The following is a 144,179-nucleotide window of genomic DNA, read 5'->3' on the forward strand; positions in this document are numbered from 1 at the left end:
CCCGTACGACATTTGCTAAAACAGCTGATAAATCAGATGGAAAACCAAAGATGGAACGTAAATTAGTAAAAAAAAGGCATTCCTGCAGGTAGTCGTGGACAGTTAAAATTTGGTCGCAATGCATACAAAGTGGTGGGGCAGCGAAATAGAGCAAGTGACAATGGCTAACAAAGACTGTGCCCAATAGGCAGCATAGTTAAAATCATCTCCTCCTGGCGGGAGGGCCGAGAGGTGGTCGTCCAAGGTGCCTGAAGAGGCTTTATAAGCAGAAGCTTATTCCCATTAAGGGAGGACCATTGGCGATTCCTAAGGTACACGACCTCCTCACAGACGGCAATGCAGAGATCATCGGAGGGAATAGAGATACTCACAGGCCGAGGTAAGAACTGCAGTCTCGGCAGCAGCGCCAGCTGCCTCGTTTCCTGGCAGACCGACATGACCAGGGACCCTCAGAAACATTACATTGGCTCCGCCAAGAGTGAGCAAGTGGAAGTTTTCCTGTACACACTGCAGTAAGGGATGAGTAGGTTACAGCGCACAAAGACTTTGGAGGGCGCTGAGTGAATCTGAGCAAAGGATGCAATTCAGAAGGCTGTGTCGTCAGAAGTACTCCACGGCCTGATACAAGGTGAAAAGTTCAGCTGTAAATACTGAGGAGTGGCCCAGAAGCCGATATCAAACGACACAGGTGCCAATGATGAACGCACACCCGACCCCATGGTCAGTCTAAGAGCCATCAGTGTATACGAAGGTACTATCGCTAAGTTCCATGCGAAGATCATGGAACTGAAAGCGATAGAGCGAGGATGTAGTAGTGTCCTTAGGAAGCGAATGAAGACCAAGGTTAACATGGGCCGCTTCTAGAAGGCAAGGTGGTGAAGGGTTCACACCCTCCAGGAAAGTAGCAGGTAGTGTCAAGTTAAACCACCAGAGCAACTGCAGAAAGCAGGTTACAGGAGGTAACAGAAGAGGGAGGGAGACACCATCTGGCGATCGAAGTAGTCATGGAAGGAGGCATAGAATGGGTGGCCACACATGTCAGGAGAAAGTGATGGTGGCAGGATAGTGGTAGGTCAGCAGCTTCAGCATACAGACTCTCAACCAGGTTAATGCAAAAGGTGCCCTTGCCCAAACAGATGCCACGATGGTGGATAGTGTTGAGACGGCGTAAGAGGGATAGATGCGCACACACACATAAAGCACCCATAGTAGAGTTTCAAATGGACAAGGGACTGGTACAAATGGAGGGCAGTGGTTCGGTCGCCACCCCAGGAAGTACCATTGAGGGACCACATATAATGGGCTGCCAGGTAAGACACATGGGAGGACCAGGAGTTTTCTATCGAGCAAGGGCCCTAGGAATTTCGTAGTTTCAACTAATGGAATAGCAGCAGCCCAAGATGGTGGGAGAAGCCAGTAGCACCGCCATAAATTCATACAGACTATTTTGTCAGTAATAAAACTAAAGCCACTGTCAAGGCTCCAGGAGTAAAGACAATCAAGACATCGCTGAAGACCACTCTGTGAGGTCTGTGGAGAACTCCAATAGATAGCAAAATCATCAACAAAAAGGGAGCCAAAGATGACTGATGGGAGACAGGCCATTATATGTTTAGAGGCGTTAACAAAGAGGATGACACTCAGGACAGAACCCTGAGGCTCGCCAGTTACCTGAATAAAGGTATCCGAGGCAAAATCTCCATGCACCTTGGAAAGTCTGTCTTCTAAAAATTCCTGAGGAAACAGGGCAGGTGGCCACGGAAGCCCCACCTGTGAAGAGTTTGGAAGATACCAGTTCTCCAGCAGGAGTCTTAGACCTTTTCCAAATCGAAAAACGCGGCCACAGTCTGGGATTTCAGCAGAAAATCATTCATGACATGAGTGGACAAAGTAATGAGATAGTCAACTGCAGAACGGTGTGCTCGAAGTCCACACTGTGCAGTGGTTAGTATACTGCGAGACTAGAGCCGCCATATCAGCTGGGCATGAATTGTACATTCTATCACTTTGGAAACACAGCTGGTGAGAGGGATGGGGCGGTAGCTAGAAGCTAGTTTTTTGTCCTTACTTTCTCGCCTACATCTGGGAGATGTGCCCTCTGCTCAGATGCAGTTGTTACACACAAATTGCTTGCCTGCAAGAGAAAGCAAACGGATAGCACATGGGAAGCGCTCGCTCGAGTACCTGTCAGAAAAAACAGACCACTCAATACGATGGGCAAGCTGGGCAGCTCTGAAGTATAGTTCCAAATGGGAATAGGTGTGCAATAAGTCACTAAGGAATGTGGTGCTCCTGTGTTAAAGCACAAGAGATTGAGTCGATTAAGAGGATCAGCCAACAGGGCATCTCTCAGCCAGGTTCTGAGAGAACCCCAAAGGGGATGACGCACATTAAAGTCACCGAGTAGCAGAAATGGGTGAGGTAGCTACCCAAGAAGCTGAAGGAGGTCTGCCCTGGTGACATCAAATGATGGAGGGACATAAAGGGAACAGAGGGAAAACGTTAGGTGAGGAATGAAAAGGCGAACTACAACACTTCTAAGATAGGTAGTCAGGGAGATAGGTTGACTATGAATGTCATCCCATATGAGCAGCATTAACGCCCCCATGAGACGGATTGCCGAACTCAGGGGAAGGTCGAAACGAACTGGGAAGAAATACAAGAGCTCAAAAGCAGTCCTGAGTAAGCAATTGTGTTTCCTGAAGGCACAGTACAAGGGGACACTGATTCTAAAAGCAGCTGTAAATCCTCTTTGTGGGACCGAAGGCCATGAATGCTCCATTGGAGAAGAGTCATTATGATGAAGAAATAAATGGGTGTCACCTCAGCAGCTGCTGAGTGGCAGCTGGCGAAGACTCGCTGCTACAGAGCATAGAAGCAAGATGATCCTGCTCCATGGGGTCCATAGAACAATCAGCTTGCTTGTGATGTCGGTCTGTTGAGTCCAACACAAAAAAATGGTTGGCTGTGCGTGCCAGCGACACAGAGGCTGGTCAGGCTAAGATAACATGTTATCATGTGGCAACACCGTGTAAGAGAATCTTCGAGTCGACGATGGAGAAGACCTTTTACCTTTGTTGGAATTCTTTACGCCCTTGCCGTTAGCAGAGGAAGACTCATGTGATGTTTGGCTGGAGGGACGTAGGAAGTCTTCACGGGAGTACTACTACTGTCCTTTCTGACCTACCAGCTGTTTATCTTGTGGTGTTGCCCCTTGTGGCGACAGTATGATGGCTTGTTGCTCAGCTGGACGGGGTGATGGCGATGCTACCTTGACACTTGGCGATTTCAAAACCTCAGAACTGAACTGGATGTAGCGTGTCTGTGTGGCGATGTCCTTTATGGATTGAGGAGGTAATACGAACAGAACCAAGTGTCAAATGGGAGAACGCAGGGTTTGCAACTAGCCAGTAACTTGTGTGCAACTAGTTAAGGCACTTTTTCCTTGACCCACATCTCCTGGACAGCCCGCTCATCAAGATACATGGGGCAATCCCAAGAGGTGGCGGCATGACACAGCAAGGAGGAGGCAGCGGGTAATCGCCCTCATGCACATCCCTACCACAGGTTACACATTTGGCAGGGTGTCAACAGTATGTTCTAGTGTGACTGGAATTATGACAATGCTAGCAGAGCATCAGGTTTGGAATGTATGCTTTGACTGTGATGATTTCATGGCCTACGTTGATCTTGGATGGAGACACCACTGTCAAAGATGAGGAAAGGAGTGCTGGTGGGCACTAAGGAGGTCTCCACATTTTTTATCATCCGATGGACGGCAATGACACCCTGATCAGAAAAGTAAGATTGGATTTTGTCCTCCATCAGACCATCAAGCAACCTAGTGTAAACAAAACCATGGGAAGAATTCAGGATGAATAGACCTCAACGCAGACAGGATAGCCATGGAGAAGCGAGGGGCTAAGCAGATGTGCTTGTGAATCAGATGTGGTCCCAAAAGCGAAATGCCGTTCCGTAAATGAGAGCAGAATTTCAAAGGGCCAGCAATGGCATCAACACTTTTCTGAATAGTAAACGCATTTACCATTGCAAAGGACTGACTGTCTTCGTTACGAGAGACCACTAGGAACCGTGGTGCAGCTGGAAGGGTCTTTGAATCATTAGCCTCGTTCCGTTTACGTTTTGTAGACGTTGATTGTGAAGACAATTTGTTCATTGCAAGAAAATCCCCACGACTGCTAGTGTCTCCAATGGCACACACCTTCCAACTGGAGGCCCCCTTCAAAAGGGGTGCACCTGCCTTAGCTGGTGCACTCTTCAGGACACACCTTCCAAACACCTGACTGAAGGACCAGTCAGCAATTTCAGAAGATAGCAGCTCAGACAATCACCCCTCCCTGGGCCTGGCCTCTACCAGGGGGTATGTATGTATGAACCCTACCTGTCGACCTGCGGCTGTGAATTACACATTACCCCGTCACCTGCTGCGTGTCAAATGTGTGGACTGGCCCTCAGGAGTGCACAGGGAGAAAGAAGAGAACGAGGAACCTCAGACGCCTTAAGTGGAGGAGGGGTAGGAAGAGGGAAGGGAAACAAGGAAAGAAAAGGGAATGAAAAAACAATGGTGAGACAGTTCTTATGTCAACTACGGACAATGCGGAACATTTCCAGTAACACCCCAGGCATGTTTCGCAAGGGAGTGGAAAACAATAGCAAGGGGATAGACATGCATCACGGCAGGAGAAAAAATGCTGCAAAGACTGGGGCCCCATGATAGCCACGCACGAACCTGCCGAAGCCCTGTGGAAGAGGGCTCTTGTGATGAGTGTTTTGAGAAAGATTAAGAAAAAAATAAACAATTCTGTTTTTAAAAAGCATGCAATATGTTTAAGAATATCATGAAATTCATTTACTTTACCTGTGAGATGGGTGTTATTGTGTAAGACATTACATCACCAGGTCCAATTTCGGACAGGTCCTTCGATAAAAGACTAGTCACTCAGGAGTTCGAAGTTTGCGAAAGCTGTCTGTCAGTACCTCTCGAAACGCCACAGGTCCCGTTTTCACCGAGAGATTGCGGATAAAAACTTGTTCAATACCAAGTAACTTGATACTGATACAGTCAGACTCATCTACTGGGTGAAAGGCTGTAATCCATGTGAAGTAATTAGGTAAAATAATCATTAATTCGACACATCTGGAAATGCGGATAATAATGATCTTTCAATATCACAAAAAAAAAAGTTATCGGCCTGATGAAGGACGAGGCAAATTGTTCAGATGGTGGAGTTAGTGGGGCTCAGATCTAAGATGTATGCACATTGTGATGCGAGTGCCACCCAGAAGGGTCTGAGGGTAGGCACTGTGTGGCCTTTAAGGCCATCTCTAAGGAGGATTCAAGGGGTGAAATGGTAACTGTCGTGTAATGACTAACAGTTCATCTGTGAGAGATGGGACTGATACCCTATAATACTCTCCATTTTCCTTGGAGACTGTGTGCACTTGTTAATTTACTTTTAGATAGTGGGTGTCATTGTTCCGTATACAGGGTGTTCATTTTAACTGAAAACAATGAAAGATATTTCAAACTACACATTGGATCAAGAAAGATAGAATTCCAATTTGTTTCTCTCTGAGGGGGAACATCCTGTGATAGCACACCCGAGCCCCAAGCTCGAACCTGTTTGTGGGTGGCAGGAACAACTTTGGAATCTTCGATGGGAGCTCCCACTTTCCATTACAGATCACAATTCTATAGCAAAATTTACATACGCCTATCTAAGCATTTTGTTCGTTTCGGCACAGATGGCGCTGTAAGCTCAGGAAAAGAAATGGATACTGTATCATAATTTACGGTATGCTTCTCAATGGCCATTGAATATCCAATGTCATGTGAGACCCCACGTCCTTGCTGCAAGGTGAGGACAGTCCAGCATTTCCTAACTTGTTATTGGAAACCCCACTAGCAATGTTATATTCTTTCGACACATCTAAGAGGGGAGTACTCGATGTGCAACTGTGGCTGTGACTTAACAGGACCACCTCTGCCGATCCACCAACCAGTGAAAACACAGTCAAATACCTCCCATGCTTCAGTTGCATAATGTGCAGGGCAACAGTTGTGCTGAAGCCACATACGTTGTGAAACGTCCAGGGCAACATCCTGCAGTAGTACCGGTAGTTCCTGTTCCAAAAACGTTCGGTTTTGAGTCCAGTGTACTATCGATAGAATACGGACCCACGAGTTTGTGCCCCAGACGCAAATACGTACGTTAACCAACCTAGGACGCCGATGGTGAGCTTGCCACAACATGTGGGGAATTGTCTACACTACAGTAATGCGTGTTATGCCAGTTAAAGCTGCCATGCTTTGTGAATGTAGACTCATCAGAAAATAGTACCTCAGCTATCAACGTGATGGTAGTCGTTTCCATTTGTAGACGTGCCCATTCATGAAACACTACCCAGTTACGGAAATCTCCCTCGTGAAGTTCCTGATGCAGTGACACATGCTATGGGTGATACCCATGAGGATCCAGTATTTTAACGGTACCACCTACGGCAAAACCGGAATCATGATTTAATTCCCAGGCGCTCATCCGATAGGTTGTCGTATGCTGCCCCTAGTACAGCTATTTCATTAGCATCTCATGTAACAAGTATGCTTTGTTCATTTCGCTGATCTGTACGCTGCCATCAGACGTAAAGGCGTTCATAGCCTTGTGAAATAACGAGCGACAGCGAGCTTTCTTTCGAAGACGCTCAGCATACAAGGCAACAGCAGCCTCAACGGTTCTCCTCCATTCTACATAAATCAGGGTCCTTTCAATTTTTCTGTGGCTGCAGCATTCAACCTCCAGTTGCTCGTCTGTTCCAATTATAGCTAGGTGTGCAGGCAAACACTGCGGAAGTATTGTGACGTTTAGAGCCGCTATCTGTCCTGAGCTCTGGTCACTGTGTAATGCCTATTATGATAGATCGTAGTTTGCTACATGGCCACAATGGCGCATCAAGTAGTCCCCTGCTTGACATGTTTGAGGAATAGAACGTTGCAAATGGCGTTTCAGTTAGACGTTATGAAATACTGGCCTGTTCTATCCTTCCAGTATTCTAGGGCAATTCCGTAGAATCAAAGTAAGTGTTTAAATGGCAAAACAAATCCATACGATACGTAGCAGGACTAAGCCCATATGAATCATGTGGAGATTTTAAGAAACTAAATATGACAGCGCCTTGTCTGTATATTTACAACTGCCCTGTCTTCCTTAAAGTGAATCTGAGTACATTTGACTTACGGATAACAGTTCATGACAATAACTTAAGTGGACACACAATGTGACATATGCTAGAGTTGCAAAGATACATAAGTTACCAATATCTTGGTACTGTCTACTTCAAGGAATTGCCTGAAAATGCCTACACAGTACAGGTAATTAATTTTAAAACTAGTCTTTCGAGGTAGATGAAAAGTAAACTAATTTACTCTTTTCAAGAGTTCCTCGAGTACGTGACAAATGACCAAATTTCCCTACAAGAGTGAACTAGAAATTAACTGCAAAGTATACATATGCCACACTGTGCAACTGTTGCATTACTGTTTCATGTATTTATTGTTAATTGTCTGTCATTCACTGAACTATGTAATTCATTTGTCTTGCAATTTATCTGTTAGGAAACTTATTATGTGCAGAAATATGTATTGTATCCATATTTGAGTATATCCATATTTAATTACATTTGTCATGTCAAAGATGATGGATTATTATTATTATTATTATTATTATTATTTCTCTTTCCTGTCTCAGACTATGTCTGGTTAAAAATGGAAAGTGACGCAGACCTTGATCAAGCGTCACTTCCTTTTAACTGTACAATATATGTTATATTGCATTTAGTAACTTTCAGGTAATTGAACATGTATCAATAATTACGGATTGCATTGATGTACTGGTGGATATTGTGTGGTATGACTCCTGTAGTTGATAGTATAATTGGTATGATGTCAACTTAATCCTGATGCCACATGTCCTTGACTTCCTCAGCCAGTCGGATGTATTTTTCAATTTTTTCTCCTGTTTTCTTTTGTATATTTGTTGTATTGGGTATGGATATTTCGATTAGTTGTGTTAATTTCTTCTTTTTATTGGTGAGTATGATGTCAGGTTTGTTATATGGCGTTTATTTTATCTGTTATAATGGTTCTGTTCCAGTATAATTTGTATTCATCATTCTCCAGTACATTTTGTGGTGCATACTTGTATGTGGGAACGTGTTGTTTGATTAGTTTATGTTGTATGGCAAGCTGTTTCTGTATTATTTTTGCTACATTGTCATCTCTTCTGGGGTATTCTGTATTTGCTAGTATCGTACATCCACTTGTGATGTTGTCTACTGTTTATTTGTTGTTTGCAAAGTCTGCATTTATCTGTTGTGGTATTGGGATCTTTAATAATATGCTTGCTGTAATATCTGGTGTTTATTGTTTGATCCTGTATTGCAATCATGAATCCTTCCGTCTCACTGTAGATATTGCCTTTTCTTAGCCATTTGTTGGATGCTTCTTGATCGATGTGTGGCTGTGTTAGATGATACGGGTGCTTGCCGTGTAGTGATTTCTTTTTCCAATTTACTTTCTTCGTATCTGTTGATGTTATGTGATCTAAAGGGTTGTAGAAGTGGTTATGAAATTGCAGTGGCGTAGCCGATGTATTTATATGAGTGATTGCTTTGTGTATTTTCTAGTTTCTGCGCGTTCTATAAAGAATTTTCTTAAATTGTCTACCTGTCCATAATGTAGGTTTTTTATGTCGATAAATCCCCTTCCTCCTTCCTTTCTGCTTAATGTGAATCTTTCTGTTGTTGAATGTATGTGATGTATTCTATATTTGTGGCATTGTGATCGTGTAAGTGTATTGAGTGCTTCTAGTTCCGTGTTACTCCATTTCACTACTCCAAATGAGTAGATCAATATTGGTATAGCATAAGTATTTATAGCTTTTGCCTTGTTTCTTGCTGTCAATTCTGTTTTCAGTATTTTTGTTAGTCGTTGTCTATATTTTTCTTTTAGTTCTTCTTTAATATTTGTATTATCTATTCCTATTTTTTGTCTCTATCCTAGATATTTATAGGCATCTGTTTTTTCCATCGCTTCTATGCAGTCGCTGTGGTTATCCAGTATTAATCTTCTTGTTTAGTGTGTTTTCCCTTGACTATGCTATTTTTCTTACATTTGTCTGTTCCAAAAGCCATATTTATATCATTGCTGAATACTTCTGTTATCTTTAGTAATTGGTTGAGTTGTTGCTGCCAGTAGTTTTAGATCATCCATGTATAGCAAATGCGCGATTTTGTGTGGGTACGTTTCAGTAATATTATAGCCATAATTTGTATTATTTAGCATGTTGGATAGTGGGTTCAGAGCAAGGCGGAACCAGAAAGGACTTAATGAGTCTCCTTGGTATATTCCACACTTAATCTGTATTGGCTGTGATGTGATATTATTTGAATTTGTTTGGATATTAAGTGTGGTTTTCCAATTTTTCATTACTATGTTTAGGAACTGTATTAATTTAGGATCTACTTTGTATATTTCCAGTATCTGTACCAACCATGAGTGGGGTACACTATCAAAAGCTTTTTGGTAGTCAATGTATGCATAGTGCAGCGACCTTTGTTTAGTTTTAGCTTGATATGTCACCTCTGTATCTATTATCAGTTGCTCTTTACATCCTTATGCTCCTTTGCAGCAGCCTTTTTGTTCATGTACCATTTTGTTCTGTGTTGTATGTGTCATTAATTTCTGTGTAATGACTGAAGTTAATATTTTGTAGATTGTTTATAGGCATGTTATGGGGCGATATTTTGCTGGGTTTTCTGTGTCTGCTTGATCTTTAGGTTTCAGATAAGTTATTCCATGTGTAAGTGTATCAGGGAATTTGTATGGGTCTGCACTGTAACTGTTAAGGCAACTCACTCACCCTTCACAACCTTTCCAGCAAACCTCAACCTCCTCTCATTGCACACAAACCCAGTCTCTCCCATCTACTCAATCTCCCACTTCCAGCTCCACTCCCTCCAAAACCTCAAAATTCCAATCAACAGAATCTGGAACCACAACACCCCAATTCAGTAGTTAACCTTTCCTCCAAACCTCTCTCCCAATCCGAAACCTCTGTCCTATCCAAAGGCCTCACCTTCAGCCCCACTCCCAGCTTTAACCAAACAGCCCTCGTCAAAGATTTACTGTCCTACACCCGTACTCTCTGCTGGAAATATCACTTTGCCACGAAGAAAAATGATCCTAATCCTACTCCTAATGATCCAACTCCCCAAGACACTATCCAAATTGAAGCCTGCCTGGAACAGTTCTGTCCTCCGTCACAGCGGGACCCACCTCCTCTTCCTCAAAATCACCCTCTCCTAACCTTCCAGGAATTTCTGACTTCCAGCCTTGCCTCTCAATCCTTCTTAAAAAACCTTAATCCTATCCCAACATCACCACTGCTGAAGCCCAGGCTATCCGTGATCTGAAGGCTGACCAATCCATCGTCATTCTTCCAGCTGACAAGGGTTCCACGACTGTGGTACTTGATCGTCGGGAGTATGTGGCTGAGGGACTGCGTCAGGTTTCAGACAACACTACTTACAAAGTTTGCCAAGGTAATCCCATTCCTGATGTCCAGGCGGAGCTTCAAGGAATCCTCAGAACCTTAGGCCCCCTACAAAACCTTTCACCTGACTCCATCAACCTCCTGACCCCACCAACACCCCGCACCCCTACCTTCTACCTTCTTCCTAAAATTCACAAACCCAATCATCCCGGCCGTCCCATTGTAGCTGGTTACCAAGCCCCCACAGAACGCATCTCTGCCTACGTAGATCAACACCTTCAACCCATCACATGCAGTCTCCTATCCTTCATCAAAGACAGCAACCACTTTCTCGAACACCTGGAATCCCTACCCAGTCTGTTGCCCCTGGAAACTATCCTTGTAACCATTGATGCCACTTCCTTATACACAAATATTCCGCATGTCCAGGGCCTCGCTGCGATGGAGCACTTCCTTTCACGCCGATCACCTGCCACCCTACCTAAAACCTCTTTCCTCATCACCTTAGCAAGCTTCATCCTGACCCACAACTTCTTCACTTTTGAAGGCCAGACATACCAACAATTAAAGGGAACAGCCATGGGTACCAGGATGGCCCCCTCGTACGCCAACCTATTCATGGGTCGCTTAGAGGAAGCCTTCTTGGTTACCCAGGCCTGCCAACCCGAAGTTTGGTACAGATTTATTGATGACATTTTCATGATCTGGACTCACAGTGAAGAAGAACTCCAGAATTTCCTCTCCAACCTCATCTCCTTTGGTTCCATGAGATTCACCTGGTCCTACTCTAAATCCCATGCCACTTTCCTTGACGTTGATCTCCACCTGTCCAATGGCCAGCTTCACACGTCCGTCCACATCAAACCCACCAACAAGCAACAGTACCTCCATTATGACAGCTGCCACCCATTCCACATCAAACGGTCCCTTCCTTACAGCCTAGGTCTTCGTGGCAAACGAATCTGCTCCAGTCCGGAATCCTTGAACCATTACACCAACAACCTGAAAACAGCTTTCGCATCCCGTAACTACCCTCCCGACCTGGTACAGAAGCAAATAACCAGAGCCACTTCCTCATTTCCTCAAACCCGGAACCTTCCACAGAAGAACCCCAAAAGTGCCCCACTTGTGACAGGATACTTTCCGGGACTGGATCAGATTCTGAATGTGGCTCTCCAGCAGGGATACGACTTCCTCAAATCCTGCCCTGAAATGAGATCCATCCTTCATGAAATCCTCCCCACTCCACCTAGAGTGTCTTTCCGCCGTCCACCTAACCTTCGTAACCTCTTAGTTTATCCCTATGAAATCCCCAAACCACCTTCCCTACCCTCTGGCTCCTACCCTTGTAACCGCCCCCGGTGTAAAACCTGTCCCATGCACCCTCCCACCACCACCTACTCCAGTCCTGTAACCCGGAAGGTGTACACGATCAAAGGCAGAGCCACGTGTGAAAGCACCCACGTGATTTACCAACTGACCTGCCTACACTGTGAAGCCTTCTATGTGGGAATGACCAGCAACAAACTGTCCATTCGCATGAATGGACACAGGCAGACAGTGTTTGTTGGAAGTGAGGATCACCCTGTGGCTAAACATGCCTTGGTGCACGGCCAGCACATCTTGGCACAGTGTTACACCGTCCAGGTTATCTGGATACTTCCCACTAACACCAACCTATCAGAACTCCGGAGGTGGGAACTTGCCCTTCGGCATATCCTCTCTTCTCGCTATCCGCCAGGCCTCAATCTCCGCTAATCTCCAATTTCTATTTGCCGCTGCTCGTACCTCACCTGTCTTTCAACATCACCTTTGCCTCTGTACTTCCGCCTCGACTGACATCTCTTCCCAAACTCTTTGCCTTTACAAATGTCTGCTTGTGTCTGTGTGTGTGTGTGTGTGTGTGTGTGTGCGCGCGCGCGCGCGCGCGCGCGCGCGCGCGCGCGCGCGCGCGCGAGTGTATACCCGTCCTTTTTTCCCCCTAAGGTAAGTCTTTCCGCTCCCGGGATTGGAATGACTCCTTACCCTCTCCCTTAAAACCCACTTCCTTTCATCTTTCCCTCTCCTTCCCTCTTTCCTGACGAAGCAACCGTTTGTTGCGAAAGCTAGAATTTTGTGTGTATGTTTGTGTTTGTTTGTGTGTCTATCGACCTGCCAGCGCTTTTGTTTGGTAAGTCTCATCACTTTCTTTCTTTTTAGATGTGTTAAATAATTCAGTTAGATGTGAATGTGTTGAGGTGAACTTCTGTAGCTAGAAATTTGCTATTTTATCATTTCCAGGGGCTTTCCAATTGTGAGTAGAATTAATTGCTTGGGTGACTTCATGTTGCAAAATTATCACTTCATGTATTTGTGGTATCATCTTGTACGAGTATGTTTCTGCTTGTATCCACCGTGCATGTCTTCTATTGTATCGGGTTTGACCATATGTTGCTCCAGAAGTGTTCCATGTCTGTTATGTTTGGTGGATTTTCTATTTTAATGTGTGTCTTATCTATTGTCTGGTAAAGTTTCTTTTTGTTTGTGTTGAATGTTTGGTTTTGTTTCCTTCTATTTTCACTTTTTTGTATCTTTTAAGTCGTTTGGCCAACGCTTTTAATTCCTGCTTCTTTTCATCAAATTGCTCTATTGCTTCTTGTGAGATTTTACCTAACCTTTTTAGTTTTTGTCTGATATTTCATTTCTTATAAATTGTGTTGGCTGTCCGATGTCTTTACTCAGTTTTTCTATTCTGATCTGTAGCCTGTGTTGCCATGCTGGTTTTACAGGTTTCTTCTGCGTGTTGGTTGGTTTTGATCTCTGCCTACTGTGTATATTAAGTGTAGTGAGTGCTCCTATATAAACCAGTAGTTTTAATTCTTCCATAGTTGTATTTTCATTTATTTTGTTGTGTATGATTGTGTTTATAGTTGTTATTGCTGTTAAGACTTGTAGGTTATTTGGGGGTCTATGCAAGGATGGTCTAATGTCTGTATTTGTGTCGCTGTATTCTATGTATGTCAACTGAAATTTTTCTTCTATATCTAACTTGTGTGTCACTTCATGTTCTGTTTGTGCTTGTTCTGGTGGCTGTCTTAAAATTTCGTTTTCCTCTGATTGTTTAATTGACGCGTGGTGTTCTTTGTTTGTTTGCTCTGGGATGTTTGAGTCCATTACGGTATTATTGTCTTCTTCTGATCGCACATTATTTTGTTCCAGTATTTGTTGTACATGTTTGATGTTTTCTAATTCTGACTGGGGTATCCTGTTATTTTTTATTATTACACGGATCTGATCAGCTAGTCGTTGTTCTGTTAAAATTTTAATTCTGGGTATCTGGTAATAATTTTTGTATATGCTTGTGATCTGTATCCAGTAGTGTTGGTTCCTAAGTTTGTGGCTTCGTAATAACAGAACATGAGGTGTCTTAACTTCATCTGACCATCTCATCCTTTGTCTGTTTTCCTTCTAGAGTGGTTGCAGGTAGCATATCCTGTACAACACCTCTATTTGGATTTAAATCATTTGCCGTGTGGTTAGCAGTGTCGTTACCATCGTGGACGGGCATAGGGTTCAAGTGTCGTCCCCGACCATGACAGCGCTTGTCTGAGGCTTCATTAGTTCTGTCCTGAACCAACTAATCACACTAAAAGGGGGGTTAGCCCTATTAGTGGTTGTTCCTTTCGTCGCTTTTTACGACTGGCAGAACATACCGAAGGCCTATTCTTTTCCCGGGCCTCCACGGGGATTATTATTATTATTATTATTATATTTTGATGCATGATGAATGCAATGTATGTACAAATGACAAAATTTTTTGTTAAAAAATGTAACAAGTTTCTTATTATATAAATTAGTTGTGAGACTTTGCTTCTTGCCGAACTTCGTGAATCTAGGTCAATGTAAACAACCCTACAGGTTTTGATGATCGAGGCTTCGAGTATCAAAATGCGACAAACGACTCCATCTTTTGATTGCATTGACTTAGTCTCAATATTCTTATACCGCGGAAGGAATATAGACCAATATGCACCATAAATTGATACCTCTACCCATTCCTGAGAAAAAGGTTTACCAGTTTGAAAGCAAAACAGATAAAACAAAGCGATCCTACATGTGTTCCGTTTTTAGAGATTGAACAGAGAACCATAAAAAGATCAGAAAGTTGCAATTAAAATATAAATAGTGGCTATATGTTAGAAAGAAAATGTAAATACTGCATTATAGAAACAAAATTGGAAAGTTTGAAGTTCACCTAGCTTTAGTTAACCTTATGGTCTCCAGTTATCAGGAAAGTTACTTTGTAAATGCAGCCAATGTATGTAATATGCAATTACAAAAAAATTTAGAATTATTATTTATAAGTAAAAGTAATTTTGTTAGAAAGCCACTGAATGTGTAACAAATAGTGTTTTAGAGAAAATTGTTAATCAACAAATAGTAAATTAAATATATATTGTGTTTACATAAAAAACAGCACTGTAAATAAAAATATTAATAAACAAATGAGTGCAAGAATGTACTGCAAATAATTCTTCATAACAAGCTATTAGTTAATTTGCTATATAATTATTACTTCCAAGCCTTGCACTATACAGTAATTTATTGTCTCAAACCTGAACCTCTCTGCATGATGCTTAAGCCTCGAATACAGAGGGCTACACAGCTGAGCTAGTTACAAAGGACAATAAGGGTAATGGGGGGGGGGGGAGGAAGACTTATTGGTCCACTAGGTTTCCCATCACTTCATTGTGATCCAGTTGGTTGAAACATGTGGAGGGGTTACCTGCCAAATTTACGATTTTATCACATGACCTGTATCAAGCAACTTCATGACCTTTAATATAGCTTGCACAATTGCTAAATGTCTGTGTGGAATTTCCATGGATGACCTGTATCAGTCCCCAGTTGGGAAAGATGGGGGCGAAGTGGTGGTCGCCTTTAATATAAGTTGGAAAAGTGGGTAATCTGACACCAGATCTCCAAACATTATGCCGTCTTCAATAGTGCAAGTTTAAATCTTGTGATCTTGAGGTTTGTGTCCATTTAAATCTACTGCGCACTCTGCAGTAAACAAACCATCACGACCACAGCACTGAATATTTTCTCTGGGTTAGAGAATTGGAAGGACACTGCCTGACGAGAGGACGTCGTGCAGTTGCCACGGCAGGTGACAGGAGAGATCTGATTCGTTATCGGGAAATCTCGATTCGTGTAGTTTCTACCTGATTCTACAAATAGTCGACAGTTCCGCCAGAGTACCGACGACAGACAAGTTGCTGGTCGAATATATTTCCAGTACATCCTACACGTGATGTATCGGGTGAAAATGCAGTGAAATACGTACCGATCTTTATTCAAAGGAAGTTTCCGCATTCCTCACCGCAAGTGCCTGGACATAATCCAACTGAAACGTAGCATGTCGGATTGTCAGGAGGGGAAGAAGTATATTGGACTATAGACGACACTGATATAGCAATTGTTGCTAACTTTGTCACAATATCAAGGAGTCGTGATTTCGCGTCATATACGGTGTCTCAAAGACTTCCATTCGGTGCTGGTCCACTACGTCACTCTGCTACAAAAACAGACGCGAGAATGGTTCAGTATGTAAGGTAATGAGGTTCCTCAAAGTTGTATAAACAACCCATGCCAGTTCAGTCCAACGTATGGATAGAGGAGGCAATTAAGATTTCAAACGCTGGTTCAAATAGCTGTTCCAGTGAAGTCTGAAATTTGGTTTAGAGATGGCAGCACATATAGAATGGCAGCGACTGAAATGCTAATTCTAATGAGAGTTTTGTGTTTGAGGAAAACGTTCCCAGCTGCAACTCATCGCTGACTAGTGGAAATTTATGAAGCTAGTATAATGCGACAGAAACAGGTGTTGGTTTCTAGCGAGGAATTCGATAAAAACCAAAAGCTTTGCGAGACGTGCAAAGGTCAGGGCAGCGATGTACATTTCCCTCAAATGAAGGCGTACGTCATGTTGAACGGTCGATTTGTGCGTACTGTCGTATCCGTGTGATGAGAACTACACGCTGTCTCCACGTCTCTACGGGCTGTGTAACGTGCCCTGACCTAGGTGAACACCACAGTACCTTACAGATGTGAATAGAGCTGATTAAATACAGTCGCCCTTCAGGCGGAGGGTGTTCTAGTCCTGTACTGTAACACAAGGGACAAACGTCGTTGCGTATTGCGTCACGTGACTCAAGAGACGAAGAATGTGTCGAGTCCCAGGTACACAGTCTCCCCTCGATGAGAAATGACAGCTGACAGTGTTTGTGAAAAGGTTATGGCCAGAGCCCTTGAGTGCACAGAGTGTGCTGCCAGACATTTCCTCATCCAGGCACCGTGACTAGTGCCAGGTATTGTGACATGGTGGAATAGTTAAGAAAGGCGATTTAGAGGAAACGACTGGGGCAGTCTTCGAAAGAAATGTATGAGAACGTCCGACTGCATACGGTCATCAGCCGGGGGCGATTCAGTTACGCATTTCGAACTTACTTATTCGAACGCAACTGACAAAGCACCAGTCTCGCACTAAGCTATTTTCCTATCTTCGGGCCGTTAAAGAATTACCAAGCAGAACCGATGTTGCTCATTAAACGCAGACGAAATATCTTACTCTCTTTTTAACTGCCCAGTAAGACTACAGTCGTCATGAGTGCACCTAGAATAGATGTTGCTATCACTGTAGAACAAGTGAAACTTTAATCCACCTGAAAACAGTGCATCAGATCCTATTGTAATCTGAGAGGTTCGTAACTCCTTGACAATGGTAGCCAGTACAATTTTAGTGCACTCCGTCAGTCCAGCCACCAATGCAGAAAGTGTCACACACACACAAAGGGGTGTGTGTTAAGGCAGCACAGCGGATAATCTTCTGACAAAGTTCGGTGAATGGTCCTGTAACCTTAATGTAGATGAATTATGCACTACAGTTACCTTACTGTCCTCCAAAAGGGTCACCTCCCGTAACTATGCACAGCCAAGGTCCGCAATACATGTCGTAGAATCTTTGCACGAAGTCTTCCTTTGGGATGCCGTTCAAAAACCACGTCACATTTCGTTGGATGTCAGGAATATCAAATCTCTTTCCTTTCAAAGCGAGTTTGAGTCTAGGGGATAGGAAGAAGTCTGAAGGACTGAGATCCGACGAGTATGGTGGATGTTCAAGTTGTACCATTCCATTTTTGACCATACTGTGTGGGCGAGCGTTGTCGTGAAAAAGAAACCAGGAGGCTTGTCGTCCATACTGGGGTCGTGACCCGCGTAGACGTTGCATGAGACGGGTAAAAATTTCAACGTATCGTGCAGCGTTCAGCGTCTTCCCTCGGGTAGGAATTCCTTGTGGATAATACCCTAACTATCGTAAAAGGTGACGAGCATCGTTTTGATGCGTTATTTTTCGGCTCTGACCTTTTACATCGAGGTCAGGTCGGGGAATGCCATTCCATGCTTTGCCATTTCGTTTCAGGGTCGTATCAGAGACACTAGGTTTCAACCTGAGTGACAACACGATTGAAGACATTGGGTGTCACATGCACCATCTTGACAAAATACTGTGAAGCCTCTGCATGTGCCTGCCTCTCTCAGTCGAGTGATGTGGCAAAGACAACACTTTTTCCTCTTCCCTAACTCCTGGGTGAGGATTTGCCACACAGATTCTGGTTCATCTGCAGTTCATTATCATCTGCACAGTTAATCGACTGTCGTTCGTGGTTAATGTCCTCACTTTCTCAATGTTTTCGTCACTGACGGCGGTCGCCTGTCGTCCGCTACAAGGGTTGTCAAACACTTTCCCAGCCTCCTCGAAAACAGCGAACCACTCTTACGCACACTTCGTACACAGTGCTTGATCCCCATGAACACCTACCGGCAGTGGATGCATTTCTGTCGGTGTCTCGCCAAGCTTAAAACAGAACTTTAAATTGATTCTTTGCTGGATCATCGTCCTGTTATCAGTTCAGAACCAATGCACTAAACAAGCACTTCGTCCAACAGGTCACAAGGAACATACTCGATGCTAAACTGAACTGTAGTGGGGACAAGCTGTTAACAACGGACGCTATGCAGGTGTATCGTTGTGAGTCGCCAGTCTTGCCTGATCAACAGTTCCGACTTCATTCACCCAACTTAATGGTCGGAGGTTTTATTACATTCTTGTAGATAAAATGGCAGTCATCCCAGGCAGTGACCAGAATGTGTGGTGGTCTGGTACCCACTGGTCGCTACCCAACACCTTCCTACCCATTGCCTCCTCTTAAGTGTTACTGCCTTTATGTCAAGGTCTTTATAAACTCTGATCACAGAGTGACGAACTTTTCCAGAGACTGATTATTTTGCATTGTTAGGAGCGTGTGTGCTAGTATTGCACCGTCTGATATGAAAGTAGTAAACTGGCACCTGCTCTCAGATTTCCAGTTAGCTTTAACTCTTCATTGACTGAACTTCACTCAGAACTGTCTTCTGCAGAACATTAGAGAATGAGCTGCTGAGTGAAAGTTTAAATATCCACAAACTTTGCCTTCATTCATACACACAATTTTTTATATACGCTGAAACTTTCAGATTAGGTGTAAACTATGTTCACAATATTCAAAAGTCTAATATTTTATTTAGGTCTATACCGATGTGTAGTAACACCAACTATAACAATAAAAATACTAAACACAACAACAATACAAAAATGGAATTGCACTAACGATTCTGTTAGTTTCCCAAATGAAACTTCGCTCTGCAGCAGAGCATGCACTAATTTAAAACTTCCATGCAAATTAAAATTGTGTGCCAGACTGAGGCTCAAACCTGGGACCTCCGCTCAACACGGGCAAATGCTCTAGCAACAGAGCCACCCAAGTGTGACTCATGGCCCACCTCAACAGCTTTATATCTGCCAATCTTTCATCTGCCACCTTCTGTAATTTACATCATATCATGCGGGAGTAGAACTCCCAGATGAAAGATATTGTGTAGACATGGCTCAGTCACAGACTTGGAGACTGCTTCAATAGCACATGCTGCATATGGCCACAGACACCTGTTGGTTCACATCCTCATCCAGTACACAGTTTTAGTCTGCCATTAAATTCAATAAGTTTTCATTTGTGAATTCTTCTGTTACTCTGGATACAAAATGAAAGACATTACCATTCAGAACTAGGGTTTTGGATTCTTTGTAGTGACCATTAATCTCATGTTATACAGGGTGTTACAAAAAGGTACAGCGAAACTTTCAGGAAACATTCCTCACCCACAAAGAAAGAAAATATGTTATGTGGACATGTGTCCAGAAACACATACTTTCCATGTTAGAGCTCATTTTATTACTTCTCTTCACATTAATCATGGAATGGAAACACACAGCAACAGAACATACCAGCGTGACTTCAAACACTTTGTTACAGGAAATGTTCAAAATGTCCTCCGTTAGCGAGGATACATGCTTCCACCCTCCGTCGCATGGAATCCCTGATGCGCTGATGTAGCCCTGGAGAATGGCGTATTGTATCACAGCCGTCCACAATACGAGCACGAAGAGACTCTATATTTGGTACCGGGGTTGCGTAGACAACAGCTTTCAAATGCCCCATAAATGAAAGTCAAGAAAGTTGAGGTCAAGAGAGCGTGGAGGCCATGGAATTGGTCCGCCTCTACCAATCCATCGGTCACTGAATCTGTTGTTGAGAAGCGTACGAACACTTCGACTGAAATGTGCAGGAGCTTCATCGTGCATGAACTACATGTTGTGTCGTACTTGTAAAGGCACATGTTCTAGCAGCACAGGTAGAGTATCCCGTATGAAATCAACGTGCTCCATTGAGCGTAGGTGGAAGAACATGGGGCCCAATCAAGATATCACCAACAATGCCTGCCCAAACGTTCACAGAAAATCTGTGTTGATGACGTGATTGCACAATTGCGTGCGGATTCTCGTCAGCCCACACATGTTGATTGTGAAAATTTATAATTTGATCACGTTGGAATGAAGCCTCATCCGTAAAGAGAAAACATTTGCACTGAAATGAGGATTGACACGTTGTTGGACGAACCATTCGCAGAAGTGTACCCGTGGAGACCAATCAGCTGCTGATAGTGCCTGCACGCGCTGTACATGGTACGGAAACTGGTTCTCCCGTAGCACTCTCCATACAGTGACGTGGTCAGCGTTACCTTCTACAGCAGCAACTTCTCTGACGCTGACATTAGGGTTATCGTCAACTGCACGAAGAATTGCCTCGTCCATTGCAGGTGTCCTCGTCGTTCTAGGTCTTCCCCAGTCGCGAGTCATAGGTTAGAATGTTCCGTGCTCCCTGAGACGCCGATCAATTGCTTCGAATGTCTTCCTGTCGGGACACCTTCGTTCTGGAAATCTGTCTATACAAACGTACCGCGCCACGGCTATTGCCCCGTGCTAATCCATACATCAAATGGGCATCTGCCAACTCCGCATTTGTAAACATTGCACTGACTGCTAAACCACGTTCGTGATGAGCACTAACCTGTTGATGCTATGTACTGATGTGCTTGATGCTAGTACTGTAGAGCAATGAGTCGCATGTCAACACAAGCACGGATCAACGTTACCTTCCTTCAATTGGACCAACTGGCGGTGAATCGAGGAAGTACAGTACATACTGACGAAACTAAAATGTGCTCTAACATGGAAATTAAGCATTTCCGGACACATGTCCACATAACATCTTTTCTTTATTTGTGTGTGGGGAATGTTTCCTGAAAGTTTAGCCGTACCTTTTTGTAACACCCTGTATATTTAATAACTTCTAAAAAATTACAATTATGTTGTGGTTTATGTCATAACATAATTACTCAATGACAAAGTTGTGAGTCTGACAAACTTAGAATACCGCAGTAGTATGGCAAAACTGATCACCCCAAACTGCATTGTTGGTAATTTATTGAATATGGCGGCCATAAATGCAGCAACTTCACACTAGCATCGCAGGAAAATAGGACAAGAGGGCTACCTCTACTAACCTAGCTCAATGCACCCCCAGCCCCGAAAAATGTGTAAAATTTTAAAAAATGGCAGGAAATACAATTTAATTGGCGGGAATATCAAATTTTGTGTGCTTACCATGAGGTCTGGAGACCAGCCGGTCAAGTTCACAACATCACCAGAGGGAGCAGTTGGTCCCCCAGCCCCACCACTCTACCACTTTCCACACCCCTCCCTATCTGAAAACTGGAGGGAAATTCACTCGAGCTGCTGCACTGAGAAGACCTCACGATGGTAGCCTAATAAAGCAAGCATAAGGCATTGTTTCGACAGTTTAAGAACGTTGTTTGTATCTGAAATCTTAATACATCTCAAAGTTGACACAGGTGTTTGAACAATTTAGATGATGTTAACCAAGTGCGGTACTTTATTCTGATAGCAAAATGAACCATGGGATTAGACGGTCACAGATCGAACTAAACATATATATATATAAACATCTCGTGCATGCTCCAAGCACCTCTGTCGTGCCTGCTGGGAGGAGCCATGTGCCAGGCTCGCAGCACATTCTGTCACGCTGGGAATACCCACAGGTTCCCTCCTCCATCCTGGCACACACTGTTTTTCAGCACTAACTGCTTCAGAAGTTATTAAACCTGGAGTATAAGCAATGTGTAGAATATTGGTTTGTTTGGGTAGAAGGGACCAAACAGCAAGGTAATCAGTCCCTTGTTTCAAATGTGGTCCATTCCAATAGTGTGGTATCTCAGAAAAGTCACAATGATAAGAGGGAGAAGACAAAAAATGTAAAAGGGCAGTCATGTTGTCAATGGTAAAACAAAATGAGGTAAGTCAGCAAGAGAGAAACCAACGCTATGCTAGAAGCAAGAAATATCCCACCTCTGAAGCAGCAGAGGCAAGACCACATGCGATGGTTTGGTTGGTTTTTTTTTGGTGGGTATTAAAGGCGCTCAACTACTGAGGTCATTAGCGCCCAGTCACCGTTGTTAGAGCACATGGAATCTAGTAAAACTCAAGGGGAGGTGGGGGGACACCAGAAAGACCTGACAAAGATGATGATAAAATAAGTAAAAAGGTTAGATGTCTTTGGACAAGCCAGTCAAAGTTATAAAACGCAGAACACGACCAGCTGCTCGAGCGTCATCAGCTAAGATATCCGGTAAAGTAGATGGCAGGGACAGGACAACACAAGATTGACTAAAGCGGGGACACGACAATAAAACATGGCGCACTGTTAATGCCTGACCACAAGGGCACTGCGGGGCTGGGTCACCGGAGAGCAGGTAGCGGTGGCTAAACCGGCAATGCCCAATCCGCAACCTGGTCAGAAGGACCTCCTCTCGCCGAGATGGTCGGGAGGAGGTCGTCCAAGCAGTTGGGAGCAATTTTACTGCCCGGATCTCGTTTCCTTGGAGGGATGACCAAGTATCCCACCACAACGACACAAGCCTCTTACAAACATCCCCACGAACGTCAGATGACGGGACACAATGGGAGACTGGCCGAGGCAGGAGGACTGCAGCCTTGGTTGCAGCATCCGCAGCCTCATTCCCAGGCACTCCTACATGTCCGGGAACCCACAGAAAGCTGACAGGAGAACCATTATCAGCGAAAGAATGGAGGGACTGCTGTATCCGTTGAATCAAGGGATGGACCGGATAGGGAGCTCCAAGGCTCTGAAGAGCACCGAGTGAGTCAGAGCAGAGTACAAACGATGAATGGCGGTGGCGGCGGGCGTACTGAACGGCCTGATGGAGAGCAAAAAGCTCGGCCATAAAGCTGGAACATTGGTCGAGGAGCCGGTATTTAAAGGTAGCGGCCCCGACGACAAAGCACAGCGGACACCATCGTGAGTTTTGGAGCCATCGGTGTAAATAAAGGTGTGACCGGCAAGTCGAGCACGAAGTTCGACAAACCGTGAGCAATACACTGCAGCCGGAGCACCCTCCTTCGGGAGTGAGCTGAGGTCGAGATAAATATGAACCGGAGCCTGGAGCCAAGGTGGTCTCGGGCTCTCACCCTCTCTGAAGGTGGTAGGGAGGACAAAATCCAATTGTCGAAGCAGGCGACGGAAGCGGACTCCGGGGGGGCAGCAGGGCAGACACATACAACCCGTACTGACGGTCGAGAGAATCGGCGAAGGAGGACTGGTAAGAGGGGTGGTCGGGCATAGACATCAGCCGGCAGGCATACCGACACAGCAGTACGTTGCGCCGGTAGGTCAATGGTAATTCGGCAGCTTCAGCATAAAGACTCTCGACAGGACTAGTGTAGAAGGCTCCGGTCGCAGGACGTAACCCCCGATGGTGGATGGAGTTGAGATGGCGTAAAAGGGATGGCCGAGCAGACGAGTAGACGAAGCTCCCATAATCCAGCTTCAATCGGACTATGGATCGATACAAGTGAAGCAGGACAGTGCGATCCGCTCCCCAAGATGAACCACTAAGAACTCTGAGGACATTAAGGGAACGTGTACAACAGGCCGCCAAATAAGAGACATGCGGAGACCAACACTTTCCTGTCCAACGTGAGCCCAAGAAACTTAGTTGTTTCCACGAATGGGAGAACAACGGGACCGAGATGTAAGGATGGCAGAAGGAATGCTTGTGTATCGCCAAAAGTTGATACAAACCGTCTTCTCTTCAGAGAACTGGAAGCCATTTGCCACGCTCCATGAGTATAGGCTGTCTAGACAACGCTGAAGGCAGCGCTCCAGGAGGCATGTTCTCTGGGCACTGCAGTAGATAGTGAAGTCATCGACCAAGAGAGAGCCGGAGACATTAGGTGGAATCCAATCCATAATTGGATTGATCGCTATGGCAAAAAGGGCTACGCTCAAGACGGAGCCCTGAGGCACTCCGTTCCCCTGGAGGAAGACGTCTGACAATACGGAACCCACATGTACCCTAAACTTTCGATCTGTTAAAAAGGAATCAATAAAAAGGGGCAGGCGACCGTGTAGACCCCACCTGTGCATAGTGCGGAGGATACCTCCTCTCCAACAGGTATCATAAGCCTTCTCCAAATCGAAGAACACGGCTACCGCTTGGCGCTTTCGCAAAAAGTTGTTCATGATGAATGTCGACAAGGGCACAACATGGTCAACAGCGGAGCGGCGGCGACGAAAGCCGCAATGGACATTGGTAAGTAGCCGTCGAGATTCAAGAATCCAAACTAACCGAGCATGAACCATGCGCTCCATCACCTTACAGACACAGCTTGTAAGAGAAATGGGGCGGTAACTAGAAGGAAGGGGTCTATCCTTCCCGGGTTTGGGTATAGGAACAACGACGGCGTCACGCCAACGCATGGGGACCTGGCCTTCGGTCCAGACGCGATTGTAGGTACGAGGAAGGAAGCTTTTGCCAGCCGGAGAAAGGTGTGCCAGCATCTGAACGTGAATGGCAACTGGCCCCGGAGCAGAGGACCAGGACAGTGCAAACGCACGTTCGAGTTCCCGCATAGTAAAGGGGGCATTATAAGTTTCCAGATTCAGCGAGTGGAAGGAAGGTCGCCGAGCCTCTTTTGCCTCTTTCCTGGGAAGGAAGGCAGGAGCTTGAAACCCCCGCAAAAAGCCGGCCGAAGGCGTTGGAGACAGCCACAGGATCAACGAGGACCTCATTACCTGAGGTCAGGCCAGGTACCGAGGAATGGGCCTTATCGCCCGACAGCCGGCGCAGGCCACCCCATACGACAGAAGAGGGAGTAAAACTTAAAGGAGCTGGTGAAAGAGGCCCAACAAGCTTTTTTGCTGTCTTTGATGACTCTACGGCATTGCGCTCGGAGTCGTTGGTATCCAATACAATTCGCCAACGTAGGATGGCGGCGAAAGATGCGTAAAGCACGTCGTCGAGCACGGATAGCGTCTCCACAAGCCTCGTTCCACCAGGGGACGGAAACGCGACGTGAAGAAGAGGTAGTACGAGGAATGGAACGTTCGGCAGCATTGATGATAACAGCCGTGAGGTATTCGACCTGACTGTCACAACTGAGAAAATCGTGGTCCGGAAAGGTCGCCAGGGAGGAGTAAAGTCCCCAGTCAGCTTTCGGTATGTTCCAGCTCGAAGGACGTGGGGATTGGGTGTGGTGCAGGAGGCGAACGACTCAGGGGAAGTGGTCGCTCGAATAGGTGTCAGAAAGGACATACCACTCTAACCGACGGCAAGAGTGGTAGAACAGATCGAGAGGTCCAAGAGGGAGTAGGTATGAGTAGAGTCCGAGAGGAAAGTCGGGGCGCCAGTACTGAGGCAGACAAGATTGAGATGGTTGAAGACATCCACCAAGAGTGAGCCTCTTTGACAGGATGCAGGAGAGCCCCAAAGGGGATGATGGGCATTGAAGTCGCCAAACAATAAAAATAGTCCCGAACGAGCAACATGACCTCACCATGACCTGGGATACCGTCCACAGGGGTGAGGTCATACCGCTCCGAGGTATAGTGAGTAAAGGCAATACGGTCAGTCGGGCGCAACTTGGTTTCCTGGAGACCAAGGACGAGCGGACAGTGCAGGTGGAGGAGCAGTTGTAATTCCTCCCGATTAGATTGAATACCTCTTATGTTCCAATGTAACAAAGCAATCACTAGTCAGAAAAAATGGGGGAACGAAACGGGTGAAGAAATGGTCACCTCGACGGCCGCGGAGGGCCAAGTTTCGAGGGAACAACGCTACAACTGGCGGGAGGCGGATCCTGTTCCATCGAGTCGTCGCCAGCTGTGGCCGCTGTCCCTGGTTGTGTAGGAGGGGCAGCATCATTTGCCAACGAGAGGCCAGCTGAGCGCCTGGCAGCAGAGTGTCCCGGCGAAACTGAGGACGGCCGGGAGCAGCGACTCACGGATGGAGCGTCAGACGAAACGCACCGGGGTGGAGAGGGGGATAGAGACTTCTTCTTGGAGGCCTTCTTGGAAGGCCGAGGAGGCACAGGGATGGTGGGCTGGACCCGAAGAAGGTCCTCACGCGCGGGGTCCGTTTTGGAACGCCGGACCTCGGAAGCTGGGGTCCGGAACGTTTCCCCGATGGATGCCTGAGGAAAGGATCGCTTCTCAGGCGGGGGGGGGGGGGTAGGAGGAGGAGGAAGGGTGGCCCCTGGGGCAGAGGGGGCGGGGGCCACAGGGGAGGAGGATTTGGAAGGGACAGATTTGGGAGGAGGAGGCAGAGACCCCGGATGGGTGGAGGAGGCGGAGGGGGGACAGGATAGGGGTGAGGATACTGTGGAAGGAGTGGACACGACTGAGGCAAACGAAGTTGTCAACGGCACGTGATGGAGGCGGTCATACTTCTTCCTCGCCTCAGAATAAGAGAGCCGATCCAAAGTTTTGAGTTCTTGTATTTTCTTCTCGTTCTGATATGCGGGGCAGTCTGAGGATTAGGCGAGTGGATGCCAGGATAATTAACGCACCGAGGTGGTGGGGTGCATGTATGTTCCTCACGAAGAGGACGTCCACAATCTCCACAAATGGGCTCAGCCTCACACTGTGCCGACATGTGCCCGAAGCGCAAACACCGAAAACAGCGCATAGGAGGCGGGTGGTAAGGTCGCACGTCGCACCGGTAGCACATCACCTTTACCTTCTCTGGGAGAACGTCCCCCTCGAAGGCGAGGATAAAGGCCCCGGTGTCGATGCGATGGTCTTTGGGGCCGCGCTGGACTCGCCGGACGAAATGCATGCCTCTGCGCTACAGGTTGGCCCTGAGCTCCTCATCAGATTGCAGCAGGAGGTCTCGATGAAAAATAACCCCCTGCGTCCTATTTAGTGCCAGATGCGGGACAATGGACACTGGGATGTCCCCTAGGCGGTCGCACGCGTGGACCGCCGCCGACTGTGTGGCGGAGGTGGTCTTCATAAGAATGGACCCCGAACGCATCTTGCTGAGAGCCTCGATTTCCCCGAAGATATCCTCAATGTGCTGAACAAAGAACATGGGCTTGGAGGTGGCGAACGTCCCCCCATCGGTTCGAGAACAGACCAAATAGCAGGGGAAGTACTTCGCCCCAAGCCGGCGGGCATGTCCCTCCTCCCAGGGAGTGGCCAAGGAGGAAAGGGCAGGAGAAGCAAAATTAGAAACAGTACCTTTCCTTTTGAAAGACTCTGCCGTAGAGCGACCTGATACGTGTTTACGTTTCATCTGCGAAACGTCCGCCCCAATACCACCCACTCTGACCAGGGGCTCTCCCCACGGACGCCACCCAGCCTCAGCAAGGGCCACCTGGCAGGATGACCGTTGCCGGGAGTCCTGATGCCCCAAGGAGATGGGCATCCACTCCTTGGCCGACGTGGGGAGGGTGCAGCTCAGGTATCGGCAGTACAATCCCTGTGTTTTCAGGGGGCTACAACCTAGAGGGTACATGACGACCCCACCACAACGGGCTGGCTACGGTGCTGGATTTCTGGTGCCGTGGAAAGTCCATCATGATCGTAGGTGCAGATGGGGACGCACTATGGGCGTAACTTGTACAACCCATCAGGCGTTTAGGCCCAATTTGAGGAATAGCGGGTATGGTTACAACGCCGGTACAATGCTGAGTGCCAAGGTCTTAGTGCACTGAGGACCAGTGGTACACCACGTAAGGTGTCCTTCCCCAAAAGGCTTTTACTTCTGTAGAATTTTGAAAAATGGAGGTCAAACCCCAAGAGGGACCATCACATGGAAAGCCGAAATGGTTGAAACTCCTTTTAGTCGCCTCTTACGACAGGCAGGAATACCTCGGGTCTATTCTTTCCCCGGACCTGCAGGGGGGGCTTTTTGGTTGGTTGGTTGGTTGGTTGTTTGAGGTTTAAGGGACCAAACAGCAAGGTTATCAGTCCCTTGTTTCAAATATACTCCATTCTGCTAACGGGTCATCTCAGAAAAGTCAGAACGATAAAACGGAAAAAGGGAAAAATGTAAAAGGGCAGTCATGTTGTCATTGGTAAAAAACAAAAAGAGGGAAGTCAGCAAGAGAACGAACACTATGCTGAAGCAGCATAGGAAAGACCACCTGTGACGAAAAGGTACAACTGCTATAATGCAGAAAGTACGTATGGGAATAAAAAGACTAACCAAGCAGGAAAAAAAGGGTAAAAATAGAGTAAAAGGAGAAGAAAAGAGGATGTAGGTCAGAGAGGGGAATCGGGAATCTCCAAACACTGCTTACAGTGGGAGACACCCAAACAGTCACCGCCCTGCCCCAACACCAGAGAGAGATTAAAAACCTTAAAACTGAGAATAAAAACCACTCCCACGGAGGAAACCGAGAACCAGAGAGACCATCCGGGAATCGTCAGCCAACATCAAAGGTAAAGTGCGGGGGAGTCTGTACTTAGCACGCAGAGCCAAAAGAAGGGGGTATTCAACCAAAATGTGGGCTACTGACTGGAAGGCTCCACAACCACATAGTGGGGGTGGCACATCACTCAAAAGGAAACCATAAGTCAGACTGATATGGCCAATGCGGAGACGACACAGTGTGGTAGAGTCCTTTTGGGAGAGGTGGAAGGAAGAACGACACGAGCCTGGTGTCACCTTAATTGCACAAAGTTTATTAGCGAAGTAGCCTCCCAAGAGTTGGCCCATGATTGTGCGAAGTGGGATTTGATGTGAAGCCGTAAATCCGCTGCAGGAGGGGTTACAGAAAACGGGGGTAAGGGAATGCTCCCCCAGCCAAACGATCAGCGAGCTCACACACATGGCCACGGACCCAAAGGAAGTCAACAGAACAAGCAGCATGGTGCATGTCAGTGAGATGGTCATGGATGGCAGAGACCAAGGGATGGCGCGAAAAACACCGGTCAATAGCCAGTAGGTCACTCATTGAGTCTGTACATAACAAAACGTCGTTGTGTTGGGATTGTTTAATAAAGGTAAGGGCCTGCGAAATTGCCATCAATTCCTCAGTAAACACCCCACATGTAGGTGGCAGTAAATGACTTTCCATTCCAACAGAGGACGTGAAGCCATATCCAACACGATCAGCAGATTTAGAGCCATCAATGTAAAAAACATCACTATCCCCAAACTCCCATAAAATTCGGCGCCAAAAGGAACGGAACACCATCGGGGGGGATGGAATCTTCGTGACCTCGGCAGAGATCCATGCGAATTCGAGGCCAAGGAACTAACCAAGGGGGTGGAGGGGAGGGATCGAGGAGGACAGGACAAAGAAGGAAGCTGAAAATCACAGCAAAGAAACGCAAGGCGGAGCCCAACTTGTAAACCCGCCCGAGGGTGGGAGTCGGGTGGGCGACGTCCATGGTCTGGGAACAGGATAGAATAGGAGGGATGAGTGGGAGAGGAACGGATAGTGAGTGCATAAGACACCAGAAGCTGGGACCGTCGAACAGAAAGGGTGGGGGGGTGGGGGGGGGGGGGAGATCCCAGCTTCAACCAAGAAACTATCAACAGGGCTAGTAGGGAAGGCACCAGTGGCCAAACGGATACCACGATGGTGGACTGGGTCCAGCACGTGCAGTGTGGAAGGAGCAGCCGAACAAACTTCTTGACAACCATAGTCCAAGCGAGACAGAACTCGAGCACGATAAAGACGGAGAAGGAGGGAGCAGTCCGCGCCCCAAGAGGAGTGGGCAAGAAGCGAAGGACATTGAGTTTACAGAAACATCCTACCTTCAGAAGTCTGATATACAGCAGCAAAATGAGCTGGTTGTCGAGAAGAAGATCCAGGAAACGAAACTGTGGGACCACAGGCAATCGTTGTGCATCGAGATAGAGCTCTGGATCAGGGTGGATTGTAGTACGGCGACAGAAGTGGACCACCCGCGATTTTAAAGGAGAAATTTGAAACCTGTGTGAAAGGGTCCATGCAGGGGCACACGGTATAGCTCTCTGAAGCTGCCGTTCTGCAGAGGCAATCGAAGAGGAACTAACCCAAATGCAAAAATCATCCACATGCAGGGGAGGGGCGACCGAAGGACCGACACAGGCCACAAGTCAATCGATAGCAATGAAGAAAAGAAGTACACTCAAGACAGAAACCTGTGGGATGCCTGTCTCCTGGGTCCGTGGAGAAATAAAAATGGTACCAACCTGAACCCTCAATGACCGATGGAACAGGAACTGGCGGATAAAAATCGGGAGTGGGCCCCGAAGACCGCACTGATGAAGTGTAAGAAACATGTGATGGCGCCAGGCCGTGTCATAGGCCTTGCGAAGGTCAAAAAATACTGCATCCAAATGGCAGTGCTGGGAAAAAGCCTGGTGAACTGCGGATTCGAAGCGAAGTAAATGATCGATCGGAGACCGTCCTTCTTGGAAGCCACACTGGTAAGGGGACAATAGATCTCGAGATTCGAGGACCCAATTGAGCTGACGGGCTACTATCCATTCAAGTAACTTGCAAACAACATTTGTCAGACTAATTGGCCGATAGCTGTCAACAATTAGGGGGTTCCCTCCACTGAGAAGGGAAGTCACCCTGGAGCCAGATACAGTTAAACACCCGCAGAGGATGTTGCCGTTGTGGAGCACTGAGATGTTGAAGCAGTTGGTTATGAATGGAGTCTGGGCCAGGGGCCGTATCATGAGAAGAAGACAGAGCAGAAAGAAATTCCCATTCAGTAAAAGGTTCGTTGTAAGATTCTGACTGACAAGGGATAAAACATAAGTTGAATGCTTCAGCCCACTGTTTCCGGCGAAGGAAAGCAGGCGGATAGGAGGCTGATGCCATTGCAAAATGGGTCGCAAGATGTTCCGCAAGAACTAACAGGTCCGTACAAAGGCCATCTGGGAGGTGAAGACCTGGGAGGGGTGGACTGCCGATGGCAATCTTGGAGAGAGCGAAGTGTAGCCCATACCGGTGACAGTGGCAGTAGAACCAAGGGAAGAAACAAATCATTCCCAACATATCCGTTTGCTCTGTCTGATTAAATAACAGGCTGTAGTGCGAAGGCGTTTAAAGGTAATAAGGCTGGCAAGGGGTGGGTGCCTCTTAAAGTGTTGCAAAGCTCGACGGCGATCAGGGATGGCAATGGCGATCACGGATGGCAATGGCAATGGCCGTACTCCACCACGGGACTTGCCGGCAACGAAATGGTCCAGATGAGCGCGGGACAGCAAGGTTATCAGCGCGAACAATCGCGTCAGACACGTCACGTAGGACGTCATCAATACAACCCGACAAAGAGGGAGAAAACTCGACCTGTGCAGTGTATAGAGGCCAATCGGCGCGGTGGTAAGACCAACGAATTAACCTGTCCATCGGGGAGCGGGAAGGGAGCGTGATAATCAACGGCAAATGGTCACTATCACAAAGGCCGTCGTGTGGCTACCAGTGTAATGAAGGGAGGAGAGAGGGAGAAGAAAGAAAGATCAATGGCAGAAAAGGTACCATGACCGGCACTGAAATGAGTAGGGGAGCCATCATTAAGAAGGCACAAGTCGTGGTCTGTAATAAACTGATCTAAGAGAAGACATCGTCTAGAAGGAAATGCACTGCCCCACAAGGGATGATGAGCATTAAAATCCCCAAGGAGGAGGAAGTTTCTGAAGAAGAGCAGTTTAGGCAGCAGGTGTAAGAGTCCTGTGTGGAGGGAGATAAAGATTGCAAACCGCGACCTCAGAGTCCAGGTGGACCCTAACAGCAATCGCTTCCAACGTAGTTTGAAGAGGAACCACGTGCTAGCAATGTCTGTACGGACCAACGTACAAACGCCACCAGAAGCCCGCAGGGGTCCGACCCGATTTCGACAGAAAACACGGAACCCACGGAGGGTCGGTGAGTGAGCATCAGTAAAATGAGATTCCTGGAGAACCACACAAGCTGCAGAGTAAGACGAAATAAGGGATTTCAATTCCAGGAGACGGTGTTATCCATTACAATTCCATTGGATAACCACAGAATGATGATTTAAATGGGGGCTGAACAGGCTAAAGCCAGTCCTAGTGCCAGGTCACCACCTGTCACCGACAAGGAGGGGGCGACATCCATGAACAACAGGTCAGACTCTGGTTGTGAAGCCAGGGATGGGATCTTTGGTGACACCAGATACTCCTTGTCCCGGGACTTATGTTTCTTCTTCTTTTCAGATTGATATCGAGGAGGGTTGTGTGGCATAAAGGAGCCAGCTGCAGCAAGATCGGGAACAGAAAGATCGGGCGACCTGCGTGGCAGCAGACCTTTGGCCTGAAAGGTGCCTGGAAGGGGCATCCCGGGAGCAGCGCCCAGAGGAGAAGGTGTGGGAGCCACAGGGGAGAGGGGAGGAGAGGGGTCTAGGACTGGGGTAAGGAAGGGGGAGCAAGGGGTGAAGATGTAACAAGCATAGCTAGACGTCATGGACACAGGGTGAATACGTGTATACTTCTTACGAGCCTCTGTATAGGTTAAACGATCAAGGGACTTCTGTATCTTCTTTTCCTTCTTGTATACTTGGCAATCTAGTGAACATGGAGAATGATTGCCATGACAATTAACACACACAGGAGGGGGAACACAGGGACTCCCCTCATGGAGTGGACGTCCACAGTCACCACAGAGAGGGGCCGGTGAACAGCGGGAAGACGTGTGTCCAAAACGCAAGCACTTAGAACACCACATAGGATGTGGGATGTATGGCTTCACATCACATCGATAAACCATAGTCTTTACTTTCTTAGGGAGGGTATCCCCTTCAAAGACCAGGATAAAGGTACCAGTATCTATGTGATTGTCCTTAGGGCCCTTCTGAACACGCCGAACAAAGTGAATACCCCGCCGTCCGAGATTGTCCCGAAGTCCCTCATCAGTTTGAAGGATGAGGCCCCTGTGAAAAATCACACACTGAACCATATTTCGAGGCTGGTGGGGGGTAATGGACACAGGAATTGTGGCAAGATGGGTACAGCACGAAGGGCCGCAGACTGGGCAGCTGAAGCAGTTTTTATCAGCAACAAACCCGACCGCATCTTGCTCAGGGAGTCCACTTCGCCAAACATGTCTTCAATGTGTTCCACAAAGAATAGTGGTTTGGTATTGGTGAAAGTATCCCAATCAGTCGTGGTGCAAACCAGATGACGGGGGAAAGGCTTTGCCCCCCGCCAACGGGCCAGACCCTCTTCCCAGGGGGTAGCCATGGAAGGGAAGGCCAAACGGGCAAGGGAAGCAGCACTAGAAGAATCAGTTCCACGCAGAGAGATAGCTGCAGAAGAACGGCCAGAGTTCTGGACCGGTATGTGTTTCATTTGCGTAGTGTCCGCCCTAATACCACCCACTCCAATCAGGAGTTCTCCTCATGGGCGCCACCCAGACACTGCAAGGGCCATCTGGCACAACGGTCATTGCCGGGAGTTCCGATGGTCCAGGGTGACGAGCAACCACTCCAATGCTTGCGTGAGGTGGTCACAGAAGTGTGATCCCTGTGTGTTCATGGAGCTCAACCAAAAGGGTATATAGCGACCTCACCACACGGGCTGGCTACCATGCTGGCTATGCTCCCTGCCGCCGTTGGATAAGCAGCTGCAGCAGCAAGTCGTATACTCCTAGCTCACTCATTTGTTACATAGTTTAATTCTTAATTTCTTTGCGTGTTTTTGGTACTTGCATTGTTTAATTCATAAATTTCGGGCGTATTATAGTATTTGCGAGTTGTAGCATCGCGTTTTAGTACCTGAACAGTGTAAAATCGCGTAGTGTCCTTCCGCCGCCGAGCAGTGTGTCAGCAGTGCGCAAGTAGCAGCATTACTGCATTTACTAGGCAATCTTGTGTGTTAATAACCGTTTAAATTTTGTGTCGATTTGTTTGCGCTCTGTTGATTAGTTCAGACGTTCTTTGCACAACAGTTTTTAGCATGGATAGGGACTGCAACTGCTGTGTTCGGATGCAGGCCGAGTTGGCACCCCCTCGCTCCCAGCTTCAGGCAGTGTTGGCTTCGGTCACACAGCTTGAGGCTGTTGCCAATGGGCATCACTGTGGGGTCCGGATGGGGGTTTGTCGGGGACGGCCAGCTCGTCCCATGCATCCCCCGCTCGGACTACGACTGTGGTTGCCTGGGATACTGCCCGCATTGAGGCTGATCCCTCACCTGTGGTAGAGTGGGAGGTCGTCTCAAGGTGTGGCAGGGGGCGAAAGACATTCCAGAGGGCTGAACGGAAGGCCTCTCCAGTTTGTCTGACGAACTGTTTTCAGGCTCTGATTCAGGCTGATACTGATCTTCGGCCTGACATGGCTGCTTGTCTTGTTCCAGAGGTTACCCCTCAGCCTGCAAGATCCGGGCGGTCGCAGAGGGTGGGCTTACAGGTAGTTGGGAGCTCCAACGTCAGGCGCGTAATGGGGCCCCTTAGAGAAATGGCAGCAAGAGAAGGGAAGAAAACCAATGTGCACTCCGTGTGCATGCCGAGGGGAGTCATCCCAGATGTGGAAAGGGTCCTTCCGGATGCCATGAAGGGTACAGGGTGCACCCATCTGCAGGTGGTCGCTCATGTCAGCACCAATGATGTGTGTCGCTATGGATCGGAGGAAATCCTCTCTGGCTTCCGGCGGCTATCTGATTTGGCGAAGACTACCAGTCTCGCTAGCGGGATGAAAGCAGAGCTCACCATCTGCAGCATCGTCGACAGGACTAACTGCGGACCTTTGGTACAGAGCCGGGTGTACGGTCTGAATCAGAGGTTGAGACGGTTCTGCGACCGTGTGGGCTGCAGATTCCTCGACTTGCGCCATAGGGTGGTGGGGTTTCGGGTTCCGCTGGATAGGTCAGGAGTCCACTACACGCAACAAGCGGCCACATGGGTAGCAGGGGTTGTGTGGCGTGGGCTGGACGGTTTTTTAGGTTAGATGGCCTTGGGCAAGTACAGAGAGGGCAACAGCCTCAACGGGTGCGGGGCAAAGTCAGGACATGCGGGGACCAAGCAGCAATCAGTATTGTAATTGTCAACTGTCGAAGCTGCGTTGGTAAAGTACCGGAACTTCAAGCGCTGATAGAAAGCACCGAAGCTGAAATCGTTATAGGTACAGAAAGCTGGCTGAAGCCAGAGATAAATTCTTCCGAAATTTTTACAAAGGTACAGATGGTGTTTATAAAGGATAGATTGCATGCAACCGGTGGTGGAGTGTTCGTCGCTGTTAGTAGTAGTTTATCCTGTAGTGAAGTAGAAGTGGATAGTTCCTGTGAATTATTACGGGTGGAGGTTACACTAAACAACCGAGCTAGGTTAATAATTGGCTCCTTTTACCAACCTCCTGACTCAGCAGCATTAGTGGCAGAACTGAGAGAAAATTTGGAATACATTTCACATAAATTCTCTCAGCATGTTATAGTCTTAGGTGGAGATTTCAATTTACCAGATATAGACTGGGACACTCAGATGTTTAGGACGGGTGGTAGGGACAGAGCATAGAGTAACATTATACTGAGTGCACTATCCGAAAATTACCTCTAGCAATTAAACAGGGAACCGACTCGTGGAGGTAACATCTTGGACCTACTGATAACAAACAGACCCGAACTTTTCGACTCTGTATGTGCAGAACAGGGAATCAGTGATCAGAAGGCCGTTGCAGCATCCCTGAATATGGAAGTAAATAGGAATATAAAAAAAGGGAGGAAGGTTTATCTGTTTAGCAAGAGTAATAGAAGGCAGATTTCTGACTACCTAACAGATCAGAACGAAAATTTCTGTTACGACACTGACAATGTTGAGTGCTTATGGAAAAAGTTCAAGGCAATCGTAAAATGCGTTATAGACAGGTACGTGCCGAGTAAAACTGTGAGGGACGGGAAAAACCCACCGTGGTACAACAACAAAGTTAGGAAACTACTGCGAAAGCAAAGAGAGCTTCACTCCTAGTTTAAACGCAGCCAAAACCTCTCAGACAAACAGAAGCTAAACGATGTCAAAGTTAGCGTAAGGAGGGCTATGCGTGAAGCGTTCAGTGAATTCGAAAGTAAAATTCTATGTACCGACTTGACAGAAAATCCTAGGAAGTTCTGGTCTTACGTTAAATCAGTAAGTGGCTCGAAACAGCATATCCAGACACTCCGGGATGACGATGGCATTGAAACAGAGGATGACACGCGTAAAGCTGAAATACTAAATACCTTTTTCCAAAGCTGTTTCACAGAGGAAGATCGCACTGCAGTTCCTTCTCTAAATCCTCGCACAAACGAAAAAATGGCTGACATCAAAATAAGTGACCAAGGAATAGAAAAGCAACTGGAATCACTCAACAGAGGAAAGTCCACTGGATCTGACGGGATACCAACTCGATTCTACACAGAGTACGCGAAAGAACTTGCCCCCCTTCTAACAGCCGTGTACCGCAAGTCTCTAGAGGAACGGAGGGTTCCAAATGATTGGAAAAGAGCACAGGTAGTCCCAGTCTTCAAGAAGGGTCGTCGAGCAGATGCGCAAAACTATAGACCTATACCTCTGACGTCGATCTGTTGTAGAATTTTAGAACACGTTTTTTGCTAGAGAAACCCAGAATCTACTATGTAGGAATCAACATGGATTCCGGACACAGCGATCGTGTGAGACCCAACTCGCTTTATTTGTTCATGAAACCCAGAAAATATTAGATATAGGCTCCCAGGTAGATGCTATTTTTCTTGACTTCCGGAAGGCGTTCGATACAGTTCCGCACTGTCGCCTGATAAAGTAAGAGCCTACGGAATATCAGACCAGCTGTGTGGCTGGATTGAAGAGTTTTTAGCAAACAGAACACAGCATGTTGTTCTCAATGGAGAGACGTCTACAGACGTTAAGGTAACCTCTGGCGTGCCACAGGGGAGTGTTATGGGACCATCGCTTTTCACAATATATATAAATGACCCAGTAGATAGTGTCGGAAGTTCCATGCGGCTTTTCGCGGATGATGCTGTAGTATACAGAGAAGTTGCAGCATTAGAAAATTGTAGCGAAATGCAGGAAGATCTGCAGCGGATAGGCACTTGGTGCAGGGAGTGGCAACTGTCCCTTAACATAGACAAATGTAATGTATTGCGAATACATAGAAAGAAGGATCCTTTATTGTATGATTATACGATAGCGGGACAAACACTGGTAGCAGTTACTTCTGTAAAATATCTGGGAGTATGCATACGGAACGATTTGAATTAAAATGATCATATAAAATTAATTGTTGGTAAGGCGGGTACCAGGTTGAGATTCATTGGGAGAGTGCTTAGAAGATGTAGTCTATCAACAAAGGAGGTGGCTTACAAAACACTCGTTCGACCTATACTTGAGTATTGCTCATCAGTGTGGGATCCGTACCAGATTGGGTTGATGGAGGAGATAGAGAAGATCCGAAGAAGAGCGGCGCGTTTCGTCACAGGGTTATTTGGTAACCGTGATAGCGTTACGGAGATGTTTAATAAACTCAAGTGGCAGACTCTGCAAGAGGCGCTCTGCACCGCGGTGTAGCTTGTTCGCCAGGTTTCGAGAGGGTGCGTTTCTGGATGAATATATTGCTTCCCCCTACTTATACCTCCCGAGGAGATCACGAATATAAATTAGAGAGATTAGAGCGCGCACGGAGGCTTTCAGACAGTCTTTCTTCCCACGAACCATACGCGACTGGAACAGGAAAGGGAGGTACTGACAGTGGCACGTAAAGTGCCCTCCGCCACACACCGTTGGGTGGCTTGCGGAGTATAAATGTAGATGTCGATGTATGCACCCTAGCATCAGACAACGACGTGAAAGAAAAGGTGGAATGAACTAGGAGGCCACACGTCAGAGACACTAGGTAAGGTGCTCTTCCCAAAATGGCTCACACTACCGAAGAGAAATTTAGTAATGGAGGTCAAACCCCAGAGGGGGACCAGGGAGTGCCAAAAGGAGGTGATTACCCAACGACGCTAAATTGCAAAACCAACATAACCATGAGGATAGCGGGGGCCAACATAAGCAAGGATACCAAGAGAGGGTGAGGAGAGGGCGAGGGGGAAGGGGAAGGAGCAAGGAGGGGAAAGGAGGGGAAAGGGAAGGAAATGCAGCCCTGGAAAGAAGGAAGGCTGCAATAGCTCGGGGCCCCGTGCTCGCCACGCACGTATCCACAAAAGAGTTGTGGACCCACTGGGGCGTTGTGGAATATTGTTATGTACATATCTCAAAGATGTCAATAAGCCCTGCGAATGCTGCTGCTTTAGAAGATGTACCACAGAAAATAGTAGTACTGTGCATGACTGATTTCGAATCCCACAACAAATTGCGGAAAGAAAAACAGAATTCTAAGCCCCATCCTACACAAGAGAAAAATGATGGATTTTCGGTGAATTTTGGATGTCTTACAACTGCTGGTATGGAGATGCTCTAAAGCCACAATGGCAAGTGGGAGACAGAATCTCACTTGTCCTAACCAGAGGAAGCTGGTGTGCTTGCACTGGTCTCCGACCATTCGAAAAAAGATGACTCTCACATGTAACAGAATCTTCCGTAACTGCCATGCCCCAGTCTTGTTCGAACCTGTCTGTAGAGGTTCTTAAGTCACAAACAAAGATTGTCTTGACACATCTGCGTCAAGAAACTTCCTGTGAATGGAGCTTTCCGACTGGTTCTGAAGTGGTATACAGGTCACGAAATACAGAAACTACCGTCATAGATACTTCTTTAATTATACTGCTCTGCTTGAAACCAGTCTCCAGCCAGGCTATTTCACCACCATACCATATCGATGCTTGAAAATTCGTATTCTGTACCATACAAAATCATCAGTTCGGCATCCTGTATGTACCTATCGACCACTTGGCACCCGTATACTGAGAAGACAGACAGCAAAAAAACAGAAGCACACGCACCGTATACTGTCGCAGCAGTAGATGTTTCCCGAGAGGTCGGTCGGCCATCCACCACAGCCAACAGTTACGAGTCAACTCCCCCCTGCACCAGGGTGCTATTTGTGCTTTTACCAGTGGGGGGGGGGGGGGATGTCTTAGGGGGGTCAGTAGAATTATATATGTTACTAGCTTTGACCGTGGCGTTACACATGGTTAAACAGCTATTTATAAATAGATGTTAATGCCGAAACTCACCATTGACGCGAATGCACTATCAGATAAGCCATCCCTTATTATATCTTTAAAAATACATTATAGGTAAAGCTTATTTACAAAATCATCTACATACAGGTACAGTTATACGAGGGGAATTCAAAAAGTAGAGGCACATTTGTGAAAAGTTGTACTTATTCTGATGATAGAAAACTGAAACATTAATTGTAAGACTTATTAAAAACTTTCAGTGTTCGGCTCCACAAATTTAAATTATATGTAAAGTTTTACTCCAGTGCGTGGGAAAAACATCCGAGGTTGGGATGCATAAACTAAAACCAGAGGAGGGGATGGTCTGATGCAGAGGGGGGTGGGGGGGGGGGAAATCCCCTCTGCAAATCGCTCACTGCCCTCGCTAGCCTGATGTGTGATCAGAGTGCCCTCTGCTGACAGACGTCACACTCAACTGCTGTACAAAGTTTAGAACGGCAGGGCTGACTCCTCTGGCACAAAGGTGTCCGCTAATGGTGCTGTTTCCGATCTGGCCTGCTTGCTGCCGTGGTTTCTTCAACCAACTGCGATCATCTCCAGACTATGGAATTTTAAGAACATTTACTTTCTGAACACAGACGATGAGAAATAGTGAATTAATTTACCAATTTCGAAACCGATATCAGCTGCAATATGCAATTTTTCACGCCCCCCCCCCCCCCCAAAAAAAAGGACGTATTTAGGAAACTTATGCTGAAGTCATCGAGTAGCGTAAGAAAATTTCTGGAATTTCATTAATTTCCACGTAGTTTGCCGGAGTATCATACCATATACGCGACTGTTCTTGGTGTCAACCATATGTCAGTACAATTCTAAAGGTAAAGAGCGGAAATTATATCTGTAGAAACCCGAAACTGAAGCGAAGCCATGTGAGACATGCTGCAGTCCACTGAGTAACTAGAAAGTCATCTCGTCTGTGAAGATGTTTACATGAATACTTGATAATAGGGGAAGGTTGTGCCACTCATATTTTTAACGGATACCAATGTCAGTGATACACCAGCTTACGTATAATCCTTGCACTTTGTGAATTCAACTAAAGTTTTATACTTATAATCGTAAGTGCTTCTAATAAATAGAGAACCAGCAAACCTCACTTCCAGCTGTTTTTCGCCATTACATGCACACCCAACAACCGATGTTCCCTCAACCAAATAAAGATGGGAAATACGTAGAATGGCGGTACAAGCAGTCAACAGCTCAATTTACATGGGGAGGAGTAACTGCCCAGCGCACACACTCGCCCATACTGAATCTTTTCAGATTTACACAGAGCACACACCGAACACACGCGACCATGAAGGTTACCCAGTAGGAGCTGAATGGTAGTTCGCTATTCATCCACCTAGAGGGCAACACGGTTAGGTCAGCTGCATGTTGGCACCCAAGCCTGTCCAGTTGGGGTGGTTAAGTGATGGCTTCTGGTGTAAGCAGTAAATTTCAATTCGTTGCAGTCACTGGCTATCTCTGTCACGCACCTGCACGTCAGGCAGAATCGTCCTAGAAAACCATCCATATACTTATCAGGGTAATTACAATTAAATATTACGATCGTATCGCCAATATGACATCAGACAATAAGCAAAGTATTAGAAATATCTCCTCCTGACCACTGTGGCTTTAGAAATATCAGTATCTGCACCATTATCATGACTGCCATAATTTTCTCCGTAAAATCCATCGCCCATATGGTTGTCGATTTGCTGAAACTGCAAGTCTACACGTCGTATCTATACCTACCTCAGTACCAAGCAACGCCTTTTTCTTTGCACACATCGTAACAAAAACTAGGTCACTTCACATTCCAAGACGTACTTCATAAGCCTGGTGACCACACCCAATCTTACACACATCACCTACTAAGTATAATAGTTCTCAACTAACCAAATGCTGGTAACATAAAACAATATTGAGTGAAAATCTGAAATGGACAGATATATATCATTTGCTTTTCTTGGGAATGGTGCCAATGTGTCTTAGGAAGAGATACATAATCGGTTGGTTGGTTGGTTTAAAAAAAGAGGAAAGAGACCAAACAGCGTGGTCATTGGACCCTTGTTCCTAATAATACGATACCACAAGCGTGAGAATAGAACAGATGAGACATATAACATAAAACGGAAAGAACGTAAAGACCACAAGACCGAAGGAAACGCAACAAACACTTAAAAAGAACAAAAGAACAAGAAACAGAAAGATGCAAGAAGAGAGAGTGAAAGCAGATTACAGCGGCTGGCCCACCACGAAAAGAAAAAGGAGAAGCCAGGCACCCTAAAAGCACTATGGTGGGGGGGACAGAGGGACAAAGGACAGGCGCTGAAACTCAGATCGAATGATGAAACCCACCCTCACGGCTGAAACTAAAGCCATATCAGCCAATGAGGCGTTGTTTGCTAAAATCAATGATAACGAGTCCAGCAACCGAAGATGAAGTAGCACACCAGCCAAAGAAGGACAGATAGGAAGAATATGGGTCACTGTCAACCGGGCGCCGAACAGACACTGAGATGGATCATCACGGCAAAGGAGGTAGCCGTGGGTAGCCCAGGCATGGCCAATGCGGAGCCGGCAGATAACCATGGAGTCCCTGCGAGAGGCCCTCATTGAGGACTTCCATTCTTTCCTGGTCCCCTTAATGGCTCTGTGTTTATTGTGCATACCGAGATTTTGCCATTCCGTCTCCCAAATGTGAAAAACCTTGTGGCGAAGTAACCAACACAGGTGAGTTGCGGGGATGCCCATCTCCAGAAGTGGTTTCCGTGTAGCCTGTTTGGCCAGCCTGTCGAAGTTCATTTCCTGGGATTACGATGTGACCAGGGGTCCAGACGAATACAGCTGAACGACTGGACCATTCCAGGGCACAGATGGACTCCTGGATGAACGCTACCAAAGAATGACGGGGGTAGCTCTGGTTGATAGCTTGTAGGCTGCTCGAGGAGTCAGTACATGAGAAGACTCCCCCGGACATGAACAGAGATGCTGAAGTGTACGAGAAATGGCCACCAGCTCTGCAGTAAATACACTACAGCCATCGGGTAAGAAATGCTGTTCAATATGGCCGCCGTGAACGTAGGCAAAGCCAACACGACCATCAGCCACGGAGTCATCAATGTATAACACTTCAGAGCCCCAGAACACATCAAGAATCGAGAGGAGGTGACAGTGGAGAGACACAGGGTTAATTAAGTCCTCAGGGCCATGTGAGAGGTCCATACAAAGCTGCAGACCAGGTGTACACCACGGAGGTGTACATGAGCAGACCACAAGTAGAGATGGTAAAGGGAAGAGAAGGGACTGCACGCAAACCGCAATCGTTCGCCATGACCTGGACCGCCGATGTGGGAGATGGACTGCCGTGGGTGGGAAAAGGCGACAGTAATTCGGATGCTCAGGGGAACTACAAATGTCTGCTGCGTAACTGGCGAGCAGTTGCGCACATCTGATCTGCAGTGGAGGGACTCCAGCCTCCACCAGTTCACTGGTCACTGGACTCTTCCTAGAAGCTCCTGTCGCTAATCGAACCCCACAGTGCTGCACAGGTTGAGTATATGCAACGCTGAAGGCGCTGCCGAACCATAAACCACACTTCCATAGCCAATTCGGGACTGGACAAGGGCTCCATAGAGCCGCAGCAGCATAGAGCTATCTGCACCCCAATTGGTGTTGCTCAGGCAATGGAGCACATTGAGGTGCTGCCAGCACTTCTGCTTCAGCTGACAAACAGGAGGAAGCAAAGTCAATCGAGCGTCTGAAGCCAGTCCTAAGAATCGCCTGCCTTGTGGATGGCTCCCTCTAGGCACCGCTCAGCAACAACAGTACTGGAGCAGCAGTACGAAATGCAGAAGTCTTCTGCCTACAGAGGTTAAACGGACGGCCTGACAGCTGCTGCTAGACCGTTAATGGCCACTACAAATAGACGCTCAATACAGAGATCAATACAGACCGTTAATGGCCACTAAAAATAGACGCTCAATACAGAGCCCTGCGGATATGGATGGAACTATGGGAGGCGCCAACTTTTACACAGAAAGTACGGAGCGACAGGAAGTTTGGTAAATTCGGGAGCAGGCCCTGGAGACCCCACACATAGAATGTGGCAAGGGTATGATGTCGCCGGGTTGTGTCTTATGCTTTACGTAAGTCAAAAGAGATTGAAACCAGGTGCTGGAGTCTGGAAAAGGCTGTTCAAATGGACGAGAGTATCAGTGGTAGAGCGACCCTGGCAGAAGCCGCCCTGACATGGAGCCAGCAGACCATGTGACTCCAGGACCCAACGCAACCACCGACATACCATATGTTGCAGCAGCTTACAAAGAACTTTGACGAGGCTGATGGGTAGATAGCGGGTTTTTACCGGGTTTGAGCACTGGAATGATTGTGCTCTCCCATCATTGCGATGGAAAGACGCCATCGCACCAAATCCGGTAGATGAGTAGGAGATGTCGCTTGTAGTCAGATGAGATGTTTTATCATCTGGCTGTGGATTCGATCTGGCTGGGGAAATGTGCTAGGGCACTGAGGAGCTCCCACTCTGTAAATTGGGCGTTATAGGATTCACTGTGGCGTGTAGTAAATGAGAAGACGTTCCCTTCTAGTTGCGGTTTTAGAGTTCGGCCGGCCGGGGTGGCCGAGCGGTTCTAGTCGCTACAGTCTGGAACCGCGCAACCACTACGGTCGCAGGTTCGAATCCTGCCACGGGCATGGGTGTGTGTGACGTCCTTAGGTTAGTTAGGTTAAGTAGTTCTACGTTCTAGGGGACTGATGACCTCAGAAGTTAAGTCCTATAGTGCTCAGAGCCATTTTTTAGAGTCTGAAACGCTAGGGGGGGGGGGTAATTTTCCGACACAGAGGCTTGAGCAAAGTGCCCGGCAATTGCATTTTGGTCGGTACATAACACGCCATTTATGGTAACACCAGGGACACCTGCTGGGGCCTGCTACCTGAAAGACGTTTGATCTTTGCCTAGGCTTGGGAAGGTGACGTATGGCATCCAACGGTCGAGACTTCTCTCCCCCAATAATCCTGTTTCCATCATTTGTTAAGTTGGGGAAGGTGGGCACGGAGGCGTTTAAAGGCAGTGAGGTGCTCCAAGGAAAGGTGCCACTTATGCCGTTGTGGAGCTCGCCGATGCTTCTTAATTGCTTCAGCGACTTCCGGCGTCCAAGGGACTGCGTTACGACTATGGCAACCTAAAGAGCGAGGGATCGTGTTTTCTGCTGCAGAAACAATTGTTGTTGTTGTTGTTGCTGTTGCTGTTACCTGCTCAACCGTCACATTAATGTTACCGTTTGGGAGGATTCAATGGTGACAGAGGTCAAATTTTCCCAGTCTGCCTTGTTTAAAGCCCATCTGGGCAGGCATGCATGGGTCTGACGCAGGGGCAGTGACAGGAATATGGGGGGTCACTATGACACTGGTCGTCATATTCTCTCCAGTGGATAGATGGGTGAAGTCCTGGGTTCCAAACTGATAGATCAAGGACCGTGTAACTACCATGAGCCTCACCGATGTGGCGGCCCCAGTATTTATGAGGCAGAGGTCGAATTGAGACAGTAAAGTTTCGACATCTCTGCCTCAGCCGGTAAATATGGTGCCATTAAAATCTCCCGGAAGTAGGAAAGGTAAAGGGAGTTAATCAGTGCAGCTAATACATCCAGGGGTAAAACACCATCTGGAGGAAGATATACATTGCAGACTTATTTCCTGCTTCGTCATTGTGACAGCCACAGCTTCAAGAGGGGTTTGAAGGGGCACAGTGTCACTACAGATTAAGTTCAGGACAGACTCAAACTCCACCTGACATTATTATAGTCGTTATGGTTCTTGTAATATCCCTTACAGCCATGGTGGGCAGGAGTCCGCATTGCTGGGAACCAGCTTTCCTGGAGGGCAATGCAGACTGCAGGTGTAAAGCTCAACAGTTGCCATAGCTCAGCCAGGTGGTGGAAAAAAGCGCAGCCATTCCACTGGAGGATGACATCGTGAGAGTGGGAAGGCATGGAACATTCAATGAGGCAGTTCACTCCTCAAGTTACATGCTGCCACCAATTTATTTGCCCGAGCAGTATATATCCATTGTGTCTGAGGGTCTGGCGAGATCTAGGTCCTCAGCGGACGAAAAAATCTCCACCCCACCCTCAGACGCAGAGTTTGTGGGTAGCGGTGGTGTGAGTGCCACCGCAATTTCCTTTGTCATAGGGGTTTTCTTTTTGGATTTCTCTCCCTGCTCCTTGGGTTTCTCTGGCTGGGTGGACTTCGCTGGCTGAGTCTCAGGGACTGAGGATGATCGTGAAGCCCTACGACCAGCTGCTTTTGAGATCTTCAGCCACTGGTGGCTGCCATCTTTCCCACTAGCAGAAACAAGGGAAGGGAGTGGCCCAAGGAACCCCTTCCTGACGAGAGAAGCCGAAGAAGACTACTTACACTTCGCTGGCATGACAGTGGGGACATGTCCCCCCTGATAGTAGGGGGGGGGGGGTGCTCCTGAAGTAGGTGGTGCAGGAGAAGCAGGGAGGAAATTGCCCCGACCATCAAACGAGCAGGTGTAGTTTCAAGATCTGAGGTGACTGGGGTTGGCAGAGCTGATGGTGCCAGAACTGTAGTAGTGGCGGCGTAAGACCATGTCATACGTACATGATGCAGGTGTTCTAATTTTCTCTTAGCCTCAGTGTTGGTCAGTTGGTCCATGGTTCTGGAGAATACTGCAGTCTGGCGAGCAAGGCTCTCCACAATTGACACATATGGGAGCCAGGGCACATTTAGTATTGGAAGGTGATGGGCATCCACAATCTCGACACGCGACGCTGGAAGTACAGCAGAAAGTCGTATGGCCGAACTTCCAGCATAAAGCACAGCATCGGGGGAGGGATATAGGGATTTACATCACAGCGGTAGACCATCACATTGTCCTTCTCGGGCTATTTATCGCCCTCGAAGGCCAAGATGACGGCACTGGTGGCTACCTGATTATCCCTCTGACCGCAGTGGATATGCCGGACGAAATGAACACCTCTACACACTAAATTATCGTGCAACTGATCGTCAGGCTGCAAATGACGGTCCCTGTGAAATATGATACCCTGGACCATATTTAAGCTGTTATGAGGCGTGATGGTTACAGAAACGTCTCCCAGCTTGTCACAAGCAAGTAACGTCCGTGACTAGGCAGAGGATTCTGTTTTGATCAAGACTGACCAAGATCTCATTTTGGACAAGCTTTTACCTCCCCGAACTTGTCCTTAATGCTCAACAAAAAACTGAGGATTCATTGTTGTGAAGGATTCCGTATCAGCTTTTGAACATACAAGGTACTGGGGCAAATAAGATACACTGCCATCCTTAGCCTGATATTACTTGCATGGTGTGGCCAGGGTAGGGAACGATTTTGGTTTACACTTCCGTGCACTGATTTGAGCTCTTGAATGCTTAGAGACTGCTGGTGTTTCACCACCAGTAAGAGATGGACTACGCTTCATCATGTGTCATCCACCCTGATACACACACACACACACACACACACACACACACACACACACACACACACACACACACACAAACCAGGAGCCCTTCCACGGACGCCACCTAGTCACAGCAAAGGCCACCTGGCAGGATGACCATTGAAGGGAGTCCCGATGTCCCAGGGGGTGGGCATCTACCTCTTGGCATATGCGGGGTGTTTACGGCACAGGAATCAACAGAGCAATCCCTGTGTGGTCAGGGGGCTACAACCAGTAAGGTACAAAAAAATGGTTCAAATGGCTCTGAGCACTATGGGACTTAACTTCTAAGGTCATCAGTCCCCTAGAACTTAGAACTACTTAAACCTAACTAACCTAAGGACATCACACACATCCATGCCCGAGGCAGGATTCGAACCTGCGACCGTAGCGGCCGCGCGGTTCCAGACTGTAGCGCCTTTAACCGCTTGGCCACCACGGCCGGCTAGTAAGGTACATGGCGGCACCACCACAACGGACTGGCTACTGTACGAAGAAGTCCATTTTCATAGTCGACACAGAAAGCGACACTGCATAGTGCATGGTGGAAAACGCACCCAGGAAAGTGCAAATGATTAGCTTTTCAGAGCATTCACACAAGGTTGGCGCCTGTGGCGACACCTACAACGTGCTGACATGAGGGAAGTTTCCAACCGATTTCTCGTACACAAACAGCAATTGAGCGGCGTTGCCTGGTGAAACGTCGTTGTGATGCCTCGTGTAAGGCGGAGAAATGCGTAACATCACGTTTCCGACTTTGATAAAGGTCGGATTGTAGCCTATCTCGATTGCGGTTTATCGTATCGCGACATTGCTGCTCGCGTTGGTCGAGATCCATTGACTGTTCGCAGAATATGGAATCGGTGGGTTCAGGAGGGTAATACGGAACACCGTGCTGGATCTCAATGGCCTCGTATCACTAGCTGTCGAGATGACAGGCACCTTATACGCATGGCTGTAAAGGATGGTGCAGCCACGTCTCGATCCCTGAGTCAACAGATGGGGACGTTTGCAAGACAAGAACCATCTGCACGAACAGTTCGACGACGTTTGCAGCAGCATGGACTATCAGCTCGGAGACCATGCCGGCTGTTACCCTTGAGGCTGCATCACAGACAGGAGCGCCTGCGATGGTGTATTCGACGAGCCTAGGTGCACGAATGGCAAGACGTCATTTTTTCGGATGAATCCAGGTTGTTTACAGTATCGTGATGGTCGCATCCGTGTTTGGCGACATGGCGGGGAACGCACATTGGAAGCGTGTATTCGTCATCGCCATACTGGCGTATCACCCGGCGTTATGGTATGGGGTGCCATTGGTTACACGTCTGTAACCTCTTGTTCGCATTGACGGCACTTTGAACCGTTGACGTTACATTTCAGATGTGTTACGACCCGTGGCTCTACCCTTCATTCCATCCCTGCGAAACCCTACATTTCAGTAGGATAATGCACGACCGCATGTTGTAGGTCCTGTACGAGCCCTTCTGGATACAGAAAATGTTCGACTGCTGCTCTGACCAGCACATTCTCCAAATCTCTCACCAAGCTCTGCTTGACTAAATGCCCAGGCGTATCAAGGTTGTTATTACGGCCAAAGGTGGTTGTTCTGGGTACTGATTTCTCAGTATCTATGCACCCAAAATGCGTGAAAATGTAATCTCATGTCAGTTCTAGTATAATATATTTGTCCAATGAGTACCGATTTATCATCTGCACTACTTCTTGCTGTAGCAATTTTAATGGACAGTAGTGTACTTTGCGGACCAATAATTTGCTTTTTTTTTTGGAAAGAATTGCTAATAGTGAAGACATTACCATACGCCCACAGCGCAACGAGGTGTGGGACGATGAGGTTCTACGGAGGGATATAAAGCGTGTACAGCATGAAGGTGACAAATGTAACGGCTGCAAAGTTTGTGAGGGTACACTAACGTTAGCGTCTGAAGCTGGCTTACTACTTCTTTATGTAAAATGACGGAACTGCAAAAGTTTGAACAATCAGGATCCTAACTGGACAGTACGAAAATAAAAACGGTTTCTAGTAAAGTAAAATGTGTGTGGTCCCATTCACTAGAAAAAAATCTATTTTAGCGTAACGTGTGAACAGCGCTTGCAAATGTAAGCGCATCTGAATAGTAACAAAAAAAAAATTCTGTTTGTGATCACTATGGGGACGTTTTGTAATTGTGATTGTTTCCGTATGAGAGCCGAATTTTCTTACGAATTAAAATGTTCGTTTAGGCTAGATTTGAACCAGCGATCCAAGGACACCACCTTATAAAATTCGACGGTCTACCGCCCTAGCAAGTAAGATACCGAATACTCGAGATATAGGTGGGTAAAACGATAATTTTCGCTAGAAGTTTAATTTCGTTGAATGTCGCCATCCTTCGTTCTAACAGAGGAAGAGCATATCTCCAAGGCAAGTTAATGCTGACTTCACGCTTCTACACATTTTAAGCGAGTTAGTAAACCCTCAGAAACATTTCAGGAGTTTCCATAAATATATTTGTACAGTATGGTACTATACACCATTTGAAATCTATTTTCCAAATCAAAACCTCTCTCTGAATTAACATGACGGCCGCCGGTGCATCGAGCTAGCCAGTGACTTCAGGGGCGTTACGTGACTCGAATGGAGCGTTTTAGGATGTTTTCAAAAATTTGAATTCCACTTCCGTTATTATAAATACTGAAATTCGAGAGGAAAGTAAGCATGGTTGGAGCGTAAAAAGACAAGCATTTAACGCAGTTTCCAGGAAAAGGTCAAATATCGTATTCCTATGACATTCACTAACAACGACACTAACAGCAATCTTACAAACACATCGACGCTGAAGCGCGTGCCCGCCTTTGCAAATACTGGCAACCTGACATGTTTCGTATACCAGGCGACACGGGTTGCCGACTTCCAAGGTTTCCGGGATTATATTTACAGTTGTTTTGACATCCAACAAAAATTAAAAACAGATAATTTCTTGGGACAGTGACAGCAAAGTCTACAACCGTCTGCCCATCTACGCCGTCGCGTTACAATTCGCCAATTGTCACATGAATACTACAGTACCACGAAGCCGTCGCTCAGGCGACAGCATGAATTAATAACGCATTGCGCAAATGCTACATAGCATCTCGGCACCAAGCTCAGCTGTGTGAACCAGTTATTTCGAGTTCTCTCTGTCTTAAGCGTACTTCACGTTGAAAAGCTCTTCAAAACAGGCGCTTTTCGCTTTTGACAGAGCATAAAAAATGCTAATATTGTATTTGTGAGTATGTTTTCGTTCTTTCAGTATTTCTAGACGGAATGACGGTTTTGCTTCAGAACGACGTATTCCAGACGTTTCTGTCAATGTTGCGTTCCTTGTTCTACGTACTGGTGACAACTGCTTCTCTTGTCACTTTAGCCGATTCATTTTTCTCCACTCATTTTGGAGGTAGTTTTTGGGACACGGCGCCTGGTTTCGTGCACCGCGTTCCTCTGTTTTGGAGACAGCGCCAATGACAGAGTTCTAAGAAAATATTTGAACGTGTGCAATGGTCAAGACTTGTTGCCTATTCATAAAATTATAGAAAAGCCACTGGAACGCCCCCAAAACGTTATCTCGTTGGTGAATGATCTTTCAGTGTTCTTATGACATAAAACATGAAATAATTGTTACAGTTTTTTTGCTCATTGCATTTAATTTGCAGGTGGTGCACCTAACAAGGGAACCTCCCCATCGCACCCCCCCCCCCTCAGATTTAGTTGTAAGTTGGCACAGTGGATATGCCTTGAAAAACTGAACACATATCAATCGAGAAAATAGGAAGAAGTTGTGTGGAACAATGAAAAAAATTAGTAAAATACACAAACTGAGTAGTCCATGCACAAAATAGGCAACATCAAGGAAAATGTGAGCTCAGGGGCGTCGTGGTCCCGTGGTTAGCGTGAGTAGCTGCAGAACGAGAGGTCCTTGGTTCAAGTCTTCCCTCGACTGAAAATATTACTTTCTTTATTTTCCCAAAGTTATGGTCTGTCCGTTCACTGACGTTTCTGTTCACTGCAATAAGTTTAGTGTCTGTGTTTTGCGACCGCACCGCAAAACCGTGCGATTAGTAGACGAAAGGACGTGCCTCTCCAATGGGAACCGAAAACATTTGATCGCAAGGTCATAGGTCAACCGATTCCTCCACGGGAAAACACGTCTGATATTCTACACGACACTGGTGACGTCATGTGCGTCACGTGACAGGAATATGTTGTCGACCCACCTAACTTGTACACTTGGCGAATTGGTAAAAAGATGCTTCTACCTTGCCCGATTTAGGTTTTCTTGTGGATGTGATAATCACTCCCAAAAAAGTGATGAAAACATAAGAGTGTCACATAAACTGAAAATAAAAAATTAAACTTTTCACTCGAGGGAAGACTTGAACCTAGGACACCTCGTTCCGTAGCTACTCTCGCTAACCACGGGACCACGGCGCTCCTTGACTCCGAGTGTCCTTGATGTTGCCTATCTTCGCATGGACTACTCAGTTTGTATATTTTACTATTTTTTTTCATAGTTCCACACAACTTCTTCCTGTTTTCTAGATTGATCTGTGTTCAGTTTTTCAAGGCCTATCCACTGTGCCAACTTGTAACTAAATCTGAGGGGGTTGCGATAGGGAGGTTCCCTTGGAAGTATTGAAAGTAAATACGTTCCGGTTACTAAAGCAACTTACAGAAGTGGCATTTAAACCTCAGGGATACATACTTTCAGTATTCCGACTCTCAGCAACATCTTTGAGACTGAGGCTGTTACCACTTCTGAGGCACACATCGGCTGGTGTAATTCCTGCTGGAAGTATAATTGAATCTTGGCAACAACATATAATACGTTTAGCAACTGTGGCCGACAAGTTACTTTCTGGTTATCGCACAACTATACTGGTAAATTCACTTCAACTCATGTGTCTTACCACTTAATAATCTTTGTGATTTTTCGCTTAAAGTGAGGTTATCAAGACGTGGGTTTGAATCCAGGAAGGGTATTCCACGTGGAAATTTCAACTAATCTCATCTTTCACATAGCAATTTACCTGTCCTAGCCATCACTGGGACAATAAGAGACTAACAATACAGCTTTTCAGTAGCTCAGGAATGACGTCATCGCCTGACAAGTGAAGGTCGTGTCGACTCGCGGTTACATTCTTGCCGAAAACCATATTTCTAGCTGTTATGCTACACAGCAACAAGGAGCCAGATCGAAAAGCAGTATGGATATCTTAAGAAAACTTTAAATATTTTCGCCCTACTTCCAGTATCTCACAGCTTGGGGGCAACTGATAATGCCTCAATCTGGTTCTGTCGACTTCACTTTGGTTTTTGTGAATACACAGTTTTATTTACAAAATTCCACATTTCCATGCCACAGAGGGTGACACACAACAGTACGTAAACAGACAGTTTCGAGGTCCAAAGTGAATAATATCTCACTAATTCATGTTGATATAGTTATGGATGTGTTACAGATACTTCATATTTCATTAAAACAGACTTTCGTGATAGTGTTATTGCAGCAAGTGTTATTTCATTTGTACTAGGGCAATGCGTATTTTAACAGCAGTTCCCATTAATTTACTAAACACAACAAACATCACTCACCAAAAATATATTCTCATTATCTCAAACAGTCTGACAATGCTCAAGTAGTTTATCGACTCCATACCTGTAGAAACCTACTGGCTCTACGTTAAAGATATCAAACCACGTCTGAAGTGCATTTTAGCCTGGAAACGAATTTTCTTAACGGTTGTTTGGTAAGGAGTGGGGAAGGTAATCATCTGAGAGCATAAAACCAGAATTTGGTGAGGTATGATTTCCCAAGCAACCTGCCGGATAGTTTGGGTTCTGAAATTAGTGCGTCTTCGTGTAGCAACAAGTGATGCAATTCTGTCTGCTTTTGTCTTACACTCATACCAAAAGGTGTCTCAGTTGTTGGCAAACACACTGCAATGGACACGCCTCTGGGAAAGGAGCTCCTAGTGCAGAGCACTGACGCTAAGTGTGTTACCACTGAGCTTTGTTCCAGCATTTCGACCCTCACATTAATTTCTTCTTAAGGAGTTGACGCAACGGAATCATACCTTGCGTAGAAGTATTAACGCCATAGTGATCACAGTTTAATTTTTGTTGCTTTGAATTTGAGCATGGAGTAATCCTATTCCCGACTCGAATCTGTGGAAAATCATGCCAATACGATCGCTCTTAAGAAAGAAAACGTTTTCTGGAATGTTTTGCCCAAAGGCACTTGTCCCACACACGACATATTCAGAGCTGTCTCTGCTGCCTTCATCCCCTCTATTAAACCCAAAGCGAATAGTGTCGCAAATGTTAGCCGTTTTTCCACTTGCTAATATTTTACAGTTATAACCACGTTAATCCACTATTTATCATTGTCCCTTTTTTAGGACGCAAATATTGTCTATTTGTACTAATATATATATATATATATATATATATATATATATATATATATATATATATATATATATATATATATATATAATCGTTTTATTACAGATCAATGTCAAGCATTAAACGAAATGGGAGTATATATAAAAAAATCTTATGTGACAAGCCGTAATGCTTACGGAAAATAAACAGTGTTAGAAAGAATATACATTGCTAATCAGACACATGTAGGGTAAGATTCATTATTAAACAGTAGTAAAGGGAGGGAAAGGTAGATATAGTGTTATGTTTGCACAATACTGCATTGTCATCACACTGAAGTGACAGGGAACCAAGTTACTTAAATAACGTCAATCATAGCGTCGCAAAACGAATAATAAGAAACCGCAAAACTAGTATGGAACCTAGTTAAAAAAAACGTAGTCTGGTGTAAAATACATACTAATCAATCTAAAACCTACTCATTCAAATCAAAAATTTAAGTTAACATGCCGCTGAAAAATCTTATTTCAACGTCTTTGCCTCATCGACGTCAGTAATCTTGGTCACAAGTAGTGTAATTCTATTATGCTTACATGATCAATAGAACGATCAAGTTGATAGCAATCCTCCAAAAGTAGTAACTAGGTATTGACAGTTAACAATTCGTCACACTTGTAAAATATACAGCGTATAACACTCTTATTGTAAATGTGATCTAGTGAAAGGTTGATTAGGTTAATTACACTCAATGACATGCTTAATCACTACTTATTAGGACGGAGGAAAGTCTAACAACCAATATCACCATCACACCATGGGTACTCATTCGTTTCGCTTATCCATATACAGCAGTTCTTGTATAAAATTACTACTTAAAATGTAAGCTATACACTGATTACGGGAACAAGCATGAGAGTGGAAAGAAGAATTATTCTGGACGCAAGGCCTCGTAAGTGATTTGGATGAAACTGACTTCACAGCGAAAGGCGATAATGTGTCAAGTATGGAGTGTGACAAGGGAAAGAGAATTCTCTATCGAATTGACCACATAGTGAAGTCCATAGTAGATATAACCCAACACAAATGCATGAACTACTACCTTATGATCAACGGACAAATCTCCATATATAGGCGTGTCAATCCAAGTACATGAATTCGCATAACGTAGAGGCCAATCGTCAACCACCATATGGAAAACCACGAGAATCTGTACGGATGATATCTTTTCGAAGTCGCTATACGAGATACAAATTTCTGTATTGGATGTGGTTTATTCGCCAACTGCATTTCTAAGCCATTCTTCACGTTGTTTAGGCCTTCATAGAGATTTAAAATAGTAAAAAAATCATAACCCCGATATGTTCTGGAGGCACATTCGTTTTTCGGTGTACAGAAAAATCTTTTAATGACGATGATTAACAACTTATTAGAGCAAATCCAACAAACTACATGACAATCAACTCAATCAAGAGGCCAATCGTCGATCGCAATACGGAAAACCATGAGAATCCGTATGGATGATTGGCATCCGATAATCGTTAACAGGCCGATGTCTCTCGCGATAACGCGTCATGTAATCAATGGAATAATATCTGTCCTACTTACACCACAACTTTTGCAAATATTTATCACTGTTTATCTGCACTTCCGAAAAATACTATTAATTTAAAAGTGAGTGGTTACTTCCTGTTCATACAGAAGTTAGCACTGCTCTATACTGGATGACAAACGAAACCGAAAGTAGTATTTATAGAACTGTATCTATGTCTAGTAATCAAACTATAAATCTCAGAACCACCACCCACCCCCCTTAAATCCTACCACAAAAATCTGTAAAACCGAAGTTGGAATCTAACACTTCCCTTGACCTATATAGGTCAACAACAACTAACGATACCAAACCAGCCATAGCCACAACCACAGCTTGCTATCAAACACTTCGCCGAAGTCATGTAAGTCAGCAGCAAAGTAAAATACCAAATCAATACAAACCAACAAAATAACCACAACCAAATAAAACTCCCATACCACCCACAACCCAACCCACCCTCCCCCAAAAATAAAAGACGCATAAACCAAGAAAAACCAAAAAAAGCACTATCACCACCGTAACAAAAAAATCCTCTACATAAAATAAAAAACCACCACCCCAAAATCCCTCTACAAACTTCAACAACTAACGACATCCCCCTCCGCCAAGCCGCAGCAACCAACGCCCCACCCAACACCAAACTAACCCTATACATCCCACTAACGCCCTTAAAAAACCCTAAGCATACAGTAGCCCTCATGGATGCTCTTCCACCAACAGTACTCATGCAGATGAGACTGAAGGTTAGAAGAGCGCCTCTACCCCTCCTCATTACTGACTTAACTGCCACCCAAAACCCCTCTATAGCACTGGTACAGGCCCCCATCTCATCATTCTTAAACTCAACAATGTGGTTCAGTACTAAGTGATTGTACCCTTGCTGACCCAACCACCTACAAGAAAATGGGTCAAACTATAGTGGTACCCTCTTCAATAAAATCCTCAATCAATCCCACTAATTCGCTTTTTGTCTGGCCCTCCAGAACCCTAAATACACATTCTGAAACCCCCCTGATACCACCACCACCACCACCACCACCTCATCCTCCCCCGCCCCCCACAACCATAAACCAACCAAAGACTTACCCCTCCCATACTTTCTCTTCCCAATCTGCCCTCCCATACTTTCTCTTCCCAATCTGCGACTCATCAATCTCCACAACAACACCCAGTCCACCCAACCCACCTCCATACTTAATACATTCAGAACATACCTCACAACAATAATACCAATTAAGCACCGTTATCTCACACTCACCTCATGCGCACAGAAACTGTGAGAGGATTTATAAAAAAAAATAATGATACGTCATAAACACTGTTTCTCGCATGGCCAACCTAGACTTCTCGAACCAGGAACCTCGTCTAATGGAGCGCCATAGGTTATCCTTACGACATCTCTGCATATAGCCATCCCTGGTCCGAGACGCCGGAAGTTTAGTAAGCCTCATTTCTTCACGACACACTGAACACTTCACGACTTCAGCCAACAAGCGGAATAGCTGTAGAAATTTTAGGAAATACGGAAGCGTCCGATCCCGCCCGTCTGCTTTGACCCATGACGTCACAAATATGGCGGAAACAAAAACAACCCCACACACACTTTCCACAAGAAGCCTAATGACACTAACGGGACAAGCGCGGGAAATGGGGTGTTTTGGGTGGGGGGCAAACTAAATATAAACAAATTTAGACGCCTTGCGTAGCTACAACGTGTAAGTGAAGACAGCCATGTATGAATACCCACCCACCTCCCCAGGGGTCGTAACCCCTGCAACCCATAGAAGATAAAGATCCTTCAGTAGCTGATTAGTGTTTTTTGTCTTTAAAAAAAAAATCTCACGGGATAGAACGAACAGATCAGGAAGATAAATATAATAAACTAAAACAGAAATTGGAGGAAACAGATAATTAACATAAGTAATAAGTGTTTTTAAATTTAAAAAAAAATCTCACGAGATAGAACGAACAGATCAGAAAAGTAAATAAAATAAGATAAAACAGAACTGGAGACAGCCACACTCAAACCAAACTCCGCGCCGTCATGACGTCACACGACAACACCCTTACGTCACGGGTCAAAGCCGACGCGTGGGATCGGACGCTTCTGTCGACCACGACAGACAACGCACTGTCCCCTATTATATCCATAACTACCAAAGACATGAACAAAGCACTTTACCAAAATTCACACACGACGAATAGAAAAAAAGACAATGACGTAGACATAAAACCAAAATCGTTAACTCACTAAAAATATTACACTGAAAGCAGTCACCAACGATACCACACACGTGCAATGCTACCACGAAAATTAACCTCATACGCCATGTAACACGCTAACCATAAACACACCACCAGAGAGAGCCACCGACCGCAACAATACGCCACATATAAACACGCCACACATGCAAACTAAACCAAAAACATTCCCTAAAACACAACACAAACACACTATCAGCACTCACATTCTTACTACCTTTAAAAAATCGTCTGCTATCGGTAGAAACAATTGTTGGAAGCTTATCGTAGAAAATGTCTTCGCCCACTGCAACAAGCAATGACCTGCTCGTGAATTTCCTTAACTAAATTTACGTCCGTTCTCTGTGTTCATCCCGAAAATGCTGAGAACATATGTTACTTTGGTCGGTTTCAAAACTTTCCTTCAGTCTTCACCACACGGGCTTTCCGAGTTAGATGGGTAAAACACCTTCAGTCGAATAACGGAAATAAACCCTCTGATGCAAAAATAAACAGCACAGCCACTTCTGATTAAAATGAAAAAAAAATCAACCATCAATCGAATGTAAATAGGCAAATACCGTAAAATGTAGCTCGTTTTATATTTACTGTCAAAATAGTCGCAATGAGCGTGCTATAATGCACATTGACTTAGAGGAAAGTTTTAATCAGTAAGCATCACATGTTTAAAAGAACTAATACGTGGTCACTGCTGTTTTCAGTGAAGCTAAGAAGTTGCCTTATTTGATGGACTTAACAGCACTGCAAAATACAATATACAGGAAATATAAACGACTTCACTTACTGTGGTAGTTGACCGGAAATACTTGGAAAACTTTGGAAACAGGAAAACATTTGGAAAACCTTGGATAAACTACTGAACTGGGAAACTTCAAAAACTACTGGAATAATAGAAAAACTTCAAAAACTACTGGAATAATAGAAAACCTTCAAAAACTACTGGAATAATAGAAAAACTTGAAAAACTACTGGAATAATAGAAAAACTTCAAAAACTACTGGAATAATAGAAAAACTTCAAAAACTACTGGAATAATAGGAAAATTTCAAAAACTACTGGAATAATAGGAAAATTTCAAAAACTAGTGGAACAACAGGAAATCAAAAACTACTGAAATAACAGGAAAACCTCAAACAACAGGAAAACTACAGGAACAAATGGAAAAACTTGAAACGCAGAAAGACACTCGAACAATTAGTATAGCACTCCAACAGCAAGCGTAGCAGGCAGCGGAATAACGTACAGCTGTTCGTTTCGTCCGTCGCAGCAGTCAGCAAGATCACGTGACTCGAGAGTACCGCCTCTCGTGGTGCCTCGCTTGCACCAGCCGACTGATCGACCAACCGACAAATTGGACGTGTGTCCGTGCTTTGATCGACCGACCGACTAACTTTCATTGTCGGGAAGACGGGCGCGTCGGACCACACATACATTAATTCATTAAGTTTACATGAACATAATTTATTTTATTTGTTTTGCCTTTGCTTTATCATGACATATTTCCTCAGGAAGCTATGAATCACTTTGCAGGTTTCAAGAAACATTTTAGATAACAATTGTGGGGATCCATTTCGCCGAATTTGAGGTCCTCACAAATTATGCCAATGCCTAGAAATCGTGATGTAGCTAACAGTCTCTCTCGCAGTTTACAGCTAACAGTTTCATGGAAAAGAGTAGCAATGATCCAGAATTCTTAATTTTCTATCATAGATACAAAGACATCTATAGGAGGGTGCTGATTACTGCAAAAAAGTCATATAATGACAAAATAATATATAATGTAGAGAATAAAAGAAAAGCAGTCTCGGATGTTATAAAAAAGAAAACGGGAAGAGGCAAACAAACACAGAATAACATATTGCTAATGGAGGGGGATAAGGTAATAAATGATCCACAACACTTAGCAAACTATGTAAACGGGCATTTTTCAAGTATTGCAGAGAAGTTACAGCAAATATGCCCCTAAACAAATATAATTCCTATAACAATGTACAATGATGTTACTTCCAACAACAGAGAATGCAGTCAATAAAAATGATCAAAAACTAAAAAATAAAAGTTAGTGGGTTTAGATGAAGTACCAATGTGTGTACTGAAACAATGCATAGGTATTATACAAGGCCCCGTAACAAATATAAAAAATGAAACCTTCACAAATGGCTCTGGTTCAAATGGCTCTGAGCACTATGGGATTTAACATCTGAGGTCACCAGTCCCCTAGACCTTAGTACTGCTTAAACGTAACTAACCTAACGACATCACATACATCCATGCCCGGGGCAGGATTCGATCCTGCGACCGTAACGGTCGCGCGGTTCCACACTGAAGCGCCTAGAACCGCTCTGCCACACCGGCCGGCTAATCCTTCACATCAGGGACATTTCCAGAGCAGTTAAAACGGGCAAGAGTTGTACGTTTGCTTAAGAAAGGTAACGCAGAAGACATAGAAAACTACCATCCCATTTCCCTGCTGCCAGCATTCTCAAAAATAATACAAACAATTATGAAAGGCAGATTAATGAATTACCTCAATAAATACAATCTTTTAAGCGAATCATTTTGGTTTCCAAAGTGGCAAAAATACAGAGTCAGTCATAGTAGAATTCAGAAACGATATACTTGATGCTCTCGATAAGGATGAGAGTGACACAGGCATATTTTTGGATCTTTCTAAGGCCATAGGATTCGCTTAAATAAATTAGAAGTATAGTAATAAGATGGGTAGCTAATGACTGGTTTCGATCGTATCTAGCAGACAGGGTACGGAGAGTAGAGATAACACATACTTCAGATAGATCTAAACATTTAGTAAAACACCTATCAGAACCAAAATACGTCAATATAGGTGTTCTGCAAGATAGTATATTAGGACCAATACTATTCCTGATATACATCAATGAGTTTCCCAGTAGTGAAAAAATTCTATTTGCTGATGACAGCAATATTTTAGCCACTGAGATGACAAGAGAACTCCTTGCACAGAAAGCAAATGAAACTCTCAAGGAAGTTTATGATTGGTCAATAAGTAATAAAGTGACATTGAACGAAAAGAAAATTAATGCTATGAAATTCAGTTTGAAGAGGGAAAAGACAATGTCAAATTAAATGTAGCTGGTACCTCTATAGACTGTGTAACAAATGTAGAATTTCTAGGAATGAATATTGATTCTCAGTAGAAGTGGTGTGAACACACAAAGGTACTTGCAAACAGAATGCCATCAGCATGTTACGCACTCAGAATCCTATCATCAGTGTGTAACGTGCGAGGTGTTCTAGTTACACATTATTCGTATGTGCACTCAATTCTTCGCTACTGAGCCGTGGCTGGCTCGTGTTATGCTTTTCATTAAACCTCGGTTGCTATTCTGTGATTAGTCTCCCACAGTTATCGCGATTATGCTGTTATCCTCTCCCTCCGCGAGTCGCAGCAGCATCGTGTATCGATATTCGCACCCTTGTACTGTGTTTGGCTCGTGCTTATCGTTTCTGGCTGTGCTGTGTGCGGACTGTTGCTCGTTTGGCATGGAGCAGCGAGGAAGTCTCCGTGTCGCATGTCTGGCCAGGCCTGCTGGCGGCGTCGACGCGCGGTCGGAGTGTGAGGGGCTGTTCCCACTGCTACGAGGTCCGTGGCTCACCGATCCCGGACACGAAAGTTTAGTCTTTACTTAATCTACCAGCCGGCCCCAACTGTTCACAATGTGTCCTTTGAATTTCGTTGTGGGCTGTTGGGACATTCCTGTGAGCAACAACGTGTGTCTTCAAGTTGACGAAATTCTAGCCGCCCTCCTGTGGAGTTTAAATTAATTTGATTATTTCGGAATTGAAGTGTACCAGCAATATCTTGAGCCTTGTGGCCGTGAGCGTTCCGGTTACCTGCCCTGGCAGGCAGAATATTTTTCTCGTCGTGTTGTGGCTGTCCAGCATGGTATGTAGTTTGACAGCTGAATGTGTAATTCGTTGTGAGTGCCGGTACCTTCTGCGTTGTTCCATTGAGCTCCCTATAGCGTGCTGGTCGGCTGGAGCGGAAGTTATCCTGTCGCTTGGACCGTTGACTGTCAATTGGGTTGCCATCAGACTGAGATGGGCCGACTGGCTGTCTCACCTAAGCGAGCGTTAGTGCTTGAATTCCAGGCTGACCTTTGGAAACTTCTGAGCGCCGTTTGATGTGCTGCCTTTCCTTATTTATCCATGTTGTTTGCTTCTGTATGGCTTCTAGCCGATTTTAAATTAAACTTGTTTTGCCCTTAACGTGTGAGATTGTTTGGGTTCAAAAATGGTTCTGAGCACTATGGGACTCAACTTCTGAGGTCATTAGTCCCCTAGAACTTAGAAATAGTTAAACCTAACTAACCTAAGGACATCACAAACATCCATGCCCGAGGCTGGATTCGAACCTGCGACCGTAGCGGTCTTGCGGTTTCAGACTGCAGCGCCTTTAACCGCACGGCCACTTCGGCCGGCAGATTGTTTGGGCCTTCAGCCTAATTTAGAGAAATGTTTTAAAGATGAGGCCTTCTGCCTTTTAAAATTCAAATTCTTGTGTTTGATTCTTAAGTGATTGGCCTTCAGTTGGTTTTAAATTAAAGTTGTTTTGCCCTTGAAGTGTGATATTGAAAGGCGCATTTAGCCGGGAATTGAGGTATAAAATTAATGTTTGGCTAGCTCTGTTTTTAATGTTTTCTTACTCTTGTAATGTTTGTCAAATGAATAAAGTAGTATGTTCGAGTGTAATTGACAGCCACTCATTTTGGCCCCTTTCCACAAATTAAACTATCTGTCCTGTGCTGCGGGTATAGCAGGGGATCTCACTGATTGGTCTTGGATTATTCCGGGCACACCTTTTCCTTTACATTCGCTCCTGAGGAGAAGTTTGGCCTTTGCGAATGCGCTAAGCCTATTGTACATCGAACTGTTGGCGCTTTGGCCGTTGAGGCTGCAGCTGACGAGTATGATCTGGCCCATCTATTGCCCCATCAGGCTTCTCAGTTACGCGATTTGTTGCACAGTTTTCTCCAGCTCCTGAGTGGTCACTTGGGTGTTACTAACTGTTTTGGTTGGCAGGAGAGCCAACACTGTGTTACTAGAAGCAGGCCGAAATGCACGCGTCTTAGCTCATGCAGGCAGGCGTGACGTCTGGAACAGGACAAGGAAATTAGAATTTAGAAAAACTGACGTAGCTGGTGGAATACTTAACTTTAATCCATTAATGGTGAACGTCGGTCTTGACGGTACATGATTCATTATCAATAGTAACTGATAATGGCGCCTTGCTAGGTCGTAGCAAATGACGTAGCTGAAGGCTATGCTAAACTATCGTCTCGGCAAATGAGAACGTAAGTAGGTAGTGAACCAAAGTCGGTGGTACAACTGGGGCGAGTGCTATGAAGTCCTTCTAGACCTGTCGGTGGCGGCGCTCGGTCTGCAATCTCTGATAGTGGCGACACGCGGGTCCGACGTATACTAACGGACCGCGCCCGATTTAAAGGCGACCACCTAGCAAGTGTGGTGTCTGGCGGTGACACCACATTCCTCCCCCCGCAAATCGGCGTACGGTGGTGGCATAAGGCTTCCGCCTGCCGTGGGGAGCACCCCATGTTGACGTATGCGACGAGGTGGGGAGCCTAACAACAGGCGAGGCTGTGCCACCCGCACCCTGCCATTCGGACCGCGGGGAGCTAGGAAACGCCTGAAAACCTGCTCCAGGGTGCACGCCAACATGCGGTGTATGCGCCCGCAGAGAGACAGGAGGGTCCGAAGGGTCGACTTCCATCGGGCCGGGGCACCCGACGGGCGAAGACGACATAAGGTCCGGAGCGGGCAAGAGTTCCATGTCGGAGGACATCCGGTCACGGGAAGCGATCGGCAGCGCGTGACCCAGGGAGACGCCCGGCGGTTGCAGCGACGCGTCCACTGCGGGCGTCGCCGGCAGGAGAACAGGCGGCGGCGGCGGTGACGGCGGCGCGTCGCCATGGGGCAAAATGGTAGGCATCGTCGGTAACACCTGGGGATGAAGCGAGCCAGTAGATGGGTCCCCAGGGCGCTGACCGGACGGCACCGTCGCTGAAAGCAGACGGGGAGCGGCAGATCCCATGCGACGACAGAGGCGCAGCTGGTTGAGATGCCGGCGCACCTCACCAGAGGCCCCCAAAACCAGATACATAGCGCGTCCAATGCAGCGAAGAATGCGCCCTTCGAGCCAACGCCGTGAACATCGGTAGTGACGATAGTAGACAACGTCGCCTGGAGCAAAAGGAGGTGTCTGCCGCTGCACAGGAACCTGATGCGGCGGATGTAGCAACAACATAAGTTCGATGATGACGACCGTGGAGCAACTCAGCCGGCGAGCGACCATCTCGGGGCCGAGAGCGATACGAGGACAAGAAGAGCAATAACGCGTCCTCCAGAGAATGCGACTCTTTTAACTTCAACATCTGTGACTTGAAAGTCCTGACCAATCGTTCAGCGGCACCGTTCGACTGTGGCGAAAACGGCGCGGACGTCAAATACCATTGGCGTTGCAGAATGACTGAAATTCTGCGGACATGGATTGTCTGCCATTGTCGGAAACAATAGTCTGTGGAAGACCTTCAATGCAAAAGATAGCAGATAACGCTTGGATGGTGGCAGATGACGTCGTGGAAGACATCCGGACAACAAAAGGAAAATTACTGAAGGAATCTACCACAACCAACCGTCGAGCATTCCAGAATGGACCAGCAAATTCGATGTGTAAGCGTTGCCAAGGGGAAGTGGCTTTCGGCCATGCAAAGAATTTCCGCGGTGGGGCTGATTGTTGTTCGGCACACACCATGCAAGAAGAGCACATATTCGTAATCGCGGCATCGATTCCGAACCATGTACAGTGCTGACGAGCAAGTTGCTTTTTTCTCACTATACCCCAATATCCTTGGTGGAGAAGCTTTAAGACAGAGGACTGTAACGAACGTGGGACCACGACCCTGGACTGATCATTATCAGAACGCAACAGCAGAACACCACGTCGAACAAAAAGTCTCTCCTTGTGAGCAAAAAATCGGCGAAGCAACAGGTCCCCCATCTGTAACTTTGACAAGGCCCATTGCGTAGCAACAAAACGCAGAACGGTAGCAAGGACAGGGTCAGCAGCTGTGGCTACAAGACGAAAATCAAACAGAAACGATTCGACCACGTCATCGGTTGCTGCATCAATGAACATGCAAGCAAGTTCGGAGGAATCGAATGCTTTATCCTCGGCAACAGGCAAACGGGACAACGCATCAGCGTTTCCGTGCTTAGCAGTGGACCGATACAAGATATCGTAGCGGTACTGCAAGAGGAAAATAGACCAGCAAATGAATTTCTGCGCTGTACGTGGAGGTACAGGCTTGTTCGGATGAAAAAGCGATGTCAAAGGTTTGTGGTCTGTGATGATGGTAAAGTGACGACCATACAAGAAATCATGAAACTTTTTAACACCAATAACGAGAGCCAATGCTTCTTTCTCGATCTGTGAATAATTTCTTTGCGCAGACGAGACCAATTTGGACGCAAAGGCAATAGGGCGATGGTGCGATCAATCTTTGTGCGCAAGCACAGCACCGATCCCGAATTCCGATGCATCTACCATCAACAAAAGGGGCTTCTGGGGATCGTGTGGCGTAAGGCAAGTATTGGAAAGCAACGCCGATTTCAACTGGCGAAAGTCGCGTTCGCATTCCGTCGTCCAGACGAACGGAACACCTTTACGGTGTAAGCGATGAAGCGGAGCTGAAATGGAAGAGGCATGCGGCACATATTTATGATAATAGTTGATTTTTCCCAGCACACTCTGTAGCTGCTTCAAATTCTGCGGCGAAGGCAAGTCTTGTATGGCACGGAGGTACTCGGGACTAGGATGTATGCCTTGGGCATTGAGTACATGTCCCAGGTAGGGAAAGTCACGAGCAAAAAACACACATTTGTCGTTCCGCAAGGGAATACCATTTTGTCGCAAGACCTGAAATAATGTTCTGATATTGGCCACATGTTCTTCTTCCGTCTTTCCGGAGATCACAATATCGTCCAGATAATTTGCTGTAGTAGGGACCGACGCACAGTTTGTAGATATTGCTGAAACAATGCAGGGGCGGATGCACACCAGAATGGCAGTCGTTTGAATCGATACAAACCAAGATGCGTGTTAACCACCAAAACGCGCTAGGATTCTTCGTCCACCAGTATTTGCAAGTACGCATCTGCTAGGTCCAACTTCGAAAAATATTTACCCTGGCTCAGTTTGTCAAAAAGATCTTCCAGGTGGGGTAAAGGAAAAGTTGCAATCACTAGTTGTGGATTCACTGTTGCCTTGAAGTCCACACAAAGTCTCAATTTTCCCGAAGGTTTTGGCAAAATGACAAAGGGTGATGCCCAGAGAGAAGCCTGCACACGTTCAATTACACCTTGTCATTCCAAATCGTGTAATGTTTTTGCGACCTCATCACGCAATGCGTGGGGAACATTGCGCGCTCTGAAAAATTTCGGTTGCGCGTTTACTTTCAGTTCCAAATGTGCTTTATAGTTCTTAGCGCAACCAAGGCCCGGTGCAAAAATGTCTGCAAATTCTTCACATAGACGAGAAACACTGTCTGAAGGCACAGTCTGGTTCACTGATACGACCTGATTTACTATAGACAAGTTAAAAAACTGAAATAAATCTAAACCAAACAAGTTCACTGCAGAAGATGAACGAAGGACGTAAAATGACACAAGTTTTGTTTGTCCTTTGTATGTTGCAAGAAGGCTGCACTGTCCTAACACAGGGATCTCTTGACCTGAATAACTAGTTAACTTAACATTTGCGGCACACAACGGAGGTGTGCCCAGCTGTTTGTACATGTCTTGATTGACCAGTGAAACTGCAGCTCCGGTATCGAGCTGAAATGGTATCACTTTGCCGTTAATGTCCAAGTCTACAAAAAGTTTATTGTCCTGCTGATGACAAGAGCAACTGTCTTGTGCGACGTGAACTGACACTGGTACATAATCACTTGCGACTTGACGGGATTTCCGGCGATGTCGAGGCACACTATTTGTGGGACGAACACAGTCACTGTTAGAGAGAGTGGCACTGAGCGGTGTGGAATGAACTACATGAATTTCCATGGGCGAAGTTTCACGCGCCTGAGTATCCTTGGTTCGAATTCGGTGCGAAGCAAAGGGCCTGGAATTGTTGTGAGTTTCCGATCTGAGCTTTTTCTGGCAAACACTCTGAACATGTCCTTCTTTATTAGAGAAAAAGCGAATAGCCTGGCGTGACGGGCAATTCTCACGCGAATGTCTAGTAGCACACCACGGGAATGATTTTAGCACTGCATTTCCTTGCCTGCGCGGCACACGTGTCTGAGAGCCTGGCGGCAGCGGCGCGGCGAGGGCTGTTTACTGCTCCATGCAGCTCGCCCGGCGGGCCGGTTAACCTGACACACGGCTGGTGAAGTTTCAAATGATTCCTGAGCAAAGTCAAGTGTGTCCTGCCGATCCAATATGTCCATCACTTGTAGAAAGGAGGGATTGACTAGTTTCAAAATCTGTTCCCTTATACTAAGATCAGAAACGTTCTGTGCAATTGCATCACATACTATAGTATCTGAATAAGGGAATCCACATTGACACTCAAAAGCACAATCCCTAGTAAGGCCTTGCAAGGTTGCAACCCACTCCCGATTAGTCTGACCTGCCGTACGTTTTGTACGAAAGAAGGTATACCTCTTCGCAAATACATTGACTGATTCTTTGAAATATGCATCTAATGCAGACAAAATTTCGTCGTAGGACAGAGTTGCTACGTCGCGTCGGGGAAATAATTTGTCTATCACACGGTACGTGGTCACCCCAACGGATGATAACAAAAAAGGCTGCCACTCGTTACCTTGAATTCTGTAGGCGGCGAGATGGAATCCAAATTGGCGTGACCACTCCGTCCAGCTTTCCAGTGCAGCATGAAAAGGTCGAAAAGTTGGTGCAACAGCGTGTTGTGACTGCGTTAGCGGTGGAGCGGCAGCTGCCACATCGTTTTGCATCGGACGTTGACCCTGGACGAGGTGTCCAATGGCGTCCAGTAAGGCCTGCGGCTGCTGATTCTATAAGGGATAAAATTCGGACAGTACATCTGGAGATTGTGGCGAAGCCATGACACAAGTAAATCAGGGCAATATCGATAAGAACGCGGTTGTGCCTCGTCGCAAATGTTTTGGTTGGCAGGAGAGCCAACACCGTGTTACTACGTAGAAGGAGGCCGAAAGGCACGCATTTTAGATCATGCAGGCTGGCGTGAGGTCTGGAACAGGACTAGGAAATTAGAATTTAGAAAAAAGGACGTAGCTGGTGGAATACTTAACTTTAGTCCATTAATGGTGAACGTCGGTCTTGACGGTACATGATTCATTATCAATAGAAACTGATAATGGCGCCTTGCTAGGTCGTAGCAAATGACGTAGCTGAAGGCTATGCTAAACTATCGTCTCTGCAAATGAGAGCGTATTTTGTCAGTGAACCATCGCCAGCAAAGTCGGTTGTACAACTGGGGCGAGTGCTAGGAAGTATCTCTAGACCTGCCGTGTGGCGACGCTCGGTCTGCAATCACTGATAGTGGTGACACGCGGGTCCGACGTATACTAACGGACCGCGACCGGTTTAAAGGCTACCACCTAGCAAGTGTGGTGTCTGGCGGTGACACCAGACTAACTTTCTTGATTATCATATCCATCTGTGCGACAATATTCCGGTTAGGCAGTTCCCATATCGCTTCTCACCCCCTTGATTATCATATCCATCTGTGCGACAATATTCCGGTTAGGCGGTTCCCATATCGCTTCTCACCCCCTAAAGTGAAGATACTCAAGTCAAAAATATGTCAGATGCTCCAACAAGAAGTGATTAGGCCTTCTACATCTGTTTATCCTTCCCCAATATTTCTTGTACCTAAAGATGAGGGGCGCGATTTCAGACCTGTAGTTGCTTACCGCCGTTTAAACGTTAGGGTTGTCCTTGCTTTGCCGGTGCTAATTGATTTACGGACCTTCATTTGAATCAGGCCTATTATCAGATTCCCTTGGCTGAAGAATGTAAACATGTTACTGCGTTTTGTACTGATTGGAACTTGTTTGAGTTTAACAGAGTTCCTTTTGGGCTAGCGACTGGTGCAGCTGTGCTTACTCGTTTTCTGGATAATATCCTTGGCGACTTGAACATAGTCTGTGCGTACAACTATTTGGACGACTTAGTTATCTATATCTGTTCGTTTCAGGACCATTTGGAGCATATCTAGCAAGTTCTTTTAAGTTACAGGCAGCCTGGCTGACCGTTAAGCCTAGTAAGATGGCGCTAGCCAAGCAGCAGGTAGCTTTCTTGGGTCATATAGTGTCAGGTCAGAGTATTTGCATTGACCAAGAGCGAACTAAAGCCTTGCGGGCTTTGCCCTCACCTACTGATAAGCGAAGAATTGCTAAATACAGAGGCATGGCGAACTACTTTAGGCGTTTCGATCCCAATTTTGCTCAGTTGGCGGCACCCTTAAATGAGTTACGGCGGAAGGGTGCGCGTTTTGAATGGGGACCCGCCCACGAAACCGTCTCTGAGCATATTAAGGAGCAATAGCCAGTCCTCCGGTTCTTGGAGTACCCGGTTTGTTGTTCAAACTGACGCTTTTAATGCCGGTATTTCAGCTGTTCTCCTCCAGGAGGCAGATACAGCCTCTAGCCTACGCATCGGTTAACTGATGCCGAACTTAGGTACTCTGTCTACGAGTGCGAGGCTTTGGCCGTTTTATTTGCGTTGCAAAAGTACCACTTCTACCTTGAACATCGGGTTTTCCAATTAGAAACGGACAAGCAGACTTTGAGCTGGGTGTTGGCTAGGCCGCGTAAAACTGGCCATATTGCCAGATGGGCGGTACGTATTTCGGTATTTCAGTATAAAGTTAAACATGTGAGAGGCTCTGAAAATATCCTTGCGGATGTCCTCAGCTGGATGTTCGCCGAAACTACACCTAGTAAGGGAAACCAGCAGGTAGAGGGAGACAGTCTTAATTGTAGAGTGTCGGGTGAAATTCCCCTCTTGTTTGAGGATGTTGCTCAGCATCAGGATCAGAACTTTGTTTTGGCCCAGATTAAGCAACGTGTGTTGGCAGGAGGGCTGTCGGATGAGTATGTTGTTAAGAGGGGTATTCTCTGTAAGAGGGCGGGCGATGCTAAGCAGTGCAAGATCTGTTTGGCTGTAGCTTTGGTGCGCCCTGTTTTTCGTTATTTAGGACCTTTACCTAGTAATAAGAAGGGTCATCGATATGTGCTAGTTATTATCGAGGCGTTCTCCAGATTTACTTGGCTCCTCCCGAGCCATAACGTTATCGCTCCCACCACTATTTCTCTTTTAACTAATGTCTTAAGTGTTTTTGGCCCACCTAAGTAGCTTGTTAGCGATAATGCTCCTGCTTTCCTTTCGGCTCCTTTCAAGGCCTTCTGTTTTCAGAACGGTGTCAAGCATATCACAACCACCCCATATTATCCGCAGGTGTCCTTTGCGGAAAGAGTTAACCGAAATCTTAAGTCCGCATTGATTATTTATCATCAGAAAACGCCTAGTAAATGGGACTCCAGTCTTCCTTGGCTTAGTTTTGCCTTTAATACCGCCAGTCATGAAGTTTTGCGAGCTACGCCCGCCTCCTTGATCCTTTCGTATACCATTAATTCCCCCCTTTCGAACTTGTGGGGAATTCAAGATCTTATTCCACGAGATATTAGTCCTCAAGTTATCAAGGGAAACTGGAACCAGGCCAGACGAAATATACTCAGAGCACATAATAAACAAGCTGAGCGTTATAGTAGTAATCGAGAAATCTTTAAGGGGAGGCCAGGGGATCAAGTTCAAAATGGCTCTGAGCACTATGGGACTCAACTGCTGAGGTCATTAGTCCCCTAGAACTTAGAACTAGTTAAACCTAACTAACCTAAGGACAGCACACACATCCATGCCCGAGGCAGGATTCGAACCTGCGACCGTAGCGGTCTCGCGGTTCCAGACTGCAGCGCCAGAACCGCGCGGCCACTTCGGCCGGCTGGGGATCAAGTCTATGTCCGCAATTTCCTGGGGAGGCAGGTGCGTGGCGGGAATCTTAGTAAATTTACTCCCCGTTGTCTGGGGTCTTGCACCATGATGCGTATGTTAGGCCCGGTAAATCTGTTGGTCAAGGATACTGTTCGGGTAAGCAGTATCGGGTTCACCTTAGCCAAGTTAAGTTCAGGTAGCTTAGGGTTTGAGTCACCCCCTCCCTGTGTTGAGTTTAAGGGGGAAGGTTGAGCTGTGGCTGGCCCGTAATATGTTTTTCATTAAACCTTGGTTGCTATTCTGAGATTAGCCTCCCACACTTATCGCGGTTATGCTGTTATCCTCTCTCTTCACGAGTCGCAGCAGCAGCATGTATCGATATTCGCACCCTTGTACTATCTTTGGCCTCACGCTTATCGCTTCTGGCTGTGCCCTCTTCGTGTGGAGCAGCGAGGAAATCTCCATGGTGCGGGTCTGGCAGGGGCCGCTGGCGGCATTCACGTGTGGTTGGAGTGTGAGGGGCTGTTCCCATTGCTACGAGGTCCTTGGCTCACCGATCACATACACGAAAGTTGAGTCTTTACTTAATCTACCAGCCAGCCCCAACTGTTCAAATTGTCTCGTTTGAATTTCGTTGTGGGCTGTTGGGACATTCCTGTGAGCAACAATGTGTATTTTCAAGTTGGCGAAAAACTAGCCGCCCTCCTATGGAGTTTAACTTAACTTAATTATTTTTGAATTCAAGTGCACCAGCGAAATCTTCTCCCTTGTGGCCGTTAATGTTCTGGTTACCTGCCCTGGCGTTGACGTACATTCAGGTAGTGTATTTTTCTCGCCGGCCAGAGTGGCCGACCGGTTCTAGGCGCTACACTCTGGAACTGCGCGACCACTACGGTCGCAGTTTCGAATCCTGCCTCAGGCATGGATGTGTGTGATGTCCTTAGGTTAGTTAAGTTTAAGTAGTTCTAAGCTCTAGGGGACTGATGACCTAATCAGTTAAGTCCCATAGTGCTCAGAGTCATTTGAACCATTTGTATTTTTCTCCTTGTGTTGTGGCTGTCCTGCACGGCATGTAGTTTGACAGCTGAATGTGTAATTCGTTGTGGGCGCCAATACCTTCTGCGTTGTTCCATTGAACTCCCTGTTGTGTGCTGGTCGGGTGGAGAGGAAGTTATCCTGTCACTTCATCAGGTGACTGTCTGTCAGTTGGGTTGCTGTCGGAGTGGGAATTGTTGTGCCATCTGCCTGTCTCACCTAAGCAAGCGTTAGTGTGTGATTTCCAGGCCGACCCTAGGAAAGTTCTGAGCGCCGTTTGATGTGCTGCCTTTTCTTATTTGTCCTTGTTGTTTGTGTATGGTGTCTAGCCGATTTTAAAGTAAATTTGTTTTGCCCTTAACGTGTGAGATTGTTTGGGCCTTCAGCCTAATTTAGAGAAATGTTTTAAAGATGAGGCCTTCTGCCTTTTAAAATTCAAATTCTTGTGTTTGATTCTTAAGTGATTGGCCTTCAGTTGGTTTTAAACTAAAGTTGTTTTGCCCTTGAAGTGTGATATTGAAAGGCGCATTTAGCCGGGAATTGAGGTATAAAATTAATGTTTGGCTAGCTCTGTTTTTAATGTTTTCTTATTCTTGTAATGTTTGTCAGATGAATAAAGCAGTATGTTCGATTGTAATTGAGAGCCACTCATTTTGGTCCCTTTCCACAAATTAAACTATCTGTCCTGTGCTGCGGGTATACCAGGGGATCTCAGCTATGTCATATTTTTTTGGGGAACAAAAATGGCTCTGAGCACTATGGGACTCAACTGCTGTGGTTATCAGTCCCCTAGAACTTAGAACTACTTAAACCTAACTAACCTAAGGACATCACACACACCCATGCCCGAGGCAGGATTCGAACCTGCGACCGTAGCAGTCGCACGGTTCCGGACTGCGCGCCTAGAACAGCGAGACCACCGCGGCCGGCGTTGGGGAACAAATGAACAAAATATGAACACAATTTTCAAACTCTAGAAAAGAACCATAAGAATAATAACCAAAAATAGTAGTCGAGCTCATTGTAAAGATCTGTTCAAAACACTGGGGATTTTACTGCTCGATGGGAATACATTTACCAGTCAGTTGTACACATCAAAAATAACATTGGTAATTACTGCAGAAACAGCTTTGTCCATGACCATGGAACAAGAGCTGAGCTCAACTTACATTTGCGAAGAAAAATAAACATAAAAGTCAAAACAGCATTTCTACCAAGGAATAAAACTGTACAATAAAATACCAAAAGAGATTAAAGAAATTGTAAAAATACACTTATTTAATACGGCAGCTAGAATGTACCTGTTATGCATTACATTTTATACAGTGAAGGATTACTTAGATAAAACGGTAGGGGTTTGGTAAAGAACAGTTATACAAATAAATAACAACAATGATTATAAAACTTCCAACATTCCATATAACACCTACAAATTATGTTTTTTTCCTTATTTTTTCCTTTTCTAGAAATACTTACCCGCAAGCTATGCATAGCACAATACTAACACCTCTTCCTCTTTCTGAGCTCAACATTATAGAGGGATGCTGACTCACTTTTTCAGGATTTCAGATGGGAAGTTGCAGTACAGAAAATGGCTCAGATATCACCAGTGTGTGTGTGTGTGTGTGTGTGTGTGTGTGTAGTAAGTGAAGTGTTATGAAACAATGTGTGTATAGTGTGTGCAGTGACTGATAGTGAAATACGAGTGATCAGTGTGGCATATCATTATTTAATAATTTTTTTTTAAAGTATTGTATATCAGGAATAAATCTAATGATTGTCTCTGACTACAAGTCTGTAAATGTATGTGTATACGAATTAGCTTATTTTAAATTGGTCGTAACTTGTAAATAGTTTGACATGTTCCATATCCATGTAAAACCAGATCTACAGATGAATAAAGCTACTAACTACTACTACTACTACTACTACTACTACAACTTCACGACTGTATCTTCTGTATGTTCTGAAAAGCAGTTTTCATCCATTCCAAAAATCTTCAGGCCCCAGCTCCGTGAGTAACACAGTGTAGGTGCATTTCTTCCATTGCATTATCCATTTCTTTACCTGCAGCTTTACCACAGCTTTTTCTGGCATTTTTCGTTCGAAAACAGCCAAGCCAAATCCCAATTCTTTTTCTGTGTAACACTAAGCGATATCTCGTAGAACATAACGTCACAACTAGCAAAAGGTGCAGGGCGGCGCTGCAGTCGTTGAGTGTAGTCGGCCGGGACGTGCGTTGTGTGAGCTGCCACGAAATTTGTCGGTCAGTCGATAAATTGTGCGTGTATGCGTTTGTGTGTGTGTGTGTGTGTGTGTGTGTGTGTGTGTGTGTGTGTGTGTTTAAGGTCCTTGAGGAATTCAAAACGTTTGATTCTAGAGAGAAGCGTGTGAAGAACTGTGGCTCAGGTTTAGAAGAAAAGCTGACCATGTGTTTCATGGACATGTGCCTTGTGGAATATAAGAAGTATTAGAGATAAAGTTAGTGAACTGCTTATAGATGTTGACTCTGAAATTATTGGTATATCAGAGCACCACTTAAATAATTTTGCAATTCAGAGGCCCTCCTTTACCAGGCTACAGATTAGCTGGCTGTTTCTCAAGGAGTTCCTTGTGTACGTGAAAAACAGCATTCCATTTGAGTCCATAGACGTATCAAGACACTGCAGTGAACAGATATTTGAATGCTGTGTAGAGTTAGTTGAATTTATTAAAACTAAACTTCTAACTGTTGTTGCTTATAGGTCCCCTAACTCCGACTTCAGAGCATTTCTGATCAAGCTAGAGAGGGTTCCTGATTCACTTTGTAGTGAGTACCAGAAACTAGTTACATGTGGTGACTTCAATATTAATTTTGTATATGATTGTGCAAGGAAAAGGATGTTGGTAGATCTAAATTCACACGATCTGATGCAAACTGTGTTTTTTTCAACTACGGTGCTGGGGAACAGTAGCACAGCCATAGACAATATTTTTATTCGTTCTTCATTACTAGATGGTCATTCTGTTTGTAAGAGCGTGAATGGTCTTTCAGACCACGATGCACACATTTTAGCACTAATAGGCTTTAGTACTCAAACCAATGTCACATTTAATTACAAACTATGTAGGAAAGTTAACCCAATGGCAATAGTGAGTATTTTAAAAATTGTCAAGGAACAAGAGTGGCAGGATGTTTATAGCGCCGATAACATAGGTGATAAATACAGTTCTTTACTTAACACATTTCTAATGCTTTTTGAGAGTTGCTTTCCATTTTACCATTCTAAACGGGGTACTAGCAGTAATCGGCAGCCCAGGGGGCTCACTGGTGGGATAAGGATATCATGTAGAAGAAAGAGGGAATTATATCAAAATGTTATAAGTAGTCACAATCAAGCTACAGTAGCCCATGACAAACAGTATTTTAAGGTGCTTAAAATGTTATTAGGAAGGGAAAGAGTATGTGGTATGCAAATAGAATAGCTAATTCACAGGATAAAATTAAAACCATATGGTCAGTTGTGAAGGAAGTGTCTGGTCAGAAGCACAAGGTCGACGATATAAAGTCAGTTCACAGTAAAAATATTTCTGTTGCTGATAAAACAGATATATGTACAGTATTTAACAATCATTTTCTGAGCATTGCTGGTGAATTAAATAAAAATTTAGTTTCCACAGGAAATCATATAACTTCCTTGGCAAATGTCTTTCCGAGATTGATGTCTGAAATACTCCTCTGTGATACAGACAAGAGGGACACTGAGTCAATAATTAAATCACTGAAGACTAAGGACTCTCATGGTTATGATGGAGTGTCTAGCAGAATATTAAAGTACTGTGCTGCGCATGTTAGCCCTGTATTAAGCCATATTTGTAATTTTTCCTTTAGGAATGCTCAGTTTCCTGAGCGATTAAAGTAATCAGTAGTAAAGCCGCTTTATAAAAAGGGAGAACGGGGTAATGTAGATAATTTTAGACCCATTTCTATGCCACCAGTGTTTCCTAAAGTTATTGAAAAGGCTTTGTATGTAAGGATAATTGATCATTTTATATCATACGATTTGCTATCAAATGTACAGCTCGACTTTAGAAGTCGTTTAACAACTGAAAATGCTATATTCTCTTTTCTCTGTGAGGTACTGGATGGGCTAACCAAAACGTTTCGAACGCTTGGCGTATTTTTTGATTTAACTAAGGCATTTGATTGTGTCGATCGCAAAATATTGCTCCAGAAGTTGGACCATTACGGAATACGGGGAGTAGCTCACAATTGGTTCATCTCTTACTTTAGCAACCGGCAGCAAAAGGTCATTATTCACGACGATGAAAACAGGTGTGATGTGGGATCTGAGTGGGGTACTGTCAAGTGGGTGGGGGGGGGGGGGGTGCCCCAGGGATCAGTGTTGTGGCCACTCCTGTTCCTTATTTATATAAATGATATGCCCTCTAGTATTACGGGTAACTCTAAAATATTTCTGTTTTTTGATAACACTAGCTTCATAGTAAAGGATGCTGTGTGCAACATCGGCTCAGATTCAAATAGTGCAGTACATGACCTCAGTTCATGGCTTGTAGAAAATAAACTGACGTTAAATCACAGTAAGACTCAGTTTTTACAGTTTCTAACACACAATTCAACAAAACCTGACATTTTAATTTCACAGAATGGGCATATGATTAGTGAAACTGAATAGTACAAATTTCTAGGTATTCAGCTAGATAGTAAGCTGTCGTGGAAAGACCACGTTCAGGATCTTATTCAAAGACTTAATACTACCATTTTTACTATTCGAACACTATCAGAAGTGAGTTATACTTCGGCACGAAAATTAGTCTACTTAGCTTATTTTCATTCGCTTACGTCTTATGGTATTATATTTTGGGATAGCTCTTCCATTTTAGAAGGATATTTTTGGCTCAGAAACGGGGGGTTCGGGCACTAAGTGGTGTGAGTTCACGAACCTCCTGTCGGCTTCTGTTCACGAGTCTGGGCATTTTGACATTGGCCTCTCAATATCTATACTCCTTATTGTCGTTTCTTGTTACCAATATTAGTTTATTCTCAAGAATAAGCAACTTCCACATCAAGCTCACCCGTGTTTCCTAATTTCGTCATAATTTAATGTATACTATTTAATGACATCGGGTCTATCCTCAGACTTTCAGCCGGTTTTATCTCTCAATGTTGCACTCTACCTGTCGTCATTAGCATAAGACAGTTTCACTAACAGTGCATGGTCTCTCTTCTCTAGAGTCATAGTGTTCACTCACCTTATGACTTGTCAGATGACAGCGTGAGTAGTGGGGCTGTGCTGTTTCTAGCCCACTCTGATGACAAATTGATATTAAATTAACTAAGGAAATTAATTAATCAATTAAGTACCCCTACTCCTGAAAACGTCATGGGTTTTCCACAGCCAGCACATGGGTCCCACTCAGACAACTCCCAGCCCCCTCCCCTCCATTGGTGTAATATAAGATCGTCGCCTCAGAAAAAATGGTGGGAAATTCGTTCAGTCTGCGTCGAGCCGATGAACTAGAATATTATCACAACAGCAGGTTAATATAATGTAAATCATAATGCATTAATCAATTTTCATAGCTATTGTTTATTTATTTTTAACATGCCTCCAAATTGATGCTGGAGTTGAAACAATTTGCAAATATACTGATTATGCAGAATATTATTTCACACATACATACACAAAAATTCGCAGCTAGTAGCAGATTGACTAAAAAGATTAGAACTAAATGTTGCGTGGACTATTTAAACAATTTGTGGGGATATTGTTTATGGAATATTGTATATTGTTTAAACAGTTTAAGCATGGTGTGGTAAATTCACATAGTTTAGAAATTGAAAATGTCACAGGAACTAAATGTAGCACTGCACACAGAGAGAAAGAGAGAGACCTTTGCAGATGACAGAACAATATTTAAACAATTTGCGATATAATTACACTTGTTATTCCGAGAAATACAGCCACACTTGAACACAGACTCTAAAAAGATCGCAGCAGGTTCTGCCACACCTGTGAAAACTCCCAGTCTTTGTCCAGCCTTCCTTCTTGGGAAGTTTCGTCCACTTTTGTGGGAAATACTAAAGCCTACCTCCCTGAGACACTTCGTGCACTGTTTGACCCCTCAATACCCTCGAAAATGTTACTTTACACAATTTGTTTCGAATACACTTGCACACAAAACACTGCACTGTAGTTGGAAAGTGTTATATACCTGTGCTGAAAGTTCTGATGCACCAAGCCATGGCCAGACCTCTCTCTAGTCTTCAGTTCCAGTACTGACTTCTTGTCACCACTCATAAACAGACCAGTTTCCTCCAGTGCATGGGGAACGAGAATATATCGCGCAAAATAAATTAATGCAAATACACTTGGAAATATATTGCACAGGAATATTGTTTAAATGAGCGCCAATAAACGACGTCAAAACCTTAAAGACAATTATAATACGTGTGGGAGAGTTGTTTAAACGTTTTCCACTAAAATCAATATATAATAATAAAAATAAAAATCATGTCAAAACTCTAAAGATGATCCTGCATCACGTAACAATATTGTTAAATATTCTAGTACAGCAGTTTGCTGTATGAGGCACCATCGTAGCCTGGCACTGGCGGAGCAATATGTGCATCAGCGGCTGCAACTCTCCACAGAGTGAACCAGTGACCGGAAGTGGGCTCTCCGGCCAGATCGTCGAACATGTCTAGCACAAAGAACGGATCAGTGGAACAAGTGAGTATTGCCAGAATGCGACAGAACCCACATACAAAAGTGCACGAAATCTGTGGCTAGCAGACCAGTACCAACTTGTCCTGCATTCTGCGACCAGCATTCATCAGTAGGTGGGGAGGAACATTGCGCTCCTGTTGACTCCCTGGGTGAAATGGTAGGCAGAAGGGTAGAGGTTATGTAAACCATCATCGTCCCCTCATTCTTCCATCGTAAGTTCACCTGTGTCTTTGCTTGTTTGTATTTATGTCAGTTCTTTTTTTTGGGGGTGGCGGGGAATGAAGTGCTCAAATTCTATCTACAGCATCACCAGTGGTAGGAGCAACAATGCCGTCTTCAGGACAGCCTGCCATGTGAGTTGATTGCTTTTAATGTTAGGATGGCGTGAGTTTAAGGAGGTCCAAGAAAACATGGAGATTTTCCCTCCTGTGATGCCACATCACAAAGGCGTCTTCCATTTACCTAAAAAAGCATTGCAGTTGCTCTGGGGCCGATGTAAGTGCCTCCTCTTCAAATCTCTCCATAAGGAGATTTGCCATCATCGGTGAGAGAAGGCTACCCGTTACCACCCCTTTCATTTGCACGTAGAATCGATCCCTATCTAGGAGGTACGTCGAGGTAAATATGTGCCTCAATAAGTCTAGCAGAGAACCGTCGAACTTTTCCCTATCAGATCAAGTGAATCATTCAGTGCTACGCGGGTGAACAGGGGTACCATGTCGAAACTGACCCTTATGTCAGATGCCTTGACCTGTAACTGCCTCAGGCGTTATAGGAAATCCTCTGAGTTACGAATGTGACGGGCACACTTTCCCACATCTTCTGAAGGTGTTGAGCAGTGAGGTAGCTGGCTGCGCCCGTGTTGCTGACTACTGGACATAGAGGAACGCCTTCTTTTTGCAACTTAGGCAGACCATAAGGTCTTCGCGTCACTAGTGCTTTTGCTCTTAGCTACTTAACGATATTTTCTGGAAGGCCGATTTCCTTTAGAAGAACCCAGATCTTCTTATCCACCTTGTCTTGTGAAGTCGCTCTCCACTGGTCTTTATACCGGGTCGTCCAGAAGTTGTCGCACCTTACTGTCATAATCTGCCTTCTGTAGGACGGCGGTAGCATTCCCCTTCATATGCGGGTAACACCACAACGCTATCATCTTCTCTGAGTTGTTTAAGGGAAAACATCCCATCTCCAGAGATGTTTCGTGAGCGCTCTGCGAATCTCCCCTCGCACTTCTTCAGCATCATTCACAGTAAATTTCAGGGCCACCAGATCCATTGCACTAACGAAGGCCACCGCAGGAACATTTATGGGGGTAACTGAGAAATTAAGACCCTTGCTGCGCACTTTCAATGTGGTTGCGTCGAATCCCTTCTCACTCAGGTTGACGACCGTGCGAGCGTCCTCCTTCGGCTGCGCCTTCTTATTAAGACGTTCCAACTTGGCTAGTTGACAGGACGCTGATTTCTTCCTTGTGTACTCCGCTAGTGACCAAAAGACGCCATCAAATCGGTCCAAGACTTGTCTGGTTACAAGGTTTGGTATAAAATAGTGTAGAGCAGCAAAACTCTGGATGTCACATCAAGTCGGTCACACATGTCATGTACTCTCTCCCTGACCAATGCTAAGCTCGCTCGGTGGTTAATTCTGTTGATCAGTCTAGAACTGACGTTATGTTTAATTTTAGCAAACACTGGAACCACGTGATCTTGTCGGTGTCTAGGTCGGAAACAGAGACAACAGAGCTTTTTCACGTTCCCTTGTCAAAACTTATCAAGCGTTCTAATTATGACATAGAGGGAGAAGTACCCACATCCTAAAGTCCTGGTCCTGTCGACCAAGAAGAGGTATTCAGAATGCAAGGGCACTCATTCAGTATGCTCATACTGCAGGATGTGCCAGCCACAGTCTCTAAAAGCCGCCGCTGGAACTCCTTAGAACGGTGTCCGAGCATCTGAAAGCGCTTACCAGGTAAGAAAACGAGGACCAATGAAGTCGTTAAAGATAGGTGCTCCAGCGTCTTATGATTTCTGAGCTGTCCTGCTGCTGTAGGGATAACGTCATGGAAACGTTTGAGAGTGAGGGTCTAAATTAGGACCCTCACTTTCAAACTTTCGTTGTATACATCTACATCTACACCTTCATGGATACTCTGCAAATCACACTTAAATCCCTTGCAGAGGGTTCATCGAATCACCTTTACAATAATCCTCTGTTATTCCACTCGCGAGCAATGCGCAGAAAAAACGAACACATATATATTTCCGTGCGAACTCTAATTTTCCTTATTTTATCAACATGATAATTTCTCCCGATGTATGTCGGCGTCAACAAAATATTTTTGCACTCGGAGGAACAAACTGGTGACAGAAATGTCGTGATAAGGTCCCGCCGTAGCGAGAAACGGTTGTGATTTAATGATGCCTACCCCAAATCCCGTATCATGACCGTGAAACTCTGCCCCCTATATAGGGAATAATGGGGAAGGAAATCGTTCGTGCCCTTTCAAAGGAAACTTCCCGGCATTTGCCTGAAACGATTGAGGGAAATTACAGAAAATCTAAATATGGATGGCCGAACGCGAGTTTGAACTGTCGTCCTCCCGAATGTGAGTCCAGTGTGCAAACCACTGCGCAATCTCGCTCGGTCTCCTACGAACTGTGACTTCTCTGACAGTAAATCACGTATCCACTTGCATAAGTGAGGCTATATCAAGTAAGCACGCTGTTTTATTGCAAGCTACTTGTGAAGTACGGTGTCAAAAGCCTTCTGGAAACCTAGAAAAACGGAATCAATATGAAATCCTTTGTAGATACCACTCAACCCATCTTTGAGTATACAGCTACTTCTGTTTCATAAGAACGATGTTTTTTAAATCTTCGAGGTAAAATTTTGATCACAATATATGTTCCAAAATCCGACTGCATATCGATGTTAATGCTAGGGTTCTGTAATTTAGTGGATTACTCCTATTGCCTTTCTTGAGTATTAGTGCGACCTGTGAAATTTTCCTGTCCTTGTGAACGGATCTTTCGACGAGCGAGCTGTTGTTTATATTGTTAATTGTGAAGCTATTGCATCAGCGTACTCTCATAGGAGCTTAATTCGCATACATTCCGGACCGGAAAACTTGCTTCTATTAATTGATTTGAGATGCTTCACTTCTCCGAGGACATTTAATGCAAAGTTATTCTTGTGGCAGCTGTTCTTGATACTAATTATGAAATATTTAATCCGTCTTTTTTGTTGAAGGAATTTCGGAGGGCTTTGTTTAGCAAATCTGCATTTGTAGTACTGTCATCGATAGTATTTCCTTTGCTATCGCGCAAGAAAACGCTGATTGTGTCTTCTCGCTAGATATTTAACATACGAGCAAAATCTCTTTGGAATTTCTACCAGGTTTCGAGAAAAAGGTCCTTTATGGGGACTAATAAAAGCATTTCATGTTGATATCCGCACTAAATTTCGAGCTTTTGTAAAAGGTCGGCAATTTTGGGTGTTTTGCGTCCGTTTAAGTTTGGCATGCTTTGTCGTTATTTCTGCAGCGGTGTTATGATCTGGTTTGTGTAGTCGTTTTTTAATTTGGTTGGTATAAATATTTCAGTTGCTGTCGATACTATTTGTTTTAATTCAAGCTATATCAGGTCTACACTTACATTGTTAATTAAGGAGGAATGGAAATTGTCTCTCATGAAACAGTGAAGCGTATTTTTATCTTTTTTTTTAATAGAAGTATTTTTAGTGGATTTTAGCGTTACGGTACTTACGCTCGCTACGACAACCCTGTGTTCACTAATTGCTGCATCGGTTTTGATGCTCGTTACTGGCTCAGGATAATTTGCTGCTAAGAGATCAACAGCGTTTTCACAATCATCTAGGATTCTAATAGGTTGGTCAACTAATTACTCGAAATAATTTTCAGAGAATGCGTTGATCACAAATTCGCATGAGGTTTCATGGGTACCTTCGGATTTAAACACGTATTTTCACCAACATATCGAGGGCAAGTTGAAGTCACCATCAACTATAACTGTATGAGTCGGGTACGTGTTTGAAATTAGACTGAAGTTTTGTTTCAACCTTTCAAATGTTCAAATGTGTGTGAAATCTTATGGGACTGAACTGCTGAGGTCATCAGTCCCTAAGCTTACACACTACTTAACCTGAATTATCCTAAGGACAAACACGCACACACCCATGCCCGAGGAAGGACTCGAACCTCCGCCGGGAGTAGCCGCACAGTACATGACTGCAGCGCTTGAGACCGCTCGGCTAATCCCACGCTCGCCTAATCCCGCGCGGCTTCAACCTTTCAGCAAGTGTATTATTTCAGCTGGGAGGTCGGTAAAACGATCCAGTTATTATTTTATTCCGTTTGCTAAGAATGACATGTACCCACACTAACTCACAGGAACTGTCTACTTCCATTTCAGTAGCAGATAAACTGCTTCTAACAGCAACAAACACGCGACTGCCAGCTGTATTTAGCCTATCCGTTCTGAACAGTTAGGTTCTTCGCAAAAAATGTCGTCTAAGCATAACTTTAAGTACCTATAACGATTAGAGCATCAGTACTTTCTATTAGCCACCTGCAGTTGGCTGCACCCTGTGCTCTTCATGGCATCCGGAAGGACCCGTTCCACATCTGGATTGGCCCCACCGGGTATGCACACGGGCTTTCTTCCCTTCCTTGGTAGCCATATCCCTAAGGGTCTCCATAACGCGCCTGACATTGGACCTCCCAGCTACCAATAATCCAACCCTTTGTGAGTGCCCGGATGTTGCAGGCCGAGAAGTTTCCTTTGAAATAGGGCAAGCGACTGCATCTGACTGAGGGACATTGTCAGCCGCAGATAGCACCTGGAATATGTTTGTCAGCCTAACCGGGGTGGCCTCCCCGGGAAGTCTTCTGTAGCCTGCCCCCTCCCCCTTCCAATGCAGACGTCGTTTCAGAACACCCAACTGTTGTTTGAGGAACTTTACAATCCTGTCCTTGACTTCTTGTGGACTTGCGAGGGCTCTGTGTGAACGCGTCTCGGATATGCTCGACGTTATCATCACACGTGCGTAGGCGACCAATGCCCTTCCCTGTGGGTATACAACCAACTTTCAAGGATTTTGTATACCAGTAATAAATCTACAAGTGCAGAGGTGGCTTCTTGCTGTATCGCCGGCGAAATGACGTTGGACGTGAACAATGGACTGACCTCACGCAAATTCCAACACACAAAACGATTTCTCTTGTAAAGTAGTAGCCATGCTGCAGTGTTGGCGGAGCGGTTAACGCTCTGGAGTTTCATACGTCTAAATTTACTCACACCGTCATTCAGCGATCTCACGTGAAATTTAATTCATTTTCTTTAGCCACTTAAGGAACGGGATTGGTTCACCTGAAAAGTTTATGATCCATTTACTGGTACACCTTTGCCCAATCCGAAAGTCGACGAGACGTCAAAACCAACTCTCCACGTCTGTGAATATAGAGCTTCACAGCATAGGCCGAAGGTCCAACGCAGCTCTAGAAATCAGGTGGTAAATTTTTGGATCCTAGTAATCAACTTTGCATTATCTTCCCTCCTTCCTGGACCTTACTAAAATCTTTCATTGTTTTGTTTAGATATGAAGAGTAAAGAGTGAAACAGTGCGTCATGGAGTAAATCGGCCATGTTTAGTGTGGTGTGACCGCCAGACACCACACTTGCTAGGTGGTAGCTTTAAATCGGCCGCGGTCCATTAGTACATGTCGGACCCGCGTGTCGCCACTATCAGTGATCGCAGACCGAGCGCCGCCACACGACAGGTCTAGAGAGACTGACTAGCACTCGCCCCAGTTGTACGGACGACGTCGCTAGCGATGCACACTGACGAAGCCTCGCTCATTTGCAGAGCAGATAGTTAGAATAGCCTTCCGCTAAGTCAATGGCTACGACCTAGCAAGACGCCATTAGTAACATTGCATGTATCTACAGAGTCTCACTTGTATCGTCAATAGCGATGTACAACAATGATGGATTAAAGTTAAGTATTCCAGCAGTTACGTACTTTTCTTTATAGCATTCATTACGTATCCTGTTTCAGACCTCACGCCAATCTGCGTGAGATAAACGCGTGCCTTTCGGCTACTTCCGAGTGGCGTGGCTGTCTTGTTACGCCACAACATTTAGCATCCACATCCATCCCTCTTTCTGGGTTGTCTCTTAAGTAGGGAACGATTCCTACGACCAACAAAGCTAAACAGTTTCTTTCATTGCATTAGTCATAAATTTCAGTAAATAGTCCGACAGTAAATATATCATGATCAGACACGTGAGATTCGCAAATTGACTGCTAGTTGCGTTTACTGTAAACAGTTACCGGTGCTACAACACTGCCCAATGTGCAGCCGCAGCAGAATCAGAAAATTCGGTGACTTTGCAGCGTACATCTTGTGATGAACATGTGCATCAGACTTGAGAACATTTAACTAATTATATTCATGGTACATCTTTCTTGTGACTGATATATCGTTGTGTCCGAATAAGAATACTGAAGATCGTAGTTTCAGGAACATGCAAACAAGTTGTTAAAATATAAATTGTCGTCTTATCTCGTACTTAGATGCAAAATCCTGCGGAATGGCGGAAGGTTAATACGTACATCCCATGGCGACATGCATGGTGCAGTGTCTTTACCTTCTAATACCTAAGAAAACTTATGTAATGCATACTTTACTGAACATGTAAACTTCTATAAAATATTTCGAGAAACTTCAATGGTAATATTAAAGCTAAGCTGATGATGACATTCAGTATGAACGCTGTCCGACGAAACACTTCAATTCCGTACCACATAATGAATGGTTCTAAGTAGTGAAACAGCAAATTCTGATAATGAGAGGCAATAGTGAAAGTGATTCCGTATCTGGGATTGTTTTTTAATTACTTATTCCTAAAATTCTTTTCAGATGCATCTAACCACATATTTTAATTCACTTCCACCTTCATGTGTACTGAACATAAAGGACTTAATGGTAATCAGACAAATAGGTTCGTACGTACTGACAAAACACGTTATTTAATTGGGATGCTTGTTTTACTACTGCAGTTTTACATTCACGCTACAAACGCAAAACAAATCGAAATCGATCTCTCCTGATTCTCAAAAAATTTAATTTTATTAACAATGGATGTAAGGAGATCTGTTTTGCTTAGCTTATATCCCGAAGAATTAATCTACGATGGCGAAGGGTCGGAGGGTTACAGATGAACCGTTTAACAGACCCGTTTCCTTCGAACGTATATTTACTGCTTGTAGGAACATGCACACACCTGAACTGAAGTTAAAATTTAGCAGCGTGCATTCTCGATTACTGCATCTACGCTAGTTTCACGTGGTTTAGCGACGTAGTATCCGCTGCTCGTTTTGTCAGTCTCATGAGGCTCATGCTGAGAGCATCGTTAAGTGTAGATCCACTGAATATGTGTGAGTTCATCGCAAGTCCCCTTTTCTGATTAGTTGCTGCGTTAGCCCTACTGGCCCAGAAATAGAAGACAGTAAAGAGAAGGTCGAATTGCTATATTTGACTGTCCGAAAATATTACGCCACGAAGCTTTACAATTATTGCTCCTTTGAATCATCGCACAAATGCCGAAGAGCTAGTTTTGAAACAAGCGACCACGAAATAGGAAATCAACAGAAACCGTTCATCAGAGGAAACACATTGTCGATGCGTGAAATAGTGCGACATTCTACACAGATTAATCGCATCAAGCGATTGGAAAAGAGTTGCAAGGCATTCCCGTATTCAAGAGGGGTCGTCGGGTACATGCACATAATTGCAGGCCAATATTACTGTAGTTCATTCACGAGAGAGGTTGCTTACAAATATTTGTTCGACCGATTTTTGAGAATTGCTGAGCACTCTGGAACCTTTGTCTTGTGGTTTGACTAATATAAGTGACTGAGAAGATTCAACTAATGTCGGTCCGTTTCATCGAAGTATTCTTGAGTAGGCGCGAGAACGTTACGGTATGCTCAAAATACATACTTCATTCTCAGACGCCACAAGATGTTGTACATCACGAAGATGGTACTGTAGAAATTTCAAGAGCATACATGTCGAAGAAAGATGGGCAACATATTCTCACGAAATGCTAACTGCTGGGAAATCAGGACAATTGGAGTCGTTACGATGGTTTGTTTACAGGAGACCTTCGCTGCACCACATGCGAATACAAGAGGGAAGGCAGGAGTGCGGAAACACCCTGTGCCACACACCGTAAAGCGGTTTGGAGAGCATATCTGTCGAAGCGGAGTGATTCACGATTCACAGGAGACTCCCAAGCCAAATACTAAGGAAACACGCGTATAAACTTTGGAAGTGGTTTTGGCGATGCTCGGATTCACGCTGTATCTTACTCTCATTAGGACACGCAGCATTCAGCAGTAGCAGCTTTTGAAACTGTTGCCTACAGTATCAGACTTCAGCGTGGACTTGTTACGATGACTGAATATGGATTAGCCACTTACCTCCATTGTTTTTCGTCTCAAGTCTGCTTCTCTTCAACAGTTAACCTTCTTTCAAAACTTTATTTAACTTCTATGTGCTAATAACGGCAGCAAACTCTTTAATCACTGTATTCCTCTCAAAGAACTCCGACACACGCCCGGATGACTTGAGCTCTCGAAGCAGACAGTTGCTAAGCAAAGACAGAGTCACGTCGCGCGCTTTTCTCACTGTTGTGAGCCTGCCCTGGGACCGATGCTAAACAGCCAATATGGGTGATGACTAGCGCCCGCATTATTGAGTTTTTTTAAGACTGTTTTTAGCGTTTTTGGAGTCCTTCAATTGAAAGTGTAATGGACTCCAATATTAACATAGAAACCGTCATTATATTTTTGACAGAGCCATTCTAGTTCTTTGTGGCAAATGAGCGACTAGTTACTCCATATGTCGAAACTCGGAAAAATTCACAAGCAGTTGAGATATTTACCGGTGCTACAACTATCTTCTCTTTTGGTAATATAGTAATGGGACGCGTTTTAAGGAAAAAATCCTGTCATATGTCACTCACACAAAAACACAGACTTGTTATGCGTACCTGAGTATGACCACAGTCCGTGGCCTAACGCTACAATCATATAACATTTTGGAACTGCAGTACACAATGAACCACAATTCTAAGCTGTGCAATATGAAACTTTTCTGCTGCCTCTCAGTACATTTTTGGAGGCTAAGAAAGGTCTGACATTGACGTCTGAAGTCCCGTCAACTGAAAGCCAAATGCATTGGTTATAAATGTCTGTTTTAATACCACCAATAGCCTTTTCATACAACTGTTACATGTAATTTTTGCAGTGTCGACTTTCCTGGTACACTGCAGAAAGGTCTTAAAATGTTGCGTTCCTTAGAACGACCCATGGCAGATTAGATGTCACTAAATCCTCACACAAGTCTAGATGAAAGCTGTCCACTTTAAGATTTGCCATAGGAGACTTTAATGGTTCAGTCTGTGTTTGCTCTACTTACTAGTGGAGCGCGTAATGTGAGCTGTGGAGCTTGGAGCTGAAGAGAATGTCTTTTTAGAACGGATTACCTAAACAAACGATTACTAAGAAAGCAACTAAAAAAATAACATCGTAATCAAAATGGTTCAAATGGCTCTGAGCACTATGGGACTCAACTGTTGAGGTCATTAGTCCCCTAGAACTTAGAACTAGTTAAACCTAACTAACCTAAGGACATCACAAACATCCATGCCCGAGGCAGGATTCGAACCTGCGACCGTAGCGGTCTTGCGGTTCCAGACTGCAGCGCCTTTAACCGCACGGCCACTTCGGCCGGCGTAACATCGTAATCATATAAAATGTCAACTTAAGCTCAATCACATATGCCTGTCAGTCATCTAATTTTATAAATAACGATTAGAATGTTTCTGCTTAAAAGCCGTACAGTTCAGAATCTGTATGCCGATCAGGAAAAATCGCCGTGCGTATTCAGGAAATCATCCCACCGACGCATCAGGCTGGAGATAACTGTTAGCTAAAAGAAGAAGTCCGGCTGGTTGACGAAGTCCGTAACTACCTGATACACATCCTCGACAGTTATAGCTGATTTGTCGAGGTCTTATTTTAAGAGAGCGATGGCGTGATAATCCAACGGGATGAGACCAGGACTATAGGCCGGGTGTTCAAGTGTCTCCCACTTACGTTGGCGTAACTTGTACGTTACGACATTTTCGATGTGTGGACGTGCGTTATCATGAAGGAGCAGCTCCATATGAAACTTGCTGGCAGATTAAAACTGTGTGCTGGACCGAGACTCGAACTCGGGACCTTTGCCTTTAGCGGGCAAATGCTGTACCAACTGAGCTACGCAAGCACGACTCACGCCCCGTCCTCACAGCTTTACTTCTGCCAGTACCTCGTCTCCTGCCTTCCAAACATTACAGAAGCTCTTTTGCGAATTTTTTCCGTAGTATTGGATCAGAAATTATATTTAAAAATCATGTTTTGTAGCAACAAGTCCTTTTAGTCCCCACTTTTTCTGTGTAAGTTCAATGTAGCTCCCTTTTAGAGCTTTAAGGAAGATTTAACCGTTTTGAGGTATGTTGCACAGTGGAATAGTAAGTAGTGTACGGATAATATTTTGTTAAGAACCGACAGAGTCGGCTAACTGGGCCGCAACTGCTACCGGCTTCGTAACGGTGTTGTAACTGAATGTCAACGTTGGACACCCAAAGTACAAACAAGCTAAGAGCGCATTTCATCAGACTGTGCGACTGGGAAAACGAGAAGAACCGATTCAGCATTTCGACAACAGTGCGGAACAGACAGAACGTGCTACAGTGACGAGGCTACGTGTAGTAACGTCACTTAGAGGTGTCATAAGAATACATTTTGGGATGCAAAGTTCACGTAAAGAAACTCTCTGAAACCCTGAAGTTAAACACTAGAGCAGACGAGAGCGCTTACAGGCTTGGAAAAGAGAGGATATTCAATCATCTCAGTCACCAGTGTGCGCGAGGGGGAGGGGGGAGGGTGATAGTTCCATTTCATCCCCAATTTACAGGATGCTCTGGTGAATTCAACTACCGTCTACGAGCTTCCGGCAACTTGGAGTCCACTTCTGCAAATCTACAGCCGTCCGGCCTCACAGGGGACTTTGATATACGATCCGCATTCGTGCCGACCACAACAGTGGATGACTGGGAATGGTATGGGGGGGGGGGGGGGGGAAGCCTGTCTTTCGTCGATGAAGAACCGATCTACCTGTTTTCAGGCTGTTGAGCTTAGGCTGGGCGCCTGTGTCACCGCCACTGGGGCAGTACAAGTACAGCCTTACCGGCTGTGTGTTGCTGCTGAGTCTCCTGCCTAAACTCCACCTCGACAACCGACAACAGGCACGAGCAGATTCCTGGGACCGAGCCTCGGTGCGGCTCCACTCGTCGAGAACGCTGAGTCTCTGACGGACGTCCACGGCCACGCCGGGCTGCGGGGACGCAGCCTCCTGCGACGTAGCCGCTGCGCCGACAACGGGCAACACGGGACCTGTGTCCGGCAAGTTCCTCCTTGCCTGGCACTGACGCGCTACCTCTCGCGCTTTCAAGCAGCGCGGACTCGGCACGTTCACTGCTAGGCAGCACAGGGAAGAAGACTGAGTGACTGTAAAATTCCCGCCGAGAAATGATTTTAATTTAATGACGTTTCGTTAGCGTCTTGGCGTTCCGCAGGATCACTCAACCTCGCTCTCCGCTCGACTTCCTGATAACAACACGACAATTGCTCAGATCATAGTGGGGTGAATATGGATAAGACCTTTAAATCAGGACCATAGGAACGATAATTCAAAATTGATTTTCGTAATTTGTTTAACTCGATTGCGGGTGTTCATTATAATAATGGTGTTAGAAAGGAAAATAACGTTATCGAATCATAGGGTTATAAAAATTGTAGTTCCAGTTTCAAAACGCTGTAAACACCTAACCACTTCTCAGAACTATTTATAACTTGAACGGATTATTATCGAAAAAGGGGGAAACGCTATAGGAAAAGAAATACGAAAGTTTTGCCATCAGATGGCGCAGTAAGGGGGAAAATATGCAAAATATAAGACACATGGTAAACGGCTGTTTTTCAGTTTGCGTCTGAGATACTCAGAGTAACTATCTCAATGCTGGATCGCAAGATGCTTGTAAAGCTCTTTTACAAGATCGGTAACTGTGCGCCAGTAGCTCTGCAGAAGTTCTGGACACTCAGGGGTATGGAAAAGATTGTTGGTCCGATGTCTGCCAAGGGTTTGGAGTAAATGATAACGATATTCCTGAAGAAATATTCTGCATTGCCAGAGGGCTCGAGCAGAGGTGTGTAAAGATGGAGTGCACGGGGAATTACCCGAACTTTGGACATGCCTGTGAGAGCGGTGCATAAAATTGTACGAAACATCATGTATCCATACCTGTACAAAATTACTCATTTTCAGGACTTGCTTCATGCTCGCGTGGAGCTAGATAAAGGTTTGCTCTAGGATTCCTTACTCGCATGGCAGTTTACGATGAGCGACCATGGAACATTCTGTAGAAGAACCCCGTTTCTACGAGTATTCCAAGGATCTGTTAACCGGTGGAACAATGCTTCTATGGGAGTACAAAAAAGTCGAATAAGTTCCTGTTTAAAAAGGACTCTGACTGAAAAGCAAGTTATCAGCTCCCTCACTTTACCTTTTTCAGTGCCTTCAAACACTTTGCCAAAAATTGTGTCATGCGAACGTACTCGGGCTTTTCTTTACATGCAACTGACCTCAGTGCCCCACCAGCTCCCCTAACCAAACCCACTAGTCCATCGCTGTAAATCACTCAAACCCATCCATTTCTGCCGAGTGATATTTTTCCGGAAGTCACACTATAAATCACTACTCTCATTTATTCTACACACCAACGTGACTAGTCGTTTTGTTGCCACACCCCCGAATAATTTTAGAAATTCTGACTGAATGTTATCCATCCCCTCTCCATTATGTGACCCCAACTCATCGAAAACTCTCTTAAATTCTTACTCTAATGCTGGTTCTCCTTGCCCTTCCCTGTCGACTTCCGGTACTTACTTTTTCCATGATGTCATCAGGCAAGTCCTCCTCCTCACAGAGGCCTACAATGTACTCTTTCCACGCATCCGTTCTCCCGTATTCATTCAGGAGAGGAATTTCCATTTCACTCTTAATGTTAACGCCTTCGTTTTACTTTTCTTTATGCTGAGTCAGTCCTTTCGACAGTAATTTATTGTCCGATTGCTTCATATTTTTCATGTAGTCATTTCGCCTTTGCTTCCCTGGATATCCTATTTAGTTCCTAAGTGTTTTGCACTTCTATATTCCTGAACTTGCCTGAACATTTTTGTAGTTCCTTCTTTCGTCGGCCAGCTGAAGTATTTCCTCTGTTAGACATGGTTTTTTCGCAGTTACTTTTCGTGTACTTACGTTTATCTTTCGAACGTGTATGACTGTCATTTGTAGAGACGCTCATTTCTCTTCATCTGAACTGACTACGGACTAATATATTTTTCGCAGTGTCTATAGCTTCAGAGAACTCAAAGCCTATCTTTTCATTCCTTAGTACTTCCGTAACCCACTATCTTACCCACTGAATCTTACTAAATAGTCTTTTGATCTTCAGCCAACTCTCCATCAATACCAAATTGCGGTTTGAATCTATATCTGCTCCTGGGTAAGACCTACAATTCAGTATCTGATTTCGGAACTTATGCCTTACAAAAATGTAATTCAGCTCGATTCGCCCTCTATTTCCTGGCCTATTACAGGTATGCCTCCTCCTCTTGTGACTTTTGAAGACAATATTCGCTATTAGCACCTAAAAATGTATTGCAAAACTCCGTTAGTCTTTCTCCTCTGTTATTCCTACTACCTAGCTCGTATTCTCTCCTAAACCCTTCTTGTAATCCGTCTCCCACAGTCTCATTGCAATCTCTGGCTGTGAAAGATGTTGTGTTTAGGGCTCCCATTACGAATGTAGCTCAACTGAATGCACAAATTGCCCAACGCACTCTCAACGTGACCCCTGAGATACTCCGATCTGTTGTGGAACATGTTTTTTCTCAATCTCAACTTGTGCAGAAAACGTTGGGCAGCATGTTGAACATACCTTGGAACAGTCTCGCGACAGGTAAAAGCCAATTGTTTGTTGCTTTTCATGGAATTTCTGGGCTCACAACAATGAAAAACAAATTTTTCCTCTTCTGATGATGTCCGCAGTTCCTGGTCTAGTGGCTAGCGTTGCTGCCTCTGGATCACGGGGTCCCGGTTTCGATTACCGGTTCCCAAGGTTTACTTCCGCCAGTACCTCTCTCCCACATACCAAACGTCGCAGCAGTTGCCCAGCACTGTCACTCCTGGAAGATGGGATATTTCAGAGAAAGGCGCTAACTAAAGCCTACAAACTGACAACAATAACAAACAGATGCCTCAAAAGAAGGTCGTGAAAATGTGTAAAAGAAAACATTGTGTAGAAAGCAAAAATTCAAAATTTCATCATTACAAAATATTAATTGGGACAGAACGCACATACGCAACAGAGACATTGAATTGAGGAGTAATAAAGGAAAATAAATGTATCACGAAAATGGTATGAAGGAGTATGATAGACAGTAAAAACATTTAAAGAAACAAGCAATAGAGATGAATTGTTACAGCGTAGAAAAGACCACGCACGGAATTGTTTTTTGCGGGCTCTTGGTGTTAGGTTCCTATTTGACCTAAGAACATAGGGTGGAAATATTTTTCTTTAGCCCGGATCTGTGGTCATTTTTATAGACGTTCTGACATCGGTTTTGCTGTGGCTTTTTTACAGTATAATAAGCAACGTTTGATCGACGACCCGGAGCTGGCGCTCAGGAAAAATGGATGAATCGATTAGTTCCATTCGCAAAAGATTGTAATTGGGCTGAAATTAAAGCTCAGTTAATGATACCATTTGTATGTGAACCACCCGGATTCTATGAGGAAAAACAGTCGCCCTTAAATAACTGCTGACTGGATTGAGACTGATGGTTCAAATTTGGTCCACTCATGTGTCGGACCTTCATCTAAGATAAGTTTGGACAGTTTTAAAACAATCTTGCTTCGTTTGGATTTTATGTACAAGAAACACCTTTTCTTGTGAGGTTTCCGAAGCGCGTCACTTCTATTCTTGAAACTGATACAAAACGGCTCAAACACTGCACGCATGTAGATAAATACGGCTCAACTCGTACTTACTTGAATCGAATGCGCGTAAACTGTTTCAAGTAAATCAAACAAATACAAAACGCCTTAGTACGGTAAAATTGAAAACTCGGTTTCAAAAATTTAGATAGAGTGGGATTTTATGTGGAAAATACACGTTTCTGTGAGCCTTTCTAAGCACGCCACGCCACTTCTATGTTCCCAAATTGCGCGAATCGGCTCAAATGTTGTAAGAAGTTAGACAAAATCGTGTAATTAATGGCTATCCTATTGTTTTGTGAAAGCTTTATCCCTTGCCACGATATAGCGGTCTAAGTTTGCACACAAATGCAAGTAAAATCCGGTTTTGTGTGAATAGCACAAGCTGAGACCGTTTAAGGCGACAGAGGTGATAATAATAAATTCAGTCCTACTGTAAATGTAAGAATCGTTTGCCAAAATCTTTTATCATTCGTCTTTTACTTGCACAAAATCATGCGTTTTCACGTGAAATTGTGTTTCGTAGAAATGCATTCCATTTTTAGTTGTGCATTTGGACATAATTAAAATAAAGTTTATTACAGTTGATTATCATTTCCTTGTTAATGCGTTTACATTTTATTCGCTAGTGTCTTATAACTCTCGAAAAATCTTTGGACATCAAAATAATGCATGTAACAAACCATAATTATGCCCAGCCCTGTATAAAATGTGATGTGTCGGCAGCTGGGCCAACACCTTGTAAATAGAGGTGGCTTAAAGGACACGCGAGACTAACGCAGACGGGCGTGAAGTACTGGAACAGGATACGTAATTAATGCTATGAAGAAAAGAACGGAGCTTCTCATATACTTATCTTTAATGTCTTTTTGTACATCTCTATGGTGAACACAAGTGAGACTCTAATTACAATCACTTTAAGGCTAATGGCGCCTTGCTAGTTCGTAGCCATTAACTTAGCTGAAGGCTATTCTGTCTCTCGGCTAATGAGAGAGAAAGGCTTCGTACGTCTAGTCGCTAGCTCTGTCGTCCGTACAACTGGGGCTGAGTTCGAGTCAGTCTCTCGAGACCTGCCTTGTGGTGGCGCTACGTTTGCGATCACACAGTGGCGACACGCGAGTCCGACATGTACTACAGGACCGCGGCCGATTTAAGCTACCACCTAGGACGTGTGGTGTCTAGCGGTGACACCACATTCCTCCCCCGCAAATCGGCGAACGGTCGTGAGATAAGGCTTCCGCCCGCCGTGGGGAGGACCCCATGTTGACGTATGCGATGAGGTGGGGAGCCTAACAACAGGCGAGGCTGTGCCACCCGCACTCGGCCATTCGGTCCAAGGGGAGCTAGGAAACGCCTGCAAACCTAGTCCAGGGTGCACGTCAACATGCGGTGTAGGCGCCCGTAAAGAGACAGGAGGGGCCGAAGGGTCGACCTCCATGTGGTCGGAGAATCCGACGCGCGATGACGACATCTGGTCCGGAGCGGGCAAGAGTTCAATGGCGGAGGACAGCTGGTCACGGGAAGCGATCGGCGGCGCGTGACCCAGGGAGGCGCTTGGCGGCTGTAGCGAAGCGTCCACTGCGGGCGGCGCCGGAGGCGGCTGCGGCGGCTGCGGCGGCGGCGCGACGCCATGAGGCAAAAGGGAAGGCAGCGTCGGTAACACCTGGGGATGAGGCGAGCCAGTAGATGGGTCCCCAGGTTGCTGACCTGACGGCTCCGTCGCTGAAAGCAGACGGGGAGCGGCAGAACCCGGGCGACGACATAGGCGCAGCTGATTGAGATGCCGACGCACCTCACCAGAGGCCCCCAAAACCAAATACATCGCGCGGCCGAGGCAGCGAAGAATGCGCCCTGCGAGCCAACGCCGTGAACCGCGATAGGTGCGATAGTATACAACGTCGCCAGGAGCAAAAGCAGGAGTCTGCCGCTGCACAGGAACCTGATGCGGCGGATGCAGCAAAGACATCAAGGTTCGATGAGAACGACCATGGAGCAACTCAGCCGGCGAGCGACCATCGCGGGGCTGAGAGCGATACGAGGACAAATAGAGCAATAATGCGTCCTCCCGAGAATGCGACTCTTTCAATTTCAACATCTGTGACTTGAAAGTCCAGACCAATCGTTCCGCGGCACCGTTTGACTGAGGCGAAAACGGCGCGGACGTCAGATGTTGAATACCATTAGCCTTGCAGAACGACTGAAATTCTGCGGACATGAATTGTGGGCCATTGTCGGAAACAATAGTCTGCGGAAGACCTTCAATGCAAAAGATAGCAGACAAGGCTTGGATTGTGGCAGAAGACGTCGTGGAAGACATCGGGACAACAAAAGGAAAATTACTGAAAGCATCGACCACAACCAACCAACGAGCATTCCAGAATGGACCAGCAAAATCGATGTGCAAGCGTTGCCAAGGGGAAGTGGCTTTCGGCCATGCAAAGAATTTTCGCGGCGGTGCGGATTGTTGTTCGGCACACGCCACGCAAGAGGAGCACATATTCGTAATCGCAGCATCGATTCCGAACCAAGTACAGTGCTGACAAGCAAGTTGTTTCGTACGCACTATACCCCAATGTCCGTGGTGAATAAGCCGTAAGACAGAGGACTGTAACGAACGTGGGACCACGACTCGGGACTGATCATTATCAGAACGCAACAACAAAACACCACGTCGTACAAAAAGTCTCTCCTTGTGAGCAAAAAATCGGCGAACCAGCGGATCCTCGATCCGTGACTTGGACAAGGGCCATTGTGTAGCAACAAAACGCAAAACAGTAGCAAGGACAGGGTCAGCAGCCGTGGCTGTAGCGACATGACGAAAATCAATCGGAAACGATTCGACCACGTCATCGGTTTCCGAATCAATGAACATGCAAGCAAGTTCGGAAGAATCGAATGCTTTATCCTAGGCAAATGGGACAACGCATCAGCATTTCCGTGCTTAGCAGTGGACCGATACAAGATATCGTAGCGGTACTGCGAGAGGAAAAGAGACCAGCGAATCAATTTCTGCGCTGTACGTGGAGGTACCGGCTTGTTCGGATGAAAAAGCGATGTCAAAGGTTTGTGGTCCGTGATGATGGTAAAGTGACGACCATACAAGAAATCATGAAACTTAGTAACACCAAACACGAGAGCTAAAGCCTCTTTCTCTATCTGTGAATAATTTCTTTGCGCAGAGGAGAGCAATTTTGACGCAAAGGCAATAGGGCGATCATGCGATCCATCTTTGTGCGCAAGCACAGCACCGATCCCGAAATCCGATGCATCTACCATCAACAAAAGGGGTTTGCGGGGATCATGGCGTAAGGCAAGTATGTGAAAGCAACGCCGATTTCAACTGGCGAAAGGCGCGTTCGCATTCCGTCGTCCAGACGAACGGAACACCTTTACGGCGTAAGCAATGAAGCGGAGCTGAAATGGAAGAAGCATTGCACAGAAATTTATGATAATAATTTATTTTACCCAGCACACTCTGTAGTTGCTTCAAGTTCTGCGGTGAAGGCAAATCCAGTATGGCACGGAGGTGCTCTGGACTCGGATGGACGCCCTGGGCATTTATTACATGGCCCAGGTAGGGTAAATCCCGAGGAAAAAACACACATTTGTCCTTCCTCAAGCGAAGACCATGTTGTTGCAAGACTTGAAATAATGTTCAGAGATTTTGCAAATGTTCGGCTTCTGTCTTTCCGGAGATCACAATATCGTCCAGATAGTTCGCAGCAGTAGGGACCGACGCACAAACAGTTTGTAAATATTGCTGAAACAATGCAGGTGCGGATGCACACCCGAATGGCAGTCTTTTGAAGCGATACAAGCCAAGATGCGTGTTTACCACCAAGACGCGCTGGGATTCTTCGTCCACAGGTATTTGCAAGTACGCATCTGCTAGGTCCAACTTTGAAAAATATTTTCCCGGGCACAGTTTGTCAAAAAGATCTTCCGGGCGGGGCAAAGGAAAAGTTGCAGTCACAAGTTGTGGATTCACAGTTGCCTTGAAGTCCACACAAAGTCGCAATTTTCCGGAAGGTTTTGGCAAAATTACTAAGGGTGAGGCCCAGAGAGAAGCCTGCACACGTTCAATTACACCTTGAGATTCTAAATCGTGCAATGTTCTTGCGACCTCCTCACGCAATGCGTGTGGAACATTGCGCGCTCTGAAAAATTTCAGTTGCGCGTTCTCTTTTAGTTCCAAATGAGCTTCATAGTTCTTAGCGCAGCCAAGGCCCGGTGCAAAAATGTCTGCAAATTCTTCACATAGACTAGAAACACTGGCGGAAGGCACAGTCTGAATCACTGAGAGGACCTGATTTACTATAGACAAATTAAACAACTGAAATAAATCTAAACCAAACAAGTTCACTGCAGTAGAAGAACGAAGAACGTAAAATGACACAAGTTTTGTTTGTCCCTTGTATGTCGCAAGAAGGCTGCACTGTCCTAACACTGGTATTTTCTGGCCTGAGTAACTATTGAGCTGAACATTTGCGGCACGCAACGGAGGTTTGCCCAGTTGGTTGTATGTGTCGTGATTGAGCAATGAAACTGCAGCTCCGGTATCGAGCTGGAATGGTATCACTTTGCCTGCAAAGTCTAAGTCTACAAAAAGTTTATAGTCCTGCTGACGACAAAAGCGACTGTGTTGTGCAACTGGAACAGACACTGGGACAGAATCACGTGCGACGTGACGGGACTTCCGTCGACGTCGACGCACACATTTTGTGGAATGAACACTGTCACCGGACGGGGTGGAATGAACTACATGAATATCCATGGGCGAAGGTTCACGAGCCTGAGTTTCCGTGGTTCGATTCCGGCGCGAAGCAAAGGGCCTGGAATTGGTGTGAGTGTCTGATCTGAGCTTTGTCTGGCAAACACTTTGGACATGTCCTTTCTTATGACAGTAAAAGCAAATAGCTTGGTGGGACGGGCAATTTTCACGCGAATGTCGAGTTGCACACCGCGGGCATGATTTCACTGCATTAGCTTGCTTACGCGGCACACGTGTTTGCGAGCTAGGCTGCCGCTGCGCTGTCGGGCGCGAGGGCCGCCTAGCGTCCCGTGCAGCGGGCCCGGCGGGCCGGTTAATGTGACACACTGCCTGCGAAGTTGCAAATGAGTCCTGAGCAAAGTCAAGTGTGTCTTGCCTATCCAATATGTCTATCACTTGTTGAAGGGAGGGATTAACTAGTTTCAAAATCTGTTCCCATATGCGAACATCAGAAACGTTCTGTGCTATTGCATCACGCACCATAGTATCTGAATAAGGAAGTCCACATTCGCATTCAAACGCACACTCCCTAGTAAGTCCTTGCAATGTCGCAACCCACTCCCTATTAGTCTGACCGGCCGTACGTTTTGTACGAAAGAACGTATACCTTTTTGCAACGACATTTACTGTTTCCTTGAAATAGGCATCTAAAGCAGACAAAATTTCTTCGTAGGACAGAGTTGCTACGTCGCGCCGGGGAAACAACTTCACTATCACTCGGTAGGTGGACACACCGACACAAGAAAGCAAAAACGGCTGCCGCTCATTACCTTGAATTCTGTAGGCGGCTAGATGAAAGCTGAACTGGCGGGACCACTCCTGCCATGACTCTTGTGTTGCGTCAAAGGGTCTGAATTGAGGTGCAACAGCATGTTGTGGCGGCGGTAGCGATGAAGCGGCGGCGGCCGCATCGGTGTGCAGCGCACGTCGACCCTGGACGAGCTGTCCCAGGGCATCCAATAACGCCTGCGTCTGCTGATTCTGCAAGCGATAAAATTCGGACAGTACATCTGGCGAAGCCATGACACAAGTAAATGTAAGCAATCAGAAAGAACACTTTTCCCTCGTCGCCTGTGATGTGTCGGCAGCTGGGCCAACACCTTGTAAATAGAGGTGGCTTAAAGGACACGCGAGACTAACGCAGACGGGCGTGAAGTACTGGAACAGGATACGTAATTAATGCTATGAAGAAAAGAATGGAGCTTCTCATATACTTATCTTTAATGTCTTCTTGTACATCTCTATGGTGAACACAAGTGAGACTCTAATTACAATCACTGTAAGGCTAATGGCGCCTTGCTAGTTCGTAGCCATTAACTTAGCTGAAGGCTATTCTGTCTCTCGGCTAATGAGAGAGAAAGGCTTCGTACGTCTAGTCGCTAGCTCTGTCGTCCGTACAACTGGGGCTGAGTTCGAGTCAGTCTCTCGAGACCTGCCTTGTGGTGGCGCTAGGTTTGCGATCACACAGTGGCGACACGCGGGTCCGACATGTACTACAGGACCGCGGCCGATTTAAGCTACCACCTAGGACGTGTGGTGTCTGGCTGTGACACCACAAAATGATATACTGTTTGCTAGAGCATTGAAAGCTCTGTCGACGACCACTCAGACAGTTAAACTAACCTACGAATTGGTACAAAAATAAGTGTCAGAAAAGAGGTCACCAGTAGATAAGGTTTTTCGGTGTTTTCTTAAACACTAACGTGCTGTCTCACAGAAAATTTATTTTCGGACACAACACGCTTAATTTCGTCATTTTTCGTACAGGATTGAAAAGTTGATAGTATTTTGTCGTGCATAAGATGCTTCGCTGTTCGTCTGTTTATTTCAGCCAATCATACTCACTCGTGATTCGGTGTGGTTGTTGCAAAATTTCGTGCCAAAATTAATTATGTGAAATTTTCTGGCGATGGATTTTTAATGTTCAATTTTTGTTATTATTACAAGATCCGGGCAATCACAGAGTGTCGGATTATTGGTAATTGGGAACTCAAATCTTAGACGTGTAATGGGGCTTATTAGAGACACGACTGGCAAGGAGGGGAAGAAAGCCAATGTGCACTCCGTATGCATACTGGGTGGAGTCATTCCAGAAATGGATCGGGTCCTTCCGGATGCCGTGAAGAAAGAGGTTAAAGCGAACTGCAGGTGGTAGCTCAAGTCGGTAGCATTGATGTGTGTCGCTTTGGATCGAAAGAAATTATCTCTAGTTTAGAGCGGCTAACACAGTGGCAAAAGCTGCTAGTCCTGGTGGCGAGGTGAAGGAGAGCGCAGCGTTTGCAGCATAGTCAACAGGACCGATCGCAGAGTTCTGGTAGAGAACCGAGTGGAGGGTAAATCAGAGGCTCAGACGGTACTGTGACAGTGTAGGCTGCAGATTCCTCGATTTGCGCCATAGGGTGCTTGGGTTTCGTGCTTCGCTGAATAGGTCAGGAGCCCACTACACACATGATGCGGCATTACCGGGTAGGAGGTGCTGTGTGGCGTGGACTGGGCGGTTTCTAGGGTTACAGAGTCTCGGGGAAAGACAAAAAGGGGTTCTGTCTCAAAATGTGCGAGATCAACCTAGGTCTAGGAATCATCGGTTTAACAGTTGTAAATTGTTGTAACTGTGTTGGGAAAGTACCAGAGCTTCAAGTGGTAATAGAAAACACTGATGCTCAAATCGTCATAGGCACTGAAAGCTGGCTGAAGTCGGAGATAAGTTCAGCCGTAATATTTGCAAAGAATCTAACGGTATTCCGAAAGGATAAGGTAAACACAGTCAGCGTTGTCTTCTTTGTTGCTGTTAGAAGTAGTTCATCTTGTAGCCAAATTTAAGTAGGTAGTTCCTGCGAGTTAGTATGGGTGGATGTCATTCGTAGCAACTGTAACCAAGTAATAACTGGATCGTTTTATAGACCTCCCAACTGAAATAATAAAATTGCTGAAAGGTTCAAAGAAAACTTCAGATTTTAAACCCATACCCGACTCATACAGTTGTAGTTGGTGATGACTTTAATGTACAGTGGATATGTTGTCGAAAATACATGTTTAAATCTGGAGGTATGCATAAAACATCATCGGAAGCTGTGATAAACGCATTCGCTGAAAATTATTTCGAGTACTTAATTCATGAGCCCATGCCAATAGTAAACGGATTCGAAAACATTGTTGACCTCTTAGCAACAAATAATCCTGCGCTAATAACGATCATCAAAGCAGATACAGGGATTAGTTTACACAGGGTTGTCGTAGCGAGACTAAATACATTAACTTAAAAATCCACCAGAAATAAACTAAAAATACCTCTAGTCATGAAAGTTGATAAAAATTCGCTTGACGCATTCCTAAGGAGCAATTTCCACTCATTCCAAATTAACAATGCAAGTCTAGACCGGTGTTCAAAGAAATAGTATCGTCAACAATTGAGAGATTTATACCAAATAAATTAACAAACGACCGAGCTAATCCCCTTGCTACTCAAAAAGGGTCAGAACACTGTTGCAGAAACAATCAAAGAAGCACGCCAGATTTTAACGAACGCGAAGACTCCAAGATTGGCGATCTTCTACAGAAGCTCGAAATTTAACGCGAAATTCAGTGCGAAACGCTTGTAACAGTTTTCACAACGAAAATTCAAGGAGATTCTGGACGTATGTAAAGAATGATAGCGGCAAGAGACAATCAGTGCTTTCTCTGCACGATAGCAATGGAAATACTATCAATTACAGTCTTCCTGAAGCAGAATTACGAAACACAGCCTTCCTAAATTCCTTCACCAAAGAAGACTAAGCAAGCATTCCAGAATGCGAATCAAGAACAGCTGCCACCATGAATAACTGACAAGTAGCCGGCCGCTGTGACCGAGCGGTTCTAGGCGCTTCAGTCTGGAACCGCGCAACCCCTACGGTCGCAGGTTAGAATCCTGCCTCGGGCATGTATGTGTGTGGTGTCGTTAGGTTAGTTAGGTTTAAGTAGTTCTAAGTTCTAGGGGACTGATGACCTCAGAAGTTAAGTCCCATAGTGCTCAGAGCCATTTGAACCATCCTTATCTATGTAAACAGATTTAGGAGGCAATCTGAACAGCCGACTGAGGTTGTTTGCAGATGACGCGGTCATTTATCGACTAATAAAGTCATCAGAAGATCAAAACTAATTGCAAAACGATTCAGAAATTGGAAATTGACCCTAAATAATGAAAAGAGTGAGGTTATCTACACGAGTGCTAAAAGGAATCCATGAATCTGCGGTTACACGATAAATCAGTGTCTATTCTAAAGGCATTAAATTCTAGTAAATACGTTTTCATTACAATTACGAACAACTTAAATTCGAAATGACACATAGAATATGTTGTGCGCAATGCAAACCAAAGACTGTATTTTGTTGGCAGAACACTTAGAAAATTTAACGGATCTACTAAAGAGACTGCCTACACTACGCTTTTCCGTCCTCTTTCCGAGTAGTGCTGTGCGGTGTGGGATCCTTACCAGATAGGATTAACGGAGTACATCGAGAAAGTTCAAAGAAGCGCAATACGTTTTGTATCATCGCGAAGTAGGGGAGAGAGTGACACTGCCATGATAAAGAATTTACGGTGGGCATCATTAAAACAAAGGCGTTCTTCGATGCGGCAGAATCTTCTCAAGGAATTTCAATCACCAACTTTCTGCTCCGGATGCAAAATTATTTTGTTGACGTTGACCTATGTGCGGAGAAACGGTCATTATAATAAAATAAAGAAAACCAGAGCTCGCACGGAAAGGAATATGTGTTCATTTTCTCCACGCCCTGTTCGAGATTGGAATAACTGAGAATTATTATGGAGGCGGTTCCATGCACCCTCTGCTAGGCATTTAAGTGTGATTTGCAGAGTATCAATGTAGATGTAGATGTAGATGTTATTGCTGTGTTCAAACAAACAATGAAAAGAACTTTAAGATACGACATAACAGCAACATGTATGCTTTTCGGTAATTTATTATTTGTTGCTCGAAACTTTCAGCGTTCGTATGATTCATTACAGAGTCACTTTTTTCTTGTTGTGATTGAGATGAAACATTTCATTTACAAGATCATTCGGAAATTTTCTAAATTTTGAAACAACACATACGCTTAGCTGACAAGCAGGTTCCATTTGATCACAGATCTGTACGATTCCCAATAAGATGGGTATATGTTGGTCAGCCTATCCTAGGGCGTGGTTACCTGCGTGTCATGATACATTATGAAGATACTTTGACATTTCATAGTGGTCGATTGTAACTTTGTCTGTGAACTGTTTCATAACGTGTTTGGTCACTTGGCTCTTGCTGGCTACTTTGCAGCTACTTTTATGAAGCGAAATGACGTAACGTCTCTTGTAGCTGTTGAAATAGGCGAAAGCCATTTGCCGTCCAGAAAGCCTTTGAAGAGTAACCCTATTTAACAGTAGTATGTGCGACTGGAGAGATTTACACATTTTCCTGAGCTTCGATGCTGTTACTTCACACGAACCATGTTCACACGTCATTTTTTGTACAGCCATTCTACATTTTCGTTCGCATCCTAAGTTTATCTATATATTACGGTTGTATCGTAAGTTTAACTAGGCAGCATAAACTATTTGTATAAATATTATCAAAAACTTCGAACAGTATTTAATGTCTTGTATGTATCCTATTTTTGTTTGCTGTTATTTTTTATACTGTGTTGAGCATTTATCTTTACAATGCGTAGACAGCCTCATGCGTATATGAATAAGATGTGTGACTACAAAACAAAAAATTAAGAATAAAAAATAAAAAGAATATGCAGAATTAGGAAATACAAATTATAAAACAAAATAGAAAAATAGTAAAAAATAAAAACATATAAAAAATAAAAGCAAAAACTGTCGTACAAGCATGTGACCTTGGAATGGTGGTCATGCTTGCATGCTCTGAGGACACAGCATGCGATACTGGACAAGTTCAACAATCCCATGTTGGTAATCGTAGAGGAGAAAGACTAACGGTGCCCAACTCAAAGAACATGGTAGAAAAGACAATAAAAAAAACCTATACCGGGTCGGTCGTCGTAATAGTCAACAAAAGCATACATCGGTTGGCAAGCTGTGGCGGGCTAATGTCAGAATCGTGATACAGTAAAAGTTGGGACACGCGAATGAAAAATGCTCTTACTGTAGCATAGAAAAGGTGAGTACCTCCTGGGCAGAGTAGAGATGCAGAAGAAGGAAAATTATCTTCCAGCTTCAAAGAAATTTAAATGGAAACGTCTTGACATACTAAACAATATATAGTCCCATACGCCTGAAGAGCATACGTGTAACTTCTGAGGAAGTTTTTCTACAGGGACAAAATTTTTGGGGCTGGATTTGCTACTGTTGGGATGAAAATACATTTTATTCTTTATTTTTTTTTTGGGTGGGGGTGTTGATTTTTTTTCCTCAAAGGGACAATTTCTCCCCAAGCCCACCACCTGTTACTTGTACGGTAAGAGACGTAAGAACAAATTTATGTGCTTCTAGGGAGTGGGATGTATCTACAATAGGAAGTATCCAAGATACGTGTTTGCTTGTACGAGTATATAGGATCTATCCCGTAGTGGGGATGCAGGCATCCTAAACTTCAATGACCAGTTGTATCATACCGCACGACAGGGCAAATGCCATTCTGGTAGACATGATGACATGTTTCATGTTATATGATATCTTGTACGATGTTACTTGACTTGACATGACACATTATATTACATGGCATGTGTACTAATACTAACAAGTAAAAAATTGCAGGTATGTCAAGATATTTTGATTTAAATGTCTCTGAATGTGCCAGACAAGTAGAAAAGCTAGTTCCCTTCTTTTGCATCCTTAAGTCTGCACAGGCCTTCCTTGCCTTTTATGTACTATGACAGCATTTTTCACTCTGGCATTGTTATGTAAGATATCGTTCAGTCTTCCGTCATTCCTCCTTGTATAATGTTTACGTAGCCCCTCTCTGATGCAAGCAACTAAAGTCAACATGCAAAAATAACGGGTACATGTATTTTCTTAACCCGTAAACTACTGTTTCATGAATAATGTATGCTGTTACATCTTAATATCCCCATTGCTAGTCTATTTTGTAATTCACTTGATGGGTTTTGTAGATTTTTAGTTTATAAGTCTACAATCTGGATGACTGAGGGATCTCGCTTTATAATAGCAACCAAAAAGATATTGCAACGCTGGTACTGCTAAAGGCTGAAAGCAAGGGGACACTAGATACGTAATTTTTCCCGAGGGTACGGAGCTTTACTGTATTGTTTAATGATGATGGCATCCCCTTGGGTAGAAAATTCAGTAAATAAAATAGTCCCCCATTCGGATTCTCAGGAGAGGACTATTCAAGAGGATGACGACATCAGGAAATATAAAACTGGCGTTCTACGGATCGGAGCGTGGTACGTTAGATCCCTTAGTAGGGGGAGGTAGGTTAGAAAATCTAAAAATGGAAATGGAGCGACTACAGTTAGATATTGTGAGAACAAGAGAAGATTATTGGCAAGTGGAACAGAACTTTCTTAAAATTGAATACATGGTTATAGATACAAAATCAAGCAGGGGTAATGGAGGAGTCAGCTTAATAATAAATGAGAAAATAGGAACGCTGGTAGGCAACTGTGAACAGTGCAGTGAACGCATTATTGTAACCAAGATACCAAGATAGACACGAAGCCCACATCCACCCCAGTAGTACAAATTTATATGCCATCTAGCTCCGCAGATGGTGAAGAAATCGCAGAAATATACGATGAGATAAAAGAAATTATTCAGATACATTAGGGAAACGAAAATTTCGTCATTGGAATTCGACAGCAGGGAAAGGAAGAGAACGAAAACTTGTAGCTGAATATGAACTGGGCTAAAGGAACGAAAGATGAAGCCGCCTGGTAGAATATTGTGCATAGCACAATTCATTTATCACCAAGACCTGGTTAGAGAATTTCTAGGTGAAAAGTTAATATTAGTAAAGGGGACATTTGTCGGTGCTAAAACTAGCCACTCCTAACCACCTCTCGTGTTTGTGAGGATTCTAGTTTATATTTTCAAATGAGAATCCCCCCCCCCCCACCATTTTTATTTCCTATTCGGATTCTAAACCAAAAAACACTTGCGGTTTTTTTGAAGCCATTGTTTCCCATTCATGGTAGACGGAGCTGTAATCCACAAATATAAAGTGTGCTTTTTTGCTATTACTTGGTCATACATTTCATTTACGGTGTAAATGAAAACCTTTGTGTTCTAACAGTTCGTATTTATGTTCGAAATTTACTCTTGTGTTCCATGTTTGTTTGTGCGGTATAATACGGTTAGCCGTTTCCAATTCTTCCTAGAAGCTAAGTTTAGCATGTGAATGTAATAGTTCTCTGTTCCCATCGGAATGTTTGATTTCGGTGAATCCCCATGCCTCTTACCACTGGGTTGCCTCATTTCGTTGAGTATCTGTGGCACATTGGCCTGTCACGTTCACTTCATGGACATTTTACGTTATTTCAGAGGTTGTGGTTCGTATTCCATCGATAGCAGCACAGCTGCCAGTGCGAGAGTTACGGGGATTCGATGGAAACACACCGGTATCAGCCACTCTGGTGATGGGGTTCGCAGGCGGTCTCCCAAATCAATCATTCCGATGGTATCGGGACTCACCAAAAGCAACCCTATAGGAACATAAAACCACATCACTATACAAGTAGCTTACCTGTCAGAAATGTCAAGGCCTAACCATACTATTTCTGCTGTACAATCACACATACAACTCTCAAGTAACATTGAACATAAGCATCAAGAAATAGAACATACAGGTTTACATTTACATCGTAAACGAAATGTAGAATCAAATGCATCGGTTCATAATTGCAAAAACAGGCACGTATTTTTTGGCGTATAATCCGAATGTCCTAAAAAATGGGATTTCCCATTTGAAAATACATTACAAAAACAAACTTTTAACCTAGAACACTTTTCGTGCGATGATTCGTTTCCAAGATAGTTTTCTCAAGTTAAATGAAAACTGAAAACATAGCAATACCAAGAAGGAATTTACGACATAAACGAAAGTTAGTAGGCGTGTTTCTACATCTGAAAGATGATATTTACTCTACATTTCGCGCCAGTCGCGTAGGAGTGGCGCTACTAACGCCACTGTAAGGATGCAAATCAGTTCTAGCTGCTGGTAAACCTTTCGGGATGTGGGGTCGTGGTCCCAGAAGCTCTTCTGTTCCTGAAGTTTCGTCCAGGACTGCGTTTGGTTTGCTCAGGTTTGCTTTGAATACACGCTGTAACGGTCTTGGGCGTTAGTTACCTTTAAGATTGGACGTGGTGACTCGATATTTATCAGTGATGCCTTTAAGGTGACTAAGATTCCATTGTCATCTTCTAGGCGCTCAGTCCGGAGCCGCGCGACTGCTACGGTCGTAGGTTCGAATCCTGCCTCAGGCATGGATGTGTGTGATGTCCTTAGGTTAGTGAGGATTAAGTAGTTCTAGGGGACTGATGACCATAGATGTTAAGTCCCATAGTACTCAGAGCCATTTGAACCTTTTTTTTTCTTTTTTTTTCATCACTTCTTCGTTTTTGAACGAGGGTGTGACACAGAGGGCTACGAGAAGCTGGATGTCCATCGGTGATGCTCAGGAAGACTTGGCAAGAATGTAGCCACTGCACATGATAGCTGACTGCGGTGGTCACTGGAAGACCGGGTGCTGGATGGCCGCGTGGCGTTATCGAGAGGGAAGACAACCGTGTTCGGCTTATGGCTCTGGCGCACCATGCTACATCTGCAGCAGCAAAATTGCGATTTTTTTCCCTTTACCATATATAGTGTGTGAGTGTGCTACACATATGATAATGACGTGCCGAGTATCTGCGCGGTCTGAGCGCGTCTTGTCACGGCCCGCGCGGCTCCCCCCGCCGGAGGTTCGAGTCCTCCCAGGGGCATGGGTGTGCGTGTTGTCCTTAGCGTGAGTTAGATTAAGTAGTGTGTATAAGCTTAGGGACCGATGGCCTCAGCAGTTCGGTCTGATAAGGTCTTACCACATATTTCCAATTTTTCCATTTGATACTAATTTATTGGACATTCCATTCCAGATGTCATGCACTGGTAGCTGCGTACGTAAGTATTTTAATCACGTGTAATTTTGAGCCTCGGGATGTAAGACGACGTGCAGTGAATCGAGTGACCACAGAACGAAATAGCGTCCCTTTACACGCTGAATTAACATGTTTATAATTTGCAGTCATTTGAGTATCCCTTTCTAATTGCTTTTCAGTATATTAATGTAGGTTTCATACTGTATACACTACAGACACATACACATTACACGGGTGATTCCTATAAGGAACAAATTAAAAAAGTTAATATACTCAAATGTTGCACTGTTGCAACATTTACAGATTAGTAACCATTCAGTTAGGTTACCTTGCGAGCATTAGTTATGCCACACGATATAAAACCTTGTTCTATCCTAGAATTGGCTTACCATGCCAGGACACTTCAACTAGCAGTTCAGTACAATTAAAACAGTACACTTCCAGTTTGCGTCAGAATGAAAATCTTTTTGTAAATAAGTTATACAAAACTGCAACCAGTCGCTTTTTTGAATAATTATGTTTTATTCCTTGAACCGGTTTTCGAACTTTTTCAGGTTCATCTTCAGATGGTTTCACGAAGTTACATCATTATTGCTAGCATAATGCTGGGTGCTGGCTCTATGACAAAAAGATGGAATTCACTTTAATGTATCGCCGTGACTATAACTTATCTGTCGATGTGGGTGTAAATTTAGTTTTTTACTTATTGCGACAGTATAGGCAGCTTTTCTCGGTTAGTGTCCATCTGTCTGCCTCCATTTTGATGTCCATTTGTTGTATCACTACACACACTTGCACACAAACTATATTAATTACACTCTGACAGCGAGACTTTTCCAGAATCCAGCATGCACTTTACAACTGTTGCTTGTAACAAAGATATTGAAAGAAAGATATGGCATATGCCTACTTTGCACAGAGATGTAATCTGTTCTTCTTTACATGTATTAAGGTCGATATAAGGGCAAATATTTTAATCAGACTGGCGATAACATGAGAGCACAAAATAAAATAAATAAATAAACTACTACAAGAACATACTTCAGGTGATCTGATATCTTATTTCTATTTGTATATTACGTATAATACAGGCAGTTTATAGCGTTTATATTTCTTTGTTTATTTTATTTTATTTTTATATGTGATTGGCATTAACATGGATACCCAGGAATCAATGCTACAGAGTTATTGTATCTGCAGTGATATGCAGCTGTCTGTTAGACTAGGACCTTTATATACAGATGAACGGTTCACTTATTTCTGTTGTTATGTGAACATGATCTGGGGTATTAGCAAGAGTAGATTCTGTTTATTTTAGCTAAAGGTATATGTATAAAAGTTATAGTGATTGTAATGGACTAAAGTTCTTTGTATGGCTGTACACTTTATATTTAAAAACCATGAACAAAAGTTCTTTAACTGTTGACTTATTTTTATTCTAATATTAAAGTGATCTGGAATATTGATAAAGGCAGCTTCTGTTAGTCCCAACTAGAAGTAATATGTATAAAAGTACTGATTTATGTTAGCAGTAGAGGGCTTTAACATTTACAAATATAGTACGGGTTTTATTCTGTGGTAGGATATTACATTGGCACCTGTCTAGTTAGGATGTGAGGAGGGGGAGGGGGGAGGTCGTTGGAGGGGGGAGGCGGTGGTGAGGCGGTGTAGGGTTCGTTGAGTGGTTACTTGTTTTGAACTAGTAGATCTTCAAAGTTCTGTAGGAAAAATTTGTTTCTCAGTTCAGTTGGATTATTGAGTAGGTAGTCAGGAGCTGTATTTGTGTAGATAAATATTTCAATTTCTTCAATAAGGTCAAGTATTGTGCCTTTGTTGGCAAAATGGAGGCAATTGATTTAATAATTTCTGTTTCTTTTTGTCTTTAATTTGTGTCCGTTGGGATTTTAAGCATGCGATTAACCATTGTTCTGAAGAACGCTTTTTTATGTTGGTCTGGATGTCGAGAGGATTTATGTATGTTAACATTGGTAGTTGTTGGTGTGGTGTCACCGCTAGACACCACACTTGCTAGGTGGTAGCTTTAAATCGGCCGCGGTCCATTAGTACATGTCGGACCCGCGTGTCGCCACTGTGTGATCGCAGACCGAGCGCCACCACACGGCAGGTCTAGAGAGACGGACTAGCACTCGCCCCAGTTGTACGGACGACATTGCTAGCAACTACACGTACGAAGCCTTTCTCTCATTTGCCGAGAGACAGTTAGAATAGCCTTCAGCTAAGTCCATGGCTACGACCTAGCAAGACGCCATTAGTTACTTCATGAATCTAAAGAGTCTCACTTGTATCATCAAGAGAAATGTACCACACTGAATTAAATTTAAGTATACGAGAAGCTCCGTTCTTTTCTTTATAGCTTTCATCACGTATCCTGTTTCAGACTTAACGCCAGTCGGCGTGTGTGTACGCGTGCCTTTCGGTTACCCGTCACTGTGGACTGGCTGCCGTGTCAGTCCACTACAGTTGGTTTTCTGAAAATTTTGAAATTTATGCTTTTGGTTTTTATTTGAGATTGTTAGATCAAGATAGTTAATGTTTTCTCGTGTTTCATGTTCTACTGTGCATTCAATTTTATTGGGTATTTTATTAAGTTCTTTGGCTAGATTATCTATTTCTTCTGTTGTTCCGTTGAACAGAATGTCATCAACATAGCGTTTGTAATAAAGCAGCTTATCTTTTAGTTGGGTTTGGGATCTAAAAAAGTTGTTATCAAGGTTATTGATATATATATATATATATATATATATATATATATATATATATATATATATATGTTTGCTAGCAAGCCTGCAAGACTACTACCCATTGCCAATCCATCTTCCTGAATGTAAAACTTGTTGTTGAACAGGAAGTAGTTGTGAGATAATATAAGCTCCAGGAGCTCTAAGAGTTCATAGATTTCAGCTCTACCCATTGTCCCATGTTTGAGTAAGTTATTTCTTACTAAACTAATTGTTTCTTTGACAGGTATGTTTGTATATAGGTTGACTATGTCAAGAAATGCAAATTTAACTGTGACAGGCTTGGGGATATCTTTTATACTATCGATGAGCTCATAACTGTTTTTGATGGAGAAATTATTTTCAAATACATATACCTTACGGATAATATCATTAAGTTTCTTGGTGATTTCGTAGCTTGGACTATTGATGGAGTTCACAATGGGACGTATAGGACATTCTGGTTTGTGGATCTTAGGCTGTGATCTCAGTTTTAGTGCTGATGGGTTCATCACTATACAGTGCTTTACTTCTAATGGAGTCAATAAGAGGTTTCAGTTTTTAAGCAATTTTTTTAATTTTATCATGGAATTTTATCATAGAATTAAAAAATAGCTTAAGAACTACAACTTCTTGTTGACACAATTAGGAGCAACAGCCTTTGTTGTCTTAGCATTTTCTGAATTTCGTTGTTAAACCACGATTGCTCTTTTCTGTCCTTATTCCACTTACTAGGACCGTAATTCTCCAGACTACGATTTACAAACTGTTTAAGCTTCAGGGATAATTTTTCTGCGTCTGTCTCACTAGAACTAAGTGATTCCAGTTCACTGTCTAAGTGAGATGCTGACAACTTCTTGTCTGCTCTTTCTAGAAGAAACATTTTCCTAACTTTCTTGACTAATTTATTAACTTTTGTAACCATAGTTGCTATAATGACATCTTCCTTATTAATTTCTACCTCTATATTGACGCTTTCGATATGGTCCGTCCTCTTTTCTAGCTACGATGTCTAACAAATTTCAACTGCGTGTGGGCTATCAAACTAACTGCTGAAGATTGATTTCAACATACGTGATCAAAAGTACTTCGCAAGACTGTCTGTCTGTACCCCATGCAATGAACCTATAGACGTTTCAGTCTGCACTCGATAAGTCAAAGTCGCCTCCTACTGCTATTGCGTGATCTGGGTATTTACGTGCAACTGGCCGTAGACTTTCTTTGAATGACTCTAGAACTGTCTCAGCGGAATTGGATGGCCGGTGAAACATATAACAAATAACATGGTTTCTCTTCAACCTCTAATACGCGACCAGATAACATTACTGTCACACCCAACTTTGACCTCAGTAGAGACAATATTTTCGTGAATTGCATTAAATACTCCCCCTCCTATGGAGTCTAATCCAGTTTCCGATATATGTATCATTATTCGCTAAATATCTCAGAGTCTTCTACTTCAGGTTTCAGACAACTCTTGGTCCCAAGAATGATTTGTGTGCGACAACTTTACAGAAAATAAAACAGACAATCCTTAAATTTGATAATGGCCAATCCACTACCCGAAAGAAATTCACAGCTGTCCATTGAAATTGCAACCCCAGGAAGATCAGTAAATAACTAAGTTGTACTTTCTTTGCGTAAACGCAAGAGCGGCAAGAAAACACGATTGAATTTGCTGGTGATCTGGGGGTATACAGAGTACGATCTATACGGAGCTCCCATCTCAGTCAGCAGTAATAGTTATAACACGATTCCACGTAGAACTTAATTGAGCTTGGATGGGAGATATTGGTACCTCATCCCGTGTTACCTCAACTCAGTGCCAGAGACCATCGATCATCCCAGCTGTCAACTGGTGGCGTACTTAGTCGCTCGTCAGCTCATATTTTCAATCTAAAGAACTTATTGGCAGGGGAAAATACTAACACTTTTTATTATACTTCATTTATTAACTGAGAGGAGACCACGTGTAGTGTTTACTGAATTATTTTCGTCTCCACTCAGAGATATACATAATACAGAGATAAATAACAAACAGAGAACTTATTCAGTCTTCAACAGCCTCACCAACCTAGTCACTCTCAAGTAGGGTGACCGTCTGCACCGGCCGACCAAAGTTTGAAGGATTAAGGTCCGCCCTATTCCACATTTCCCTGGACTTATTTTAATAGTGCGGGTTCTCTTCCACACATGCTTCAACTGTCAGCTAAAGAGTACAATATCGCCAACTTGGTATTTCTCAGTTTTGCTGTGAGGACGATGGTATTCATAAACTTTCCTCAACTCGAGGAGATAGTGTTTCTTCCATCTCTTCATGAAGTTATTTTTCAGTTTTTCTGTTAGTTTCGCATCTCTTCCAAGATTATTGTGTATACGAGATTCAAGAGCAGTGGCTAATGAAGTCAACCGTTCTCCAGTTTAGAAATGGCTTCGTGTCAGTATTTCCCATTCGCACTGTGTGGTCTATCGCGAGCTGATGGCGGCATCTACACTGAAGCGCCAAAGAAATTGCTACAGGCACGTGTATTCAAATACACAGATATGTTAACAGGCAGAATGCGGCCGTATGGTCGGCAACGCCTGTATAGGACAAAACGAGTGTGGTACAGTTGTTAGATCGGTTATTGCTGCTGCAATGGCACGTTGTAAGACTTAAGTCAGTTTGAACGTGGTGTTACAGAAAGTGCACAAGCGGACGGACACACCATCTCAGAGGTAGCGATGAAATGTGAATTTTCGTGTGCGACCGTTTCATGAGTGTACCGTGAATATCAGGAATCGAGTAAAATATCAAATCTCTGGCAGCGGTGCGGCCAGAGAAAGATCCTGCAAGAACAGCGCTAATAACGACTGAAGAGAATCGTTCAAAGTGACAGGAGTGCAACACTTCCGCCAATTGCTGCAGATTTCAATGCTGGGCCATAAACAAGTGTCAGTGTGCGAACCACTCAACAAAACATCATCGATACGGTCCTTTGGTGCCAAAGGCACACTCGTGTACCCTTAATGACACACGACACAAAAGTTTTATGCCTCGCCTGGACCCGTCAACACCGACATTGGACTGTTGATGACTGGAAATACACTCCTGGAAATGGAAATAAGAACACCGTGAATTCATTGTCCCAGGAAGGGGAAACTTTATTGACACATCCCTGGGGTCAGATACATCACATGATCACACTGACAGAACCACAGGCACATAGACACAGGCAACAGAGCATGCACAATGTCGGCACTAGTACAGTGTATATCCACCTTTCGCAGCAATGCAGGCTGCTATTCTCCCATGGAGACGATCGTAGAGATGCTGGATGTAGTCCTGTGGAACGGCTTGCCATGCCATTTCCACCTGGCGCCTCAGTTGGACCAGCGTTCGTGCTGGACGTGCAGACCGCGTGAGACGACGCTTCATCCAGTCCCAAACATGCTCAATGGGGGACAGATCCGGAGATCTTGCTGGCCAGGGTAGTTGACTTACACCTTCTAGAGCACGTTGGGTGGCACGGGATACATGCGGACGTGCATTGTCCTGTTGGAACAGCAAGTTCCCTTGCCGGTCTAGGAATGGTAGAACGATGGGTTCGATGACGGTTTGGATGTACCGTGCACTATTCAGTGTCCCCTCGACGATCACCAGTGGTGTACGGCCAGTGTAGGAGATCGCTCCCCACACCATGATGCCGGGTGTTGGCCCTGTGTGCCTTGGTCGTATGCAGTCCTGATTGTGGCGCTCACCTGCACGGCGCCAAACATGCATACGACCATCATTGGCACCAAGGCAGAAGCGACTCTCATCGCTGAAGACGACACGTCTCCATTCGTCCCTCCATTCACGCCTGTCGCGACACCACTGGAGGCGGGCTGCACGATGTTGGGGCGTGAGCGCAAGACGGCCTAACGGTGTGCAGGACCGTAGCCCAGCTTCATGGAGACGGTTGCGAATGGTCCTCGCCGATACCCCAGGAGCAACAGTGTCCCTAATTTGCTGGGAAGTGGCGGTGCGGTCCCCTACGGCACTGCGTAGGATCCTACGGTCTTGGCGTGCATCCGTGCGTCGCTGCGGTCCGGTCCCAGGTCGACGGGCACGTGCACCTTCCGCCGACCACTGGCGACAACATCGATGTACTGTGGAGACCTCACGCCCCACGTGTTGAGCAATTCGGCGGTACGTCCACCCGGCCTCCCGCATGCCCACTATACGCCCTCGCTCAAAGTCCGTCAACTGCACATACGGTTCACGTCCACGCTGTCGCGGCATGCTACCAGTGTTAAAGACTGCGATGGAGCTCCGTATGCCACGGCAAACTGGCTGACACTGACGGTGGCGGTGCACAAATGCTGTGCAGCTAGCGCCATTCGACGGCCAACACCGCGGTTCCTGGTGTGTCCGCTGTGCCGTGCGTGTGATCATTGCTTGTACAGCCCTCTCGCAGTGTCCGGAGCAAGTATGGTGGGTCTGACACACCGGTGTCAATGTGTTCTTTTTTCCATTTCCAGGAGTGTATGTTGCCTGGTCGGACGACACTCGTTTCAAATTGTGTCGAGCGGATGGACGTGCATTGATATGGAGAAAATCTCATGAATCCTTGGATCCTGCATGTCAGCAGGGGACTATTCAATCTGGTGGACGCTCTGTAATGGTCTGGGGTGTGCGCATTTGGAGTGGTATCGGACCCTTGATACGTCTAGATATGACTCTGAGAGGTGACACGTACGTAAGCACCCTGTCTGATCACCTGCATCCATTCATATCCACTGTGCTTGGGCAATTCCAACAGGACAATATGACAAACCACTCGTCCAGAATTGCTACAGAGTGGCACCAGGAACACTCTTCTGAGTTTAAACACTTCCGCTGGCCACCAAACTCCCCAGTCGTGAAAATTATTGACAATATTTGGTATGCCTTGTAACGAACTGTGTAGAAGAGATCTCCAGCCCAACGTACTCTTACGGATTTATGGAATTCCCTACAGGATTGATGGTGTCAGTTCCCTCCAGCAATAGTTCAGGCATTAGTCGAGCCCCTGCCACGTCGTGTTGCGGCACTTCTGCGTGCTCGCGGTGGCTCTACACGAAATTAGGCAGGTGTACCAGTTTCTTTGGATCTTCAGTGTCTTTCTACCAATAAAGTCCTAAATGTTTCTTTCTCTACTATCGTTTTCCAAAATCCTTCTCAGATAAAGTTTCTCAGTTCGTACCATACGCTCACCACCAAGCCGCAAGTAGTAGAATAAGCTTCAAAGAAACACCTTTGTGAGTCAAGTACTGATAGGTCTTCGTGTTCTCCGAGAGGTGAGTGAGGTATCTTAGTTCTGTGCGCGACATGAAATATAGTCCCTGGCAGTCCCCTTCTCGCCGGAAATATGGGAACGGTACCATATATTTGCTTGTTTTCATATTTAACATTAGTTCAAATTGGAGAGTTGTTGTTATAGCAAATCTAAAAAGAAGGTTGTAGCGCCGAAACAAGTTATCGAGCTTGACGAAAAGTGGACCTACGAAATCTACGCCTGTTACAGAAAACGGCTTGGTAATTTCAATACAGTCAGGTGGTAGAGGACCTTCTACCTCGGATACGCGGACAAAAAGATTCAAAAGTCGTTAAGTATTTCAGACAGCACTATAGCAGTTGCTAGGTGGTGTAAATGTACATGCCTCTGTCGAATGAGTAGTTTTGTGAATGGGTGGGTATACTCTACGAGTAGTGGGTGCTTTTCTTGTATCTTAGACTCTAAAAAGTGAACTCGTCTTCCAAGTCGTACAAGTTCGTTACGAAGGAACTTGTTATAACATTAAATTTCATATTCCGTTGGAAGCTGGGTATTTGGCAGGGAAGCTACGATGCTGGACCATCCGCATCCAACTGCGTTTTTCTGATTCTAACTCTTGGAAAGTGAATTTGCTGTTAACATTTTCTGAGCGTCGAACGTTATAGATCAAAGGCAATAGTCTATGCCGTTATGCGTAATGTTTCCAGTAAGCCCTATATTTTGACGCTTCAATGAAACACGCCAAAGCATTAATAATGAAAGAATGTTCGATATCTTTCGCATCTCTGGAAGGGAATCGTCAGAGATTTTTCCAGAGACCACGTGTGAAGTGGCTGACTTTAACACGGAGGTCCATTCCATCATAGTACAGAAGACCGGAATTTTCCCATTGATGTTCCACGTAATACCAGATCTGCAGGGACATATGTGATGGGACAATGTCGCCACTGCAATGGCGCCAAACTCGCTTAGGTATCAATTACTCTACGGACAAACGTATTCTGATAATTTCGGTGTCACCGTATCTAGTCCAGAGTCACCATAGGATCGCTCCTCATTTTGGCATTTGCGATGTCAATTACGGAGAACTGGTGAAAAAATCTCAGAAGTCGCGAACTCAGGAAGGCGTATACTTAGTCAAGGCGCGGAAGCGACACCATTTTAATAAAGGTACACTGCTTTTACTTACGATCAAAATAACAAACGTGTTTTTAGTCTGAGAGATTCTGATGTACAGCACTGCTCCATGAACCCTCCCCAAGGCATCACATACCCTGAAAAACAATTTTTTCTACAGCGGATGTTGATGAAAAGATATCAAGAGAATCATAGAATTTCGCAGTCACGTGTAGTAACTTTCGTTTATGTTCAAATGTTCAAATGGCTTTGCGCACTATGTGACTTAACTTCAGAGGTCATCAGTCCCCTAGACTTAAAAATACTTAAACCTAACTAATCTGACATCACACACATACATGCCCGAGGCAGGATTCGAACCTGCGACCGTAGCGGTCAACTTTCGTTTAATTAGCAGGCTCATACTGCAGTTTATCAGTTACGGGACGGTAATCATATAAAATTTATTCCGTGTCCCAATCAATGCCTAACACTGCAGTGTTCTTCAACACTTCGCTGATACGTTTTCCATATGACCTCTAGTATATTATAAATACTATCTCATTTTGTCATTTGAAGTTTTATCTGTTTCAGCAGACTTGTCAGCTGCTTTTGTAAGGATATCAGATTATTGTCGCCCTCGCAACAGGTGGCAAAGACGTCCACGAAAGTACTTTGAAGCAGAAGTTCTGCTGTAGTTGGATATGTGCCCCTAAGTCCTGTAGCCAAACCACGCAAAGTTGCGGAAAGGAGAAACTTGGTGTATGTGTGGCCAAACTGCAAACGTGTATTAAACCTGCGAATGATGATGTCATCATAGTTTGCCAAAATGCATCTTTTTTCTCGACACGAAACCAGGGGAATCTCGTATCTCTATCCTTTTCGTTCTACGTCAGTTGTAAATATACCTGAGTGCCATCTCCAATGATTGTCTTCTGGAACATCCTGAAGCAAATTCATTATGACAATATTTCACACAACAGATTAGAGACTGTGTCCAAAATGTCATTGAGTGATGGTGAACTGTTTCTCCGAGTTGAAGCATCAAATAATTCTACGTTTTGTAAATCTCAGTCTTTCTTTCCTCACAGCCTGATGAGGAAGGTAGGATACATAATTTATAGTATCCTGCGTACTGATCGTTTCGCCCTGCTGGTTCTAAATGTGAAGAAATATTTGGGAATGACACATCTCACAAAACTGAACGTTTTTAGAAAATTTTCATTGTAACGATGTGCTACGTTTACCTGCGTTGCAGCGATTCGAATAAAGGACTCCTTTCGTCTAGAACGGGCTATTTTAGTTTTGTTGCTACATTCGTTAATCTTACTAGCACTTAACAATCGTAAAATTCCATTAGCTTCCTGACGTGCCTTTCTGCGTTCTATAGTCTTGTAGCATACATAAACCAGTGTTGAGCAATATCTGCAGGTAACGCACATAGAATTTTGGGTGCCATCATGCGGCTATAATTGTTTACGTTTTTCCCTTTGGCCCGTAAGTCTTATCGGGATATTTAGAGGATGACCTTCACACCTTAAAATCCTGCTGAACGTTATTTATATTGTGTTTGTCGTGTACATTTTGTGAAGAAATTTCGTTCATTTTGTGTGTTAGATGTAAAAAAATGCTATGCTTTAAGAATTTATTCACAGATTATTACTAATGTAATGATTTTACATCATAATAATCAGTTACTGATTGTTATCAGTTAACAAAATACATGTATGTGAAACGGTAAAGTAAAAGGAAAGAAGGACATAAATGTGAAATGTAAAATATCAATTTAAAACATAATACAGGGTGATTCAAAAAGAATACCACAACTTTAAAAATGTGTATTTAATGAAAGAAACATAATATAACCTTCTGTTATACATCACTACAAAGAGTATATAAAAAGGTTTTTTTTCACTCAAAAACAAGTTCAGAGATGTTCAATATGGCCCCCTCCAGACACTCGAGCAATATCAACCCGATACTCCAACTCGTTCCACACTCTCTGTAGCATATCAGGCATAACAGTTTGGATAGCTGATGTTATTTCTCGTTTCAAATCATCAATGGTGGCTGGGAGAGGTGGCCGAAACACCATATCCTTAACATATCCCCATAAGAAAAAATCGCAGGGGGTAAGATCAGGGCTTCTTGGAGGCCAGTGATGAAGTGCTCTGTCACGGGCTGCCTGGCGGCCGATCCATCGCCTCGGGTAGTTTACGTTCAGGTAGTTACGGACAGATAAGTGCCAATGTGGTGGCGCTCCATCCTGCTGAAATATGAATTGTTGTGCTTCTTGTTCGAGCTGAGGGAACAGCCAATTCTCTAACATCTCCAGATACTGTAGTCCAGTTACAGTAGCACCTTCGAAGAAAAAGGGACCAAAAACTTTATTGGCTGAAAGGGACCAGAAAACGTTCACCTTAGGTGAGTCACGTTCATACTGAGTTGTTTCCCGCGGATTCTCAGTACCCCATATACAGACATTGTGACGGTTGACTTTCCCGTTAGTGTGGAAAGTTGCTTCATCACTAAACACAATCTTTGAAACGAAAGATTCATCTGTTTCCATTTGAGCAAGGATAAAATCACAGAAATCGATTCTTTTAATCTTATCAACTGCAGACAGTGCTTGAACCAATTTCAGACGATAAGGTTTCATAACTAACCTTTTTCGTAGGACTCTCCATACAGTTGATTGTGGAATTTGCAGCTCTCTGCTAGCTCTGCGAGTCGATTTTCCTGGGCTGCGAACAAATGCTTGCTGGATGCGTGCTACATTTTCATCACTCGTTCTCGGCCGTCCAGAACTTTTCCCTTTGCACAAACACCCATCCTCTGTAAACTGTTTATACCAACGTTTAATACACCACCTATCAGGAGGTTTAACACCATACTTCGTTCGAAATGCACGCTGAAGAACTGTCGTCGATTCACTTCTGCCGTACTCAATAACACAAAAAGCATCAACTGGCGCTGACGCCTAGTCAACAGCGCCTCAAGCGAACAAATGTACAACTAAATGAAACTTTATAGCTCCCTTAATTCGCCGACAGATAGTGCTTAGCTCTGCCTTTTGTCGTTGCAGAGTTTTAAATTCCTAAAGTTGTGGTATTCTTTTTGAATCACCCTATATTTAAATTCTGCTGCAGCACATAGTGACAGCTTATCTTCCAAAAATGGGATTTTAGAAACCACCTGTAACGTCGCGAGTCAATACAAAATAGCATTTTATTGCAGTAACCTACTCTGAAGTACGGGCTCGTAGCTCTGGAGCCATTGGCGGTGGCAATATACGGCCGCTGGTGTCTTAGCGTGACTCGCTCGCAGCTGTCGCTAGCCTAGTCGTGGGAAGCGCAACCTGTGTTAGTTCGAGCGACAGATTATTCAAGTCCCTAAGAATCTAAATAAACAGTATTAAATATTATTCAGTTTTGTTAAAAGTCAATATACAGCCATTTGTTATTGAAAGAAAGGTTGTGTTAAAATCTCAGCTATCTAGCTGAGATACTTTCAGATTCAGAGACAATTACCTAAAACACCAAAAACCGACACTTATAGGATTAAAGTCAGTTAGAATTCATAGCAGTTTGTCTCTTGGTATCATTTGGAATTATTACTGAAGTTCACTAAATGGCAGAAAAATTTATTTAGATTTTTTATAATTAAAAACGTCCACTATTTTTCATTGTAGTAACATAGAATTCAGAAAGGGTTAATATTTATTTGATAACAATTTGTTTTGTTGTATGAATAAATGAGAGTGAGTAAGAGTGTATATGTGGGACATACGTAAAGATTCAATATTATCTGATGTTAAACTTTACGTTACTATGTCACTGGAAAGTGTGAAGCAAGCAGTTGCAATGAAACTTGTAATTTCCCTACCTTGCTGATGATGTATGTCCAAGAGTACCTGCTTTTGTAAGAAGGCAGCCAGAATAGCCATTTGCAGATTAATGATTTTCTAAAGTCACTTCAAGATTAGTTTTATTTTCGTTTGGTTTTGTTAAACACTTTATTAAGATTTGCATGATGAAGCGACGTAAATGCATATGTGAATATTGATTGGCGTTGGACAGTTTTGGCGCGAGAAAGAACTCGAAGGATTGTTTTGATTGGCTGGTCATTTTGAAAAACCAGAGTTAAGCATTTCCCGCGCTCTATCAAGCAGTTATAAGCCCTGGAAGGAACGGCAGGGAGTCAGTCGTTGGCTAGCTATTGGACGTACAGGCCACGTAGGACGTGTCCGTCTATGTTATGAGTAAAATGAAGAAGTTACTGGTATTTCGCGTCCGGATGGTATTGCCGTGAAAGCAGTTTCATTTACAGACAGACTGTGGAAATTTGAGCTTTCTGAAGTGTTTAGTTGGGAAGATAAACTCGTGTGAACTTTCGGCCTCTGTAGAATTCCGCGTGGCATGTATCATATTCATCTATGGAAAAGTTGGCGAGCAGTTTTTTTATTAAAAATCCACTGAAAAAAAGACCGAATGTGAAACTCATATATTGTAGCAAAGCATCGACTGTAGATCACGTAATAATTCGGGTCGGACTTAAGTACATTTCTGGCTAGTGGGTTGTATGAACTGTGAGCTGAGGAAATTTATATTAGTCGTTTAAATAAATACGGGCTGATGGCTAATTCTTTAATTTTGAACCTAAATAAATTGCCGAATTTTGACACTTCTTCTAAAAGAACGAAGCAGTCGCCCTCCACCCGAAAATTGTTGTAAGATATTACAGCATAGCTTCCTACTAGAGTTTAGGGGGACTTTGCAAACGTAAGTATTGACGATGTTTTTCTTCAATGCTGCTGTTAACATCGTCTGAACAGTATCAACGTATGCAGAGAATCAGGCTGGTGACCAGATGCCGTACTGAGGTAGGTAGAACTCAACCAAACGCAACTTTTAACCCACCTAGCCGCACAGCTTCATTACGCGTGGATCTACGTGGTTTGAAAGTTTCTCGAAATTATGTTGCAACGAAAGTTATAATTTTTCAAAATTATTAATTGTGGTGCAGTTATTTGCAAAATTTCAGATTATTACAATAGCTGCATATAATTTTCAAGAGCGTTAATTACAAGTCAACTTTTATACGAAAAACATTATATCATCATTTACAAGATATTCCCTCTAAATCTAGATTACATTATGGGCTGCGTTCTACTTCTTAATAGTGGAACTAGGTAGAAACAAAGCTATACTCCCAGATTTCATCAACATCGTTTATTTACACTTGGGCACGTCAACTTGTTAGTGTTGCCCCATTTTTAATTAACAGTTTTTTTACTATATTATTGTTGTTTCTCATCGTTAGAGCCAATAATAGTATTGTACATTCTACTTTTGTTCCATTTACCTTGATTTCAATACTGTTGTTAACAGATTATTCTAGCTCTGTATGGGGATTTTATTTTCTTGTCGCCTCTCGGCTGTTTAACGACTGCTGCTAATCCCTGTGGCGTTGGCCATAAGACCTCCTTCGTTCCTAAAGATACCCAGCGCTTTCACTTCCTAGAACCTGCACTGCCCTACCTTCGCATATTCTGTTATAGTCTGCTCATTGCTTACTCAGCGCCGCAAGTGTCCATTAGCGTCTATAAAAAAAAATGTGCTCCCCTACGGACCAAAAAAATAAAGAGGAAATCTGCACGTTGTCTAACTGAAGAAATAAAACAGCTCATGAGTCTGAGAGATTCGGGATATCGATGATACAATCTATGCCCTAAGCCGGATAATCGTCTTGCCTACAAGCAGAACAGTAATAATCAGTCAAGCCGTGAGAAAAATAGGTTAAAATTGCTCTGAGCACTATGGGACTTAACTTCTGAGGTCATCAGTCCCCTAGAAATTAGAACTATTTAAACCTAACTAACCTAAGGACATCACACACATCCATGCCGGAGGCAGGATTCGAAACTGCGACCGTAGCGGTCGCGCGGCTCCAGACTGTAGCGCCTAGAACCGCTGGGCCACTCCGGCCGGCGAAGCCGTGAGAAAGAAAAAACTCAGGAATGCCCATACGTTGACCGATAACGGAAAAAAACTAGCTGCCCTAAGGAAAAACTTGCGTTCTCTCGGTATATGGAAAGTTAAAGCGGCAGCTGATTTCATTGTCGCAGCTGAAGAACTCAACCGATACTTCACATTGACAACAACCACAATTGAACGGCAACGAAACAGAAACTCATTGATTCCTTAATAGTGGTAAACGACTGTAGCACGAAAAATTCTATCTGAACCATGTTACTCGTAATACTGTCAGATCAGCATCTACTGGACACGATAGCACCATATTCCAAGTGATGAAGCTTGCTAGTGACACACTGCTGCCACTATAACAGTTATAGCATCCTCTTGTCTCACGTGATATTCTACAGACCGTGATTTTGTCAGGCAGATTCCATATTTACAGATTTCCGGAAAGCACTTGACTTGGTGCCCAATTGCAGACTGTTAAAGATCCGAGCATATGTGTTAGGTTTCGAGATATGCAAGTGGCTTGAAAGCTTTTTAAGCAGTAGAACCCAGTACAAAATTTTCGACGGCGTGTCTTCAGGGCATCTTCGGGAGTGTGCATGGGAACTGTGATAGGAACGTTTTTATTCTCCATGTACATAAATGGTCCAACGAATAGGGTGAGCAGCAACTTACGGTTGTTTGCTGATGACACTGAGGTGTTCGGGTAGGTATCCTAGTTGAATGACTATGGGAACATACAAGATGATTTAGATAATAAAATTTCTAGTGACGGCTTGCTCTAAACGTCGAAAAGCGTAAGTAAATGCGGATGAATAGGAAAGACAGTCTTGTAACCTTCAAATACAGCATTAGTAGGGTGCAACTTCGATTGAATGTCCAGGCATAACGTTGCAAAGCGGTATGAAATATAATGAAACCACCATTTTTGTAGTAGGTAAGGTTGATGCTCGACTTCGATTTATTGCGAGAAGTATGGGAAAGAGTAACTCATCCATGAAGGACGCGGCGTTTAGAACGCCAGTGCGACGCATTCTCGAGTACTGTTCGAATTTTTGGGATCCCCGCCCAGGACAAATTAAAGTAAGGCATCGAAGCAATTGAGAGGCGGACTGCTAGCATTGTTACCGACAGTTTCAATCGGTACATGACTATTACACGGATGCTTCGTGAACTCAAATGTTAATCCCTGGAGGGGATACGATGCTCTTTCCTCAAGATACTACTGCACAAGTTTAGAGAACCGGCATTTGAGGCTGACTGCAGAACGATTCCACTACCGCCAACGTACATTTCGCGTAAGGACCATGAAGATAAGATGCGAGAAATTAGAGTTCGTACAGGGGTTTTTAGGCAGTCGTTTTCCTCTCGCTCTATTTGCAATAGGAATAGGAGGGGACATGACAAGTAGTGGGTAAGATACCTTCCGCCATGCAGAATACGGTGGTTTGCGAAGTATGGGTGTAGGTGAAGGTGCAGGTATCGAACACCACTCCTTAACCATAAGTGTCTTCGCTGAGGCCTGAAAACATGGACTAGTTAAGGAACTACCTAAAATTGGCGCTTCAACAGTGCCCTCTCATTACGGACCCATTTGCAATCTTCTTGCGGCGCCGAAGGTCTTAGAATAAACGTTACGAGGCCAACTAACAAATTACCTAACTACAGACAATCTACAACAGACTACACAATCGTGCTTCCGTAAACATCGATGCACAATATCTGCCTTAATAAAGTTAACATACAGTATGACCTGAAGCTTGTCATGGATGCACAAGAGGCAACTATCATATGCTGCTCGGACTTCAGCAAAGCATTTGACATTGCCGACATTTAGTTTCCGAACTTAGCAAACTAAATTTCTCGCCGAGTGCAGTGTAATGGTATCGCTCATACATGTCGCATCGCCAGCAATGTGTCATGCTAGGTACCATGAATACTCAAAGGAGGCAGGCAGTTTTAGACAGGACCTACGGTTCTTTATTAGTTTCTATAATCTGTTCATTGAATGTCAATGATGTGTCATCAGTTTTGTCCTGCTGAAAATACCACGTGACCAAGCTGTATCTAAGTGCAAAACCAATAGGCCCGAAGACAGCCATCGAGAATGTCAATACCGACCTTTGCGCGATACCAAAATGTAGGCAGTCTGTCGGGTTAAAGGGCAACCCACCCTAAATCTCAGCAGTACTGACCCGTCATTCTAGCCTCATTAGCCCGAATTATCGGGAATTCCTACTACCTTCAATCCTAATTGGAAAAAAATATCAACTTATCTATCTCAGCATATGTTCTAGAAGAAATAATAGATGAAAATATAGATTGGGATGAGCACGTAACTACTCTGTACAAGACGGCATCAGCATCTCTGCATGTCCTACAAAAATATACCATAAAAACCTCTTCCCTCTTGATCAGAAAAAGAAATTACTACGAACATATGTACTTCCAGTTATTGATTACACTGAATGTACCCAGCAAGGTCTTTCTCAGGAAAGCTCAAGGTACCTGTAACTGGTCATGGATGCGTGTGTTCGTCGCATCTGTGGTGTTCGACTCCTTGATCATATTTCACTATCATATACATACCTATCCTGACTGCGTGCAGACTAGTACAGATTTTTTCCATATCATTCGGATTCTCTACTGTCTTACCAACGTACGCAGACCTTTATACACTCCTGGAAATTGAAATAAGAACACCGTGAATTCATTGTCCCAGGAACGGGAAACTTTATTGACACATTCCTGGGGTCAGATACATCACATGATCACACTGACAGAACCACAGGCACATAGACACAGGCAACAGAGCATGCACAATGTCGGCACTAGTACAGTGTATATCCACCTTTCGCAGCAATGCAGGCTGCTATTCTCCCATGGAGACGATCGTAGAGATGCTGGATGTAGTCCTGTGGAACGGCTTGCCATGCCATTTCCACCTGGCGCCTCAGTTGGACCAGCGTTCGTGCTGGACGTGCAGACCGCGTGAGACGACGCTTCATCCAGTCCCAAACATGCTCAATGGGGGACAGATCCGGAGATCTTGCTGGCCAGGGTAGTTGACGTACACCTTCTAGAGCACGTTGGGTGTCACGGGATACATGCGGACGTGCATTGTCCTGTTGGAACAGCAAGTTCCCTTGCCGGTCTAGGAATGGTAGAACGATGGGTTCGATGACGGTGTGGATGTACCGTGCACTATTCAGTGCCCCCTCGACGATCACCGGTGGTGTACGGCCAGTGTAGGAGATCGCTCCCCACACCATGATGCCGGGTGTTGGCCCTGTGTGCCTCGGTCGTATGCAGTCCTGATTGTGGCGCTCACCTGCACGGCGCCAAACACGCATACGACCATCATTGGCACCAAGGCAGAAGCGACTCTCATCGCTGAAGACGACACGTCTCCATTCGTCCCTCCATTCACGCCTGTCGCGACACCACTGGAGGCGGGCTGCACGATGTTGGGGCGTGATGGGAAGACGGCCTAACGGTGTGCGGGACCGTAGCCCAGCTTCATGGAGACGGTTGCGAATGGTCCTCGCCGATACCCCAGGAGCAACAGTGTCCCTAATTTGCTGGGAAGTGGCGGTGCTGTCCCCTACGGCACTGCGTAGGATCCTACGGTCTTGGCGTGCATCCGTGCGTCGCTGCGCTCCGGTCCCAGGTCGACGGGCACGTGCACCTTCCGCCGACCACTGGCGACAACATCGATGTACTGTGGAGACCTCACGCCCCACGTGTTGAGCAATTCGGCGGTACGTCCACCCGGCCTCCCGCATGCCCACTATACGCCCTCGCTCAAAGTCCGTCAACTGCACATACGGTTCACGTCCACGCTGTCGCAGCATGCTACCAGTGTTAAAGACTGCGATGGAGCTCCGTATGCCACGGCAAACTGGCTCACTGACGGCGGCTGTGCACAAATGCTGCGCAGCTAGCGCCATTCGACGGCCAACACCGCGGTTCCTGGTGTGTCCGCTGTGCCGTGCGTGTGATCATTGCTTGTACAGCCCTCTCGCAGTGTCCGGAGCAAGTATGGTGGGTCTGACACACCGGTGTCAATGTGTTCTTTTTTCCATTTCCAGGAGTGTATCTCTCCTGGGCCTTAACGTTCTTGTCTCAACAACATTTCAAAAATACCCACTCCTATCAGAGAAAAATCCTTTCTACACCACTCCATGGTTGAACCACTTTCACGAAGTCCTTCTCAGAGGAACTCGACTCTGGCATAACCTCCTGCACGCGAAAAAACATACTTAAATTTCCTTTCCCCAGAACTCGCTGTATCGAAAAAGATCTATTTTGCACACCTACACATTCTTTTTACATCTGCCACTATCAGCATTGTCATCGCTGTCTTGATTACCATATTTTATTGTTATTAACGTTATTACTGGCGGCGGCAGCGGTAGTAGAAGTACTGCCAGTATTAATCTCTCAGCTCATAGTATTACTCAAATTATTTGTATTGATACTATAACCATTTTGATACTATTTATCATATTAAAACTTCTATTTTTTAGGTAAATATGACGTAAAAATGTACTTCAAATGTTCAGGTTGAGAAATAAATAAATATTTCTCCTGAAAGTAGCTCTAAGCTGATGGCTGCGAGTTTAACGGTGTGTGTCACAGCTACAGCTGCTGATGTCGCGGCTGAAGATGGAGTAAGTTGCACGTTTGCAACCGATTAGGATGCAGTATCTGCTATCGTTCAAGATCCTTTCAAAACTGCCCTGTTAGCAATGTCGACATATTCTTCGCAGTTCTTTATGTCAGCTTGTTAGAAAGCAGATCCTGAATTGTGTCATCTCGGGCTCTCGAACGGTCTAACACCTCTTTTAGTCGCGTTTGAAAGTACTCATAATCTGTATCTTTGTTTTTACCTCCCTTATCAGTTTCCGTACTGAACAGCGTTACTAGCTTTCTTTCAATGATTCGTTTCTTACTGAAATTGCACAAACGTATTTCCGTATCCGTCTCCACATCATACCTTGATTTGATATCACATGCGAAGAATCAGAGAGTATAGTACAAGAAATTGTCCATAGATTGCGCTATCGCGAATTGGTGCTACGTTGGAAAATTCAAAGATTATAGCAATATAAACAAACAATAGAAAGCGCTGCCTGCGGTTAAATATTTTATCATTACACGACTTTGTTTAAACCGTTACTACCCAGCCTATGAATGAACCTCACAATACTTGAAGAGTTTACTTAATATACGTTTGCTAGAATAGTAAAGCGTACAACTCAATTGCTGGGCCGAGGCTATGCGACTACTGAGTATTCTCTGGTATATGCTGTCTCCGTTCTTACCTCGACTCGAGGGCGTGAAGCAAATGGACGTCGATTTTCGTCTGGCAGCTGGACTCCCACTCCACTGCCATATTAACCTAGTCACAAGTTCCCGGGTGTCGGCACCATATTATGCACCGTGCATTAACTGACATGTAATGTTTACAGCTTTATTTTCGTCTCCAGTCAGATATATATATATATATATATATATATATATATATATATATATATATATATATATATATATATATATATATATATATATATATATATTACAGAGATGAATAAAGGTCAGAGCACATTCACGATGAAGATCATGTCGAACGTGTATTCGATGTAGATGGCTGAGGAATCACTCATGACTTAATGTAGTGCCAATTAGGGAGCATAACAACTTTATTTGCCTTAAGTCTGTGGAACCAGGAAATAGGGCTTAAAGGGCATGTTTGGCTATGTTTGTCCATAATATTTCCATTTACTGCTCCTTGATGTCTGATATTCGAGTGCCCACTCTAGTCTTCCTCTTCTGTGTAATGCAATCTTTCGGTGAGATGGCATATTTTAAAGAGCCATTTTTATCAGTGATCCCCACTAATTCGTCCACTACTTCATTAAATATAATGTTAGCGTGTCCCTTGGTCCACATAAACGTTAACTTCTACGCGTGAGTACAGACCTTTTTTGTGGCATTCTTAGCGTCTTCTACCATTAGATTAGTTTTCCCGAGAAGAGCTCACGTCTGAATGTCTTTGAACAACCTTCTACAGTACAGTAAAAGCGCAATGTTTATATTGTGAGTTTCCGCAACTAATTTAAAGCTTCACGCATAGTTCGTTGGCGCTTCTATGGAAAGTCTCCCTGGGAAGTGCAATCTGATTCTTTTCAACATGTGCTTGGCCACAGAAACACGCAACAACCCCCGCCATTCGCTGTGGTTTTGGAGCCGTCATTATATACACTACCGGACAAAAGTTTTCGGTTAACTATCACAACTATTGATTTTTAATTAAAACACAGAATTCATTCTAAATATTTTATCACATCCCTAATTCCGATAATGAAACAATTACAATGATGTAAAGCTGGAAGCGCCTGTACTTTGTATTTGACTGGTTGTTCACCTAGAGGGGCACTGATGAGCATCCGCTACAACACTGACGTACCTTAACCTAAGCTGGTTCCGTTCTAAAAGGCCTCATTCCTTCAGTTCGCGTTAGTGTACAGTACAGTGGGTGAATTTGGCAGTGTGCTTGTATGCCTAGTGAGGTTCATAACGTATTATCTCCTAAAGAGACAAAATCAGAAGACTGGAATTCAAAAACGTGCTGTAATTTAGCCCTGCAGGAACGCTACTCAAGAAAGACAACAGCAACAAAAGGTGGCATCACTCCATCTACTATGATATATACGTTGTAGCGGTTCAAGTAAACTAGTGTCAATGTAAGTGTGTCTGGAAGACACCGAGCAACTTCATACAGGGAAAATCAATTCATATGTGCACAGACTTATCACCAGAGGACGCGTACTGTACCTTAAATTCTCGAGAAAGTAAATACTATGCGAGCAACTCCAATCGCTGTCCCAATAGCGCAATGTGTTCTCAGTGACAAGTTTTAAAGTGGTGTAAGGCGTCCATAAAACGGTTATTATGTGAACAATATAAGGTGGAACTATTACAACGGGCACAGCGAAAGCAGTGGTTTTCACGGACGAATCTAAATATGAAGTATTTTAGAAGCCATCCCCGACTTCGTGGAGAACGTATGAGGAGTAATGTTTGGCGGCAACGCCGGATGGTCGGCCATGGTGTGGGGATGTTTTGTGGTCGATAAAGTCAATAGTCTAATGAGAATTAATAAAAAAATTAGAGAAGTAGTTTACTCCGGCCTGACGCATTTTACTTTTTCACTTGCGCAAGAGAGCGTCTTGGATTCGCATTGTTTATTGTTCTAATTGATAATATGCAAACTGAACTAACAATGCCTCTCTTTCACAGTGTACATGAAAGCAGATATTTGTTCCTTTATCAAGATAACGGCCATGTCGTTGCGCCTGTAGGACACACTGTACTTAACTGTGAGGTAGTCAACCAGTGACGCAAACAGAAATGTTTGCAATTAAATGGTCGATGTTCCGTACGGCGTTCCAAAATGGAACAAATACAGCCCCTAACGTATGTATAATATATACATTTATATAAAACATTAAATATTCCAGAATATGCTACTATTAAATGTAGAAGGAAGTCACAGATGCCGAAATAAAATACACAAACGACTAAAAAATGACTCGCTGAAAGGAGATCCTAGCCAGAAACCGTTACGTTCTCAGCCCGTGCCCGTATGCGTAACACTATTTTTCAAAGACGTAATGTATATCCATTTATTTGATATTACGATGTTGTCAAAGCCTTATTTATCGAGATGTCGTTAACTGACATTTAATTACAATAAATTATACAAAGAAGGAGCGATTTTGATAAACTTCTAATGCACTGGTGTCTTGAAACGGGATCCACCAACTAACGATACGAAAAACACCAAGCACTAAAAACACCAAACACGAATATTTTTAACCAACAATACTTCGCTACCTACATTGTATTACAAAGAACCGTACCACAAGCGGCTATTTTTTCTAGAGATCATCAATATGATAGCATTACATCAGATCATATTCAGAGTATTTAAGCAATTATGTAGAAAACACCAGCAATAAGGGCCAAAACTACAAATATGGTGGCTCCTAAATTGCGTTTGTTAGGCAGAAAGCCCTTATGCATCTCATCAGTCACATTTCTCTCCATGAAGCATAGATCGGCGGCATCTGATTCTATCTGCCACGGTCGATATGAAATTCCCCGTTGTGACGCCATATATAATGGACGAGCTTCTCGTCCAAGTTCACTTTCCCGCCTTGAGTGAGGACTGCTTGACCCTTTGTTTACTACCAATGAAATCGATGTTCAGTGAAATACAAAGGTAAACTAAGAAAAGGGCCAGAACATTCAAGAGCAAAATTGTTAGAAAAATCTATGTTAAGTGTTTGGGAAACTCCGCGAACTGTTGTTATTACTCATGCAGAACGCCGTGTTTCACTGTGCTGCACAATATACCATCTCGATGTTCCGTCTGTAGGCGTATGTTGCTGCTTCATTTAACGTGTGGAACGCGAGCTTTAAAACAGCTAATGCTTCGTGATTATTGCTGTTATTCTTGTCGAGAGCGTTGAATGCCCCACGACCCGTAGAATCATAGAAACTGTAACCTTTATCAGACTCAATCTTAGTTGTGAATTAATTTCGCAGAATATAATGCTACACTGACTATAGCCACGTGAAGAACAATCCACGTTATTCGTTGTCAGTGTTTCACTTTGATTGTCGTTGACATTACTGATTTCTGATAGCTTAACAGTGGCCAGATCAGCAGCGCACAGATTCCATTGTTCCGTGATTCTATGGCTGAGCAGACGAGACGACTCAACCCTTATTTGCCAATGATTACACTCTGAAGCCATGCATAACTCTCTTGCTCAGGACGAAAGGTGACTCGTAGTAATGACTTACGGCACTCAAAATGTAAATTAAAGGCGCCTCAGAAAAACCTGAAGTTCTCCGAACTGTGTAACCACAAACTCGATACACACAGTTTACTGTGGTCGCTGTTAGAGGTCAGATGTAATTCACCCTCAAGACACGGGGTTCATAGGACCACCTTCACACTATTTCTCTACACTTCCACTCCCGAAACTATTTCTCTACACTTCCACTCCCGAACGGCGCGCAGGAAAAACAAACGCTTACATATACTTAAATCTTTCCGTGCGAATACTGGTTTCTCTTATTTTATTTTTATGTTCGTTTCTCCCTATGAGTGGGGGTGCAGCTCCAGTACAAGCTACGTGGGGAGCATTGTTCTCTTATGGAACCAAACTGGCCAGTTGCTTTAGTACCACTTATATAAATAAAACTTTCATTTAGGTCCTTCTTTTGTTCGTTTAGGAGATGATCTATAACTATCATGACAGTTACTATAATTTATGGCCATGGTAGCTGTCGAGTAGCCTACTTGCGTTCATGTTTGCACAGGAATTCGATTACTTTCTGTGTGAAGTGTTAACTGTCATGCCCACCTCGGTAGCTAGGTGGTTAGCGAGGCGAATTGCTAAGTGAGGGGTCTAAGGTTCAGTTCCTGCTAGGTCGGAGATTTTATCCGTTTTCGGACTGCATGTTGCGTTGTCCTTACTTTGGTATCGTCATAATTGACATTACTATTGAGAAGGCTGAATGGGCATGGCCCAGAAGCCCGTAGAAATTACAAAATAAAAAAGGATTATCATAACGAAGACGGCAATTTATGACTCACAACTGATGCCTTTCCTCCCCCACTGGAGCAGTGTGCTCTTTCTCCTACCAACAACGTTGTCGTGTGTTCGCGGTGGTCCTCCCACCGCCACCACCCCCACCCTCCCTACTGCCCCCATCATGCTGAGACTCTTAGTCTGTACCTCCACCGGGCAACTGCATGAAACATCTGCAATTTCCAGCATGGTAATGCATCCTCAATGCTGTTTGCCTATTATTTGAGGAACGTGGTTGTAAATATGGAACTTAACATCAAAAGACACCAAAAAATGCACTATTGCTACTCTCATATTACAGCAAATAACATTCCTACTTAAGAAGAAAATAGGACTTTGTAACTAACATTACGGCACATAAACGGCAATCATGCGTAAAAATGTGTAGCTAACGTCACTCTGCATCAACAAAATACTCACTTTCTACTTTGATACTACAATACTATGGTAAATAACAGTCATATACGGTATCAATGCATTTTATTATATACCTTCTGTACACTGGTACTGCACTTGATTGGGGATACTTGAGAGAGCAGATCAATGCAGTCCATCTCCTCCTTCTCGTCCGCTCCAGTAATAACATGGATACACTGCCTGAAGTCTCTCTTGCAGCATGATTTGCATCAGATTCAAAATGCTTAAGGATGTGCTGCTGGTTTAGCACAACCAAGAGGGTACTTGCTAATAGTGAAAGGGAGTAGCCCTCATTACCAACGAGTCCGCAGCCCGTGGGCTAGAGGCTAACGTTGCTACCTCTGGATCACGGGGTCCCGAGTTCGATTCCCGGCCGGGTTGTGGATTTTCCCTGCCCGGGTGCTGGGCGGTTGTGTTGTCCTCATCATCCATGAAAGTGACTAGACTGCAATGTGTACAGATTGGGAATATGTACAGGCGTTGATGAACGAGCAGTTGAGCGCCCGACAAACCAAACATCATCATCATTACCAACTGGTTCCGCTAAACCAGCCATAAAATTTATACAGAAGAAGAGCATAAAACTTTTTTTTTAAAAAAAAAAAGCCATTTTTATTCGAACCTTTGTTTACTACCTTCACAGCGCAGTTTAATGGAAGATGTGCCATCAACATAGCAATTTACATCGAACCGTAAATGCTTATTGTGGTGTCACCGCCAGACACCACACTTGCTAGGTGGTAGCTTAAATCGGCCGCGGTCCATTAGTACATGTCGGACCCGCGTGTCGCCACTATCAGTGATCGCAGACCGAGCGCCGCCACACGACAGGTCTAGAGAGACTGACTAGCACTCGCCCCAGTTGTACGGACGACGTCGCTAGCGATGCACACTGACGAAGCCTCGCTCATTTGCAGAGCAGATAGTTAGAATAGCCTTCAGCTAAGTTAATGGCTACGACCTAGCAAGGCGCCATTAGCAACTTCATGTATCTACAGAGTCTCACTTGTATCGTCAATAGCGATGTACAACTATGATGGATTAAAGTTAAGTATTCCAGCAGCTACGTACTTTTCTTTATAGCATTCATTACGTATCCTGTTTCAGACCTCACGCCCATCTGCGTGAGATTAACGCGTGCCTTTCGGCTACTTCCGTGTGGCGTAGCTGTCTTGTTACGCCACAACACTTCTCATACTTGGAAATAACATCACTATGAAACACAGGTGGTAGCTTTTGAAATTTCTATGTTCTGTTACACAAAACAGATATTAGTTTTTAAGAAACAGGTAGTAAGTACTCTACTGCATTCAAATTATAGCGGTCACCCATAAGTCTTCTATTAACTTTATGAATAATTTTATACACTTTTCAGATACAAGTAGGTAGAGAATATATATTGCTATCTTTTCACCCCAAAGAGGAAATAAAATTGTAAATGTCATTATCGGTCGAGGCGCATCAACACTTGTACTACGAGAGATGGTCTAGGTAAGCATCTGACTGAGTGTTCCACGTAGGAACCGGTACATGTGGAAATGACAACTGAAGACAAGAAATACCAGCACGAGGGGCGTCGCCCCTTCACAGCATACACTGACTTTAAATGTCTACTCATTCTCATCGCGCTCTGTAAGGGAGACTGCAACCTATACAGAGCAGCATGAACCATATGTTGCGACATATAGAGTTGTATGGTGGTATGACTCAGGTAAAAATCGTTTGATATCATTTGTCAGGGATAATTCTGGGAGGTGGCTGCTCAGTGAGGTAGAACAACTTGCGTGGTATTTTGATCACAATAACGGCGCCAACATCTCCATGATCATCCCACAGGGGAAGTTCTGCAGCACAGCATACACTGCAGGCAACTTAAACAACTACATGCCGTGACTCATACTCACATCCTTCCACAATCTGAGCAGTTATGATGAGGATTTCGTAACTGTGCGCCTTGGATGCTTTTGGTTTGCACAAAGACCAGATCGTATCCTGCATGACAGCGTTAAGACACACATCTCGTTCTCCAGGCGAATGACGCCAAACATTACATCGCATTTCCTGGACTTAATTCGATTTATACAAGTGGTGCTTTAGAAATACATACCCACATTCACCAGTAATCTTACAGGCAGTACCGTAACGAATTCCGGGTATAAGCATCTGGTGAATGTTTAGGAGGATTCAGCGTCTATGATTTAGGGGAGTATGCAAAGCTATATATGGGCATGGACGTACAACCACTTGCAGATATTTTCGAGATGTTCTGGATAGTATGCATGACCACATGCACTTTAACTTCCACATTACATTACATGTCAACACTGAATTTTTGATCAATGTCAACATGGTTTTCTTTTTGGAATGCAGCATGAACGGTGCACTTTGGCAATGTGTGCACAGACACGCCAAGGCAATCAAGACGTGAATGGGCGGGCAAATGGCTCTGAGTATTATGGGACTTAACTTCTGAGGTCATTAGTCCCCTAGAACTTAGAACTAATTAGACCTAACTAACCTAAGGACATCACACACATCCATGCCCGGCAGGATTCGAACCTGCGACCGTAGCGGTCACGCGGTTCCAGACTGTAGAGCCTAGAACCGCTCGGCCACATCGGCCGGCAATGGGCGGACAGTTTAAAGCATATGGGTATGAGAGTTACATACGTATCTTCGTGTTAACAACTTATACGGAAATGCCACGCAACGTAATCTGGCTGTTGGGAAGTTTCGATGGCTGTCTGAGGAGGACAGCCATATATTAGGTGATTAAAAAGGTGTGGCAGCTGGTCTGGTAAAGGATATGGTGTGGAAGGTAGTTTTTGCATGATACGCACAGCAATGGAGCACCTCGTCCCATAAAAGGACTCCACCCTCAGTCCAATGACGGCACTGCGACGAAAACAGATATGCATTATGCACTGCAGATAACTCCACCGACGTATCCGTTTGGAATGGTTCTGATTAGAGTCACCCATGACATCTCTTTAAAATGAAGTCGCTGGTTGAGGAAGTATATTGACGTTAAAACGGAACGGACGGCCCTTGTGACACGTGACTTAGAAAAATATTTTTTAAAAATTGATGAATAATGCTATTTTCAAGAAAAACGTGGACAAATTAAGAAAATACCACGAAATTCATGAAGTATACTGCTGGGAGAGGCACTATGGTGGCATTATTACGTCGCTTGGCCACATTCTTCAGCCAAGGTTTAGTCGTTCTGGAGATGGATACGTTTTCGATGGAGTTCGTGAGAGCTGTTTATGTTTGTATGTGTATATCGTACATTTCCTAACTCCGTGTGCAGCAATTTCACTATGACTTTCTGAAGACCAAATTCACTGACACAGAGTTACTTTATATGGATGAAGACTGTTTCATCTACTGGATGAAAGACTGCAACCCATATAAAGTAACGATATACAAACCGGAGGAATTCGACACGTCTGGATATTCGACCAATAATACGGTTTACGCCTAATAACAAGAGGGTTATCAGAATCAACTCTTCTCGATTGTCAAGCCACGTCAGTTCGAATAAAATTCTCTGTGGCTATCTCCGCCATCGTTGTCAGGAGCAGGGGACAACACTATGGTCTGATTTTATAACCACGAATGTGGTGGCTGGTACCAGTGAGAGAGGGCCGAAACGATTTGCTGAATTCTCTGACCTACGTAGATGCTGCTATGTCGTCTTTAAGATGGCGCAGCATATCTTATATTTTGGGTCGGGTTGGAACTCTGGTGTCAATCCATGTCGCTACAATACACGTCCTAACTTGCTGCACATTGTCCTGCAGTGTGTCTGCTACTCTGCTGTAAAAATTTTCTTAGCCTGCTTTTTCTCTACTTGTTTACACATTGTAGTAGGTAACGGAAACTATAGTGCGTTTAAAGTTAGTTGCGGCTTTTGACAGTTCAGTACGGATCGAGTGGAGGAAAGCGAGTTGCCAGCGTGTGCTGAACGCGTCAGCATGCGAAGATAACGCCAGGCCTGGTCGGTGCGTCAACTGTCGGCCGCGCAAGCTGCTCCATCTGCAATCTTTTTCTGACGATTTTGGAGAAACTGTGAGCTTCATTCGTCAGCTTCATGATCAGTTACCTATTACTTCGTAAATGGACATAGTTATTGTGATATTTCGGTATTAGCCAAATTACTGCGAGAAATTCTTAAAGCTTAATGTGAAAAATAGGTATCGCTACGAATTTTCGTGTGATGTGATATGTCATATGTTGCTGCATATAAAATTTAGGTAACATATTGAATTATTTATTAAACCTCGAAGGATATCGTTATTTATCTCCAGCGTCCAGAAAATGGAATGTGTGTAAACGTTTCCGTCACGAACGCACAAGCCACTGAAAAACGCAGAACGAAATATTCATAAAGCCCTCGTAACTCATAAACGGTGTGAGATATCCAAACTAGAATTTGGCAAATGACAGAACGCAAAGAGCAGAGTATTTTTCCATATGATTAATATGCGCAACTTCCATGTGTACCACAGTATTCAAGCAACTACAGAAGTTTTTAAAAAAAGTAATGCAATGTTTAAGGACCATCAGTAGCCTATGAAAAGAAAACTGCTGTGGGTTTTGGAACAATGTAAATGAAGAAACTGCACATTTATTTTTATACTGACAATTGGCTTTCTCATAACTAATGATATGTCTCGCCATGTGTTGGTAGTTTAATAAAACGCAGTTTTATGATTCTGCCACTATTTAAACTGCAGTAGAATCTTAGTGAGATGTATATCTGTAAATTCTGCTGAGTCTAGGCAAATGAGGTAGTTGCTAACAGCAGAAGGGAAGTATTACTCAAAACTCGACACAGTCCTTCATGAATCCATGTCTCCTTAAATACATTTTTGGTATGGGTGACAACTTGACACCAGCCCCGTTATGTAACATTTGCAATGACTTCTTTTGTCAGCATTTCAACCTCAATGAGCGTAAATTTCTTATTTCTGCCACATTACTTTTCACCTAGGCCTATATATTCTCAGTCGGATTTAAATGTGGATGATACGGGGGAAGCCTGATTAAACTATGCCCTTTAGCGTTAGCCTGTTCGTCGGCCTATTAGCGTAGAGTTTTTGGCTTGTACAGTACTACAAGTTCCATTAACTTCGCCTTACACAACCTAGGTTCAATTTATCCAATCGAATATTCTTTGCAGCTAGAGAAAAATAGCCGCTTTCCTTCGTTGCATTGTTGGAGCTTTATGCATCACAACAGACTGATATTGGGCATTGTCCATTGCTTTGTCGAATTCGGAGGAATAGTTTGCAGCAGAACATTATATCCACAGCCGATGATCGTATTCTAGGACGAGCGCTTTTACTGCGAATCTCGTGTTCACACGTGCTGTACTGTTGTTATTGTGGTGTCACCGCCAGACACCACGCTTGCTAGGTGGTAGCCTTTAAATCGGCCGCGGTCCGCTAGTATACGTCGGACCCGCGTGTTGCCACTGTCAGTGATAGCAGACCGAGCGCCACCACACGGCAGGTCTAGAGAGACGTCCTGGCACTCGCCCCAGTTGTACAGCCGACTTAGCCAGAGAGGGATCACTGACAATTACGCTCTCATTTGCCGAGACGATAGTTAGCATAGCCTTCAGCTAAGTCATTGGCTACGACCTAGCAAGGCGCCATTACCAGCATATTGAAATGGAGATTATATCTGTACAAGAGCGATGTACACCGATTATGGATTAAAGTTAAGTATTACAAGATTTTCGTACTTTATTGCAATTCTCAAGACATTGTCCTGTTCCAGACCTCACGACAATCTCCGTGAGCTTAACGCGTGCCTTTCGGCTACCTCCGAGTGGCGTGGCTGTCTTGCTACGCCACTACAGTTGGCGACGAAGATTTAACGGTCGTATTGCTCTAATTTACTTGTGTCATGGCTTCGCCACAATCTCCAGATGTACTGTCCGAATTTTATCGCTTGCAGAATCAGCAGACGCAGGACTTATTGGATGACCTTGGACAGCTCGTCCAGGGTCAACGTGCAATGCAAAACGATGCGGCAGCCGCCGCTCCACCGCTACCGCAGCCACAACACGCAGTTGCACCACATTTTCGTCAATTTGATGTGGCACTGGAAAGCTGGACGGAGTGGTCACGCCAATTTGGATTCCATCTCGCCGCCTACAGAATTCAAGGTAATGAGCGGCAGCCTTTTCTTCTTTCCGCCGTCGGCGTGTCGACGTACCGTGTGATAGTGAAATTGTTTCCCCGACGCGACGTAGCAACTCTGTCCTACGAAGAAATTTTGTCTGCATTAGATGCATATTTCAAAGAATCAGTCAATGTAGTTGCAAAAGGGTACACTTTCTTTCGTACCAAACGTACGGCCAGTCAAACTAATAGGGAGTGGGTTGCCACTTTGCAAGGCCTTACTAGGGATTGTGCTTTTGAGTGTGAATGTGGACTCCCTTATTCAGATACTATGGTACGTGATGCAATTGCATAGAACGTTTCTGATGTTCGTATACGGTAGCAAATTTTGAAACTAGTCAATCCCTCCCTTCAACAAGTGATTAACATATTGGATCGGCAGGACACACTTGACTTTGCTCAAGAATCATTTGCAACTTCGCCAGCAGTGTGTCACATTAACCGGCCCGCCGGGCGCGCTGCACGGAACGGTAAACAGCCCTCGTGCCCGTCCGCGCAGCCACGTTTGCCGCGCAAGCCAAGCTCTCCGTTACGTTTGCCGCGCCAGCAGGCAAATGCAGTGCTAAAGTCATGCCCGCGGTGTGCTACTAGACATTCGCGTGAGAATTGCCCGTCCCGCCAAGCTATTTGCTTTTTCTGTAATAAAAAAGGACATGATCAGAGTGTTTGCCAGAAAAAGCTCAGATCGGACACTAACAACCATTCCAGGCCCTTTGCTTCACGCCGGAATCGAACCAATCATACTCAGGCTCGTGAACCTTCGCCCATGGACATTCATGTAGTTAATTCCACTCCGCCCAGTGCCACTCTCTCTAACAGTGACTGTGTTCGTCCCACAAAAAGTGTGCGTCGACGTCGCCGGAAATCACGTCAATTAGCAAGTGATTCTGTACCCGTGCCTGTTCACATTGCACGAGACAGTCGCTCTTGTTGTCAGCATGACAATAAACTTTTTGTAGACTTGGACATTCATGGCCACGTGATCCCATTCCAGCTCGATACAGGAGCTGCGGTTTCACTAATCAGTCACGACACGTACAAACAACTGGGCACACCTCCATTGCGTGCCGCAAATGTTACGCTAACTACATATTCAGGTCAGAATATCCCTGTGTTAGGACAGTGCAGCCTTCTTGCCACATACAAGGGACAAACAAAACTTGTGTCATTTTACGTACTTCGTTCTTCTTCTGCAGTGAACTTGTTTCATTTAGATTTATTTCAGTTGTTTAACTTGTCTATAGTCAATCAGGTCCTATCAGTGAACCAGACTGTGCCTTCAGCCAGTGTTTCTCGTCTATGTGAAGAATTTGCAGAGATTTTTGCACCAGGCTTAGGTTGCGCTAAGGACTATGAAGCACGTTTGGAACTGAAAGTAAACGCGCAAGCGAAATTTTTCAGAGCGCGCAATGTTCCCCACGCCTTGCGTGATGAGGTCGCACGAACGTTACCCGATTTGGAACCGCAGGGTGTGATTGAACGTGTGCAGGCTTCTCTCTGGGCATCACCCTTAGTCATTTTGCCAAATCCTTCTGGAAAATTGAGACTTTGTGTGGACTTCAAAGCTACAGTGAATCCACAACTAGTGATTGCAACTTTTCCTTTACCCCGCCCGGAAGATTTTTTTGACAAACTGTGCCCCGGTAAATATTTTTCGCAGTTGGACCTAGCAGATGCGTACTTGCAAATACCAGTGGACAACGAATCCCAGCGCGTTTTGGTGGCTAACACGCATCTTGGTTTGCATCGATTCAAAAGACTGCCATTCGGGTGTGCATCTGCCCCTGCATTGTTTCAGCAGTATCTGCAAATTGTTTGTGCGTCGGTCCCTACTGCAGCAAACTATCTGGACGATATTGTGATCTCCGGAAAGACAGAAGAAGAACATTTAGCCAATCTCAGAACATTATTTCAGGTCTTGCGACAAAATGGTGTTCGCTTGCGGAAGGACAAATGTGTTTTTTGCTCGTGACTTACCCTATCAGGGACATGTAATCAATGCCCAAGGCATACATCCCAGTCCCGAGCACCTCCGTGCCATACAAGACTTGCCTTCGCCGCAGAATTTGAAGCAGCTACAGAGTGTGTTGGGAAAAATTAATTACTACCATAAATATGTTCCACATGCCTCTTCCATTTCAGCTCCGCTTCATCGCTTACGCCGTAAAGGTGTTCCGTTCGTCTGGACGACGGAATGCGAAAGCGCCTTTCGCCAGTTGAAATCGGCGTTGCTTTCAAATACTTGCCTTACGCCATTCGATCCCCGGAAACCCCTTTTGTTGATAGTAGATGCATCGGATTTCGGGATCGGTGCTGTGCTTGCGCACAAAGATGGCTCGCTTGATCGCCCTATTGCCTTTGCGTCCAAATTGCTCTCGTCTGCGCAAAGAAATTATTCACAGATCGAGAAAGAAGCTTTGGCTCTCGTATTTGGTGTTACAAAGTTCCATGATTTCTTGTATGGTCTTCACTTTACCATCATCACAGACCCCAAACCTTTGACATCGCTTTTTCATCAGAACAAGCCTGTACCTCCACGTACAGTGTAGAAATTCATTCGCTGGTCTATTTTCCTCTCGCAGTAAAGCTACGATATCTTATATCGGTCCACTGCTAAGCACGGAAACGCCGATGCGTTGTCCCATTTGCCTGTTGCTGAGGATAGAGCATTCGATTCTTCCGAACTTGCTTGCATGTTCATCGATGACGTGGTCGAATCGTTTCCGATTGATTTTCGTCGTGTACCTACAGCCACAGCTGCTGACCCTGTCCTTGCTACCGTTTTGCGTTTTGTTGCTACACAAAGGCCCTTGTCAAAGTCACGGATCGAGGATCCGTTGGTGCGCCGATTTTTTGCTCACAAGGAGGGACTTTTTGTACGACGTGGTGTTTTGCTGTTGCGTTCTGATAATGATCAGTCCAGGGTCGTGGTCCCACGTTCGTTACAGTCCTCTGTCTTACGGCTTCTCCACCAAGGACATTGGTGTATAGTGCACACGAAACAACTTGCTCGTCAGCACTGTACTTGGTTCGGAATCGATGCTGAGATTACGAATATGTGCTCTTCTTGCATGGCGTGTGCCGAACAACAATCCGCACCACCGCGGAAATTCTTTGCATGGCCGAAAGCCCCTTCCCCTTGGCAACGCTTACACATCGATTTTGCTGGTCCATTCTGGAATGCTCGATGGTTGGTTCTGGTCGATTCTTTCAGTAATTTTCCTTTTGTTGTCCGGATGGCTTCCACGACGTCATCTGCCACCATCCAAGCGTTATCCGCTATCTTTTGCATTGAAGGTCTTCCACAGACTATTGTTTCCGACAATGGCCCACAATTCATGTCCGCAGAATTTCAGTCATTCTGCAAGGCCAATGGTATTCAACATCTGACGTCCGCGCCGTTTTCGCCTCAGTCAAACGGTGCCGCTAAACGATTGGTCCGGACTTTCAAGTCCCAGATGTTGAAGTTGAAAGAGTCGCATTCTCGGGAGGACGCGTTATTGCTCTTTTTGTCTTCGTATCGCTCTCAGCCCCGAGATGGTCGCTCGCCGGCTGAGTTGCTCCACGGTCGTCCTCATCGAACCTTGATGTCTTTGCTACATCCGCCGCATCAGGTTCCTGTGCAGCGGCAGCCACCTGCTTTTGCTCCAGGCGACGTTGTATACTATCGCAACTATCGCGGTTCACGGCGTTGGCTCGCAGGGCGCATTCTGCGCTGCCTCGGCCGCGCTATGTATCTGGTTTTGGGGACCTCTGGTGAGGTGCGTCGGCATCTCAATCAGCTGCGCCTCTGTCGTCGCACGGGTTCTGCCGCTCCCCGTCTGCTTTCAGCGACGGTGCCGTCCGGGCAGCGCCCTGGGGACCTATCTACTGGCTCGCCTCATCCCCAGGTGTTACCGACGCTGCCTTCCATTTTGCGCCATGGCGACGCGCCGCCGCCGCCGCCGCCGGTCCTCCCGCCCGCTACGCCCTCAGTGGACGCTTCGCTGCAGCCGCCAAGCGCCTCCCTGGGTCACACGCCGCCGATCGCTTCCCGTGCGCAGCTGTCCTCCGACATGGAACTCTTGCCCGCTCCGGACCAGATGTCGTCTTCGCCTGTCGGGTACCCTGACGCGATGGAGGTCGAATCTTCGGCCCCTCCTGTCTCTTTACGGGCGCATACACCGCATGTTGGCGTGCACCCTGGACTAGGTTTTCGGGCGTTTCCTAGCTCCCCTCGAACCGAATGGCCGGGTGCGGGAGGCACAGCCTCGCCTGTTGTTAGGCTCCCCACCTCGTCGCATACGTCAACATGGGGTCCTCCCCACGGCGGGCGGAAGCCTTATAACACAACCGTTCGCCGATTTGCGGGGGAGGAATGTGGTGTCGCCGCCAGACACCACACTTGCTAGGTGGTAGCCTTTGAATCGGCCGCGGTCCGCTAGTATACGTCGGACCCGCGTGTCGCCACTGTCAGTGATAACAGACCGAGCGCCACCACACGGCAGGTCTAGAGAGACGTCCTGGCACTCGCCCCAGTTGTACAGCCGACTTAGCCAGAGAGGGATCACTGACAATTACGCTCTCATTTGCCGAGACGATAGTTAGCATAGCCTTCAGCTAAGTCATTGGCTACGACCTAGCAAGGCGCCATTACCAGC

Source organism: Schistocerca nitens, chromosome 10 (genome assembly GCF_023898315.1).
Source record: "Schistocerca nitens isolate TAMUIC-IGC-003100 chromosome 10, iqSchNite1.1, whole genome shotgun sequence".
Classification (NCBI taxonomy): domain Eukaryota; kingdom Metazoa; phylum Arthropoda; class Insecta; order Orthoptera; family Acrididae; genus Schistocerca; species Schistocerca nitens.